This window comes from Hyla sarda, chromosome 1 (assembly GCF_029499605.1).
Source record: "Hyla sarda isolate aHylSar1 chromosome 1, aHylSar1.hap1, whole genome shotgun sequence".
Classification (NCBI taxonomy): domain Eukaryota; kingdom Metazoa; phylum Chordata; class Amphibia; order Anura; family Hylidae; genus Hyla; species Hyla sarda.
The window spans coordinates 613,122,156-613,266,334 of record NC_079189.1 but is presented as its reverse complement, the minus strand read 5'-3'; the positions used below and the strand labels follow the sequence as shown (position 1 = coordinate 613,266,334).

General features: G+C 45.7%; 2 protein-coding genes across 8 annotated transcripts; both read left to right on the top strand.

Annotated features, from left to right (window-relative positions):
* Positions 1–39,209: 39,209 nt before the first annotated feature.
* Positions 39,210–126,783, top strand: LOC130297455 (zinc finger protein 585A-like). 7 transcript variants are annotated; one of them, XM_056549964.1, is made up of 9 exons: positions 74,514–74,866; positions 82,089–82,177; positions 84,155–84,302; positions 85,095–85,274; positions 86,786–86,912; positions 108,991–109,085; positions 109,180–109,335; positions 112,520–112,646; positions 121,490–126,783. In XM_056549964.1, the coding sequence occupies exons 3-9, from the start codon at positions 84,225–84,227 to the stop codon at positions 124,186–124,188; spliced, it is 3,462 nt and encodes a 1,153-aa protein (XP_056405939.1). In that variant the 5' UTR covers positions 74,514–74,866; positions 82,089–82,177; positions 84,155–84,224; the 3' UTR covers positions 124,189–126,783. The 7 variants fall into 7 exon arrangements, with proteins under 7 accessions (XP_056405964.1, XP_056405946.1, XP_056405952.1 ...); XM_056549989.1 differs by lacking the exons at positions 74,514–74,866; positions 82,089–82,177; positions 84,155–84,302; positions 85,095–85,274; positions 86,786–86,912 and adding exons at positions 39,210–39,742; positions 41,124–41,271; positions 41,769–41,948; positions 42,269–42,395; XM_056549971.1 differs by lacking the exons at positions 74,514–74,866; positions 82,089–82,177 and adding an exon at positions 72,605–72,803.
* Positions 126,784–128,782: 1,999 nt separating this feature from the next.
* LOC130307447 (zinc finger protein 585A-like) lies at positions 128,783–134,046 on the top strand. The gene is made up of 2 exons (XM_056552167.1): positions 128,783–128,792; positions 129,558–134,046. The coding sequence occupies exons 1-2, from the start codon at positions 128,783–128,785 to the stop codon at positions 132,794–132,796; spliced, it is 3,249 nt and encodes a 1,082-aa protein (XP_056408142.1). The 3' UTR covers positions 132,797–134,046.
* The last annotated feature ends 10,133 nt before the right edge of the window (positions 134,047–144,179 follow it).

Here is a 144,179-nt window from a genome sequence, read left to right as displayed (position 1 = left end):
TGTGTACACATACAGCTCACCTACATGTACATTACACATATACAGCTCTACTGTGTACACATACAGCTCAGCTACATGTACATTACACATATACAGCTCTACTGTGTACACATACAGCTCAGCTACATGTACATTATACATATACAGCTCTACTGTGTACACATACAGCTCAGCTACATGTACATTACACATATACAGCTCTACTGTGTACACATACAGCTCAGCTACATGTACATTACACATATACAGCTCTACTGTGTACACATACAGCTCAGCTACATGTACATTACACATATACAGCTCTACTGTGTACACATACAGCTCAGCTACATGTACATTACACATATACAGCTCTACTGTGTACACATACAGCTCAGCTACATGTACATTATACATATACAGCTCTACTGTGTACACATACAGCTCAGCTACATGTACATTACACATATACAGCTCTACTGTGTACACATACAGCTCAGCTACATGTACATTACACATATACAGCTCTACTGTGTACACATACAGCTCAGCTACATGTACATTACACATATACAGCTCTACTGTGTACACATACAGCTCAGCTACATGTACATTACACATATACAGCTCTACTGTGTACACATACAGCTCAGCTACATGTACATTACACATATACAGCCCTACTGTGTACACATACAGCTCAGCTACATGCACATTACACATATACAGCTCTACTGTGTACACATACAGCTCAGCTACATGTACATTACACATATACAGCTCTACTGTGTACACATACAGCTCAGCTACATGCACATTACACATATACAGCTCTACTGTGTACATATACAGCTCAGCTACATGTACATTACACATATACAGCTCTACTGTGTACACATACAGCTCAGCTACATGCACATTACACATATACAGCTCTACTGTGTACACATACAGCTCAGCTACATGTACATTACACATATACAGCTCTACTGTGTACACATACAGCTCAGCTACATGTACATTACACATATACAGCCCTACTGTGTACACATACAGCTCAGCTACATGCACATTACACATATACAGCTCTACTGTGTACACATACAGCTCAGCTACATGTACATTACACATATACAGCTCTACTGTGTACACATACAGCTCAGCTACATGCACATTACACATATACAGCACTACTGTGTACACATACAGCTCAGCTACATGCACATTACACATATACAGCTCTACTGTGTACACATACAGCTCAGCTACATGTACATTACACATATACAGCTCTACTGTGTACACATACAGCTCAGCTACATGTACATTACACATATACAGCTCAGCTACATGTACATTACACATATACAGCTCTACTGTGTACACATACAGCTCAGCTACATGTACATTACACATATACAGCTCAGCTACATGTACATTACACATATACAGCTCTACTGTGTACACATACAGCTCAGCTACATGTACATTACACATATACAGCTCAGCTACATGTACATTACACATATACAGCTCTACTGTGTACACATACAGCTCAGCTACATGCACATTACACATATACAGCTCTACTGTGTACACATACAGCTCAGCTACATGTACATTACACATATACAGCTCTACTGTGTACACATACAGCTCAGCTACATGCACATTACACACATACAGCTCTACTGTGTACACATACAGCTCAGCTACATGTACATTACACATATACAGCTCTACTGTGTACACATACAGCTCAGCTACATGTACATTACACATATACAGCTCTACTCTGTACACATACAGCTCAGCTACATGTACAGTACACATATACAGCTCTACTGTGTACACATACAGCTCAGCTACATGTACATTACACATATACAGCTCTACTGTGTACACATACAGCTCAGCTACATGTACATTACATATATACAGCTCTACTGTGTACACATACAGCTCAGCTACATGTACATTACACATATACAGCTCTACTGTGTACGCATTACAGCTCAGCTACATGCACATTACATATATACAGCTCTACTGTGTACACATACAGCTCAGCTACATGTACATTACACATATACAGCTCTACTGTGTACACATACAGCTCAGCTACATGTACATTACACATATACAGCTCTACTGTGTACACATACAGCTCAGCTACACGCACATTACACATATACAGCTCTACTGTGTACACATACAGCTCAGCTACATGTACATTACACATATACAGCTCTACTGTGTACACATACAGCTCAGCTACATGTACATTACACATATACAGCTCTACTGTGTACACATACAGCTCAGCTACATGTACATTACACATATACAGCTCTACTGTGTACACATACAGCTCAGCTACATGTACATTACACATATACAGCTCTACTGTGTACACATACAGCTCAGCTACATGTACATTACACATATACAGCACTACTGTGTACACATACAGCTCAGCTACATGTACATTACACATATACAGCTCTACTGTGTACACATACAGCTCAGCTACATATACATTACACATATACAGCTCTACTGTGTACACATACAGCTCAGCTACATGTACATTACACATATACAGCTCTACTGTGTACACATACAGCTCAGCTACATGCACATTACACACAGCTCTGCTGCAGACATATATAACACACACATACACAGCTCTGCACCACGCACATCACACACACACAGCTCTGCTGCATACACATAACTTCAGCTCATCCAGCAGCGATCACAACCAGCACAGCAGAGTCCTGCATACACTGAGCAGATGAGCCTAGAGCAGCAGCCCCTGATCATGTGACTCCTCCTCCTCCATGTGACTGATCACATGACGGTGACATCATCGCAGGTCCTGTACACGGCTCCTCTACAGATACAGGTAGGTGTGTTCTCTCCCTGTCAGGATTATTGGGGATGTTTATTATTAACCCCTTAATGACACGGCGTTTATTTACGTCTCGGCGCCCTCTATGGGACTTTGAATCGAGCTCAGGAGCTATAAACAGCCGACACTCGCCGCTAGTGGTAAACATCGGCATTAACCCTTCTTATTCTACGATCAAATAAATTGCGGGATTTAAAATGAGTAAAATGCAGTTTCCGGTAGGTTGAGGGGGAGGTGGAGTAATCTTGGGGTCCAGATCAGCTGATACGATGTCCGGGGGGCCCTTCTCATGATGTCCGGGGGGCCCTTCTCATGATGTCCGGGGGGCCCCTTCTCATGATGTCCGGGGGGCCCTTCTCATGATGTCCGGGGGGCCCTTCTCCTGATGTCCGGGGGGCCCTTCTCCTGATGTCCGGGGGGGCCCTTCTCATGATGTCCGGGGGGCCCTTCTCATGATGTCCGGGGGGCCCCTTCTCATGATGTCCGGGGGGGCCCCTTCTCATGATGTCCGGGGGGCCCCTTCTCATGATGTCCGGGGGGGCCCCTTCTCATGATGTCCGGGGGGCCCCTTCTCATGATGTCCGGGGGGGCCCTTCTCATGATGTCCGGGGGGCCCTTCTCATGATGTCCGGGGGGGCCCCTTCTCATGATGTCCGGGGGGCCCCTTCTCATGATGTCCGGGGGCCCCTTCTCATGATGTATGGGGGGCCCCTTCTCATGATGTCCGGGGGGCCCCTTCTCATGATGTCCGGGGGGCCCCTTCTCATGATGTCCGGGGGGCCCCTTCTCATGATGTCCGGGGGGCCCCTTCTCATGATGTCCGGGGGCCCCTTCTCATGATGTCCGGGGGGCCCCTTCTCATGATGTCCGGGGGGCCCCTTCTCATGATGTCCGGGGGGCCCCTTCTCATGATGTCCGGGGGGCCCCTTCTCATGATTTCCGGGGGGCCCCTTCTCATGATGTCCGGGGGGCCCCTTCTCATGATGTCCGGGGGGCCCCTTCTCATGATGTCCGGGGGGCCCCTTCTCATGATGTCCGGGGGCCCCTTCTCATGATGTCCGGGGGGCCCCTTCTAATGATGTCCGGGGGGCCCCTTCTCATGATGTCCGGGGGCCCCTTCTCATGATGTCCGGGGGGCCCTTCTCATGATGTCCGGGGGGCCCTTCTCATGATGTCCGGGGGGCCCTTCTCATGATGTCCGGGGGGCCCCTTCTCATGATGTCCGGGGGGCCCCTTCTCATGATGTCCGGGGGCCCCTTCTCATGATGTCCGGGGGCCCCTTCTCATGATGTCCGGGGGGCCCCTTCTCATGATGTCCGGGGGGCCCCTTCTCATGATGTCCGGGGGCCCCTTCTCATGATGTCCGGGGGGCCCCTTCTCATGATGTCCGGGGGGCCCCTTCTCATGCTCTTAGTATACAGACACCTCCACAGTCCGATGTCCCCATCACATCCTATCTGTCCAGATGAGACACTGCAGAGAGTGTGGTAGTGTAAGGGTTAAATCCCCCAGACCTCTGGGTGCCTGTTACTGGTCCCAGCAGGTCACTTCATTAACCCTTTGGTAAACAAGTTCTACCCGAGCGTCATGTGATCTCATATATAGGGAACAATCTGCGCCCTGAAGATGGCCGAGTCTTCTCTTCTGGCTCCAGACCTGGTGCTGTCCTGGTGAATCCTGACCGGTCTATGTTCCCGCCAACTGTTTGCTGCCCTCCGGTGGACGCTCCTATAGACTCAGTCTGTCCCTGTTTGTCCCTTATGTCCCCTCTCTGCCGGACCCTCTAGGGTTTTATGGATTAATGTCTGCGCCCCTGTAGGTTTCAGTCGGGGGCTCTTCTAGTATTTATGTGGATTATACCATTTTCTCTGTTTTTTGGGGTGGGGCTGTCTGGTTGGGGTACCTGTGGGGTAGAGCCCTGTATTGGGATCTGGTGGGACCCAACCCAAAACCTGCGGGCGGTCAGGAGGCCTCACCCTCCGAGTACAGTCACCAATCACTCACCAGGGTGGGGCTGCTGCTCCTCCTAACTGTCTCCTCCCCCACCATTCCATCCCCCGCTCAGCCCACCCTGAAGGATCAGTCAGTGACCTCCATCTTCTGCCGCCCGGGCCCCCTACGGTAGGTAAAATGTCCATCTACACAGCACACACTCACTGTGCTGCGGGCCCGGCGGTCGGCTATCCTCCCATGGCCTCCATCTATGTCTGCAGTCTGCTCTGCTATACACATGGGGGTATGTGCAGAGTAGACTGCTGACAGAGCATTGCACCCTAGTGTCTTCTACAGTCCTTAGGGTGCAATGCTCTGTAGTCTGCACAAACCCTCCCATGTGTATAGTGTGTGTACATTCCTATACAGGTGGAGTATGTGCAGAGCATTACACCCTAGTGTCTGTACATTCCTATACAGGTGGAGTATGTGCAGAGCATTACACCCTAGTGTCTGTACATTCCTATACAGGTGGAGTATGTGCAGAGCATTACACCCTAGTGTCTGTACATTCCTATACAGGTGGAGTATGTGCAGAGCATTACACCCTAGTGTCTGTACATTCCTATACAGGTGGAGTATGTGCAGAGCATTACACCCTAGTGTCTGTACATTCCTATACAGGTGGGGTATGTGCAGAGCATTACACCCTAGTGTCTGTACATTCCTATACAGGTGGAGTATGTGCAGAGCATTACACCCTAGTGTCTGTACATTCCTATACAGGTGGGGTATGTGCAGAGCATTACACCCTAGTGTCTGTACATTCCTATACAGGTGGGGTATGTGCAGAGCATTACACCCTAGTGTCTGTACATTCCTATACAGGTGGAGTATGTGCAGAGCATTACATTGTAGTGTCTGTACATTCCTATACAGGTGGGGTATGTGCAGAGCATTACACCCTAGTGTCTGTACATTCCTATACAGGTGGAGTATGTGCAGAGCATTACATTGTAGTGTCTGTACATTCCTATACAGGTGGGGTATGTGCAGAGCATTACACCCTAGTGTCTGTACATTCCTATACAGATGGGGTATGTGCAGAGCATTACATTGTAGTGTCTGTACATTCCTATACAGGTGGGGTATGTGCAGAGCATTACATTGTAGTGTCTGTACATTCCTATACAGGTGGGGTATGTGCAGAGCATTACACCCTAGTGTCTGTACATTCCTATACAGATGGGGTATGTGCAGAGCATTACATTGTAGTGTCTGTACATTCCTATACAGGTGGGGTATGTGCAGAGCATTACATTGTAGTGTCTGTACATTCCTATACAGGTGGGGTATGTGCAGAGCATTACATTGTAGTGTCTGTACATTCCTATACAGGTGGGGTATGTGCAGAGCATTACACCCTAGTGTCTGTACATTCCTATACAGGTGGGGTATGTGCAGAGCATTACATTGTAGTGTAACAGGAGTGAGCAGTATTGGTCAAAAAAAATCGTCAGGAGAGCGATTGAAAAACCAGTCCCGCGCAGGACATTACATCTACCTTCATGTTACCGCCCTCTTTTCTATTTTTGGTCCCTGATGGTCCTCACCGGGTTATGCCTTTCATGTTATTTCGGTTAGAGGATTCCCCCTCAGTGATTTGTTAGGTAAAGTGTTGTGCACCAGGTGCTCGGTCCCTGAGGTGTCCTGAGTGATGTGGTGTCGGTCCCTGAGGTGTCCTGAGTGTTATGGTGTCAGTCCCTGAGGTGTCCTGAGTGTTGTGCACCAGGTGGTTGGTCCCTGAGGTGTCCTGAGTGTTGTGGTGGTCGGTCCCTGAGGTGTCCTGAGTGTTATAGTGTCGGTCCCTGAGGTGTCCTGAGTGTTGTGATGGTCGGTCCCTGAGGTGTCCTGAGTGTTGTGGTGGTCGGTCCCTGAGGTGTCCTGAGTGTTGTGGTGGTCGGTCCCTGAGGTGTCCTGAGTGTTGTGATGATCGGTCCCTGAGGTGTCCTGAGTGTTGTGATGATCGGTCCCTGAGGTGTCCTGAGTGTTGTGATGGTCGGTCCCTGAGGTGTCCTGAGTGTTGTGGTGGTCGGTCCCTGAGGTGTCCTGAGTGTTGTGATGATCGGTCCCTGAGGTGTCGTGAGTGTTGTGATGATCGGTTCCTGAGGTGTCCTGAGTGTTGTGATGGTCGGTCCCTGAGGTGTCCTGAGTGTTGTGGTGGTCGGTCCCTGAGGTGTCCTGAGTGTTGTGGTGGTCGGTCCCTGAGGTGGCCTGAGTGTTGTGGTGGTCGGTCCTTGAGGTGTCCTGAGTGTTGTGGTGGTCTGTCCCTGAGGTGTCCTGAGTGTTGTGATGATCGGTCCCTGAGGTGTCCTGAGTGTTGTGATGATCGGTCCCTGAGGTGTCCTGAGTGTTGTGATGGTCGGTCCCTGAGGTGTCCTGAGTGTTGTGGTGGTCGGTCCCTGAGGTGTCCTGAGTGTTGTGGTGGTCGGTCCCTGAGGTGTCCTGAGTGTTGTGCACCAGGTGGTCGGTCCCTGAGGTGTCCTGAGTGTTGTGGTGGTCGGTCCCTGAGGTGTCCTGAGTGTTGTGGTGGTCGGTCCCTGAGGTGTCCTGAGTGTTGTGGTGGTCGGTCCCTGAGGTGTCCTGAGTGTTGTGGTGGTCGGTCCCTGAGGTGTCCTGAGTGTTGTGGTGGTCGCTCCCTGAGGTGTCCTGAGTGTTGTGCACCAGGTGGTCGGTCCCTGAGGTGTCCTGAGTGTTGTGGTGGTCGGTCCCTGAGGTGTCCTGAGTGTTGTGGTGGTCGGTCCCTGAGGTGTCCTGAGTGTTGTGGTGGTCGGTCCCTGAGGTGTCCTGAGTGTTGTGGTGGTCGGTCCCTGAGGTGTCCTGAGTGTTGTGGTGGTCGGTCCCTGAGGTGTCCTGAGTGTTGTGGTGGTCTCTCTCCCTCCCTCTCTCTCTTCGTCCTAGACCCTGTAGTGCAGTGGTTCTCAACCTTTTTCGTGACTGTACCCCTAAAGGGTAAAAGTATGTCCGCGAGTACCACTCATGCACAAAATAAGTTATAAAAGTACTTCATTTCAGAATGACGTGTGATTACCTTTCTAATGTGATACCTAACCCCCTTGTGCCATTATCCCCCCTCCGATCCCCCAATATATGACATACATACAGTACCTCCCTCCCATACTGCGGTGTTACTTACCTGGCTGTGTCTATCCCGTTCGGCAGGAGCCGCACTGACGGGTGACGTCCTTCTGCGCTGTGCCGGCATCTCCGCGCAACCTCAGGGACGTCACACGTCAGGCCCGGCAGCCACTGCAGCTCATGTAAAGTTGCTGCAGCCGCGGTGCAATATAGTGAGCTGACGCAGCGACTGCAGCGGCCAATCCCCGCTCTCCCCTTCTCAGGCCTTGGTTGTCCTCACTGTTTCCTCCCATCTTCTCCTGTTGATCCCCGATCTCCTAAATGACCAAGTAGTCACTGATGACCTCCGCTCCTCGCTCTCTCATTACTATGTGACTAATACTAAACAACTACATTGATGTGGTCTGAAATGGCAGGCGGTCCTCAACCCCCAGTGCAGTTGTGACCTACGCTGGGCTGGAGGTCCTGCACTTGTGGTCCTTTGCTATGGGCGATCCCCAGCATAATGTGCATAGAATGGAGGAGGCCTGCAGACGGTCACAAGTGTAGGATGCCATTGTGGTACTTGTGACCGTCTGCAGGCCTCCTCCATTCTATGCACATTATGCTGGAGATCGCCCATAGCAAAGGACCACAAGTGCAGGACCTCCAGCCCAGCGTAGGTCACAACTGCACTGGGGGTTGAGCACCTCCTGCCATTTCAGACCACATCAATGTAGTTGTTTAATGTCTATGTGACTAATACCTCAGAGGAGACTTCACCCTGTGACCTGTGGGGGGCGCAGAAGGGTGTTACTAGGGGGGGTGGATTAAACATGGTTCATGTCACATAACCCCTCCCCCTCAGATGACATCATGGTCGTTCTCCTTAGGAAACATGAAGAAGTTCCTTCCCTTCTAGTCTGTAAAGCTAAGGCGGCTGTAAGTGTGTCAGACATTGTTATAAATACAATAAGGAACCTGTGCGGCCCCTGGTGAGGACACAACATCCCCCACAGGCTGGGTTCTATATTTTGTCCATCCGCACTAGGTCACCTCTCCACTGATATGGCCGAAGCCTTTTTAGACTTTTATACACATTTGGATCTATTGACTCCTCCAATCCACTCGCTGCCGGTCCCGGATTTCGGGAAAGGGTCGCGGCCTATATTTTGGAGTCCAGTCTTCTCCAACTCAGAGAGGGAGATGCACTGGCCCTGGAGTCCAGGATGTACTCGGCCTTATGGAATAATATGGGCGTCACTAATAGGTTGTACACCGGCATGATGCACGCTGTGTACGCCTTATCTGTGTGCACCTAGAATATTAGTCATGTGACTGGCACGCTGTGTACGCCTTATCTGTGTGCACCTAGAATATTAGTCATGTGACTGGCACGCTGTGTACGCCTCATCTGTGTGCACCTAGAATATTAGTCATGTGACTGGCACGCTGTGTACCCTTATCTGTGTGCACTTAGAATATTAGTCATGTGACTGGCACGCTGTGTACACCTTATCTGTGTGCACCTAGAATATTAGTCATGTGACTGGCACGCTGTGTACACCTTATCTGTGTGCACCTAGAATATTAGTCATGTGACTGGCACACTGTGTACTCTTATCTGTGTGCACCTAGAATATTAGTCATGTGACTGGCATGCTGTGTACACCTTATCTGTGTGCACCTAGAATATTAGTCATGTGACTGGCACGCTTTGTACGCCTTATCTGTGTGCACCTAGAGTATTAGTCATGTGACTGGCACGCTGTGTACACCTTATCTGTGTGCACCTAGAATATTAGTCATGTGACTGGCACGCTGTGTACACCTTATCTGTGTGCACCTAGAATATTAGTCATGTGACTGGCACGCTGTGTACCCTTATCTGTGTGCACCTAGAATATTAGTCATGTGACTGGCATGCTGTGTACACCTTATCTGTGTGCACCTAGAATATTAGTCATGTGACTGGCACGCTGTGTACGCCTTATCTGTGTGCACCTAGAATATTAGTCATGTGACTGGCACGCTGTGTGCGCCTTATCTGTGTGCACCTAGAATATTAGTCATGTGACTGGCACGCTGTGTACGCCTTATCTGTGTGCACCTAGAATATTAGTCATGTGACTGGCACGCTGTGTACCCTTATCCGTGTGCACCTAGAATATTAGTCATGTGACTGGCACGCTGTGTACGCCTTATCTGTGTGCACCTAGAATATTAGTCATGTGACTGGCACGCTGTGTACCTTCATCTGTGTGCACCTAGAATATTAGTCATGTGACTGGCACGCTGTGTACACCTTATCTGTGTGCACCTAGAATATTAGTCATGTGACTGGCACGCTGTGTACACCTTATCTGTGTGCACCTAGAATATTAGTCATGTGACTGGCAAGCTGTGTCCGCCTTATCTGTGTGCACCTAGAATATTAGTCATGTGACTGGCACGCTGTGTACGCCTTATCTGTGTGCACCTAGAATATTAGTCATGTGACTGGCACGCTTTGTACGCCTTATCTGTGTGCATCTAGAATATTAGTCATGTGACTGGCACGCTGTGTACCCTTATCTGTGTGCACCTAGAATATTAGTCATGTGACTGGCATGCTGTGTACACCTTATCTGTGTGCACCTAGAATATTAGTCATGTGACTGGCACGCTGTGTACACCTTATCTGTGTGCACCTAGAATATTAGTCATGTGACTGGCACGCTGTGTACACCTTATCTGTGTGCACCTAGAATATTAGTCATGTGACTGGCACGCTGTGTACGCCTTATCTGTGTGCACCTAGAATATTAGTCATGTGACTGGCACGCTGTGTACCTTCATCTGTGTGCACCTAGAATATTAGTCATGTGACTGGCACGCTGTGTACACCTTATCTGTGTGCACCTAGAATATTAGTCATGTGACTGGCACGCTGTGTACACCTTATCTGTGTGCACCTAGAATATTAGTCATGTGACTGGCAAGCTGTGTCCGCCTTATCTGTGTGCACCTAGAATATTGGTCATGTGACTGGCACGCTGTGTGCGCCTTATCTGTGTGCACCTAGAATATTAGTCATGTGACTGGCACGCTGTGTACGCCTTATCTGTGTGCACCTAGAATATTAGTCATGTGACTGGCACGCTGTGTACACCTTATCTGTGTGCACCTAGAATATTAGTCATGTGACTGGCAAGCTGTGTCCGCCTTATCTGTGTGCACCTAGAATATTGGTCATGTGACTGGCACGCTGTGTGCGCCTTATCTGTGTGCACCTAGAATATTAGTCATGTGACTGGCACGCTGTGTACGCCTTATCTGTGTGCACCTAGAATATTAGTCATGTGACTGGCACGCTGTGTACCCTTATCTGTGTGCACCTAGAATATTAGTCATGTGACTGGCACGCTGTGTACGCCTTATCTGTGTGCATCTAGAATATTAGTCATGTGACTGGCACGCTGTGTACCCTTATCTGTGTGCACCTAGAATATTAGTCATGTGACTGGCATGCTGTGTACACCTTATCTGTGTGCACCTAGAATATTAGTCATGTGACTGGCACGCTGTGTACACCTTATCTGTGTGCACCTAGAATATTAGTCATGTGACTGGCACGCTGTATACGCCTTATCTGTGTGCACCTAGAATATTAGTCATGTGACTGGCACGCTGTGTCCGCCTTATCTGTGTGCACCTAGAATATTAGTCATGTGACTGGCACGCTGTGTACGCCTTATCTGTGTGCACCTAGAATATTAGTCATGTGACTGGCACGCTGTGTACGCCTTATCTGTGGTCACCTAGAATATTAGTCATGTGACTGGCAAGCTGTGTACGCCTTATCTGTGTGCACCTAGAATATTAGTCATGTGACTGGCACGCTGTGTACACCTTATCTGTGTGCACCTAGAATATTAGTCATGTGACTGGCACGCTGTGTACCCTTATCTGTGTGCACCTAGAATATTAGTCATGTGACTGGCACACTGTGTACACCTTCATCTGTGTGCACCTAGAATATTGGTCATGTGACTGGCACGCTGTGTACGCCTTATCTGTGTGCACCTAGAATATTAGTCATGTGACTGGCACGCTGTATACACCTTATCTGTGTGCTCCTAGAATATTAGTCATGTGACTGGCACACTGTGTACACCTTCATCTGTGTGCACCTAGAATATTGGTCATGTGACTGGCACGCTGTGTACGCCTTATCTGTGTGCACCTAGAATATTAGTCATGTGACTGGCACGCTGTGTACTCTTATCTGTGTGCACCTAGAATATTAGTCATGTGACTGGCACGCTGTGTACGCCTTATCTGTGTGCACCTAGAATATTAGTCATGTGACTGGCACGCTGTGTACTCTTATCTGTGTGCACCTAGAATATTAGTCATGTGACTGGCACGCTGTGTACACCTTATCTGTGTGCACCTAGAATATTAGTCATGTGACTGGCACGCTGTGTACGCCTTATCTGTGTGCACCTAGAATATTAGTCATGTGACTGGCACGCTGTGTACGCCTTATCTGTGTGCACCTAGAATATTAGTCATGTGACTGGCATGCTGTGTACGCCTTATCTGTGTGCACCTAGAATATTAGTCATGTGACTGGCACGCTGTGTACGCCTTATCTGTGTGCACCTAGAATATTAGTCATGTGACTGGCATGCTGTGTAGGCCTTATCTGTGTGCACCTAGAATATTAGTCATGTGACTGGCACGCTGTGTCCGCCTTATCTGTGTGCACCTAGAATATTAGTCATGTGACTGGCACGCTGTGTACACCTTATCTGTGTGCACCTAGAATATTAGTCATGTGACTGGCACGCTGTGTACACCTTATCTGTGTGCACCTAGAATATTAGTCATGTGACTGGCAAGCTGTGTACGCCATATCTGTGTGCACTTAGAATATTAGTCATGTGACTGGCACGCTGTGTACACCTTATCTGTGTGCACCTAGAATATTAGTCATGTGACTGGCACGCTGTGTACGCCTTATCTGTGTGCACCTAGAATATTAGTCATGTGACTGGCATGCTGTGTACGCCTTATCTGTGTGCATCTAGAATATTAGTCATGTGACTGGCATGCTGTGTACGCCTTATCTGTGTGCATCTAGAATATTAGTCATGTGACTGGCACGCTGTGTACCCTTATCTGTGTGCACCTAGAATATTAGTCATGTGACTGGCACGCTGTGTACGCCTTATCTGTGTGCACCTAGAATATTAGTCATGTGACTGGCACGCTGTGTACGCCTTATCTGTGTGCACCTAGAATATTAGTCATGTGACTGGCACGCTGTGTGCGCCTTATCTGTGTGCACCTAGAATATTAGTCATGTGACTGGCACGCTGTGTACCCTTATTTGTGTGCACCTAGAATATTAGTCATGTGACTGGCACGCTGTGTACGCCTTATCTGTGTGCACCTAGAATATTAGTCATGTGACTGGCACGCTGTGTACGCCTTATCTGTGTGCACCTAGAATATTAGTCATGTGACTGGCACGCTGTGTGCGCCTTATCTGTGTGCACCTAGAATATTAGTCATGTGACTGGCACGCTGTGTGCGCCTTATCTGTGTGCACCTAGAATATTAGTCATGTGACTGGCACGCTGTGTACACCTTATCTGTGTGCACCTAGAATATTAGTCATGTGACTGGCACGCTGTGTACGCCTTATCTGTGTGCACCTAGAATATTAGTCATGTGACTGGCACGCTGTGTACGCCTTATCTGTGTGCACCTAGAATATTAGTCATGTGACTGGCACGCTGTGTACGCCTTATCTGTGTGCACCTAGAATATTAGTCATGTGACTGGCACGCTGTGTAGGCCTTATCTGTGTGCACCTAGAATATTAGTCATGTGACTGGCACGCTGTGTACACCTTATCTGTGTGCACCTAGAATATTAGTCATGTGACTGGCACGCTGTGTACGCCTTATCTGTGTGCATCTAGAATATTAGTCATGTGACTGGCACGCTGTGTACGCCTTATCTGTGTGCACCTAGAATATTAGTCATGTGACTGGCACGCTGTGTACGCCTTATCTGTGTGCACCTAGAATATTAGTCATGTGACTGGCACGCTGTGTGCGCCTTATCTGTGTGCACCTAGAATATTAGTCATGTGACTGGCACGCTGTGTACACCTTATCTGTGTGCACCTAGAATATTAGTCATGTGACTGGCACGCTGTGTACACCTTATCTGTGTGCACCTAGAATATTAGTCATGTGACTGGCACGCTGTGTACGCCTTATCTGTGTGCACCTAGAATATTAGTCATGTGACTGGCACGCTGTGTACGCCTTATCTGTGTGCACCTAGAATACTAGTCATGTGACTGGCACGCTGTGTACTCTTATCTGTGTGCACCTAGAATATTAGTCATGTGACTGGCACGCTGTGTAGGCCTTATCTGTGTGCACCTAGAATATTAGTCATGTGACTGGCACGCTGTGTACGCTTTATCTGTGTGCACCTAGAATATTAGTCATGTGACTGGCACGCTGTGTACGCCTTATCTGTGTGCACCTAGAATATTAGTCATGTGACTGGCATGCTGTGTAGGCCTTATCTGTGTGCACCTAAAATATTAGTCATGTGACTGGCACGCTGTGTACGCCTTATCTGTGTGCACCTAGAATATTAGTCATGTGACTGGCACGCTGTGTACACCTTATCTGTGTGCACCTAGAATATTAGTCATGTGACTGGCAAGCTGTGTACGCCTTATCTGTGTGCACTTAGAATATTAGTCATGTGACTGGCACGCTGTGTACACCTTATCTGTGTGCACCTAGAATATTAGTCATGTGACTGGCACGCTGTGTACGCCTTATCTGTGTGCACCTAGAATATTAGTCATGTGACTGGCATGCTGTGTACGCCTTATCTGTGTGCATCTAGAATATTAGTCATGTGACTGGCATGCTGTGTACGCCTTATCTGTGTGCATCTAGAATATTAGTCATGTGACTGGCACGCTGTGTACCCTTATCTGTGTGCACCTAGAATATTAGTCATGTGACTGGCACGCTGTGTACCCTTATCTGTGTGCACCTAGAATATTAGTCATGTGACTGGCACGCTGTGTACACCTTATCTTTGTGCACCTGGAATATTAGTCATGTGACTGGCACGCTGTGTACACCTTATCTGTGTGCACCTAGAATTTTAGTCATGTGACTGGCAAGCTGTGTACCCTTATCTGTGTGCACCTAGAATATTAGTCATGTGACTGGCACGCTGTGTACCCTTATCTGTGTGCACCTAGAATATTAGTCATGTGACTGGCACGCTGTGTACGCCTTATCTGTGTGCACCTAGAATATTAGTCATGTGACTGGCACGCTGTGTACGCCTTATCTGTGTGCACCTAGAATATTAGTCATGTGACTGGCACGCTGTGTACGCCTTATCTGTGTGCACCTAGAATATTAGTCATGTGACTGGCACGCTGTGTACTCTTATCTGTGTGCACCTAGAATATTAGTCATGTGACTGGCACGCTGTGTACGCCTTATCTGTGTGCACCTAGAATATTAGTCATGTGACTGGCACGCTGTGTACTCTTATCTGTGTGCACCTAGAATATTAGTCATGTGACTGGCACGCTGTGTACACCTTATCTGTGTGCACCTAGAATATTAGTCATGTGACTGGCACGCTGTGTACGCCTTATCTGTGTGCACCTAGAATATTAGTCATGTGACTGGCACGCTGTGTACGCCTTATCTGTGTGCACCTAGAATATTAGTCATGTGACTGGCACGCTGTGTACGCCTTATCTGTGTGCACCTAGAATATTAGTCATGTGACTGGCACGCTGTGTACGCCTTATCTGTGTGCACCTAGAATATTAGTCATGTGACTGGCACGCTGTGTGCGCCTTATCTGTGTGCACCTAGAATATTAGTCATGTGACTGGCACGCTGTGTACGCCTTATCTGTGTGCACCTAGAATATTAGTCATGTGACTGGCACGCTGTGTATGCCTTATCTGTGTGCACCTAGAATATTAGTCATGTGACTGCCACGCTGTGTACCCTCATCTGTGTGCACCTAGAATATTAGTCATGTGACTGGCACGCTGTGTACCCTTATCTGTGTGCACCTAGAATACTAGTCATGTGACTGGCACGCTGTGTAGGCCTTATCTGTGTGCACCTAGAATATTAGTCATGTGACTGGCACGCTGTGTACGCCTTATCTGTGTGCACCTAGAATATTAGTCATGTGACTGGCACGCTGTGTACGCCTTATCTGTGTGCACCTAGAATATTAGTCATGTGACTGGCACGCTGTGTACGCCTTATCTGTGTGCACCTAGAATATTAGTCATGTGACTGGCACGCTGTGTGCGCCTTATCTGTGTGCACCTAGAATATTAGTCATGTGACTGGCACGCTGTGTACGCCTTATCTGTGTGCACCTAGAATATTAGTCATGTGACTGGCACGCTGTGTATGCCTTATCTGTGTGCACCTAGAATATTAGTCATGTGACTGCCACGCTGTGTACCCTCATCTGTGTGCACCTAGAATATTAGTCATGTGACTGGCACGCTGTGTACCCTTATCTGTGTGCACCTAGAATACTAGTCATGTGACTGGCACGCTGTGTAGGCCTTATCTGTGTGCACCTAGAATATTAGTCATGTGACTGGCACGCTGTGTACACCTTATCTGTGTGCACCTAGAATATTAGTCATGTGACTGACACGCTGTGTACGCCTTATCTGTGTGCACCTAGAATATTAGTCATGTGACTGGCACGCTGTGTACGCCTTATCTGTGTGCACCTAGAATATTAGTCATGTGACTGGCACGCTGTGTACGCCTTATCTGTGTGCACCTAGAATACTAGTCATGTGACTGGCACGCTGTGTAGGCCTTATCTGTGTGCACCTAGAATATTAGTCATGTGACTGGCACGCTGTGTACGCCTTATCTGTGTGCAGCTAGAATATTAGTCATGTGACTGGCACGCTGTGTGCGCCTTATCTGTGTGCACCTAGAATATTAGTCATGTGACTGGCACGCTGTGTACACCTTATCTGTGTGCACCTAGAATATTAGTCATGTGACTGGCACGCTGTGTACACCTTATCTGTGTGCACCTAGAATATTAGTCATGTGACTGGCACGCTGTGTACGCCTTATCTGTGTGCACCTAGAATATTAGTCATGTGACTGGCACGCTGTGTACACCTTATCTGTGTGCACCTAGAATACTAGTCATGTGACTGGCACGCTGTGTACTTTTATCTGTGTGCACCTAGAATATTAGTCATGTGACTGGCACGCTGTGTACGCCTTATCTGTGTGCACCTAGAATATTAGTCATGTGACTGGCATGCTGTGTAGGCCTTATCTGTGTGCACCTAGAATATTAGTCATGTGACTGGCACGCTGTGTCCGCCTTATCTGTGTGCACCTAGAATATTAGTCATGTGACTGGCACGCTGTGTACACCTTATCTGTGTGCACCTAGAATATTAGTCATGTGACTGGCAAGCTGTGTACGCCTTATCTGTGTGCACTTAGAATATTAGTCATGTGACTGGCACGCTGTGTACACCTTATCTGTGTGCACCTAGAATATTAGTCATGTGACTGGCACGCTGTGTACGCCTTATCTGTGTGCACCTAGAATATTAGTCATGTGACTGGCATGCTGTGTACGCCTTATCTGTGTGCATCTAGAATATTAGTCATGTGACTGGCATGCTGTGTACGCCTTATCTGTGTGCATCTAGAATATTAGTCATGTGACTGGCACGCTGTGTACCCTTATCTGTGTGCACCTAGAATATTAGTCATGTGACTGGCACGCTGTGTACCCTTATCTGTGTGCACCTAGAATATTAGTCATGTGACTGGCACGCTGTGTACACCTTATCTTTGTGCACCTGGAATATTAGTCATGTGACTGGCACGCTGTGTACACCTTATCTGTGTGCACCTAGAATTTTAGTCATGTGACTGGCAAGCTGTGTACCCTTATCTGTGTGCACCTAGAATATTAGTCATGTGACTGGCACGCTGTGTACCCTTATCTGTGTGCACCTAGAATATTAGTCATGTGACTGGCACGCTGTGTACGCCTTATCTGTGTGCACCTAGAATATTAGTCATGTGACTGGCACGCTGTGTACGCCTTATCTGTGTGCACCTAGAATATTAGTCATGTGACTGGCACGCTGTGTACGCCTTATCTGTGTGCACCTAGAATATTAGTCATGTGACTGGCACGCTGTGTACTCTTATCTGTGTGCACCTAGAATATTAGTCATGTGACTGGCACGCTGTGTACTCCTTATCTGTGTGCACCTAGAATATTAGTCATGTGACTGGCACGCTGTGTACTCTTATCTGTGTGCACCTAGAATATTAGTCATGTGACTGGCACGCTGTGTACACCTTATCTGTGTGCACCTAGAATATTAGTCATGTGACTGGCACGCTGTGTACGCCTTATCTGTGTGCACCTAGAATATTAGTCATGTGACTGGCACGCTGTGTACGCCTTATCTGTGTGCACCTAGAATATTAGTCATGTGACTGGCACGCTGTGTACGCCTTATCTGTGTGCACCTAGAATATTAGTCATGTGACTGGCACGCTGTGTACGCCTTATCTGTGTGCACCTAGAATATTAGTCATGTGACTGGCACGCTGTGTGCGCCTTATCTGTGTGCACCTAGAATATTAGTCATGTGACTGGCACGCTGTGTACGCCTTATCTGTGTGCACCTAGAATATTAGTCATGTGACTGGCACGCTGTGTATGCCTTATCTGTGTGCACCTAGAATATTAGTCATGTGACTGCCACGCTGTGTACCCTCATCTGTGTGCACCTAGAATATTAGTCATGTGACTGGCACGCTGTGTACCCTTATCTGTGTGCACCTAGAATACTAGTCATGTGACTGGCACGCTGTGTAGGCCTTATCTGTGTGCACCTAGAATATTAGTCATGTGACTGGCACGCTGTGTACGCCTTATCTGTGTGCACCTAGAATATTAGTCATGTGACTGGCACGCTGTGTACGCCTTATCTGTGTGCACCTAGAATATTAGTCATGTGACTGGCACGCTGTGTATGCCTTATCTGTGTGCACCTAGAATATTAGTCATGTGACTGCCACGCTGTGTACCCTCATCTGTGTGCACCTAGAATATTAGTCATGTGACTGGCACGCTGTGTACCCTTATCTGTGTGCACCTAGAATACTAGTCATGTGACTGGCACGCTGTGTAGGCCTTATCTGTGTGCACCTAGAATATTAGTCATGTGACTGGCACGCTGTGTACACCTTATCTGTGTGCACCTAGAATATTAGTCATGTGACTGACACGCTGTGTACGCCTTATCTGTGTGCACCTAGAATATTAGTCATGTGACTGGCACGCTGTGTGCGCCTTATCTGTGTGCACCTAGAATATTAGTCATGTGACTGGCACGCTGTGTACACCTTATCTGTGTGCACCTAGAATATTAGTCATGTGACTGGCACGCTGTGTACACCTTATCTGTGTGCACCTAGAATATTAGTCATGTGACTGGCACGCTGTGTACGCCTTATCTGTGTGCACCTAGAATATTAGTCATGTGACTGGCACGCTGTGTACACCTTATCTGTGTGCACCTAGAATACTAGTCATGTGACTGGCACGCTGTGTACTTTTATCTGTGTGCACCTAGAATATTAGTCATGTGACTGGCACGCTGTGTACGCCTTATCTGTGTGCACCTAGAATATTAGTCATGTGACTGGCATGCTGTGTAGGCCTTATCTGTGTGCACCTAGAATATTAGTCATGTGACTGGCACGCTGTGTCCGCCTTATCTGTGTGCACCTAGAATATTAGTCATGTGACTGGCACGCTGTGTACACCTTATCTGTGTGCACCTAGAATATTAGTCATGTGACTGGCAAGCTGTGTACGCCTTATCTGTGTGCACTTAGAATATTAGTCATGTGACTGGCACGCTGTGTACACCTTATCTGTGTGCACCTAGAATATTAGTCATGTGACTGGCACGCTGTGTCCGCCTTATCTGTGTGCACCTAGAATATTAGTCATGTGACTGGCACGCTGTGTACACCTTATCTGTGTGCACCTAGAATATTAGTCATGTGACTGGCAAGCTGTGTACGCCTTATCTGTGTGCACTTAGAATATTAGTCATGTGACTGGCACGCTGTGTACGCCTTATCTGTGTGCACCTAGAATATTAGTCATGTGACTGACACGCTGTGTACGCCTTATCTGTGTGCACCTAGAATATTAGTCATGTGACTGGCACGCTGTGTACGCCTTATCTGTGTGCACCTAGAATATTAGTCATGTGACTGGCACGCTGTGTACGCCTTATCTGTGTGCACCTAGAATACTAGTCATGTGACTGGCACGCTGTGTAGGCCTTATCTGTGTGCACCTAGAATATTAGTCATGTGACTGGCACGCTGTGTACGCCTTATCTGTGTGCAGCTAGAATATTAGTCATGTGACTGGCACGCTGTGTGCGCCTTATCTGTGTGCACCTAGAATATTAGTCATGTGACTGGCACGCTGTGTACACCTTATCTGTGTGCACCTAGAATATTAGTCATGTGACTGGCACGCTGTGTACACCTTATCTGTGTGCACCTAGAATATTAGTCATGTGACTGGCACGCTGTGTACGCCTTATCTGTGTGCACCTAGAATATTAGTCATGTGACTGGCACGCTGTGTACACCTTATCTGTGTGCACCTAGAATACTAGTCATGTGACTGGCACGCTGTGTACTTTTATCTGTGTGCACCTAGAATATTAGTCATGTGACTGGCACGCTGTGTACGCCTTATCTGTGTGCACCTAGAATATTAGTCATGTGACTGGCATGCTGTGTAGGCCTTATCTGTGTGCACCTAGAATATTAGTCATGTGACTGGCACGCTGTGTCCGCCTTATCTGTGTGCACCTAGAATATTAGTCATGTGACTGGCACGCTGTGTACACCTTATCTGTGTGCACCTAGAATATTAGTCATGTGACTGGCAAGCTGTGTACGCCTTATCTGTGTGCACTTAGAATATTAGTCATGTGACTGGCACGCTGTGTACACCTTATCTGTGTGCACCTAGAATATTAGTCATGTGACTGGCACGCTGTGTACGCCTTATCTGTGTGCACCTAGAATATTAGTCATGTGACTGGCATGCTGTGTACGCCTTATCTGTGTGCATCTAGAATATTAGTCATGTGACTGGCATGCTGTGTACGCCTTATCTGTGTGCATCTAGAATATTAGTCATGTGACTGGCACGCTGTGTACCCTTATCTGTGTGCACCTAGAATATTAGTCATGTGACTGGCACGCTGTGTACCCTTATCTGTGTGCACCTAGAATATTAGTCATGTGACTGGCACGCTGTGTACACCTTATCTTTGTGCACCTGGAATATTAGTCATGTGACTGGCACGCTGTGTACACCTTATCTGTGTGCACCTAGAATTTTAGTCATGTGACTGGCAAGCTGTGTACCCTTATCTGTGTGCACCTAGAATATTAGTCATGTGACTGGCACGCTGTGTACCCTTATCTGTGTGCACCTAGAATATTAGTCATGTGACTGGCACGCTGTGTACGCCTTATCTGTGTGCACCTAGAATATTAGTCATGTGACTGGCACGCTGTGTACGCCTTATCTGTGTGCACCTAGAATATTAGTCATGTGACTGGCACGCTGTGTACGCCTTATCTGTGTGCACCTAGAATATTAGTCATGTGACTGGCACGCTGTGTACTCTTATCTGTGTGCACCTAGAATATTAGTCATGTGACTGGCACGCTGTGTACGCCTTATCTGTGTGCACCTAGAATATTAGTCATGTGACTGGCACGCTGTGTACTCTTATCTGTGTGCACCTAGAATATTAGTCATGTGACTGGCACGCTGTGTACACCTTATCTGTGTGCACCTAGAATATTAGTCATGTGACTGGCACGCTGTGTACGCCTTATCTGTGTGCACCTAGAATATTAGTCATGTGACTGGCACGCTGTGTACGCCTTATCTGTGTGCACCTAGAATATTAGTCATGTGACTGGCACGCTGTGTACGCCTTATCTGTGTGCACCTAGAATATTAGTCATGTGACTGGCACGCTGTGTACGCCTTATCTGTGTGCACCTAGAATATTAGTCATGTGACTGGCACGCTGTGTGCGCCTTATCTGTGTGCACCTAGAATATTAGTCATGTGACTGGCACGCTGTGTACGCCTTATCTGTGTGCACCTAGAATATTAGTCATGTGACTGGCACGCTGTGTATGCCTTATCTGTGTGCACCTAGAATATTAGTCATGTGACTGCCACGCTGTGTACCCTCATCTGTGTGCACCTAGAATATTAGTCATGTGACTGGCACGCTGTGTACCCTTATCTGTGTGCACCTAGAATACTAGTCATGTGACTGGCACGCTGTGTAGGCCTTATCTGTGTGCACCTAGAATATTAGTCATGTGACTGGCACGCTGTGTACGCCTTATCTGTGTGCACCTAGAATATTAGTGATGTGACTGGCACGCTGTGTACGCCTTATCTGTGTGCACCTAGAATATTAGTCATGTGACTGGCACGCTGTGTATGCCTTATCTGTGTGCACCTAGAATATTAGTCATGTGACTGGCACGCTGTGTACGCCTTATCTGTGTGCACCTAGAATATTAGTCATGTGACTGGCACGCTGTGTACTCTTATCTGTGTGCACCTAGAATATTAGTCATGTGACTGGCACGCTGTGTACGCCTTATCTGTGTGCACCTAGAATATTAGTCATGTGACTGGCACGCTGTGTACTCTTATCTGTGTGCACCTAGAATATTAGTCATGTGACTGGCACGCTGTGTACACCTTATCTGTGTGCACCTAGAATATTAGTCATGTGACTGGCACGCTGTGTACGCCTTATCTGTGTGCACCTAGAATATTAGTCATGTGACTGGCACGCTGTGTACGCCTTATCTGTGTGCACCTAGAATATTAGTCATGTGACTGGCACGCTGTGTACGCCTTATCTGTGTGCACCTAGAATATTAGTCATGTGACTGGCACGCTGTGTACGCCTTATCTGTGTGCACCTAGAATATTAGTCATGTGACTGGCACGCTGTGTGCGCCTTATCTGTGTGCACCTAGAATATTAGTCATGTGACTGGCACGCTGTGTACGCCTTATCTGTGTGCACCTAGAATATTAGTCATGTGACTGGCACGCTGTGTATGCCTTATCTGTGTGCACCTAGAATATTAGTCATGTGACTGCCACGCTGTGTACCCTCATCTGTGTGCACCTAGAATATTAGTCATGTGACTGGCACGCTGTGTACCCTTATCTGTGTGCACCTAGAATACTAGTCATGTGACTGGCACGCTGTGTAGGCCTTATCTGTGTGCACCTAGAATATTAGTCATGTGACTGGCACGCTGTGTACGCCTTATCTGTGTGCACCTAGAATATTAGTCATGTGACTGGCACGCTGTGTACGCCTTATCTGTGTGCACCTAGAATATTAGTCATGTGACTGGCACGCTGTGTATGCCTTATCTGTGTGCACCTAGAATATTAGTCATGTGACTGCCACGCTGTGTACCCTCATCTGTGTGCACCTAGAATATTAGTCATGTGACTGGCACGCTGTGTACCCTTATCTGTGTGCACCTAGAATACTAGTCATGTGACTGGCACGCTGTGTAGGCCTTATCTGTGTGCACCTAGAATATTAGTCATGTGACTGGCACGCTGTGTACACCTTATCTGTGTGCACCTAGAATATTAGTCATGTGACTGACACGCTGTGTACGCCTTATCTGTGTGCACCTAGAATATTAGTCATGTGACTGGCACGCTGTGTGCGCCTTATCTGTGTGCACCTAGAATATTAGTCATGTGACTGGCACGCTGTGTACACCTTATCTGTGTGCACCTAGAATATTAGTCATGTGACTGGCACGCTGTGTACACCTTATCTGTGTGCACCTAGAATATTAGTCATGTGACTGGCACGCTGTGTACGCCTTATCTGTGTGCACCTAGAATATTAGTCATGTGACTGGCACGCTGTGTACACCTTATCTGTGTGCACCTAGAATACTAGTCATGTGACTGGCACGCTGTGTACTTTTATCTGTGTGCACCTAGAATATTAGTCATGTGACTGGCACGCTGTGTACGCCTTATCTGTGTGCACCTAGAATATTAGTCATGTGACTGGCATGCTGTGTAGGCCTTATCTGTGTGCACCTAGAATATTAGTCATGTGACTGGCACGCTGTGTCCGCCTTATCTGTGTGCACCTAGAATATTAGTCATGTGACTGGCACGCTGTGTACACCTTATCTGTGTGCACCTAGAATATTAGTCATGTGACTGGCAAGCTGTGTACGCCTTATCTGTGTGCACTTAGAATATTAGTCATGTGACTGGCACGCTGTGTACACCTTATCTGTGTGCACCTAGAATATTAGTCATGTGACTGGCACGCTGTGTCCGCCTTATCTGTGTGCACCTAGAATATTAGTCATGTGACTGGCACGCTGTGTACACCTTATCTGTGTGCACCTAGAATATTAGTCATGTGACTGGCAAGCTGTGTACGCCTTATCTGTGTGCACTTAGAATATTAGTCATGTGACTGGCACGCTGTGTACGCCTTATCTGTGTGCACCTAGAATATTAGTCATGTGACTGACACGCTGTGTACGCCTTATCTGTGTGCACCTAGAATATTAGTCATGTGACTGGCACGCTGTGTACGCCTTATCTGTGTGCACCTAGAATATTAGTCATGTGACTGGCACGCTGTGTACGCCTTATCTGTGTGCACCTAGAATACTAGTCATGTGACTGGCACGCTGTGTAGGCCTTATCTGTGTGCACCTAGAATATTAGTCATGTGACTGGCACGCTGTGTACGCCTTATCTGTGTGCAGCTAGAATATTAGTCATGTGACTGGCACGCTGTGTGCGCCTTATCTGTGTGCACCTAGAATATTAGTCATGTGACTGGCACGCTGTGTACACCTTATCTGTGTGCACCTAGAATATTAGTCATGTGACTGGCACGCTGTGTACACCTTATCTGTGTGCACCTAGAATATTAGTCATGTGACTGGCACGCTGTGTACGCCTTATCTGTGTGCACCTAGAATATTAGTCATGTGACTGGCACGCTGTGTACACCTTATCTGTGTGCACCTAGAATACTAGTCATGTGACTGGCACGCTGTGTACTTTTATCTGTGTGCACCTAGAATATTAGTCATGTGACTGGCACGCTGTGTACGCCTTATCTGTGTGCACCTAGAATATTAGTCATGTGACTGGCATGCTGTGTAGGCCTTATCTGTGTGCACCTAGAATATTAGTCATGTGACTGGCACGCTGTGTCCGCCTTATCTGTGTGCACCTAGAATATTAGTCATGTGACTGGCACGCTGTGTACACCTTATCTGTGTGCACCTAGAATATTAGTCATGTGACTGGCAAGCTGTGTACGCCTTATCTGTGTGCACTTAGAATATTAGTCATGTGACTGGCACGCTGTGTACACCTTATCTGTGTGCACCTAGAATATTAGTCATGTGACTGGCACGCTGTGTACGCCTTATCTGTGTGCACCTAGAATATTAGTCATGTGACTGGCATGCTGTGTACGCCTTATCTGTGTGCATCTAGAATATTAGTCATGTGACTGGCATGCTGTGTACGCCTTATCTGTGTGCATCTAGAATATTAGTCATGTGACTGGCACGCTGTGTACCCTTATCTGTGTGCACCTAGAATATTAGTCATGTGACTGGCACGCTGTGTACCCTTATCTGTGTGCACCTAGAATATTAGTCATGTGACTGGCACGCTGTGTACACCTTATCTTTGTGCACCTGGAATATTAGTCATGTGACTGGCACGCTGTGTACACCTTATCTGTGTGCACCTAGAATTTTAGTCATGTGACTGGCAAGCTGTGTACCCTTATCTGTGTGCACCTAGAATATTAGTCATGTGACTGGCACGCTGTGTACCCTTATCTGTGTGCACCTAGAATATTAGTCATGTGACTGGCACGCTGTGTACGCCTTATCTGTGTGCACCTAGAATATTAGTCATGTGACTGGCACGCTGTGTACGCCATATCTGTGTGCACCTAGAATATTAGTCATGTGACTGGCACGCTGTGTACGCCTTATCTGTGTGCACCTAGAATATTAGTCATGTGACTGGCACGCTGTGTACTCTTATCTGTGTGCACCTAGAATATTAGTCATGTGACTGGCACGCTGTGTACGCCTTATCTGTGTGCACCTAGAATATTAGTCATGTGACTGGCACGCTGTGTACTCTTATCTGTGTGCACCTAGAATATTAGTCATGTGACTGGCACGCTGTGTACACCTTATCTGTGTGCACCTAGAATATTAGTCATGTGACTGGCACGCTGTGTACGCCTTATCTGTGTGCACCTAGAATATTAGTCATGTGACTGGCACGCTGTGTACGCCTTATCTGTGTGCACCTAGAATATTAGTCATGTGACTGGCACGCTGTGTACGCCTTATCTGTGTGCACCTAGAATATTAGTCATGTGACTGGCACGCTGTGTACGCCTTATCTGTGTGCACCTAGAATATTAGTCATGTGACTGGCACGCTGTGTGCGCCTTATCTGTGTGCACCTAGAATATTAGTCATGTGACTGGCACGCTGTGTACGCCTTATCTGTGTGCACCTAGAATATTAGTCATGTGACTGGCACGCTGTGTATGCCTTATCTGTGTGCACCTAGAATATTAGTCATGTGACTGCCACGCTGTGTACCCTCATCTGTGTGCACCTAGAATATTAGTCATGTGACTGGCACGCTGTGTACCCTTATCTGTGTGCACCTAGAATACTAGTCATGTGACTGGCACGCTGTGTAGGCCTTATCTGTGTGCACCTAGAATATTAGTCATGTGACTGGCACGCTGTGTACGCCTTATCTGTGTGCACCTAGAATATTAGTGATGTGACTGGCACGCTGTGTACGCCTTATCTGTGTGCACCTAGAATATTAGTCATGTGACTGGCACGCTGTGTATGCCTTATCTGTGTGCACCTAGAATATTAGTCATGTGACTGCCACGCTGTGTACCCTCATCTGTGTGCACCTAGAATATTAGTCATGTGACTGGCACGCTGTGTACCCTTATCTGTGTGCACCTAGAATACTAGTCATGTGACTGGCACGCTGTGTAGGCCTTATCTGTGTGCACCTAGAATATTAGTCATGTGACTGGCACGCTGTGTACACCTTATCTGTGTGCACCTAGAATATTAGTCATGTGACTGACACGCTGTGTACGCCTTATCTGTGTGCACCTAGAATATTAGTCATGTGACTGGCACGCTGTGTACGCCTTATCTGTGTGCACCTAGAATATTAGTCATGTGACTGGCACGCTGTGTGCGCCTTATCTGTGTGCACCTAGAATATTAGTCATGTGACTGGCACGCTGTGTACACCTTATCTGTGTGCACCTAGAATATTAGTCATGTGACTGGCACGCTGTGTACACCTTATCTGTGTGCACCTAGAATATTAGTCATGTGACTGGCACGCTGTGTACGCCTTATCTGTGTGCACCTAGAATATTAGTCATGTGACTGGCACGCTGTGTACACCTTATCTGTGTGCACCTAGAATACTAGTCATGTGACTGGCACGCTGTGTACTTTTATCTGTGTGCACCTAGAATATTAGTCATGTGACTGGCACGCTGTGTACGCCTTATCTGTGTGCACCTAGAATATTAGTCATGTGACTGGCATGCTGTGTAGGCCTTATCTGTGTGCACCTAGAATATTAGTCATGTGACTGGCACGCTGTGTCCGCCTTATCTGTGTGCACCTAGAATATTAGTCATGTGACTGGCACGCTGTGTACACCTTATCTGTGTGCACCTAGAATATTAGTCATGTGACTGGCAAGCTGTGTACGCCTTATCTGTGTGCACTTAGAATATTAGTCATGTGACTGGCACGCTGTGTACACCTTATCTGTGTGCACCTAGAATATTAGTCATGTGACTGGCACGCTGTGTACCCTTATCTGTGTGCACCTAGAATATTAGTCATGTGACTGGTTGTTGATCAGTATTTTGTACCTGTGTCACCTCCCCATATAACATTGTGGCTGATCTGTATCATGGTGGGAATAGGTGTCTAACCCCTTAAGGACGCAGGACATAAATGTACGTCCTGGTGAGGTGGTACTTAACGCACCAGGACGTACATTTACGTCCTGTGCATAACCACGGGCATCGGAGCGATGCCCGTGTCATGCGCGGCTGATCCCGGCTGCTGATCGCAGCCAGGGACCCGCCGGCAATGGCCGACGCCCGCGATCTCGCGGGCGTCCGCCATTAACCCCTCAGGTGCCGGGATCAATACAGATCCTGGCATCTGCGGCAGTGCGCGATTTGAATGAATGAGCGCTGCTGCGGGGATCCGATCATTCATAACGCCGCACGGAGGTCCCCTCTCCTTCCTCCGTGCGGCTCCCGGCGTCTCCTGCTCTGGTCTGTGATCGAGCAGACCAGAGCAGGAGATGACCGAAAACACTGATCTGTTCTATGTCCTATACATAGAACAGATCAGTATTAGCAATCATGGTATTGATATGAATAGTCCCCTATGGGGACTATTCAAGTGTAAAAAAAAAATGTAAAAAAATGTAAAAGTAAAAGTAAAAAAAAAGTGAAAAATCCCCTCCCCCAATAAAAAAGTAAAACGTCCGTTTTTTCTTATTTTACCCCCAAAAAGCGTAAATTTTTTTTTTATAGACATATTTGGTATCGCCGCGTGCGTAAATGTCCGAACTATTAAAATAAAATGTCAATGATCCCGTACGGTGAATGGCGTGAACGGAAAAAAAAAAAAAGTCCAAAATTCCTACTTTTTTAAAGCATTTTATTAAAAATGTATATGCAAATGTGATATAAAAAAAAAGTACAGATCATGGCGCAAAAAATGAGCCCCCATACCGCCACTTATACGGAAAAATAAAAAAGTTAGAGGTCATCAAAATAAAGGGATTATAAACGTACTAATTTGGTTAAAAAGTTTGTGATTTTTTTTAAGCGCAACAATAATATAAAAGTATATAATAATGGGTATCATTTTAATCGTATTGACCCTCAGAATAAAGAACACACGTCATTTTTACCATAAATTGTACGGCGTGAAAACGAAACCTTCCAAAATTAGCAAAATTGCGTTTTTCGTTTTAATTTCCCCACAAAAATAGTGTTTTTTGGTTGCGCCATACATTTTATGATATAATGAGTGATGTCATTACAAAGGACAACTGGTCGCGCAAAAAACAAGCCCTCATACTAGTCTGTGGATGAAAATATAAAAGAGTTATGATTTTTAGAAGGCGAGGAGGAAAAAATGAAAACGTAAAAATTTAATTGTCTGAGTCCTTAAGGGGCTAACCTGCCCGTGTACCAGTAACCGGTGAGTGCCGCCTCTTCTGGGATTTCTGGAGACGCCTATCACAGCGGATAAGTTCTCAGGTAAAACACTCGGCCCGGACGGCTTCACCATGGAATATTACAGATCTTTATGTGACCGTTTTTTTTTTATTTTTATTTTTTTAAATAATTATTTCATTACATTTTAATCTAGTTTATCATGTTATTATGCAGTCACCTGTGCAGTTTGATGACAAATATTACATTTTACAACACTGATGCAAGGATCCTGCATTCAGCAAATTAAACAAATTAGTATTTCTGGTAGCAAATAATTAAAGAAGAAAAATTGCTTAAAGGAAAATGGTAATAATGTGTATCATGTAACATTTAGAGTAATTATTTGTAAAATAACATTTCTTCATAAAATATTTTATGTCTGCGTAAAAATGTTAAATTATAATTAAGTTTCTTAGGAAGTGTAAAAGTTTTATTTGCCACAATGTGTTAGATCAAGAAATAAAAGAACTTTTGTCTCCATTCTGGTATATAACATGGTATCTGACACTGTAGCAAACACCTAAGATTGTCTGAAGATACATTGCTAATTTGATATGCTCTGTAGCTTACACATATTTTAATACAAGACGTTTGACTTAGTCTTAGGCTGGGTTTACACTGCAGAATCTCTTAGCAGAACCTCATTTTGAAATTCAGCGTGGAAATTCCAGTGCAGCAGAGTCATTGCTGCCAATGGGATTCCGCTGCACAGTGCTCACTGTGCAGTCTCCGAGGAGGACTTTCTGCCGGGTTTTCGAGGCAGACTTTCTGAGAAATTCCACCAGAACCCCGAACTTGTTCAATGTTCTGGGGGATCTCCGCTCCGCAGACACTGCCATCTATGAGCACTCTGAATCTCTGACCAGAGATTACGCAGTGCGAAACCAGCCAAAATGCTTCCACACTGCCCATGGGAAAGGGGCGGGGGAGTTCTGAGGGGTTTTTGATCTGCTGTATGTTTTTCTGGTTCAATACTTTTTTATTGAAATTTTCACATTATATGATAATAAACAACAAGCATAAGATACATGTAAAGAATAGCACATGACATGCATATTGTCTAACAAGGATATGTCCAGCTCCGGACGGACGTGTGAAATGCCATCAAGAGAGACCATGAAACCTATGATCACATAGTATGGTGCCAATCAAGTATCTTCGCTGGATAACAAACAATAACTAGAAAACTGTCATGTAACTGAGTGGGGGATGGGTGGTTGGGTAAAGTAGGAGGAGGGTGGGGAGGGAAGGAGCAGAGAGGAAATGAACAGGTAAGGCGAGCATCTGCACAATTTTGCTATGCTAAATATGTCAAGGAGCGTATGAAGTATTTGGTGTCGGACTCTTCAATGTTGTGGATTACTACAAAACAAGGACGTGTAGTTCCGAGGGTCATTATGGCACAGGCTGGGCGAAAGTAGACCGTACCCAAGGCTCCCACATTTTTTCCATAGAGGGGATTGTCCCAGTGTTATAGGCCATTGCTCTCTCGCAAGCGTAAGAATGATTTAACGTTGAGCTAAGTTCTTTGATAGTCGGGGGTACAGGAGATTTCCAGTGGCGAGTTATAATTAATTTGGCTAAGACCAAGATTTTACAGACTATGTTTCTAAACTGAGGTGGAATGGAATGGAGATCCAACAACAGCAATGCTGTGGCTGAGGTCAGGGAGAAATCGGAGCCCAGTATACTACCCACCATCGCCCGAACCTGTTGCCAGTACCTTTCCAGTAGGGGGCAAGCCCACAATACATGCAATATAGTTCCTTTGATGCCACATCCCCTCCAGCACTCCTGTGGGGAGTCCGGATATATGAGATGTAGCCTATCAGGAGTAAGATACCATCTATATTGTGATTTAAGATAGGCTTCTTGATGAAGTACCGATGGTAGGGCCCTTTTTGCCCATTTGCCAGCAGTTAACCATTCCTGATCTGTGATTGACCTGGATAAATCTTTTTCCCAAGACTTAAAGGGGGTGTAGGTAATCATTGGTTTATCGGATTCTAGTATATGCATTAGTGAGCGAAGTCCTTTTTGTTGGGCCCCCAGTATGGAAAAGGCCTCCATGGAGTAAAGCCATGTGCAATCATTTCTGGTATGTAAAAAATGCCTTATTTGTAGGAATTTGTAAAAGTCAGATTGAGGGAGGTTGTAATTTCGTGTGAGGTCTGTGAAGGACAGTAAAGTATTATTACGATATAGCTGATGTATTGTAGTGATGCCAGCTGAGTCCCAATTGCGTATGTCTAGATCTTTTATGGCAATTGATAAAAGACGCAATGGCGTTGTGTGGGGGCTAGTAGATCGACGTTTCCCAGCCGTACTGTGTAAATATTCCCAACAATGTAAGCCTGCCTTAGTTACTGGAGAGATGCTGTTTGGTAAGGCTAAGTTCCATACCCTGAGATACAGTAATGAGGCTGCAACTCCCTGGCCAATGAAAGAGCTCTCCACCTGCATCCAAGGAGTGTCTGGTATACCCCTGAGGAAAGGTCTAAGCTGTGATATCAGAGTTGCTACATAATAGTGATATATGTGCGGAAGTCCCGCCCCACCCCGGTCTCTGTGTTTTGTCATTGGGGTCATTGAGACTCTTTTACGCTTGTTTGCCCATATAAATGTAAGTAACATGCTGTTAAGGCGGCGAAAAAATGCACGTGGAATGGGAATGGGTAGGGAACGGTATAGATAAAGCAGTTTGGGCAATGTGAGCATTTTAAAAGCGGCTATTCTACCCAGCCAGGACATCTCTATTTTATTCAGGGCATCCAGTTCCTCCCCAAAGGTTTTTATAAATGGGAGATAGTTGTGTGAATACAAAGAGTTAAAGGTAGGTGTAATCTGTACTCCCAAATAATTGATGCTGTCTGTTCTCCAGTCCAATGGATATGCACCCCTAAGAGAGAGCGCTAGTGTTGTGTCAAGCCGGAGCGGTAGAACTTGGGTCTTGCTCGCATTCAATTTATAATAAGATACTGTGCTGTAGCGTGATATGGTGTCCATTATTGCTGGTATAGATGTGGATGGGTCAGTTACTGATAATAGGACATCATCCGCATACATAGACACTAAATGTTGTCGTCCCTGTATGTCAATGCCTGAAATCAATGGGTTAGCTTTTAGCGCCAGGGCCAGGGGCTTAATACATAGAATAAACATTAGTGGCGACAGTGGGCATCCCTGGCGAGTACCGTTCCCCAATGAGAAACTAGCTGACAGTGTGCCGTTTGTAAATACTTTGGCGTTCGGTTGTGAATACAGTGCCCGTATAGCGGACAGTATAAGTCCACTGAAACCCATTCGTCCCAGAACCGAGAAGGAGAAAGACCAGTTCAGGCGGTCAAACGCCTTCTCGGCATCTAGCGCCAAAAGGACCGCTGGAGTCGATGTATTGTCTAGGTGATGTAAGATGTTGATCAGGCGTCTTGTGTTGTCATAGGCCTGACGGCCTCTAATGAAGCCTACCTGATCTGAAGAGACCAAGGCAGGCAGCAAGGGAGCTATTCGGGACGCTAGGATAGAAGCATAAAGTTTTATGTCCACATTTAACAGCGATATTGGGCGAAAATTGCAGGGTTTATCTGGTGGTTTCCCCGGTTTTGGAAGGGTAATTATTAACGCCTCCTGGTTTTCCCTGGGCATGTGGCCCAGCGTCATGCTATCATTAAAAAAAGGGGTCGCAAACGGCACCAGAGTGGTAGAAAAGGTTTTGTAGTAAAGGGCTGTCAACCCGTCTGGACCGGGGGATTTTCCGGAAGGCAGGTTCTTAATGGCCATAGTAAGTTCCCCTTCTGAGATGGGTTGGTTTAGTTTAGCAAGTTGGGTGTGGGATAGAGCAGGTAGTTGGAGAACATCTAAGAAGGCATCAATTTCTTCAGATGTGGGGGTGTGCGTATCAGAATCTAGTGTAAGATTATATAAGTTTGCATAATACTCCATGAAGCCCTGCGCAATTTCATGTGGGGAGTATATTTTATGGGACGAGGAAGGGTTCCAAATGTAATGAATTCTAGATTTAGCATGCTTTTTTTTTTAGTTTATTAGCAAATACTTTCCCTGTTTTATTGTTGAAGGTATAAAATTGCGCTTTTAGTTTTTGGGATTGTCTGGCATATGAGTCAAGCAATAGGGTATGGATAGCTATTCTAATCTGTTTAAGTTCATTTGCCAGCTCCGTCGTCGGAGAAAGCATATTTTTAGTTTCCACCTGTTTTTGTTTCTCCAGCAGGGTGTTTAGTTTCTCGTTTCTGTCTTTTTTAACCATATGTCCTAATTTGATAAAGGAGCCTCTTATTACTGCTTTGTGGGCGTTCCATATTGTGCTGTGTGAAACATCAGTAGTGGCATTTAACGAAAAATATTGGTTTAAATCTGTTTCTAATGTGGCTTTATGCGCTGGGTGTCTCATCAGAAATTCATTGCTACGCCACAAATATGTGGGCGAGCTTGTGACATGTTCCTCTATAGAAAGAGTTATGGGAGTGTGATCAGACCACTTCATACATTCAATAGTAGAGGATTTAATACAGTCTAAAATAGATCTGCTGACTAGAAACAGGTCTATTCTCGAGTAACTATTAGTAGGTGTGGAATGAAACGTGAAGTCCCGTTCGCCAGGGTGTAGGAGTCGCCATACATCATAGAGATGTTCGGTGTGTATCATGTCCCGAATGGAGAATGGGCGCTCTCTACCTAAGGAGGACACATCTTCATGGACATCAGGCACAGCATTAAAATCTCCTGCGACTACCACGTGACCCTGAGCATGTGTGTAGACTATGCGAAATAGCTTCCGCAAGAATTTCAGCTGTCCTCTGTTGGGTGCATACAAGGATACAATGGTATATAGTACATTGTTAATGCGACATGTCAGAATAATATATCTTCCCTGCGGGTCTATTATTTCTTTCAAAGGAATGAAGGCTAGAGTGTCTCTAATTGCTATAAAGGTGCCCCTAGACTTAGAATGAAAGTGTGAGAAATAGGTATGAGGGAAAGATCTATGCTTCAGCCTAAAAGCATCTTCCCTTAACAAATGCGTCTCTTGAACACACAGTATATCACAAGACTGAGCCTTAGCTTCCGACCACAAGTAACTACGTTTCTGTGGAACATTAAGACCATTCACATTAATGGACAAAACCTTAACAGTCATGTCGAGTTCGTGGTCTGCTTGTAAACAAAGTCCATCAGTCCTCCACGTCCTGTCATATTTGATTGAAGAGTCTTCTGCAATTTGAAGAAAGAGCCGTACCTGTAAAAGAAAAGGTGAAAGGGGAAAGGGGGAAAAAGAGGGAGGGGGGTAACAAACAAGGAAAACAAACACATCTCAGGTCGTGTAGTGCCTGAGAGACGGTCCATCACAGGAAAAGGAGATGAACTACAGCTGTCATCCAGTGGTGGGGTGAAAGAAAAAGTTCTCTGTAAGCAGAACTCGATGGGTGAGACCGAACCATTCCGTGCAGTCTTCAAGTGCGACCCTTTTTGTTTGAATCTGCGGATTGCCAAGGAGGGTGGGCTTTAGATGGAGATGGGCGCTCCATTTGTCGTGGCAGTTGTACTTCTATGTTCCAGGTTGCCAGTTGTTTAACTCCTTCCTCTACAGAGCAGATAACATGAAGTTTTCCATTCTTGTGGATCAAGAGGCGTGTGGGAAAACCCCATTTGTAGAGGATGCGATTGTCTCGTAGCGCTGAAGTTATCGGGGCCAGATTACGTCTAATCTGTAAAGTGGCAGCTGACAGATCCGTAAACAGCGCAATTTTCCGGTATTGCTCAGGTATGTTGTTGCGGTCTCTGGATTTCACCATCAGGGCTTCCTTTACATGGAAGAAATGCACCCGGGCAAGTACATCCCTCGGGACTTCCACAGCCAGGTGACTGGGCTTTGGGACTCTGTGGGCCCTATCTAGTAGCAGTTCTGAGGTGGGTGTATCAGGCAGATAGGCTTTCATTAAGGACAACCGATAATTAGAGATGTCTTTGGGCGCAATGTCCTCTGGCACACCCCGGAACTTTATGTTATTCCTTCTCGATCTGTCTTCAATGTCCGCTATTTTAGCCCGGAGCGCAGTCACATCAGCCTCCAAGTCATAATGGGAGTCTATGAGATCATTGTGCGATTTCACCAGAACCGCCATTTTTGATTCTGTGTGTTCTACCCTGTTCTCAACTTCTGTGATAGCAGAGCGTATGGGTTGTAAAGTATGGAGGAGGTTATTAGATATAGAAGTGTTCAGCAGGAGCAACATGCGTTTCAGCGACAGCTCCGTGACTGGAACATCCGATGCTGGGACAGTATTAAAGAAAGTCTCACCTTCTATGCGGAAGGCCTCCATCAGGGGGTTTTGGTCCTCTTCACCTCCCGAAGCCTCCAGGCGCGGTCTCTGCTTAAGTGGGCTGTTAGATGCAGAGGACGGAGAGGAGGGAGCCGAGGCGCCATGTCGGTGTGGCAGGTCTGCCTGTGATGAGGGAAGGGCTCCGGAGGAAGTGCGTTTCTTCTGATCCCCGTCGTCTGCCACCGTAGGCAGAGAGGAACTACGCCTGAGAGAAGCTGGTGAGTTGTGTAGATCTGCTCTCGTAAGCGGTCCCCTGTGTGGGCGGCCGCGTGGAGGGAGCGAGCCATCGCCATCTTGCAAAGCCTCTGGCTGAGGCGGTGCATAAAAGTCAGTCAGTTTGCGAGGTTTGTGATTCATTCTACCCTTCTTCCTTGTAGACATCCTGTACTTCAGATGTTTAGGGACCCGAGAGTAGAAAGTGGGTGTTGATTCTCCCACCTTGTCGGGTGTAAGTCGCTTTGTTCCGTCGCTTGCTGCCGGAGCTCTTAGTTCAGGCAGCCACCATGCTCTGCGGCCAGACCACGCCCTGCTATGTGACCGTTTTTTGCCCCATTTTCTACAGGTCTATAATGCCCCGTCCCAGGGTTCAGCCCACGCACCGGATGCCACACGGGCACATGTTATGTCCATTCCCAAAGAGGAGCGAGATGCGTCCTGTCCGCTGCTACCGGACCATTTCCCTTCTTAATGTGGAATCTTTTCTCCAAAATTCTTTCATCCAGATTAGTTGGATACTGGGAGATGTAGTTCACCAGGATCGGGACAGATTTATCCCTGGAACAAAGGCCTTGGATAATACTGTGGAGGCCATTACAGTGAACCTCTTATCATCTTGTTACATTTTATAATCCTCCCAAGTCACTGCCCCCATCATGATAAACCACCCCCTGCCTTTATTTTTATTATTTTTTAGTTTTCTACCTTTATATTGTTCTGTATTTTCTGCTCAGTCTCAGATTCACAGACTGGGAAGGGGCGTTCCCCAGCAGGCGTGACATCATCTGAAGCCATACAGGGGAGAACTTCCTCCCTCACTCTGCTACACACAGCCCAGAGCAGTTCAGTGTGAGATGAGCTATGATTGGCTAAGGCTGCACACACCCCCCTCAGCACTCCAGACTGCATTTCCTGATTTTGGACTTATGCCAGGCCAGCAGGAGTCCAAAGTCTGTGCAAGAGATGAGGGTAATGTGCTCTGGACAGGTAGGGAGACACCTAGTGGCAGCTTTTTTTAAATACAAAACATAGAAAACTTTTTTTTTTTTTTAAACAATGTACATTAGAAAGATTTTTATTTACCATAAGGACTGCAAAAGCAAAAATTAGTTTTAATGAGAGTGACCATTTAACCTGACCCACTAGCCAAAACTTTGACCCTTCGGGTTCTGCTCTTATCTACTGATGCTGAGAAGGTGTTTGATCAGGTTCATTGGATCTTCATGGAGGTGACGCTCTGTATTCTGGTCATGGCTGCCGGGGTCTGTATCCTTCTCCTCTGGAAACATCTACTGCTCCCTCCCTGTCACTTTGTGTCTGAAGTGAATAATATTATGGAGATGGAGACCTGATCTCCTCTCTGTACTTCAGGACACTGCTGTATATGTAGTCATCCCCTGCCCCGTCTACACGTTATTATAAGATACAAGATGTGCTTCTAAAGCCACGGTTAGGGGAGCATTTATGGTGGGGGTAGTGGGCAGGAGGGTGCTATTGGGGGCCCGGGAGCGGGTGCTGCAGTCAGAAATAGGGGTTCTTGAGGCTGCGGTGGTGAGGGACCCTACTCCAGAGGCTGAAAGGGAGTGAACTAGGGCTCAGAGGTCTCTTTTAATCGTCCAGAAAGATCGGGTTCAATTGAAACTGGCAGCAAGGGAGGCAGCCATATTTGAATTTGGGGATAGAAAGGTAAACTCTTGGCCTACCTGTCTAGGGAAAGCCGCCCTGTGGCTTCGATACCCTGTGTACGGGCTCGGGATGGGTCCCTTAGCTCTGACCCGTCATTCATTAATGAGGTATTCCTCCTCCTCTGGGCTGACCCCTGAATTTATACTGTCCTTCCTGAGAGGACTCCCCCTTGTCCCGCTGACCTCGCTCCAGTCCTCTGGACTGAAGGCTCCATCACAGCTGAAGAGGTCTCCAGGGTTATTAAAGACTTACCCTCTGGGAAAACTCCAGGACTGGATGACTTGGTGGGAGACTGGTATAGGCTGAATGAGGAGGAACTGATCCCCATCCTCCTAAATTTGTATACGGTGACCTTGGAGTCTGGGGCCCTGCCCGATTCTATGAGGGAGGCTCTGATTGTGGTGCTGCCTAAGCCAGGGACGGATCAGACCTTGCCGGATTCTTATCGCCCTATTTCCCTCCTCAATGTGGATATAAAAATTTTAGCAAAGGTCCTGGCTAGCAGACTCCAGGGGGTCATTTCCTCTATAGTTCACCCTGACCAGACTGGGTTCATGCCGGGGAGGGCGACTGATGTAAATGTAAAACGACTTCAACTCAACATCTCCGCAGCGGAGGAGAGTGTCTCCCCCGGTTATGTGGTCAGCCTTGATATTTTTAAGGCATTTGATTCCGTTGAGTGGCATTATATTTGGTGCCTGATGCGAATCCTCCACTTCAGTCCTGTTTTTCGGGAAATGGGTTTGATTGCGGTATGACTCCCCTAGGGCCCAAGTGCGCACTAATTTGGAGATCTTCGAGCCATTCTAATTGGGCAGGGGCACTAGGCAAGTGTGTCCCCTATCACCCTTTTTGTTTGCTTTAGCTGTAGAGCCCCTGGCGGCGACAGTTCGCTCCTCTGTCGCAATTAAGGAGGTCACTAGGGGTTCCCTGACTGAGAAGATTTCTTTATATGCAGACGATACCTTGGTGTACTTGGCTGATGTTGGGGAATCCCTGGACGCTCTATTCTGTCTGTTGGAGAGATTTGGGGAGGTCTCGGGTATATGGGTTAATTGGGCTAAATCATCCCTAATGTCCTTGTCCCGTACCGGGGTTCTGCTCTCTCTACTTCCTAATGGGTTACAGGCAGTGTCCCGCTTTAGATATTTGGGAGTGGAGGTGTCCCCTAACAACTCTGAGTTTATGTCCCTTAATCTGGATCCCCTCCTCAACCATACACTTGCTCGCTTACAGGCATGGGACTCCTTGCCCCTGTCTTGGGCTGGTAGGGTTAATATTTTCAAAATGATCTATCTCCCCAAGTTTCTCTACCTCTTTCACTTATACCCCATTATCCCTCCCAGGGTTATTTTTATTTTTTTTTTGTTAAACTTAACCGAGCTCTGAGATCCTTCTACTGGCAGAATATACCTCTGAGTAGATGGAAGGAATCCGGGCACACACCATCTTGATGCAAATCACCTGAAGTGTTTATTCGTAAGCGTACATAGTGATATGGCAATTCACAGGACGCGTTTCGGCAACCTCATGGCCTTCATCAACTGATCTACCTGTACATAGCGATAGACGGGTATATATATGGGTAGGAAGCCATCCCCTTCCTTACATATACATAGCCAACACCAAAAATATATAGACAACCATCAAACTGAAAAAAAGAGGGCATACATCATGGCATTAGAGATACAACCTGGTGTGAGGCTATATAGAGATTCCTGAGGAATCATTCTGACCGTGTTCTATGCTTGTGATTGACAGTGACATCAACAGTGAATCTATAAGAGAAGAAATAAAGGCGCCTAAGCAGAGGGGGGACTAGCTGCCCCTAATATGCATAATTATTTTCTAGCCTCACAACTGGTGTACGCCGCCTGGTGGATCGACCTGGACCTTTCTAATGCTTGTACGGCTTTGGCGGGGGCGCTCTTGGGCTCTTATGAGACGCTGACTAAACGTTGTACAGGTATGTGCCCTCTTTCTCTTTACCGGTCCCTATTAAGACGGTGGCTGCGGTCTGGTCGGTGGTTACCGGACACTTTCCTCAGCCGGTTGTTTCTCAGAGAGCACCCCTGTGGGGTAATCCACATTTGGAACACCTACGGGGGTTGGAGGCAGCTGGATTTTGGAGCTCCCGGGGAATCAGATTTGCCATGCACCTGTTTGGAGAGGACTGTGTCTTCCCTTCCTTTGCTGAGGTTAGAGAATGTTTTAATGTCCCTCAGGATGCCCACTTCCGGTATCTTCAATTGCGACATGTGGTCTCTGCGCAGTTTGGTTCCCTGGAGGTTACCCCCGTGTTTAATGAATTGGAATTGCTCCTGGGGACCACCGACCTGGTGAAGCCTCTCACTCAGAGTTATGCCTTACTGCAATCGGGGGGTCCGGACCCGTTTGCTGTGGCGCGGTTGAGGTGGGTTGAGGATATTCCTACTCTGTCTGAGGATATGTGGAGAGAGGTTGTCAAAACGTATTATCCTCTGGTAGTTAGCGCCTGGGATAGGCTTATTCAATCCAGGTTTATCCTTCGTTTGTATTATACCCCTGTGAGACTGCATCGGATGGGGGTCTCGGGGTCGGAGGTCTGTTTCAGGTGTGATAGAGATAGGGGAACCTTTCTACATGCAGTTTGGAATTTCTCCTGTGTTGCGCCCTTCTGGAGGGAGGTGATGACTTTCTTGTCGGATCACTTAGAATTCCCCTTTGTTTTAACGCCACAGGTGTGCCTGCTGGGGGTTGTCAATGGGTTGGAGACGGGCTCTTATTGACGTGTTTTGTGCGCGCAAAGTTATAGTGATGGCCTGGAAGGATGTGTCCTCCCCCCTCTGGCAAGTTTGACAAGGTCTGGGTTCCATGGTTGTTGCTGGATGTCTCTACTGATCCTCCAATTCGGGGTGCTTCTCCAACCTAGGGGGACCTCTCAGTCGTAGAGTGACTAAATGGGAATCAAGGAGCTCCTAGGGTATGTTTGGATGTGTGTGTGTGTGTGTGTGTGTGCATGGTTTTGTCTATCTGTATTCTTTGTGTATTGTAGTTCTGGGTGGGCCTCCCTTCCCTCGATTGCTCATATTCCTTCCAGTTATGTATTGCTGCTCCTGTGTCGTGACTCTGTTGGGAGCGGAGGGGGAGGGTCTACTTGATTGTTATTTGTATGTTGTTCAAGTTGATTGAAAATCGATAAAAAATATGTTTTAAAAAATAAGATACAAGATGTGGGCGGAATCATCCGAAATCATTGTGACTATAATGTCTCCTCAGATGTTTCCCCAGATTATCTCTTGGAAATGGATTTTATTTCTCCATAGAATCTGGTGCGGTTTATCATCGTCTCCTCTTCTTCCCTTCAGGTTTCTCCAATCCAGGATCCTCTGCTGATATCTTCTATATAAGAGAATTCTCCTGGATGACCCATCAACCATGGAGAGAGACAGGAGAAAGATGGCCGACAGGATCATAAACCTCACCCTACAGATACTCTTCCGGCTTACTGGAGAGGTGAGGGATTCTGGGAGTGATGTCACATGACCTCATTCTTATCTATGTAATAACAGATGGATATGACTGGAGAGGTGAGGGATTCTGGGAGTGATGTCACATGACCTCATTCTTATCTATGTAATAACAGATGCATATGACTGGAGAGGTGAGGGATTCTGGGAGTGATGTCACATGACCTCATTCTTATCTATGTAATAACAGATGGATATGACTGGAGAGGTGAGGGATTCTGGGAGTGATGTCACATGACCTCATTCTTATGTATGTAATAACAGATGGATATGACTGGAGAGGTGAGGGATTCTGGGAGTGATGTCACATGACCTCATTCTTATCTATGTAATAACAGATGGATATGACTGGAGAGGTGAGGGATTCTGGGAGTGATGTCACATGACCTCATTCTTATCTATGTAATAACAGATGGATATGACTGGAGAGGTGAGGGATTCTGGGAATGTATGTAGTGATATTAATGTGTCCCTCATACACAGGATTACACAGTAGTGAAGAAGTCCTCTAGTGGGCGCTGTCGGGCCCCTGTGTGTGAAGGACGTGAAACAACCCTGAGCCCAATCCCGGGGCCCCCACCTCACTCCCTGATACATGAGGAAATGGATGAACAGAAGATCCGAGAACTCATCAACAAGATGATGGAGCTGCTGACTGGAGAGGTGACACTGCTGGGACATTATACAGTAATGGAGGGGTCTGGTGATGACTGGAGAGGTGACACTGCTGGGACATTATACAGTAATGGAGGGGTCTGGTGATGACTGGATAGGTGACACTGCTGGGAATGCTGGGACATTATACAGTAATGGAGGGGTCTGGTGATGACTGGAGAGGTGACACTGCTGGGAATGCTGGGACATTATACAGTAATGGAGGGGTCTGGTGATGACTGGAGAGGTGACACTGCTGGGAATGCTGGGGCATTATACAGTAACACCACTGGAGGGGTCGGGGTGATGACTGTATCATTATGTGTCAGGTTCCTATAAGGTGTCAGGACGTGGCGGTCTATTTCTCCATGGAGGAGTGGGAGTATGTAGAAGGACACAAGGATCAGTACAAGGATCAGGTCATGATGGAGGATCAGCAGCCCCTCACATCACCAGGTAATAGACATGACTACATACACACGTCCTCTCATTATTTGTATGTAAAGAATGAATTCAGTCTCTGTATGTGTTCCCTACAGTCAGATCCAGTAAGAGATCAGCACCAGAGAGGTGTCCCCGTCCTCTTGATGAGCAGAATATGGAGGACATTACTACAGGGAAAGACCTAATCTATATTAATTCTACAGACATAAAGGAAGAGGAAGAGACAGATGTGAGCGGTGATGAGCAGTATAAGGAGATCATTCCTACAGGTAACTGCCAAGGTGAATAGTAACCACTATAGAGAAGAGTCCCAGATTCTCCAGCTGTAATAATTGTGTAGAATTCTTTAATCTCTGTGTCCTGTCTCTTTCTTGCTGTAAATTTCTCTATTCAGTCAAAATGCAAACTAATGTGATACTACAGCTGGAATATGGACATGAAGTATACCAATGTGTACACAACATGGAGACATATACCAGATAACACAATACACAACATGGAGACATATACCAGATAACACAATACACAACATGGAGACATATACCAGATAACACGATATACAACATGGAGACATATACCAGATAACACAATACACAACATGGAGACATATACCAGATAACACGATACACAACATGGAGACATATACCAGATAACACAATACACAACATGGAGACATATACCATATAACACAATACACAACATGGAGACATATACCAGATAACACAATACACAACATGGAGACATGTTCCAGATAACACAATACACAACATGGAGACATATACCAGATAACACAATACACAACATGGAGACATATACCAGATAACACAATACACAACATGGAGACATATATACCAGATAACACAATACACAACATGGAGACATATATACCAGATAACACGATACACAACATGGAGACATATATACCAGATAACACGATACACAACATGGAGACATATACCAGATAACACAATACACAACATGGAGACATATACCAGATAACACAATACACAACATGGAGACATATACCAGATAACACAATACACAACATGGAGACATATACCAGATAACACAATACACAACATGAAGACATATACCAGATAACACAATACACAACATGGAGACATATACCAGATAATACAATACACAACATGGAGACATATACCAGATAACACAATACACAACATGGAGACATATACCAGATAACACAATACACAACATGGAGACATATACCAGATAACACAGTACACAACATGGAGATATATACCAGATAACACAATACACAACATGGAGACATATATACCAGATAACACAATACACAACATGGAGACATATACCAGATAACACAATACACAACATGGAGACATATACCAGATAACACGATACACAACATGGAGACATATATACCAGATAACACGATATACAACATGGAGACATATACCAGATAACACGATACACAACATGGAGACATATACCAGATAACACGATACACAACATGGAGACATATACCAGATAACAGGATACACAACATGGAGACATATACCAGATAACACGATACACAACATGGAGACATATACCAGATAACACAATACACAACATGGAGACATATACCAGATAACACAATACACAACATGGAGACATATACCAGATAACACAATACACAACATGGAGACATATACCAGATAACACAATACACAACATGAAGACATATACCAGATAACACAATACACAACATGGAGACATATACCAGATAACACAATACACAACATGGAGACATATACCAGATAACACAATCCACAACATGGAGACATATATACCAGATAACACAATACACAACATGGAGACATATACCAGATAACACAATACACAACATGGAGATATATACCAGATAACACGATACACAACATGGAGACATATACCAGATAACACGATACACAACATGGAGACATATACCAGATAACACAATACACAACATGGAGACATATACCAGATAACACAATACACAACATGGAGACATATACCAGATAACACAATACACAACATGGAGACATATACCAGATAACACAATACACAACATGGAGACATATACCAGATAACACAGTACACAACATGGAGACATATACCAGATAACACAATACACAACATGGAGACATATATACCAGATAACACAATACACAACATGGAGACATATATACCAGATAACACAATACACAACATGGAGACATATACCAGATAACACAATACACAACATGGAGACATATACCAGATAACACAATACACAACATGGAGACATATACCAGATAACACAATACACAACATGGAGACATATACCAGATAACACGATACACAACATGGAGACATATACCAGATAACACGATACACAACATGGAGACATATACCAGATAACACAATACACAACATGGAGACATATACCAGATAACACAATACACAACATGGAGACATATACCAGATAACACAATACACAACATGGAGACATATACCAGATAACACAATACACAACATGGAGACATATACCAGATAACACAATACACAACATGAAGACATATACCAGATAACACAATACACAACATGGAGACATATACCAGATAACACAATACACAACATGGAGACATATACCAGATAACACAATACACAACATGGAGACATATACCAGATAACACAATACACAACATGGAGACATATACCAGATAACACAATACACAACATGGAGACATATACCAGATAACACAATACACAACATGGAGACATATACCAGATAACACAATACACAACATGGAGACATATACCAGATAACACAATACACAACATGGAGACATATACCAGATAACACGATACACAACATGGAGACATATACCAGATAACACAATACACAACATGGAGACATATACCAGATAACACGATACACAACATGGAGACATGATACAGATAAAAACTACGAATCAGGCTGGGTCACATGACGTTTTTCCCAATACTTGACGGCATACGGCTGGGGGAGCAATAACCTTGCGCTCCCGTATCCCTGCCGTATGTCGCCCGTATGTAATTCATTTCAATGAACGGACCAGAGTGAAACGCTGATTCCGGTTGGCTCATTTTTGCACTGTATACGGTTTTCCCATCGCACCTAAAATCAAATTGAAATTAATTACATACGGGCGACATACGGCAGGGATACGGGAGCGCAAGGTTATTGCTCCCCCAGCCGTATGCCGTCCCGTATTGGGAAAAAACGTGATGTGAACTCAGCCTCACTGCGCAAAAAATCATCCTCATACATCCCTGTATACAGAAATATGAAATCTCTTTTCTTCTCTGCAGATTCTTGTCCCAGGAGATCAGAGGAGAATCTTATATCTTCAGATTATAAAGCAGATGATGATATCACACAAGATACATATGAAGAACATTCCATTATCCCAGATACACCCTCAGCCCTTCACAGCCAAGATCTGTCATCTCATCCTTATATACAGGTCCTGTCTTCTCACTCATCACAGGATGTTAAAAAAAAGAAAAGTAATAATAGAAATGTTGGACATCGAAGAGGTTGTGCAAGGGAGAAGCCACATATATGTTCAGAATGTGGAAAAAGTTTTACGGACACATCACATCTTGTTCAGCATCAAAGAACTCATACAGGAGAGAAACCATTTTTTTGTTCAGAATGTGGAAAATGTTTTAGTCAAAAGTCAACACTGGTTGAACATCATAGAACTCACACAGGGGAGAAGCCATTTTCATGTTCAGAATGTGGGAAATGTTTTACTAAGAAATCAAATCTTGTTCAACATCAAAGAACTCACACAGGAGAGAAGCCATATTCATGCTCAGAATGTGGGAAATGTTTTTATAAAAAATCGGATGTTGTTAAACATCAAAGAACTCACACAAGGGAGAAGACATTTTCATCACAAACTATTAAAAAAAGTAAAAGTCACAGAAGGGGGGTTGTATCTCAAAGAGATTATAGAAGGGATGTTGGATCTCAAAGAGATTATGCCGGGGGGAGGCCATTTTTATGTTTAAAATGTGGCAAATGTTTTGCTATAAAATCAAGTCTTGTTAGACATCAAAGAATACACACAGGGGAGAAGCTATTTTCATGCTCAGAATGCGGAAAATGTTTTTTGGAGAAATCAAAACTTTTTTGCCATCAAAGAACTCACACAGGGGAGAAGCCATTTTCGTGTACAGAATGTGGAAAGTGTTTTACTGACAGATCACCACTTATCAGACATCTAAGAATTCACACAGGAGAAAAACCATTTTCATGTGCAGAATGTGGGAAATGTTTTACTACGAAATCACAACTGGTTAAACATCAAAGAAGTCACACAGAGGAAAAGCCATTTTCATGTTCAGAATGTGGAATATGTTTTATTCTAGAATCAAGTTTCATCAGACATCTAAGAGTTCACGCAGGAGAGAAGCCTTCAGAGGACTAAATGATGCAGATAACACATCTATAGGGACGTGCACACATAGACTGCACAAGGGGCTTTAGCCCCTGCCCCTTTACTGCAGCTGCCCTGTGATGTGTCAGCTGTCACTTCCTAGTCCTTATTATAGATTAGGCGTTTAAAGGGGTACTCCGCTGCTTAGCGTTTGGAACAAACTGTTCCGAACGCAGTATCTGGAGCGCGTGATGCCATAGCCCTGCCCCCTCATGACGTCACACCCCGCCCCCTCAATGCAAGTCTATGGGAGGGGGCGTGATGACTGTCACGCCCCCTCCCATAGACTTGCATTGAGGGGGTGGGGTGTGACGTCATGAGGGGCCGGGGCTCTGGCATCACTAGCTGCCGTCTCCAGCATTTGGAACAGTTTCTTCCAAACGCTGAGCAGCGGAGTACCCCTTTAAACCCGAAATTGAGGCGTGGTTCTCCCCGTGGCTTATCGCTATTTATATGAGACGGAGCTTCCGACTCTAGTGCAAGACCCAGCATGATGCTCCAAATAGCAAGATGTGGCGGGGAGAACGGCGCCTCGTTCTGGCCTTTTAAGCGCCAAATTTTAAATACAGATTGTAATGTCCCTCCATGACGGCAGCTGCTTCGGCCCGGTTCTGACCCGAATCTCCTCTGCCTGTGGTGATGCGGCTGGTCGTGTAACCTCAGTGTGCGGAGGAGGATAAAGCCCGACTGAGCTTGCTGTCTTACTGAGGGGATTCCTTCTCCGCTCCCCCCTCCCCCATTGATGTCTCCCCTTACTCTTACGAGTTTCCAGACAGAAATTCTAGGAGTCTGGACTCCTAACTGTAAGCAAAGAAGTGGGGGGCACTGTCTTCAGAATATATATTGTGTAATAATAGAGATCTATTATTGAAGGGTCCCTGTTTTATATATATATATAATGTATATATACAGTACAGACTAAAAGTTTGGACACCTTCTCATTCAGAGTTTTCTTTATTTTTATGACTATGAATATTGTAGATTCACACTGAAGGCATCAAAACTATGAAGTAACATGTGGAATTATAGACATAACAAAAAAGTGTGAAACAACTGAAAATCTGTCATATTCTAGGTTCTTCCTTTTGCTTTGATTACTGCTTTGCACCCTCATTCTCTTGATGAGCTGTAGTCACCTGAAATGGTTTTCCAACAGTCTTGAAGGAGTTCCCAGAGATGCTTAGCACTTGTTGGTCCTTTTTGCCTTCACTCTGCGGTCCAGCTCACCCCAAACCATCTGGATTGGGTTCAGGTCCGGTGACTGTGGAGGTCAGGTCACATGGCGCAGCACCCATCACTCTCCTTCTTGGTCACATAGTCCTTACACAGCCTGGAGGTGTTTGGGGTCATTGTCCTGTTGAAAAATAAATGATGGTGCAACTAAACGCAAACCGGATGGAATAGCAGCCGCTGCAAGATGCTGTGGTAGACATGCTGGTTCAGTATGCCTTCAATTTAGAATAAATCCCCAACAGTGTCACCAGCAAAGCCCCCCCCCCACACCATCACACCTCCTCCCCCACACCATCGCACCTCCTCCCCCACACCATCACACCTCCTCCCCCACACCATCACACCTCCTCCTCCACACCATCACACCCCCTCCCCCACACCATCACACCCCCTCCCCCACACCATCACACCCCCTCCCCCACACCATCACACCTCCTCCCCCCCACACCATCACACCTCCTCCCCCCCACACCATCACACCTCCTCCCCCACACCATCACACGTCCTCCCCCACACCATCACACCTCCTCCCCCACACCATCACACCTCCTCCCCCCCACACCATCACACCTCCTCCCCCCACACCTCCTCCTCCACACCATCACACCTCCTCCCCCACACCATCACACCTCCTCCCCCCCACACCATCACACCTCCTCCCCCCCACACCATCACACCTCCTCCCCCACACCATCACACCTCCTCCCCCCCACACCATCACACCTCCTCCCCCACACCTCCTCCTCCACACCTTCACACCTCCTCCTGTGTTAATTCATAGTTTTGATGCCTTCAATGTGAATCTACAATTTTCATAGTCATGAAACATTTATACATATATCATATACTGCATCTCCAAACTTGTTCCCAATTGTTAATAAAGTTTTCTTTTAGAACGTAGTCACCGATCCAGCGATGTCATCACTATAGTTTACATGGTAGGAAAAGAGTGTGATAAATGGTTGTGATATTCACTGCTCCTCATGGAGAAGACCCAACAGGCATAATCCATGGGGAGCTGCTACTGGAGACCCAAACACCTCACAGAGAAGTTCCTCGGGGGCAGGACATGAGCTTTTGCAGGAAGGCGGCTTCTGAACTGAGCTTCTTCCTGATCCACTTTATGGGCACAGTCCCATGTACCGCTAACGCAGCATAATTTACGCTGCGCTAAATGTGCTGCACAGCGGGGCGGGGTCTGCATGGCAGCCTGCGCTGACATGCCTGTACTGAGCTCCTGCCATCCTGCTAATTTATCCTATAATATCTCTCTCCATCCTGCTGAATAGGGGTGCTATCCCGTTACCTTGGGGCGCCCCCCGTAGTGCTTTCTGACGGTTGATGGACCTTTGAAGGAGAGTTGCGGACCTCACGGAGGGAAGGCTCTGAAGCCCCGGTTTCACCTGCTGCCCGGCCAGAAGCTCTTCCTGTGATCGGAGCGCAGTTCCTTCCCAACATCGGAATTTGCCTGATGCCGGTATCCCCTCCGCTCCCAGTGTGCCCCGTGCAGCCCCCTCACCTGACCAGAGTGCCGCTGGGAGGACTGTCGGGTCCGGTGCCTGCTGCCACAGCCTCCGCTGCCCGCCCACCATCTTGGGCCTCCGGAGCTAGGGCCCTGCTGACTGCTTCTGCCGGAGCTGTTGGTGCCTCCGAGGACTGTGGCTGCAATCCCATCCCTGCTGCTGCGGGTCCATAGTTACATAGTTAGTACGGTCGAAAAAAGACATATGTCCATCAAGTTCAACCAGGGAATTAAGGGGTAGGGGTGTGGCGCAATATTGGGGAAGGGATGGGATTTTATATTTCTTCATAAGCATTAATGTTATTTTGTTCCAGGAATGTATCTAACCCTGTTTTAAAGCTGTTAATTGTTCCTGCTGTGACCAGTTCCTGAGGTAGACTGTTCCATAAGTTCACAGTCCTCACGGTAAAGAAGGCGTGTCGCCCCTTTAGACTAAACCTTTTCTTCTCCAGATGGAGGGAGTGCCCCCTCGTCCTTTGGGGGGGTTTAACCTGGAACAGTTTTTCTCCATATTTTTTGTATGGGCCATTAATATACTTATATACGTTTATCATATCCCCCCTTAAACGTCTCTTCTCAAGACTAAACAATTGTAACTCCTTTAATCGCTCCTCATAGCTAAGATGTTCCATGCCCCATATTAGTTTAGTCGCGCGTCTCTGCACCCTTTCCAACTCCGCAGTGTCCCTTTTATGGACAGGTGCCCAAAACTGAACAGCATATTCCAGGTGAGGCCGTACCAATGCTTTATAAAGGGGGAGTATTATGTCCCGGTCCCTTGAGTCCATGCCTCTTTTGATACATGACAATATCCTGCCGGCTTTGGAAGCAGCAGCCTGACATTGTGCTATTCTGTAGTCTGTGATCTACAAGTCACCCAGATCCTTCTCTACCAGTGACTCTGACAGTTTAATCCCCCTAAGACATACGACGCATGCAGGTTATTAGTACCCAGATGCATAACTTTACATTTATCCACATTGAACCTCATTTGCCAAGTGGATGCCCAGACACTTAGTCTATCCAAGTCATCTTGTAACTTATGCAGATCCTCTATAGACTGTACCGTGCTACAAAGCTTGGTGTCATCTGCAAAGATAGAAACAGAGCTATTAATGCCATCCTCTATATACACAGCCCCCCTCTATATACACAGCCCCCCCACTATATACACAGCCCCCCTCTATATACACAGCCCCCCTCTATATATACACATCCCCCCTCTATATACACAGCCCCCCCCTCTATATACACATCCCCCTCTATATACACAGCCCCCCCTCTATATACACAGCCCCCCCCTCTATATACACATCCCCCTCTATATACACAGCCCCCCCTCTATATACACAGCCCCCCCACTATATACACATCCTCTATAGACTGTACCGTGCTACAAAGCTTGGTGTCATCTTCAAAGATAGAAACAGAGCTGTTAATGCCATCCTCTATATCATTGATAAATAAATTAAACAACGGGGGTCCCAGTACAGAACCTTGGGGTACACCATCGCTGTGTGCCGCCAGGAGCTGTCCGGGAACATGGGAGAGGAGGTGAGGGGAGGCTGTGCTGTAGCCGCAGCGCTGGACTGTGTGTGTGTACCTACTGTCGGAGCCTGCTTAAGAAGGGGATCTGTGCCTCCTGGGGGTGAAGTAGGAGAAGTCTGCCATAGTGTACCCCCTGCAGTGGTGGGGTGCTGAACTTCCCTGGGGCATTGTGGAACTCTGCAGACCCCCTGTTCCTGCTCTCCCTCTCATTACTGGGCCTGCCTATTCTCTGCCTCACTGTTGGGGCCCTGCCTAGGCACATTTTCCAGAACTGAGGGCCTTCCAGCTTCCTACCCTCCGCTCCCATAAAGGGAGTGCGCCCCCCCACACCAGTGTCCCGCTGTCTGAACCCTGTCTGCCATTCTTCTGCTTGGGGACGGCTGTCTACTTGCTGGGGGTTGTGGTTCCACTTAGAGAGTCTGATACTATCCCCCTCCCCCCCCACTACTGCTGGACTGCATTGGTTTTGACCTTTCAAGTCTGTATTTGGTGTCTACTGCATCATCCCTTCCTGTGACATTTTCTATTACAATCGATGGCTGCTAATAAGTGGAAGAAGAACAAGGAGGGAACTGGTTCCTCACAACAGGGGCCTGGTATGTCTGCTAATTTGAGGAATAAACTGGCACCACAACAAGAGGTGGCGGCTAAGTTGGAGAAATTCACCTTGCGGTCTCCTTCACCGGACTCTCCTGACCATAGGGGAGCTCCTCTCCCTCTGGCTGATGTTGAGGCTCCATGGACCCTCTGGAGGACTTTGATGCCTTCATGCAGGCTTCTGTATCTGACTCACATGTTTCTCTGCCGGTACCCCACCTGCCATGACTGCTGCAGCAGGGCTTGGGGAGGCCACTAAACGCTATGCCATATTTAACTCTGTGAGGCAGTTCCAACCTGCTATATTGTGTCTGAGACCCATTTGACAACTGCCATCCTCCAAAGAGCATGGGTCGGCCATTTTTATCATTCTACATACTCTTCTCATGCTAGGGGAGTTAATATTCTAGTTCACAAATCTATTCCTTTTAGGTCTCCTCTGTTGTGGACCCTGATGGTCGGTTTCTATACCTGGTTTGTGAAGTGTCTTACCGATTGCTCATTATTGTTGATGTATACATTCCTCCTCCTTATAGTTGCTCTGTGTTACAATGTATTCTGTCCATAGTGTCAGGGCTCCCTATAGCTCCTCTCCTTCTCTGCGGGGACTTTAGTCATGTATTGGATGCTTCTTTGGATAGATTTTGGTGAACTCAGGTTCTACACCCACCCCCAAACCCCCCCCCCACCCCTAGGCCGACGGGTCTGGCGAGAATGTTGGGTGAGGTTAACTTGCCTGATCTGTGGCATCATCGTAATCCAACCACTAAACAATATTCTTGCTACTCTGTTACCCATGGGACACTATCTAGGATTGATATGGCATTTGGTAATACGGATATGGTGGGTCTGGTCTTTTGCATGGGTTTATCTGACCATTTTCCTATCCGCCTAAAATTGCAGGTACAATGGGGAGGTGCACCTGCTGTGGAGGTTGAACTCGTTCTGGTTGCAGTTGCTGACTATGGCAGAGATTGTAGGTGTAGAACTTAAGTATTTTATTGGTCTCTACTCTGGGTGTGCTTCGATCTCCATAGTTTGGGACTCCCTCAAGGCGTTCCTCCGTGGCCTCTTTATCCGGGACATTAGTACTCATAAGTCCTATAAAAAGTACATAAAGAAAAAATAGACCAGCTCACCGCCCTGTAGAAGTAGCCACTGGAAGGGTAGTTGGTGGAGGAGCATGGATGCAGGTCAAGCTGTGTAGCCAGTTGCAATAGGATCCAGGAAGGAAAAGGAAATCCAGCTCCCCCGAAAATTATAGAATGACGGTATAAAAACACAAAAAATGTATTTAATCCTTTAAAAATCAATGAGATGGTGAGAATTAAAAGCATAGATGAAACGCCGACGCGTTTTGAACTATATGTGTCAGGATTCAGCAGGCTGGTGGTGGATCCTCTGTGTCAGTGAGGGATTGGCGTGGACCGCATCGGAGGATCGGTTCTAAGTTGCTACTGGTTTTCACCAGAGCCCGCCGCAAAGCGGGATGGTCTTGCTGCGGCAGTAGCAACCAGTTCGTGTCCACCGGTAGCGGCTCAACCTCACTGACTGCTGAGACTGGCGTGGTACAGGAGGACTAGACAGAGGCGAGGTCAGACGTAGCAGAAGGTCAGGGCAGGCGGCAAAGGATCGTAGTCAAGGGCAACGGCAGAAGGTCTGGAAACAGGACACACACAAAACGCTTTGACTAGGCACAAGGCAACAAGATCCGGCGAGGACAGGAAGGGGAAGTGGGTTTAAATAGGTAAGGCACAGGTGCAGGTACTGATTGGGCCAGGCACCAATCAATGGTGCACTGGCCCTTTAAATCTCAGAGAGCCGGCGCGCGCGCGCGCCCTAGACAGCGGGGCCGAGCGCGCCGGGACGTGACAGCCGGGGAACGGGACAGGTGAGTAGACTGGAATGCGACCCGCGGGCGGGTGCGTCCCGCTACGTGGATCGCATCCCCACCGGCAGTGACAGTGCAGCGCTCCCGGTCAACGGGTCTGACCGGGTCGCTGCAGAGAGGAGAACGCTGCGAGCGCTCCGAGGAGGAGCAGGGACCCGGAGCGCTCGGCATAACAGTACCCTCCCCCCCCCCCCTTAGGTCTCCCCCTCTTTTTATCTGCAAGTCTCTTCATACGAGACGAGGCCAGTAGGAGCGACTCTTGAGTCTCCTTCCAGATAACGGAGAAGTCCCAGGTTACTTAATCTACGGCAGGAAATCCAGAAGAAGTGGGAATGGGGAGGAGGGGCAGAGGGTGAATCCTGCCACGGGGCGGAGTGGTACCAGGAAGGAGACTATGAGGAGGTAAGATCTCTGCTTGCTTTTTGCAGGAAACATGAGAAAAGTCCTGGTAAGCCTTGGGAGGGCCCGGTAAAGTTGGAGCCTGAGGGGTATGACAAGTGGGAGCAGATGTGAGGCATCGTTTGTGACAAGAAGGACCCCAACTTTTGATCTCCCCGGTGGTCCAGTCGAGGGTAGGAGCATGACGTTGGAGCCAAGGCAGGCCGAGAAGAACTTCAGAGGTGCAGTTAGGAAGAATGAAAAATTCAATTTTTTCATGGTGAAGTCCAATGCTCATGGGCAGGGGTTCAATGCGGTAGCGCATAGTGCAGTCCAATTTTTCTCCGTTAACAGAAGAGATAAAGAGCGGTTTGACGAGACTGGTTACTGGGATACTGAACCTATTAACGAAAGAGGCCAAAATAAGGTTTCCTGCAGAACCTGAGTCCAAGAAGGCCACTGGTGAGAAGGAGGAGTTGGCGGAAGGAGAAATCCGCACAGGTACAGTCAGACATGGAGAGGCTGAATTCACACCAAGAGACGCCACTCCCACGTGAACAGGGTGCGTGCGTTTCCCAGACGCGGAGGACGAATAGGGCAGGCCACTAGGAAATGTTCGGTTCTAGCATAGTACAGGCATAAATTTTCATTTCTGCGACGAGACCTCTCTTCTTGGGTCAGGCGAGACCGATCCACTTGCATAGCCTCCTCGGCGGGAGGCACAGGAGTAGATTGCAGAGGATTCTGGAAGAGAGGTACCCAGTGATCAAGGTCCTTTTCTTGGCGTAGCTCCTGGCGTCTTTCAGAAAAACGCATATCAATGCGAGTGGCCAACTGGATAAGCTCAGACAGGGTGGCAGTCCTATACTAGAGAGAAGGGGGATAGGTCACGCACTGCGGTTGTTAGTGCCGAGGCCGGTTATATTTCATCCCCTTCCCCTGTATCTCAGGAGAACTGGTTGCAGGCCCAAAATTCTTATACTGTCTATTTGGAGGAGGTGGCGGAGCACAAGCGTTTTTTTTTTATTAAATTTTCATTTCTGCGACGAGACCTCTCTTCTTGGGTCAGGCGAGACCGATCCACTTGCATAGCCTCCTCGGCGGGAGGCACAGGAGTAGATTGCAGAGGATTCTGGAAGAGAGGTACCCAGTGATCAAGGTCCTTTTCTTGGCGTAGCTCCTGGCGTCTTTCAGAAAAACGCATATCAATGCGAGTGGCCAACTGGATAAGCTCAGACAGGGTGGCAGGAATTTCTCGTGCGGCCACCACATCTTTGATGTGACTGGATAAGCCTTTCTTGAAGGTCGCGAAGAGGGCCTCATTATTCCAGGATAGCTCAGAGGCGAGGGTGCGGAACTGGATAGCGTACTCGCCCACAGAAGAGTTCCCTTGGACGAGATTCAGAAGAGCCGTCTCGGCTGAGGAAGCCCGGGCCGGCTCCTCAAAGACACTATGTACTTCGGAGAAGAAGATCTGGACGGAAGCAGTGGCAGGATCGTTGCGGTCCCAAAGCGGTGTGGCCCAGGACAAGGCCTTTCCAGACAAAAGACTGACCACGAAAGCCACCTTAGACCATTCTGTGGGGAACTGATCCGACATCATCTCGAGGTGCAGGGAACATTGGGACAGGAACCCACGGCACATCTTAGAGTTCCCATCAAACTTGTCAGGTAGGGACAAGCGGAGTCTGGAAGTGGCAACTTGCTGCGGAGGAGAAGCAGGAGCTGTTGTAGCATGGCGGTCAACTGCGACAGCTGTTGTCCTTGTTGCGCGATCTGTTGGGATTGCTGGGCGACCACCGTGGTTAGGTCAGAGAGACTTGGCAGCGGCACCTCAGTGGGATCCATGGCCGGATCTACTGTCAGGATTCGGCAGGCTGGTGGTGGATCCCCTGTGTCAGTGAGGGATTGGCGTGGACCGTACCGGAGGGCCGGTTCTAAGTTGCTACTGGTTTTCACCAGAGCCCGCCGCAAAGCGGGATGGTCTTGCTGTGGCGGTAGCAACCAGGTCGTGTCCACCGGTAGCAGCTCAACCTCACTGACTGCTGAGACTGGTGTGGTACAGGAGGAATAGACAGAGGCGAGGTCAGACGTAGCAGAAGGTCAGGGCAGGCGGCAAGGGATCGTAGTCAAAGGCAACAGCAGAAGGTCTGGAAACGCTGGTAAAGGACACACACAAAACGCTTTCACAAGGCACAAGGCAACAAGATCCGGCGAGGACAGAAAGGGGAAGTGGGTTTAAATAGGCAAGGCACAGGTGCAGGTACTGATTGGGCCAGGCACCAATCAATGCTGCACTGGCCCTTTAAACCTCAGAGAGCCTTCACGCGCGCCCCCTAGAGAGCGGGGCCGCGCGCGCCGGGATGTGACAGCCGGGGAACGGGACAGGTGAGTAGACTGAGATGCGACCCGCGGGCAGTGACAGTGCAGTGCTCCCGGTCAACGGGTCTGACCGGGGCGCTGCAGAGAGGAGAACGCCGCGAGCGCTCCGGGGAGGAGCAGGGAGCCGGAGCGCTCGGCGTAACAATATGGTTCTTAGTCATGGCACCAAGAACTAAGAACCATATGGTTCGAAACGCGTCGGCATTTCATCTATGCTTTTAATTCTCACCATCTCATTGATTTTTAAAGGATGAAATACATTTTTTGTGTTTTTATACCGTCATTTTATATTTTTCGGGGGAGCTGGATTTCCTTTTCCTTCCTGGATTCCATAAGTCCTATACTAGAGAGAAGGGGGATAGGTCACGCACTGCGGTTGTTAGTGCCGAGGCCGGTTATATTTCATCCCCTTCCCCTGTATCTCAGAACTGGTTGCAGGCCCAAAATTCTTATACTGTCTATTTGGAGGAGGTGGCGGAGCACAAGCGTTTTTTTTTTATTAAACAGCGGTACTTTGAGAATGGTGAAGGGACAGGCAAACTGTTGGCTTCTATTGCTCGCGCTCAGCAGGGGGTCACGTATATTAGTTGTTTGAGGGATGATCGGGGAGGGAGGATACGGAAGATAGAGACATTTTATGGGTAATGGTGGATTTTTATAAAGATGCATGTTCTTCTAAGACTGCTTGTTCCGAGACGGACTTGGATGGTTATGTAGGTTTAGTGTCTCTGCCTTCTCTTTTTTCCGGAGCAGAGGGGCGAGCTGGACTCGTCTATATCTCTGGAGGAATTAGAACTGGCTCTGAAAGATGCTGCTAATGAGAGGTCCCTGGGCCCTGATGGTCTGCCAAGTGAGGTGTATAAATAATTTTAGGGTGTGCTCTTGCCACAACTACAGCGAGTATTCAATGCAGTGGTGGAGGTGGGTGCATTGCCTCATTCCATGATGGAAGTGATGGTTGTTTTCCTTCCTAAACCTGGTAATGATCTGCTGTGTGTGGGCTCCTACAGGCCTATTTCTCTTCTTTGTGCAGACGTGAAGCTGCTGGCTCAGGTACTCGCTAACAGACTTTCTAAGGTTGTCCTGTGGTTAGTTCATGGGGACCAGATTGGATTTATGCCAGGCAAATCCGCGGTGGATGATATTCGTAGGGTTTTCCTCAACTTTCAGATGACACAGAAGGGTGCTGGTGCTAGATCACTGATTTCATTGGACGCTGCCAAAGCCTTTGATAGCGTCAAATGGAACTACTTGTGACGGGTGATGAGATCTATGGGTTTTTGGGTGTCGGTTTCTCTCATATGTTCAATTGCTGTATTGGGACCCTGTTGCTAGGCTTAGAGTGAATGGCCAGTTGTCAGAGTCCTTTCGGCTGCAGCAGGGCATGTGGCAGGGGTGCCCCCTGTCGCCTCTGCTCTTTGCTTTGGCTATTGAGCCTCTGGCCTGTTCGATATAGGTCCCTTGAGGAGCGGGTAGCGCTCTATGCGGATAACATGCTTCGAAGGGGTAAGTCTTCTGGGGGCTGGCCCTTCCCAATCCCTGGTTGTATTTTTAGCCTCCCAATTGCATTAGATACGCGGTTGGGCATCTGTTAGTATGTTAGGTTCTATGGGACGATTGTTCAATTGTTCATGGCCAGACAAGGGGGACAAATCCCTCTCCACATACTTGAGATAGGCACCCTTACTAGACCTCCTGACTCCTTTCCCACTACCCATTTATTCTGCAGGCTTTGGGGCCACACGTGAAAACTACTCAGACTTAATGGTTGCACAAAATTTTCCCCGCTGTGGTGTAACCCTGACTTGCCTGATTTCTATTCCTTTATAGATGCTAGCTTTTGGGAGAGGAAGGGACTGTGTAGTTTGGAGAAATTAGCTGTCCAGGGCATAGTTAGGTCCTTTGAGGACTTGAAGGAGGAATTTGTTCTACCACACTCTTCCTTTTATAGGTACTTACAGCTCCACCATGTTTATGAAACACAAAGTAGGTCCCTCTTGTTAGAAATACACAATAATAGGGTTTTGGATTCGGTGGTCTCGAAAAGAGAGTCGGCTGGAATCATCTCATGGGCGTATGGAGAACTATTGAGCTTTCATCATGATAAATTCCCCTTGACCGTTCATGGTAAATGGGAGAAGGACGCTGGTGTTATGACTGATGAGGAATGGTCCACAGCATTGGCACTTACTTCCTATCTCTCTCTGTCGGAATCTAATAGGCTGTACCATCTTTTTCTTCTGCATAGAATATTTAAAACTCATGTGTGCTTGGATAAAATTTGGGTGCGACCTTATTCTACGTGCCCACGGTGTGGTAAGTTGGAGGCACATCTATTGCAAATGATCTCTGGACTGCCCACTCCTAGACACTTATTGGAGGGAGGTGCTCGCTCTCATCCTTACGGTGTATGGGGTGACCTTAGCTCGACTCCCTAAGATATGTCTACTGGGTCTTATCGGTTGCGGACAGGAATCATCCCTAGTGGAGACTGGCATACTACGTGTTCTATATCAGGCTCGAAAACTAATAGCGCAATACTGGATTAGGCAGTAGAAAAACGTAGGTGGGATGGGCACTGCAACACCTAATGCTTGCAGCTGAGAGAATAAGCCAAGCAGTGGAATCAACCCGGTGTGAATATGGTTAGGTGGGGTGCCAGACAATTGCAGGAAGAAAGACAATTCCAAAAATATAGAAGAAATGTCTGCACTCACCACGGTAATCCTTTTAAAATCCGGACTTTATTCAAGCAAATAGCAATGTCCATAACAAAGGTAATCACACCCGGGTGAACAGGGAGCGGCTATACAGCCGGAGTATACTGGAACAACAGCACAGTCTCTCGTCTATGATGCTTCTTCCCATTCCTAGATCTTTGGATTACTATCAAGGTATATATAACAAGGGGAAGGGGGAGGAGTGACCCCAAACCAGGTAGGTATACAAATCACAAAAATAAAAACAAAAGATAAAACAATTATCCTGCGATCTATAAAAATGAGCTCAAATCGTTTTACATTTTGGAGAATAATACTTTTATGTATAACAATGAGTGGTACAGACAATTACATGGTACCCCGATGGGGTCACCAGTATCATGTACTCTACATAATATTTATTTGGCTATCTTTGAAAAAACATACGTCCACACTCTCAAGAACCCCTTCACCCGCTGTGTAGAGATGAGCGAACTTACAGTAAATTCGATTCGTCATGAACTTCTCGGCTCGGCAGTTGACTTTTTCCTGCGTAAATTAGTTCAGCCTTTATGTGCTCCGCTGGGCTGGAAAAGGTGGATACAGTCCTAGGAAAGAGTCTCCTAGGACTGTATCCACCTTTTCCAGCCCATCGGAGCACCTGAAAGCTAATTTATGCAGGAAAAGTCATCAACTGCCGAGCCGAGAAGTTCGTGACGAATCGAATTTACTGTAAGTTCGCTCATCTCTACCGCTGTGTGAAGCGGTTCTTGAGATATGTGGACGATGTGTTAATTATATGGGACGGTACATGTGAAGAGTTTAAACAATTTGTACAGTACCTAAATGGAAATGATATGAATGTTATTTACTTTTGAATTCGGAGAAAAATCACGAAATTTTTTGGATATTAATCTAACATTAAAAAATTCAAGAACTAGTTACAGCAGGATAGAGGAAAAATATTGCGAAAAATTCTCTATTAGATTATAATAGTTCTCATCCCCACTATGTAAAAAATATTCCTTACTCCCAATTTATTCGTTTAAAAAGAATAAAAATAGTGATAAAATAAAATATTATGAGCAAGCCGAAGAGTTAAAGATACGCTTGAAAGGAAGACATTATCCAGATAAAATTATAGAAGACGCATTTCATAAAGCAGAAAAGAGACAGAAAAGAATTACTAGTCCCCAATAGATTGAAAAAGAAGAAAAAAAGAAAAAGCATTGATAATAAAAGATTGATATTCTCTTTTGATAATAACCTTATGAACAATACAATAAAAAATGAAATCCTTGCTAACTGGTTTATTTTAGAACAAGATCCCTTAAAGGAGTAGTCCAGTAGTGAACAAGTGGTGAACAACTTATCCCCTATCCTAAGGATAGGGGATAAGTTGCAGATCGCGGGGGTCCGACTGCTGGGGCCCCCTGTGATCTCCTGTATGGAGCCCCGACAGACTGTGGGAAGGGGGCGTGTCGACCGCCGCACGAAGCGGCGGCCGACACGCCCCCTCAATACAACTCTATGGCAGAGCCGGAGTGCTGCCTTCGGCAATCTCCGGCTCTGCCATAGAGATGTATTGAGGGGGCGTATCGGCCGCCGCTTCGTGCGGGGGTCGACACCCGCTATCTGGCCGGAGAGCCGGGGCCCCCGTACAAAGAGATCGCAGGGGGCCCCAGCGGTCGGACCCCCCCGCGATCTCAAACTTATCCCCTATCCTTAGGATAGGGGATACGTTTTTCACCACTGGACTACCCCTTTAATATCAGAAATAGCTAAAAATAAACCCATAGTCACATTCAGAAAAAATAAGACAATTCATGATTATATCAAAAAAGAGAAATAAATGAAAAAAAAAACAAGTGCCGCACGGTAATTTTCCTTGCGGTAATTGTAACTATTGCAAATAGATGTGGCGACAGAAAAATTTCAACCTAGGTGTTTATTCTATTACTGTAAATCAGTTTATTTCTTGCAAAAGCACCTATATAGTATATTGTCTTGTATGCAATTGCGGCTTATACTTTATACTATATACCGTATTTTTCGCCCTATAGGACGCACCGGCGTATAAGACGCACCCTATTTTTAGGTGCAAAATCAAAAAAATTTAAGATTTTGAACCCAATAGTGGTCTTCAACCTGCGGACCTCCAGATGTTGCAAAACTACAACTCCCAGCATGCCCGGACAGCCGTTGGCTGGAGGTAATACTCACGTGTCCCCGCCGCTCCGGACCCGTCACCGCTGCCCTGGATGTCGCTCCATCGCTGTCGCCGTGTCCCCGTCGCTCCGGAAAGTCTCTGCCGCCGGCCGGGTATTCTCGCTCTCCGTCGCCGCCATCACGTCGTTACGCACGCAGACGCATGACGTGATGACGAGGAAGGAGAGCGCCGGCCATACAGGGGATCCCTGAACGGAGAAGACACCGAGGAGGCAGGTAAGGTCCCTCCCGGTGTCCTGTAAGCACTAACCCGGCTATTCAGTTGGGCTGTTCGGGACCGCCGCGGTGAAATCGCTGACTGAACAGCCGGGTTAGTGTCACTTTCGCTTCAGACGCGGCGGTCAGCTTTGATCGCTGCGTCTGAAGGGTTAATACAGGGCATCACCACGATCGGTGATGTCCTGTATTAGCCGCGGGTCCCGGCCGTTCATGGCCGCAGGGACCGCCGCGATAGGGGTGTATTCGCCGTATAAGACGCACCGACTTTTTCCCCCCAAGTAGGTGCAACGCGATTTATAGCACACATGGATAATTTCCATAACGGAAAGTCAGAAGACTTCAAATTTGAAGGAATACAACAAATTCCTTTACAACCAATAGTTGTCAACCGACATCAAAAACTGTTACAATGTGAAGCAAACTGGATTACCAAATTAAAAGCTTTGGGCCCTAATGGGTTAAATGAAAGAAACGATTTGAGCTCATTTTTATAGATCGCAGGATAATTGTTTTATCTTTGTTTTTACTTTTGTGATTTGTATACCTACCTGGTGTTGGGTCACTCCTCCCCCTTCCCCTTGTTATATATACAGTGACCCCCCCGACCTACGATGGCCCCGACATATGATCAAATCGACATACGATGCTTTTTTATGTCGGGGCCATCGCATTAAGTGCTATCCGGCAGCGCCAAATGCTTAAGCTGCTCCCGGATAGCAGCTTAATGTTCCCCGTGTGGTGCGGTAAGTATTACTTACCCCTCCACGATGCTCCGGGGTGCCCTCCGGGTCCAGCGCTGGTCTTCCGGTGTCTTCTCGGCCCTCTCCGATGATGTCAATACGCTGCTCCGCACGTCATCCAATAGGAATGGCGTACGAAGCGGCGTAATGACGTCGCTACACAGGCCCAGTAAGGCCTTGCGGAAGACAGCAGAGGAGCGGAGAAGACAGCGGAGGAGCGGAGAAGACAGCGGAGGAGCGGAGAAGACAGCGGAGGACCGGAGAAGACAGCGGAGGAGCGGAGAAGACAGCGGAGGAGCGGAGAAGACAGCGGAGGAACGGAGAAGACAGCGGAGGACCGGAGAAGACAGCGGAGGACCGGAGAAGACAGAAGAGGACCAGAGAAGACAGAAGAGGACCAGAGAAGACAGCGGAGGAGCGGAGAAGACAGCAGAGGAGCGGAGAAGACAGCGGAGGAGCGGAGAAGACAGCGGAGGAGCGGAGAAGACAGCGGAGGAGCGGAGAAGACAGCGGAGGAGCGGAGAAGACAGCGGAGGAGCGGAGAAGACAGCGGAGGAGCGGAGAAGACAGCGGAGGAGCGGAGAAGACAGCGGAGGAGCGGAGAAGACAGCGGAGGAGCGGAGAAGACAGCGGAGGAGCGGAGAAGACAGCGGAGGAGCGGAGAAGACAGCGGAGGACCGGAGAAGACAGCGGAGGACCGGAGAAGACAGCGGAGAGCCCAGCGGAGGCCCGGGAACACCATCTTGAGCGGCGGGGACAGGTGAGTACAGCTTCCTATACTTTACATTGCACGAATCCCTCAACATACGATGGATTCGACAAACGATGGCTCGTTTGGAACAAATTACCATTGTATGTTGAGGGACCACTGTACCTGGATAGTAATCCAAAGATCTAGAAACCGGAAGAAGCGTCATAGACGAGAGACGGTGCTGTTGTTCCAGTATACTCCGGCTGTATAGCCGCTAGCTGTTCTCCCTCCCTGTTCACCCAGGTGTGATTACCTTTGTAAGGCTGGGTTCACACCACGTTTTTTAAATACGGTAACCGTATACGGTTTTCCGCGAAAAACGTATACAACCGTATCTGAAACTGTATGCATAGAGAATGCATTGTAAACTGTATTCCAAATGTTGTGTACGGTTGCATCCGTTTTGCCTCGGATACGGTTTTGCCGATTTTTCAACCGTAGGCAAAAACGCTGTCGACCACGTTTTTGCCTCCGGTTGGAAAACCGTATGCGAACCGTATGCGGTTCTTTTAACATTGTTGTCTATGAGAACCGTACACAGAATTTCAGAATACGGTTGCACACGGTTTTTCTAATCCGTTTTTGGAGTTGACACATGCGCAGATTGGAATTTCAATAGAACAACAGTAACTTTATTAAATTGCTAGAAAACTAATTCCAACAAAATAGCAAAACAGATGCAAACGGATAGAACCGTACGGGGAAAAACCGTATACGTTTTAATTTGGAGTCATACGGTTGTATAAGGTTGCATACGGTTTTTGCCATACGTTTTTTTTTAGTGGAAAACCGTATACGGTAACCGTATTTGAAAAACGTGGTGTGAACCCAGCCTTATGGACATTGCTATTTGCATGAATAAAGTCAGGATTTTAAAAGGATTACCGTGGTGAGTGCAGACATTTCTTCTATATTTTTTGCAATACTGGATTAGGTCTACTCCTACGGATGTGGCGGATTTGATTGCTCGGATTAAATATGTAGCTAGATTGGAAAAGGGGATCTACATTAAATGAATGGTGGAGCGGAAGTTTTATGGCATTTGGGGTCCCTGGGTGAGGAAGTTTACTCCTTCTGAAATTGGGACATAATTGCTCGTTTCTCTGATTCTTGCATTGCGTGTAGGTGGGATTGTTGTTTGAACTGTTAGTCTGGCCGGTCTGAATGTTTACTGTTTGGTTTGAGTGATGGCTGTGACGGTGGGGTTTGCTGTGACCTTCCCCTCTCATTTGTCTCCCTACTGTCTTCCATTGGGAGGCCGTGACTTACACACCACAATTCCTTGCCTGTCTGCTTTGCCTGACTCTTTTATAGCTTGCTGAGTTAGGGTTGAAGGGTTGAGATGGACTGTTCGTTTGGAGGTGGGGGTTGTTAGGGTGGGTGGCAGGTTGGCAGAAGTAGGTAGTGTACGTGGTTCTAAGGAGTTTTGTGGCTTTGAGAAAAAGACTTAGCTGACTTTTTCTAACATCTGCCATGATTCTCCCCCTCAGCACGGTCTTCACTGCATCGCAGAATAGTCTGGGGTATTTATATATTTAATATCATGTGATCGGTGAATAATTCCTCTCATCACTAATAGCGGTCATACTAGGCATCTAGTAAATATTTCTTATATTCAGGTTCTGGGTCATATTCATCTTGGTGCCCAGATTGGATTCCCATATAGCCTCTTCCATATTCAAATATTAACATGTGACATCTTTCCATATTTTCATATTGACATGTTCCCATCATGATTATCGAGGTTAATGTCATCACGTTATTAGTCTATTAGATATTAATAGACAATGCTTGTGTCCATTATTAATTAATCTACATACTATCCAATATCTTCTCCTGTGGGGCCTCCCCTTGCTCCATAGAGTAACGGAGGTTGAAATTGTTGATATAGCTATATCGGACCATTCCCCAATATTGCTTAAATTCTGATCATGTACATATACATATTTCTGTGTCTAAGACCTATATATCCCATATAAATAGCCTTTATATGTTGCTCACTTGCTTTGACTTCTTGCCTTAGGGAGGGGGCGTGTCCATGTCTTTCCCTCACTGTGATGACTCATCTGCTCTCAGTCAGGGAGCAGCCTGGCAGTCTGCAAATCACTGTACAGTTGTGCATACATTTTCTATCTGTTCCTAGTAAAGCTGGATGCTAATCAACATAGCTCACTATGTGTGTCATTCAGCTTTCACAGACTCCTGAATGTCTGATCAGCTTCTTTGTCATTTAGGAGTCAGAGAAAGCTTTGGCTGTTGTAGTTTTGCAAGAGCTGGAGCTGCAGTGTTTATAAAGCACTGTGTTAGAGCAGTGTTGCCTTTAGTTGTTGCAAAACTACAACTCCCAGCATGCCCACACATCCTGTAGTTTTGTAAGAGCTGGAGGCACACAGCTGGAGAATACACAGCTTTAAAACAGAGTTTTACAAAGATTGTACCCCCAGCTGTTGTAAAACTACAACTCCCATCATGGGAACAGCTGAAGGCTGTAGTGGTGCAATGGTGATCTCCTATACTGGATACCAACACACTTTACGGCCGGTATCCAGTATGCTGCAAAATACAGACTAGTCTGTCTGCATAAAGACAGATGACCCCTAGTGGCGACTATTTTCATTTTTTAGTAAAATAGAATTTTTTTTAAATAAATGTATATTTAAAAAAGTCATCTTATCAATAGTACTACAAAATATATAAAAAAAATTCAAAATGACAGTGCCTCTTTAATGTGGCTCTAGGTACAGCCAAGGGAACGGATATTTTCTGGCGCTTCCCCTCTGAACTCGCTGCCGATACCACATTCCAAGCACATTTAAATAGCTGGTGGATGGAATATTTCGACATGAATGTTAAACATGCAAATGACCCCAGACTATTCTGCGATGCAGCGAAGGCGGTGCTGAGGGGGAGAATCGTGGCAGATGTTAGAAGTCAGCTAAGTCTTTTTCTCAAAGCAACACAACTCCTTAGAACCACGTACACTACCTACTTTGATTCTCCGTCAGACATTAAAAGGTATATTCCGGGTTTATACATCTTATCCCCTAAAGGATAGGGAATAAGATGTATGATCGCAGGGGTCCCGCTGCTGGGAACCCCCGCGATCTCGTTGCAGCCCCTGACATTCTGTGCCGGGCGCTGCCTCAGAGACTGGGACGTGACGTCACAGCCACTCCATTCATGTCTATGGGAGGGGGCGTGACGGCCGTCACGCCCCCTCCCATAGGCATGAATGGAGGGGGCGTAGTGTGACATCACTAGGGGGCATGGCTGTGAGGTCACATCCCCTCTCAGAGGCAGCCCCCCGGCGCCGGGGGCTGCACAGAGATCGTGGGGGTCCCCAGCAGCGGGACCCCTGCGATCATACATCCTTTGGATATGGGATAATGTGTATGATCGCAGGAATCCCATCGCTGGGGACCCCGCGATCTTGGTGCAGCCCCCGGCATTCTGTGTCGGACTCTGCTTCTGAGACGGGGATGTGACTTCCCACCATGCATCCTCAATTCATGTCTACGTGAGGGGGCATGATGAGCGACCACAGCTGTCACGCCCCCTTCCATAGAAAAGAATGGAGGAGGTGTGACATCACTAGGGGGCAAGGCAGGGAGGTCACATCCCCATCTCAGAGGCAGCGCCCAGCACAGAATGCCAGGGGCTGCACCGAGATCACGGGACCCCTACGATCATACATCCTATGGATAAGGGATAATATGTATGATTGCAGGGGTCCACCGCGATCTCTGTGCAGCCCCCCAGCATTCTGTGCCAAGCACTGCCTCCAAAAAGGAGATGAGACGTCACGGTCCCTCGTGACATCCCGCCATGCCCCCTCAATTCATATCTACCGGAGGGGGCATGATGAGCGACCACAGCCGTCACGCCCCCTCCCATTGACATGAATGGAGGATGGCCGTCTGACCCCAGCATTTTGAGCATAAATGTTCAGAATGACGGGGGGCTGGTCCAAGATCATGGGGGATCCAAGCAACCGGACCCCCCCGCGATCAGACAACTTATCCAAAGGATAGATGATAACATGTCCAGGGGCAGAGTACCTATATATCGTGCCTAGGTTTTTTTTATGAACTTCCCCACTGGCCTTTTGTAATCCCTTACTGATCAACTCCTTTTTCAGTATCTCTGCCTCATTATCATAATCTTCAACATTAGTTGTTTCCTCCCAGCGGCCAATGTATAGATTGATAACTGGGTGTGAAAGTGGTTCCCATCGCTGTCTCCTCATATTCACAATAAAATATGGTATAAAATGAAGGTGATGAACTCCCCTATAAAAGATGTTTGTTCTAATGGGACCTGTTCTAATCGGTTTAGGAAGAACTCCAGAGCTGCCCCCCCCCTTTTTCTGCTCTATTATTGTGTAGAGGAAGGTGACATCTAAAGTGCCAAGAAAATAATTCTAAATCCAATCGATATCTCCCAAAATCTGTGAAATGTGTGAAGTGTCCTGGAGGTCAGCAGGTCACCTCTCAGACAATCTATCCCCCAAATTATGGGGCTCCCTGGAGGGTTATAGATCGATCTATGTCATTTTGGAAGAGAGTATAATCATATATTTCCCTTCTATTTTAGGTAAAGGAGTACTCCGCCCCTAGACATCCTATCCCCTGTCCACAGAACAGGACATTTACTCCCATTAGGTTTGTTTAACCTCTCAAGGAAGCAGGGCATACCTGTACGCCCTGCGCCCGGTCCCGGCAATTAACGCAGGGCCACGGACAGGACAAAACCAGAAAATCATCTTCTGGCTTCTAGGACATTCTGATCCTATAGGTGTTAGATTAGTGGGGTCTCCTACTCTACACAGGGTCCTTCCTTAGGTTATAGAGGGAAGAACAAGTTGTATTCGGCCGAAGTGTGGAGAAGAATTAACCAGGTGACTCTATGGTTTGTTACCAGATCTCTGAGGGGATGAAGCCTCGGAGCGTCATTAACATCAGGACTACATGTACATTACACATATACAGCTCTACTGTGTACACATACAGCTCAGCTACATGTACATTACACATATACAGCTCTACTGTGTACACATACAGCTCAGCTACATGCACATTACACATATACAGCTCTACTGTGTACACATACAGCTCAGCTACATGCACATTACACATATACAGCTCTACTGTGTACACATACAGCTCAGCTACATGTACATTACACATATACAGCTCTACTGTGTACACATACAGCTCAGCTACATGTACATTACACATATACAGCTCTACTGTACACATACAGCTCAGCTCCACGTACATTACACATATACAGCTCTACTGTGTACACATACAGCTCAGCTACATGTACATTACACATATACAGCTCTACTGTGTACACATACAGCTCAGCTACATGTACATTACACATATACAGCTCTACTGTGTACACATACAGCTCAGCTACATGTACATTACACATATACAGCTCTACTGTGTACACATACAGCTCAGCTACATGTACATTACACATATACAGCTCTACTGTACACATACAGCTCAGCTCCACGTACATTACACATATACAGCTCTACTGTGTACACATACAGCTCAGCTACATGTACATTACACATATACAGCTCTACTGTGTACACATACAGCTCAGCTACATGTACATTACACATATACAGCTCTACTGTGTACACATACAGCTCAGCTACATGTACATTACACATATACAGCTCTACTGTGTACACATACAGCTCAGCTACATGTACATTACACATATACAGCACTACTGTGTACACATACAGCTCAGCTACATGTACATTACACATATACAGCTCTACTGTGTACACATACAGCTCAGCTACATGTACATTACACATATACAGCTCTACTGTGTACACATACAGCTCAGTTACATGTACATTACACATATACAGCTCTACTGTGTACACATACAGCTCAGCTACATGCACATTACACATATACAGCTCTACTGTGTACACATACAGCTCAGCTACATGCACATTACACATATACAGCTCTACTGTGTACACATACAGCTCAGCTGCATGTACATTACACATATACAGCTCTACTGTGTACACATACAGCTCAGCTACATGTACATTACACATATACAGCACTACTGTGTACACATACAGCTCAGCTACATGTACATTACACATATACAGCTCTACTGTGTACACATACAGCTCAGCTACATGTACATTACACATATACAGCTCTACTGTGTACACATACAGCTCAGCTACATGTACATTACACATATACAGCAATACTGTGTACACATACAGCTCAGCTACATGTACATTACACATATACAGCTCTACTGTGTACACATACAGCTCAGCTACATGTACATTACACATATACAGCTCTACTGTGTACACATACAGCTCAGCTACATGTACATTACACATATACAGCTCTACTGTGTACACATACAGCTCAGCTACATGTACATTACACATATACAGCACTACTGTGTACACATACAGCTCAGCTACATGTACATTACACATATACAGCTCTACTGTGTACACATACAGCTCAGCTACATGTACATTACACATATACAGCTCTACTGTGTACACATACAGCTCAGTTACATGTACATTACACATATACAGCTCTACTGTGTACACATACAGCTCAGCTACATGCACATTACACATATACAGCTCTACTGTGTACACATACAGCTCAGCTACATGCACATTACACATATACAGCTCTACTGTGTACACATACAGCTCAGCTGCATGTACATTACACATATACAGCTCTACTGTGTACACATACAGCTCAGCTACATGTACATTACACATATACAGCACTACTGTGTACACATACAGCTCAGCTACATGTACATTACACATATACAGCTCTACTGTGTACACATACAGCTCAGCTACATGTACATTACACATATACAGCTCTACTGTGTACACATACAGCTCAGCTACATGTACATTACACATATACAGCAATACTGTGTACACATACAGCTCAGCTACATGTACATTACACATATACAGCTCTACTGTGTACACATACAGCTCAGCTACATGTACATTACACATATACAGCACTACTGTGTACACATACAGCTCAGCTACATGCACATTACACATATACAGCTCTACTGTGTACACATACAGCTCAGCTACATGCACATTACACATATACAGCACTACTGTGTACACATACAGCTCAGCTACATGCACATTACACATATACAGCTCTACTGTGTACACATACAGCTCAGCTACATGTACATTACACATATACAGCTCTACTGTGTACACATACAGCTCAGCTACATGCACATTACACATATACAGCACTACTGTGTACACATACAGCTCAGCTACATGTACATTACACATATACAGCTCTACTGTGTACACATACAGCTCAGCTACATGTACATTACACATATACAGCTCTACTGTGTACACATACAGCTCAGCTATATGCACATTACACATATACAGCACTACTGTGTACACATACAGCTCAGCTACATGTACATTACACATATACAGCTCTACTGTGTACACATACAGCTCAGCTACATATACATTACACATATACAGCTCTACTGTGTACACATACAGCTCAGCTACATGCACATTACACATATACAGCTCTACTGTGTACACATACAGCTCAGCTACATGTACATTACACATACAGCTCTACTGTGTACACATACAGCTCAGCTACATGTACATTACACATACACCTACTGTGTACACATACAGCTCAGCTACATGTACATTACACATATACAGCTCTACTGTGTACACATACAGCTCAGCTACATGTACATTACACATATACAGCTCTACTGTGTACACATACAGCTCAGCTACATGTACATTACACATATACAGCTCTACTGTGTACACATACAGCTCAGCTACATGTACATTACACATATACAGCTCTACTGTGTACACATACAGCTCAGCTACATGTACATAATACATATACAGCTCTACTGTGTACACATACAGCTCAGCTACATGTACATTACACATACAGCTCTACTGTGTACACATACAGCTCAGCTACATGTACATTACACATATACAACACTACTGTGTACACATACAGCTCAGCTACATGTGCATTACACATATACAGCTCTACTGTGTACACATACAGCTCAGCTACATGTACATTACACATATACAGCACTACTGTGTACACATACAGCTCAGCTACATGCACATTACACATATACAGCTCTACTGTGTACACATACAGCTCAGCTACATGTACATTACACATATACAGCTCTACTGTGTACACAAACAGCTCAGCTACATGTACATTACACATATACAGCTCTACTGTGTACACATACAGCTCAGCTACATGTACATTACACATATACAGCACTACTGTGTACACATACAGCTCAGCTACATGCACATTACACATATACAGCTCTACTGTACACATACAGCTCAGCTCCATGTACATTACACATATACAGCACTACTGTGTACACATACAGCTCAGCTACATGCACATTACACATATACAGCTCTACTGTGTACACATACAGCTCAGCTACATGTACATTACACATATACAGCTCTACTGTGTACACAAACAGCTCAGCTACATGTACATTACACATATACAGCTCTACTGTGTACACAAACAGCTCAGCTACATGTACATTACACATATACAGCTCTACTGTGTACACATACAGCTCAGCTACATGTACATTACACATATACAGCACTACTGTGTACACATACAGCTCAGCTACATGTGCATTACACATATACAGCTCTACTGTGTACACATACAGCTCAGCTACATGTACATTACACATATACAGCTCTACTGTGTACACATACAGCTCAGCTACATTACACATATACAGCTCTACTGTGTACACATACAGCTCAGCTACATGTACATTACACATATACAGCTCTACTGTGTACACATACAGCTCAGCTACATGTACATTACACATATACAGCTCTACTGTGTACACATACAGCTCAGCTACATGCACATTACACATATACAGCTCTACTGTGTACACATACAGCTCAGCTACATGTACATTACACATATACAGCTCTACTGTGTACACATACAGCTCAGCTACATGTACATTACACATATACAGCTCTACTGTGTACACATACAGCTCAGCTACATGTACATTACACATATACAGCTCTACTGTGTACACATACAGCTCAGCTACATGCACATTACACATATACAGCTCTACTGTGTACACATACAGTTCAGCTACATGCACATTGCACATATACAGCTCTACTGTGTACACATACAGCTCAGCTACATGTACATTACACATATACAGCTCTACTGTGTACACATACAGCTCAGCTACATGCACATTACACATATACAGCTCTACTGTGTACACATACAGCTCAGCTACATGTACATTACACATATACAGCTCTACTGTGTACACATACAGCTCAGCTACATGCACATTACACACAGCTCTGCTGCAGACATATATAACACACACATACACAGCTCTGCACCACGCACATCACACACACACAGCTCTGCTGCATACACATAACTTCAGCTCATCCAGCAGCGATCACAACCAGCACAGCAGAGTCCTGCATACACTGAGCAGATGAGCCTAGAGCAGCAGCCCCTGATCATGTGACTCCTCCTCCTCCATGTGACTGATCACATGACGGTGACATCATCGCAGGTCCTGTACACGGCTCCTCTACAGATACAGGTAGGTGTGTGCGGTCGGTGTTAGATCAGGATTATTGGGGATGTTTATTATTAACCCCTTAATGACACGGTGTATATTTACGTCTCGGCGCCCTCTATGGGACTTTGAATCGAGCTCAGGAGCTATAAGCAGCCGACACTCACCGCTAGTGGTAAACATCGGCCCTATATCCCTTATGATTCTGCGATCAAATCTATTGCGGGATCTAAAATTAGAAAAATGCAGTTGCCGGTGGTTTGGAGGGGGAGGTGGAGTAATCTTGGGGTCCAGATCAGCCGGGGGCCCCTTCTCATGATGTCCGGGGACCCCTTCTCATGATGTCCGGGGGCCCCTTCTCATGATGTCCGGGAGGCCCCTTTTCATGATGTCCGGGGGCCCCTTCTCATGATGTCCGGGGGGCCCTTCTCATGATGTCCGGGGGCCCCTTCTCATGATGTCCGGGGGGCCCCTTCTCATGATGTCCGGTGGGCCCCTTCTCATGATGTCCGGGGGCCCCTTCTCATGATGTCCGGGGGGCCCCTTCTCATGATGTCCGGGGGGCCCCTTCTCATGATGTCCGGGGGGCCCCTTCTCATGATGTCCGGGGGACCCCTTCTCATGATGTCCGGTGGGCCCCTTCTCATGATGTCCGGGGGGCCCCTTCTCATGATGTCCGGGGGCCCCTTCTCATGATGTCCGGGGGCCCCTTCTCATGATGTCCGGGGGCCCTTCTCATGATGTCCGGGGGGCCCTTCTCATGATGTCCGGGGGGCCCCTTCTCATGATGTCCGGGGGGTCCTCTTCTCATGATGTCCGGGGGGCTCTTCTCATGATGTCCGGGGGGCCCTTCTCATGATGTCCGGGGGGCCCTTCTCATGATGTCCGGGGGCCCCTTCTCATGATGTCCGGGGTCCCCTTCTCATGATGTCCGGGGAGCCCCTTCTCATGATGTCCGGGGGCCCCTTCTCATGATGTCCGGGGGCCCCTTCTCATGATGTCCGGGGGCCCCTTCTCATGATGTCCGGGGGCCCCTTCTCATGATGTCCGGGGGCCCCTTCTCATGATGTCCGGGGGCCCCTTCTCATGATGTCCGGGGGGCCCTTCTCATGATGTCCGGGGAGCCCCTTCTCATGATGTCCAGGGGGGGGGTCCCCTTCTCATGATGTCCGGGGGGGCCCTTCTCATGATGTCCGGGGGGCCCTTCTCATGATGTCCGGGGGGGCCCTTCTCATGATGTCCGGGGGGGCCCTTCTCATGATGTCCGGGGGGCCCTTCTCATGATGTCCGGGGGGGCCCTTCTCATGATGTCCGGAGGCCCCTTCTCTTGATGTCCGGGGGGCCCCTTCTCATGATGTCCGGGGGGGCCCTTCTCATGATGTCCGGGGGTCCCCTTCTCATGATGTCCGGGGGGGCCCCTTCTCATGATGTCCGGGGGGGCCCCTTCTCATGATGTCCGGGGGCCCCTTCTCATGATGTCCGGTGGGCCCCTTCTCAGGATGTCCGGGGGGCCCCTTCTCATGATGTCCGGGGGCCCCTTCTCATGATGTCCGGGGAGCCCCTTCTCATGATGTCCGGGGGGGCCCCCTCTCATGTTGTCCGGTGGGGCCCTTCTCATGATGTCCGGGGGCCCCTTCTCATGCTCTTAGTATACAGACACCTCCACAGTCCGATGTCACCATCACATCCTATCAGTCCAGATGAGACACTGCAGAGAGTGTGGTAGTGTAAGGGTTAAATCCCCCAGACCTCTGGGTGCCTGTTACTGGTCCCAGCAGGACACTACATTAACCCTTTGGTAAACAAGTTCTACCCGAGCGTCATGTGATCTCATAAATAGGGAACAATCTGCGCCCTGAAGATGGCCGAGTCTTCTCTTCTGGCTCCAGACCTGGTGCTGTCCTGGTGAATCCTGACCGGTCTATGTTCCCGCCAACTGTTTGCTGCCCTCCGGTGGACGCTCCTATAGACTCAGTCTGTCCCTGTTTGTCCCCTCTGGTGTTTTCTGGATTAATACAATCCAGTCCGGCTCCGCTATGACACTAGAACTCTTATGCGCCAACACTGGACATAAATGCTGTATGTAGGTAAGAAGCGTCTCCTGGGGCTGTGACTGTAGATTCAAACTATGTGGACTTAAGAAAAAATGAAAGTCGGCATCACCACGTCTTCAGAGTATCTTCTATATCTTCTATTATTTAATACTCACATGTATACACAGAACTGGATGACGTATGGAAGGGGGGAGGGGGGATTAATGTCTGCGCCCCTGTAGGTGTCAGTCGGGCGTTTCTCTTTTCTAGTATTTATGTGCATTATACCATTGGGTCTGGTTGCGGTACCTGTAGAGTGTACCTTCATGTTATCGCCCTCTTTTATATTTTTGTAATGGTCCCTGATGGTCCTCACCGGGTTATGCCTTTTATGTTCTTTCGGTTAGAGGATTCCCTCTTAGGGATTTATTTTTAAATAAAAGTGTTGTGCACCAAGTCGTCGGTCCCTGAGGTGTCCTGAGTGTTGTGATGGTCGGTCCTTGAGGTGTCCTGAGTGTTGTGATGGTCGGTCCCTGAGGTGTCCTGAGTGTTGTGATGGTCGGTCCTTCAGGTGTCCTGAGTGTTGTGATGGTCGGTCCCTGAGGTGTCCTGAGTGTTGTGATGGTCGGTCCCTGAGGTGTCCTGAGTGTTGTGATGTTCGGTATCTGAGGTGTCCTGAGTGTTGTGATGGTCGGTCCCTGAGGTGTCCTGAGTGTTGTGATGGTCGGTCCCTGAGGTGTCCTGAGTGTTGTGATGTCTTCTGACCCATAGTCCTGGTCTCTGACTGTTTTCTGTTATGTGGCTCCTCCTCCATGATTTTCTGTGTTTCTCTTCTTTTCTCCTCTGGTTTCTGTTTCCTTTCTGGTCTTTCCAGGTCACATTTTTGCCCGTGTTCTTCTTCTTATGTTTTTGTGTTTTTTATTTTTGTTCAATTTCTTTTCTTTCTTACGATCCAGTATTAGGTCTCTCTCTCTCTCTCTCTCTCTCTCTCTCTCTCTCTCTCTCTCTCTCTCTCTCTTTCTCTCTTTCTCTCTTTTTCTTTCTTTTATCGTCCCATGACACGTTCTCCCGCCTGGATTACTATTTTGTGGAGATTTGTCGCTCCTGCGTTCATCAGTGATCAATGCTCTCCCCTCCATGTAGTGTGAGGTCAGGAGGTATAAGCAGCCGGCACTCACCAATGCTCTCCCCTCCATGTAGTGTGAGGTCAGGAGGTATAAGCAGCCGGCACTCACCAATGCTCTCCCCTCCATGTAGTGTGAGGTCAGGAGGTATAAGCAGCCTGCACTCACCAATGCTCTCCCCTCCATGTAGTGTGAGGTCAGGAGGTATAAGCAGCCGGCACTCACCAATGCTCTCCCCTCCATGTAGTGTGAGGTCAGGAGGTATAAGCAGCCGGCACTCACCAATGCTCTCCCCTCCATGTAGTGTGAGGTCAGGAGGTATAAGCAGCCGGCACTCACCAATGCTCTCCCCTCCATGTAGTGTGAGGTCAGGAGGTATAAGCAGCCTGCACTCACCAATGCTCTCCCCTCCAATTAGTGTGAGGTCAGGAGGTATAAGCAGCCGGCACTCACCAATGCTCTCCCCTCCATGTAGTGTGAGGTCAGGAGGTATAAGCAGCCGGCACTCACCAATGCTCTCCCCTCCATGTAGTGTGAGGTCAGGAGGTATAAGCAGCCTGCACTCACCAATGCTCTCCCCTCCATGTAGTGTGAGGTCAGGAGGTATAAGCAGCCGGCACTCACCAATGCTCTCCCCTCCATGTAGTGTGAGGTCAGGAGGTATAAGCAGCCGGCACTCACCAATGCTCTCCCCTCCATGTAGTGTGAGGTCAGGAGGTATAAGCAGCCGGCACTCACCAATGCTCTCCCCTCCATGTAGTGTGAGGTCAGGAGGTATAAGCAGCCGGCACTCACCAATGCTCTCCCCTTCTCAGGCCTTGGTTGTCCTCACTGTTTCCTCCCTTCACCATCTTCTCCTGTTGATCCCCGATCTCCTAAATGACCAAGTAGTCACTGAAGACCTCCGCTCCTCGCTGTCTCATTACTATGTGACCTCAGAGGAGACTTCACCCTGTGACCTGTAGGGGGCGCAGAAGGGTGTTACTAGGGGTAGATGGATTAAACATGGTTCATGTCACATAACTCCTCCCCCTCAGATGACATCATGGTCGTTCTCCTTAGGAAACATGAAGAAGTTCCGTCCCTTCTACTCTGTAAAGCTAAGGCGGCTGTAAGTGTGGCAGACATTGTTATAAATACAATAAGGAACCTGTGCGGCCCCTGGTGAGGACACAACATCCCCCACAGGCTGGGTTCTATATTCCGTCCATCCACACTAGGTCACCTCTCCACTGATATGGCCGAAGCCTTTCTAGATTTTTATACACATTTGGATCTATTGACTCCTCCAATCCAATTGCTGCTGGTCCTGGATTTCGGGAAAGGGTCACGGCCTATATTTTGGAGTCCAGTCTTCTCCAACTCAGAGAGGGAGATGCACTGGCCCTGGAGTCCAGGATGTACTCGGCCTTATGGAATAATATGGGCGTCACTAATAGGTTGTACGCCGGCATGGTGCACTACACGCTGTCATGTGACTGGCACGCTGTGTACTCTTATCTGTGTGCACCCAGAATATTAGTCATGTGACTGGCACGCTGTGTACGCCTTATCTGTGTGCACCTAGAATATTAGTCATGTGACTGGCACGCTGTGTACCCTTATCTGTGTGCACCTAGAATATTAGTCATGTGACTGGCACGCTGTGTACCCTTATCTGTGTGCACCTAGAATATTAGTCATGTGACTGGCACGCTGTGTACTCCTTATCTGTGTGCACCTAGAATATTAGTCATGTGACTGACATGCTGTGTACTCCTTATCTGTGTGCACCTAGAATATTAGTCATGTGACTGGCACGCTGTGTGCGCCTTATCTGTGTGCACCTAGAATATTAGTCATGTGACTGGCACGCTGTGTACCCTTATCTGTGTGCACCTAGAATATTAGTCATGTGACTGGCACGCTGTGTACGCCTTATCTGTGTGCACCTAGAATATTAGTCATGTGACTGGCACGCTGTGTACACCTTATCTGTGTGCACCTAGAATATTAGTCATGTGACTGGCACGCTGTGTACGCCTTAACTGTGTGCACCTATAATATTAGTCATGTGACTGGCACGCTGTGTACCCTTATCTGTGTGCACCTAGAATATTAGTCATGTGACTGGCACGCTGTGTACGCCTTATCTGTGTGCACCTAGAATATTAGTCATGTGACTGGCACGCTGTGGATGCCTTATCTGTGTGCACCTAGAATATTAGTCATGTGACTGGCACGCTGTGTACCCTTATCCGTGTGCACCTAGAATATTAGTCATGTGACTGGCACGCTGTGTACCCTTATCTGTGTGCACCTAGAATATTAGTCATGTGACTGGCACGCTGTGTACGCCTTAACTGTGTGCACCTATAATATTAGTCATGTGACTGGCACGCTGTGTACGCCTTATCTGTGTGCACCTAGAATATTAGTCATGTGACTGGCACGCTGTGTACACCTTATCTGTGTGCACCTAGAATATTAGTTATGTGACTGGCACGCTGTGTACGCCTTAACTGTGTGCACCTAGAATATTAGTCATGTGACTGGCACGCTGTGTACCCTTATCTGTGTGCACTTGTAATATTAGTCATGTGACTGGCACGCTGTGTACCTTATCTGTGTGCACCTAGAATATTAGTCATGTGATTGGCACGCTGTGTACCCTTATCTGTGTGCACCTAGAATATTAGTCATGTGACTGGCACGCTGTGTACGCCTTATCTGTGTGCACCTAGAATATTAGTCATGTGACTGACACGCTGTGTACCCTTATCTGTGTGCACCTAGAATATTAGTCATGTGATTGGCACGCTGTGTACGCCTTATCTGTGTGCACCTAGAATATTAGTCATGTGACTGCCACGCTGTGTACACCTTATCTGTGTGCACCTGGAATATTAGTCATGTGACTGGCACGCTGTGTACCCTTATCTGTGTGCACCTAGAATATTAGTTATGTGACTGGCACGCTGTGTACGCCTTATCTGTGTGCACCTAGAATATTAGTTATGTGACTGGCACGCTGTGTGCGCCTTATCTGTGTGCACCTAGAATATTAGTCATGTGACTGGCAAGCTGTGTACCCTTATCTGTGTGCACCTAGAATATTAGTCATGTGACTGGTACGCTGTGTACGCCTTATCTGTGTGCACCTAGAATATTAGTTATGTGACTGGCACGCTGTGTGCGCCTTATCTGTGTGCACCTAGAATATTAGTCATGTGACTGACACGCTGTGTACCCTTATCTGTGTGCACCTAGAATATTAGTCATGTGATTGGCACGCTGTGTACGCCTTATCTGTGTGCACCTAGAATATTAGTCATGTGACTGCCACGCTGTGTACACCTTATCTGTGTGCACCTGGAATATTAGTCATGTGACTGGCACGCTGTGTACCCTTATCTGTGTGCACCTAGAATATTAGTTATGTGACTGGCACGCTGTGTACGCCTTATCTGTGTGCACCTAGAATATTAGTTATGTGACTGGCACGCTGTGTGCGCCTTATCTGTGTGCACCTAGAATATTAGTCATGTGACTGGCACGCTGTGTGCGCCTAGAATATTAGTTATGTGACTGGCACGCTGTGTACGCCTTATCTGTGTGCACCTAGAATATTAGTTATGTGACTGGCACGCTGTGTGCGCCTTATCTGTGTGCACCTAGAATATTAGTCATGTGACTGGCAAGCTGTGTACGCCTTATCTGTGTGCACCTAGAATATTAGTCATGTGACTGGCAAGCTGTGTACGCCTTATCTGTGTGCACCTAGAATATTAGTCATGTGACTGGCACGCTGTGTACACCTTATCTGTGTGCACCTGGAATATTAGTCATGTGACTGGCACGCTGTGTGCGCCTAGAATATTAGTTATGTGACTGGCACGCTGTGTACGCCTTATCTGTGTGCACCTAGAATATTAGTTATGTGACTGGCACGCTGTGTGCGCCTTATCTGTGTGCACCTAGAATATTAGTCATGTGACTGGCAAGCTGTGTACGCCTTATCTGTGTGCACCTAGAATATTAGTCATGTGACTGGCACGCTGTGTACCCTTATCTGTGTGCACCTAGAATATTAGTCATGTGACTGGCACGCTGTGTACACCTTATCTGTGTGCACCTAGAATATTAGTCATGTGACTGGCACGCTGTGTGCACCTAGAATATTAGTCATGTGACTGGCACGCTGTGTACGCCTTAACTGTGTGCACCTATAATATTAGTCATGTGACTGGCACGCTGTGTACGCCTTAACTGTGTGCACCTAGAATATTAGTCATGTGACTGGCACGCTGTGTACCCTTATCTGTGTGCACCTAGAATATTAGTCATGTGACTGGCACGCTGTGTACACCTTATCTGTGTGCACCTAGAATATTAGTCATGTGACTGGCACGCTGTGTACCCTTATCTGTGTGCACCTAGAATATTAGTCATGTGATTGGCACTCTGTGTGCACCTAGAATATTAGTCATGTGACTGGCACACTGTGTACCCTTATCTGTGTGCACCTAGAATATTAGTCATGTGATTGGCACGCTGTGTACGCCTTATCTGTGTGCACCTAGAATATTAGTCGTGTGACTGGCACGCTGTGTGCGCCTTATCTGTGTGCACCTAGAATATTAGTCATGTGACTGGCAAGCTGTGTACGCCTTATCTGTGTGCACCTAGAATATTAGTCATGTGACTGGCACGCTGTGTACCCTTATCTGTGTGCACCTAGAATATTAGTCATGTGACTGGCACGCTGTGTACGCCTTATCTGTGTGCACCTAGAATATTAGTCATGTGACTGGCACGCTGTGTACCCTTATCTGTGTGCACCTAGAATATTAGTCATGTGACTGGCACGCTGTGTACGCCTTAACTGTGTGCACCTAGAATATTAGTCATGTGACTGGCACGCTGTGTACCCTTATCTGTGTGCACTTGGAATATTAGTCATGTGACTGGCACGCTGTGTACGCCTTATCTGTGTCCACCTAGAATATTAGTCATGTGACTGGCACGCTGTGTACGCCTTATCTGTGTGCACCTAGAATATTAGTCATGTGACTGGCACGCTGTGTACGCCTTATCTGTGTGCACCTAGAATATTAGTCATGTGACTGGCACGCTGTGTACCCTTATCTGTGTGCACCTAGAATATTAGTCATGTGACTGGCACGCTGTATACGCCTTATCTGTGTGCACCTAGAATATTAGTCATGTGACTGGCACGCTGTGTACCCTTATCTGTGTGCACCTAGAATATTAGTCATGTGACTGGCACGCTGTGTACCCTTATCTGTGGTCACCTAGAATATTAGTCATGTGACTGGCACGTTGTGTACGCCTTATCTGTGTGCACCTAGAATATTAGTCATGTGACTGGCACGCTGTGTACACCTTATCTGTGTGCACCTAGAATATTAGTCATGTGACTGGCACGCTGTGTACCCTTATCTGTGTGCACCTAGAATATTAGTCATGTAACTGGCACGCTGTGTACCCTTATTTGTGTGCACCTAGAATATTAGTCATGTGACTGGCACGCTGTATATGCCTTATCTGTGTGCACCTAGAATATTAGTCATGTGACTGGCACGCTGTGTACCCTTATCTGTGTGCACCTAGAATATTAGTCATGTGACTGGCACGCTGTATACGCCTTATCTGTGTGCACCTAGAATATTGGTCATGTGACTGGCACGCTGTGTAGGCCTTATCTGTGTGCACCTAGAATATTAGTCATGTGACTGGCACGCTGTGTACGCCTTATCTGTGTGCACCTAGAATATTAGTCATGTGACTGGCACGCTGTGTACCCTTATCTGTGTGCAGCTAGAATATTAGTCATGTGACTGGCACGCTGTGTACCCTTATCTGTGTGCAGCTAGAATATTAGTCATGTGACTGGCACGCTGTGTGCACCTAGAATATTAGTCATGTGACTGGCACGCTGTGTGCACCTAGAATACTAGTCATGTGACTGGCACGCTGTGTAGGCCTTATCTGTGTGCACCTAGAATATTAGTCATGTGACTGGCACGCTGTGTACCCTTATCTGTGTGCACCTAGAATATTAGTCATGTGACTGGTTGTTGATCAGTATTTTGTACCTGTATGACCTCCCCATATAACATTGTGGCTGATCTGTATCATGGTGGGAATAGGTGTCTAACCTGCCCGTGTACCAGTAACCGGTGAATGCGGCCTCTTCTGGGATTTCTGGAGACGCCTATCACAGCGGGTAAGTTCTCAGGTAAGACACTCGGCCCGGACGGCTTCACCATGGAATATTACAAATCTTTGTGACCTTTTGTTTGCCCCATTTTCTACAGGTCTATCCCCTTAAAGGGGTACTCCGCCCCTAGACATCTTATCCTCTATCCAAAGGATAGGGGATAAGATGTCAGATCGCAGCGGTCCCGCTGCTGGGGAGCCCCGGGATCCCCGCTGCGGCACTGCGCTATCATTACAGCACAGAGCGAGTTCGCTCTGCACGTAATGACGCGCAATACAGGGGCCGGAGCATCGTTACATCATGGCTCCGCCCCTCGTGAAGTCACGGCCCGCCCCCCGTCAATACAAGTCTCTGGGAGGGGGTGTGGCGGTCGTCACGCCCCCTGCCATAGACTTGCATTAAGGGGACGGGCCGTGATGTCATGAGGGGTGGGAATATCCAAAGGATAGGGGATCAGATGCCAGGGGCGGAGTACCCCTTTAAAAGAAAACGCAAACTTTTTAACCAAATTAGTGCATTTAAAATCCCTCTATTTTGCTGACCTACCACTTTTTCATTTTTCCTTATAAGTGGTGGTATGAGGGCTAATTTTTTGCGCTGTGATCTGTAATATTTTTTTGATATCACATTTGCATGTATAAAAACTTTGAATACATTTTTTATCAATTTTTTTTTGAATAAAATGTTATAAAAAAAAGCAGCAATTTTGGATTTTTTCTTTTTCTATTTTTACATTCATGCCGTTCACGGAATTATTAACATAATATTTTAATAGTTCGGATATTTACGCACGCGGCAATACGAAATATGTTTATAAAATATTTTTTTTTTTCTTACACTTTTTGGGGGTAGCATGGGGAAAATACGAACAATTAAAATTTTTATTAGGGGAGGGGATTTTTCACATTGTTTTTTACACTATCATTTGATTGCTAATACTGTTCAGTGCTATGTATAGGGCATAGCACTGATCAGTATTATCGGTTATCTTCTGCTCTGGTCTGCTCGATCTCAAACCAGAGCAGAGGACCCCGGGAGACTGACGGAGACAGGTGAGGAGACCTCCGTCCACCATTACAGATTATCGGATCGCTGCGGGCAATCAGATCATGCATTTTTCTGACTGCACTCCCGCAGATGCCGGGATCTGTATTGATCACGGCATCTGAGGATTTAATGGCGGACATCCGCGAGATCGTGGATGTCTGCCATTACGGGCGGGCATAGCACAGATGACGCACATGACCCGAGCATAGCTCCGATGCTCGCGGTGATGTACAGGGTGTAAATGTACGTCCTGGAGCGTTAAGAGGCTATAATGCCCCGTCCCAGGGTTCAGCCCTCCCGCCGGATGCCACACGGGCACATGTTCTGTTCATTCCCAAAGAGGAGAGAGATACGTTCTGTCCGCTGCTACCGGACCATTTCCCTTTAATGTGGAATCTTTTCTCCACTATTCGTTCATCAAGATTAGTTGGATACTGGGAGATGTAGTTCACCAGGATCGGGACAGATTTATCCCTGGAACAAAGGCCTTGGATAATACTGTGGAGGCCATTAACCTGATCCACTAAACAGAACTTTGACCCTGCCGGTTCTGCTCTTATCTACTGATGCTGAGAAGGTGTTTGATCAGGTTCATTGGATCTTCATGGAGGTGACGCTCTGTATTCTGGTCATGGCTGCCGGGGTCTGTATCCTTCTCTTCTGGAAACTTCTACTGCTCCCTCCCTGTCACTTTGTGTCTGAAGTGAATAATATTATGGAGGTGGAGACCTGATCTCCTCTCTGTACTTCAGGACCCTGCTGTATATGTGGTCATCCCCTGCCCCGTCTACACGTTATTATAAGATACAAGATGTGGGCGGAATCATCCGGAATCATTGTGACTATAATGTCTCCTCAGATGTTTCCCCAGATTATCTCCAGGAAATGGATTTTATTTCTCCATAGAATCTGGTGCGGTTTATCATCGTCTCCTCTTCTTCCCTTCAGGTTTCTCCAATCCAGGATCCTCTGCTGATATCTTCTATATAAGAGAATTCTCCTGGATGACCCATCAACCATGGAGAGAGACAGGAACAAGATGGCCGACAGGATCATAAACCTCACCCTACAGATACTCTTCTGGCTTACTGGAGAGGTGAGGGATTCTGGGAGTGATGTCACATGACCTCATTCTTATCTATGTAATAACAGATGGATATGACTGGAGAGGTGAGGGATTCTGGGAGTGATGTCACATGACCTCATTCTTATTTATGTAATAACAGATGGATATGACTGGAGAGGTGAGGGATTCTGGGAGTGATGTCACATGACCTCATTCTTATCTATATAATAACAGATGGATATGACTGGAGAGGTGAGGGATTCTGGGAGTGATGTCACATGACCTCATTCTTATCTATGTAATAACAGATGGATATGACTGGAGAGGTGAGGGATTCTGGGAGTGGTGTCACATGACCTCATTCTTATCTATGTAATAACAGATGGATATGACTGGAGAGGTGAGGGATTCTGGGAGTGATGTCACATGATCTCATTCTTATCTATGTAATAACAGATGGATATGACTGGAGAGGTGAGGGATTCTGGGAGTGATGTCACATGATCTCATTCTTATCTATGTAATAACAGATGGATATGACTGGAGAGGTGAGGGATTCTGGGAGTGATGTCACATGACCTCATTCTTATCTATGTAATGACAGATGGATATGACTGGAGAGGTGAGGGATTCTGGGAGTGATGTCACATGACCTCATTCTTATCTATGGAATAACAGATGGATATGACTGGAGAGGTGAGGGATTCTGGGAGTGATGTCACATGACCTCATTCTTATCTATGTAATAACAGATGGATATGATTGGAGAGGTGAGGGATTCTGGGAGTGATGTCACATGACTTCATTCTTATCTCCCTACAGGATTGCACAGTAGTGAAGAAGTCCTCTAGTAGGCCCTGTCGGGCCCCTGTGTGTGAAGGATGGGGAAGAACCCTGAGCCCAATCCCGGGGCCCCCACCTCACTCCCTGATACATGAGGAAATGGATGAACATAAGATCCGAGAACTCATCAACAAGATGATGGAGCTGCTGACTGGAGAGGTGACCCTGCTGGGACATTATACAGTAATGGAGGGGTCTGGTGATGACTGGAGAGGTGACACTGCTGGGACATTATACAGTAATGGAGGGGTCTGGTGATGACTGGAGAGGTGACACTGCTGGGAATGCTGGGACATTATACAGTAATGGAGGGGTCTGGTGATGACTGGAGAGGTGACACTGCTGGGAATGCTGGGACATTATACAGTAATGGAGGGGTCTGGTGATGACTGGAGAGGCGACACTGCTGGGACATTATACAGTAATGGAGGGGTCTGGTGATGAATGGAGAGGTGACACTGCTGGGACATTATACAGTAATGGAGGGGTCTGGTGATGACTGGAGAGGTGACACTGCTGGGATATTATACAGTAATGGAGGGGTCTGGTGATGACTGGAGAGGTGACACTGCTGGGACATTATACAGTAATGGAGGGGTCTGGTGATGATTGGAGAGGTGACACTGCTGGGACATTATACTGTAATGGAGGGGTCTGGTGATGACTGGAGAGGTGACACTGCTGGGACATTATACAGTAATGGAGGGGTCTGGTGATGACTGGAGAGGTGACACTGCTGGGACATTATACAGTAATGGAGGGGTCTGGTGATGGCTGGAGAGGTGGCACTGCTGGGACATTATACAGTAATGGAGGGGTCTGGTGATGACTGGAGAGGTGACACTGCTGGGATATTATACAGTAATGGAGGGGTCTGGTGATGACTGGAGAGGTGACACTGCTGGAACATTATACAGTAATGGAGGGGTCTGGTGATGACTGGAGAGGTGACACTGCTGGGACATTATACAGTAATGGAGGGGTCTGGTGATGGCTGGAGAGGTGGCACTGCTGGGACATTATACAGTAATGGAGGGGTCTGGTGATGACTGGAGAGGTGACACTGCTGGGAATGCTGGGACATTATACAGTAATGGAGGGGTCTGGTGATGACTGGAGAGGTGACACTGCTGGGACATTATACAGTAATGGAGGGGTCTGGTGATGACTGGAGAGGTGACCCTGCTGGGACATTATACAGTAATGGAGGGGTCTGGTGATGACTGGAGAGGTGACACTGCTGGGAATGCTGGGACATTATACAGTAATGGAGGGGTCTGGTGATGACTGGAGAGGTGACACTGCTGGGAATGCTGGGACATTATACAGTAATGGAGGGGTCTGGTGATGACTGGGGAGGTGACACTGCTGGGACATTATACAGTAATGGAGGGGTCTGGTGATGACTGGAGAGGTGACACTGCTGGGACATTATACAGTAATGGAGGGGTCTGGTGATGACTGGAGAGGTGACACTGCTGGGACATTATACAGTAATGGAGGGGTCTGGTGATGACTGGAGAGGTGACACTGCTGGGAATGCTGGGACATTATACAGTAATGGAGGGGTCTGGTGATGACTGGAGAGGTGACACTGCTGGGAATGCTGGGACATTATACAGTAACACCACTGGAGGGGTCGGGGTGATGACTGTATCATTGTGTGTCAGGTTCCTATAAGGTGTCAGGACGTGGCGGTCTATTTCTCCATGGAGGAGTGGGAGTATGTAGAAGGACACAAGGATCAGTATAAGGATCAGGTGATGATGGAGGATCAGCAGCCCCTCACATCACCAGGTAAGGGTAGGATGAGTATATTTCCTTTGTATATGTATCCTTTGTGCATTTCAGTGGTTCCAATAGTCATGTGAATAGACTTTCTATAATGATTTATTTTTGGGGTCACTGTATATGGGTAAAGGATTAATGCGATTTCATCCTAATGTCGGCCCTTTGACGTTCTGGAACCTTCTCTCACAGAGTTTTATCACGTCTAGAGTGTGGAGAGATATAAGAATATGTCGGACATGTTCCCTGTAAGACGCTTTATACAGGTTATGGGGAACAATGTAGATTGAGGATCCAGGAATCTGCCTTGCGAGCAGGGGGCACTTCATGGTAAATGGGGGTCCCTGCCATCTGAAGAGGGCCTTATGGCTACCTCCGGATCAGCTAGGAAGTTGGAGGGGAAGAGGCACTAAGGGGGTTTTCTGGATCAACTGGGTTGGAATATTGTTTCCTTTTGATCAGCTTGGGGGTGGGGGTTATGGGTTCATTTGGGCTCAGTTTGACATGAAGTTATTCTGTAACACTGATCAATGCAGATAGTATCTCCCACACTGTCGTATGTTGCTGTGTGTCCCCCCCCCCCCCCATGCTGTCGTATGTTGCCCCCGGTCATACATTCTCCGCCTCCGTACGCCTGTATATATATGTAACAGATATATAATGACGGCCCCTTCTTTTACACTCCATGGGGGAAGTAGGGAGTCAGTAAGCCTCTTTCTGCAATACTACTTATAGTATATACATTGTATGGTGGTGGGGGGGGGGGGCGGTATATGTATTGAATAGTGGGGGTGCTGCAGTATATGTATTGTATGGTGGGGGCAGTATGTGGGATATGCCATAAATGTGGAGTAAACAGAAAACTCCTACTGGAAAGGGAGACTTTATATCCCGTTATATGACTGTATAGCCCGTTATAAACAAAATTGTTCTTACCTGTATTTTTGATTTCCTTGAGTCCTAAGGCAGCACACAGATTTATCTTTCATCCCCCAGACTCCACCCTAGGATGTCCACCTAGCAAGATAATCAAGAAATTAGCATAGTTAATTGCTGACCTGATAAGAACCCTCTCCTACAGATCACACCTGTGTATTAAAATAGAGACGAATTCCAGAAAAGACTAGTATTGGGAGGGTATTTGTGTGCTGCCTTAGGACTCAAGGAAATCAAAATTACAGGTAAGAACAGTTTTGTTTTTCCTATTCGTCCTAAGGAAGCACACACAGATGGGAACTAAAATAGAAATCCTTAGGGTGGGTAAATCTTAACCCCTTCATGACCCGGGGTTTTTCAGTTTTGCACTTTCGTTTTTCCTCCTTACCTTTAAAAAATCATAACTCTTTCAATTTTGCACCTAAAAATCCATATGATGGCTTATTTTTTGCGTCACCAATTCTCATTTGTAATTACATCAGTCATTTTACCCAAAAATCTACAGTGATTTCTACCCAGTACATTTTTCAGTAAAAATGACACCTTCTCTTTATTCTGTAGGTCCATACGGTTAAAACGATCCCCTACTTATATAGGTGATTTTGTCGGACTTCTGAAAAGAATCATAACTACATGCAGGAAAATGTATACGTTTAAAATTTTCATCTTCTGACCCCTATAACTTTTTTATTTTCCTGCGTATGGGGCGGTATGAGGGCTCATTTTTTGCACCATGATCTGAAGTTTTTTGCGCGTACGCCATCGACCATGCGGTTTAATCAACATTTCCGCAAGCGGCGATATCACGTGTTTATTTTTATTTACTGTTTTTTTTTTTTTTTTTTAATTGGGAAAAGGTGGGTGATTCAAACTTTTATTATGGAAGGGGTTAAATGATCTTTATTCACTTTTTTTTGCAGTGTTATAGCTCCCATAGGGACCTATAACACTGCACACACTGATCTATTACATTGATCATTGTTATCCCATAGGGACCTATAACACTGCACACACTGATCTATTACATTGATCATTGTTATCCCATAGGGACCTATAACACTGCATACACTGATCTATTACATTGATCATTGTTATCCCATTGGGACCTATATATGATTTTGCCACTTGACTGCTCATGCCTGGATCTCAGGCACTGAGCAGACATTTGGCGATCGGACAGCGAGGAGGAAGGTGGGGACGGATCCTCCTGCTGTCTTACAAGCTGTTCGGGATGCCGCGATTTAATCGCGGTGATCCCGAACAGCTCCCTGAGCTAACAGACATTAGTTTACTTTCACTTTAGACGCGGTGTTCAACTTTGAACCCGCGTCTAAAGGGTTAATAGCGCGCAGCACCGTGATCAGTGCCGCGCGCTGTTAGCCACGGTTAATGGCTGTATTACTGAAGTGTATGCATTACTGTATTACTGAAGTGTATGCACTGTGTATGCGCCCCCTACAGTACAGGGAACTACATGTTGAATGTTGAAACTATTGTATGTTGAGGCCATTGTAAATTGAGGGATCACTGTATTGCTACCGGAGAGCAATAGCTCATATACACCGGCATTACATGCTTTATGCACAAGTACTACATGATATATGCAGACTAAATGGCTGACAGGCTGCTCCAGACTAGTGATTAGTGCGTTGACGATGACGCGCAGGGACGTTCTTTGACATCCCTGCACATGAACGTCCCTGCGCGGTGGCGTCAATTAAGTTTCACTAGTCTGGGGCTGCCCGGAGCGGAGAAGAGGGCCTCCCGGTGAAGATGGACAGCCCGGAACGACTAACCCTCCATACCGGACGGTCCCTGCAGCATAGATGGCCCGGACCAGCTCACCCTTCCTTCCCACCGAGGGGAGGTGAGTAGAAAACTAAAGGAGAGGGGGGGTCTGGATGATGACGAAGGCCGCAGTGGTCTTCCGCCTGTGGACCTCCAGATGTTTCAGATGGGCGGTATGAGGAAAACCGTGTATCACGGTATTTTTTTTTAAGTGATGGCGGTTTCACGGTATTTAACGGTTTTCCGTTAACGGCTCTGTGACGTTCCCATCCCCAGGACCACAGTGGAGGGACCATGTCGGAAGGTAAGTTAAAGTTTGTTTTGTTTATTTTTGCAGCGTTATTTGTAGTACAGATTTCTAGCGCCAGTGGCCCACAAATCGTATGAGGATGAGCAGAGGAGCGCACGCGGGTGACATGATACGGGGACAGATGTGGGGAAAGCGCAGCTGATAATTCATATGGGGGGGGGGGCAGAACAGTGCTCGCGGGTCAAATATGATTAGTTCCCAGATGTGGGGACAGCGCGCTGCGGCGAATAATTCACTCATTCGCGGGGGGGGGGGGGGGGGCGGAGGGGCCCAACCGGTATTGCGGTATGGGCAAAATTCATATCGTGAGGGGGGGGGGGGGGGGGGAAATCGGTATTCGGTATGAACCGGTATACAGCCCAGCTCTAGCTGGGAGTTGTAGTTTTGCAACATCTGGAGGTCCGCAGGTTGAAGACCACTGAGAAAGGATTGACAGGAGGAGATGGACGGCCCGGACCATCCCCTCGTTTTTTTCTTCACTCGAGTATAAGCCGAGAGGGGCGTTTTCAGCACGAAAAATAGTGCTGAAAAACTCGGCTTATACTCTAGTATATACGGTATATGGCTGCCAACAGAGAACAATAGCTTGAATTCACAACCACTGCGGGTTTATGCAGACTATATGGCTGACAACAGAGAGCAATAGCTTGTATCCACAAGCTTTACAGGCATTATGCAGTCTAGATGGCTGACAACAATATAGATCAGTGGTCTCCAACCTGCGGACCTCCAGATGTTGCAAAACTACAACTCCCAGCATGCCCGGACAGCCAATGGCTGTCATAATTCTGGTCAGAGATGTCTGCCAAGGGTTAAAACCATCTCTGCTGCCAGGACCGCACAGCATGTGATGTACTTGATAACGCAATTTTATTTTTATATCGCAAGTATATGTAATGCCAGGGAACCCCCCAAAGCATGAAACACACTGTACCTGATACCAGCAAAGTGTGTGAAATATATGGAGATGGTTACCATGGAGATTTCCAGTCTTCACCAGGATATACTGTAATCACAGGCATGAGGTGCGCTCACACTTCACTAGGCCCCACACTGGATATATACTGTAATAACAGGCATGAGGTGCACTCACTCTTCACTAGGCTCCACACTGGATATACTGTAATAACAGGCATGAGGTGCGCTCACTCTTCACTAGGCCCCGCACTGTATATACTGTAATAACAGGCATGAGGTGCACTCACTCTTCACTAGGCTCCACACTGGATATACTGTAATAACAGGCATGAGGTGCGCTCACTCTTCACTAGGCTCCACACTGGATATACTGTAATAACAGGCATGAGGTGCGCTCACTGTTCACTAGGCCCCGCACTGGATATACTGTAATAACAGACATGAGGTGCACTCACTCTTCACTAGGCCCCACACTGTATATACTGTAATAACAGGCATGAGGTGCGCTCACTGTTCACTAGGCCCCACACTGGATATACTGTAATAACAGGTATGAGGTGCACTCACTCTTCACTAGGCCCCGCACTGGATATACTGTAATAACAGACATGAGGTGCGCTCACTCTTCACTAGGCCCCACACTGGATATACTGTAATAACAGACATGAGGTGCACTCACTCTTCACTAGGCCCCACACTGTATATACTGTAATAACAGGCATGAGGTGCGCTCACTCTTCACTAGGCCCCACACTGGATATACTGTAATAACAGGCATGAGGTGCACTCACTCTTCACTAGGCCCCACACTGGAAATATACTGTAATAACAGACATGAGGTGCGCTCACTCTTCACTAGGCTCCACACTGGATATACTGTAATAACAGGCATGAGGTGCACTCACTCTTCACTAGGCTCCACACTGTATATATATTGTAATCACAGGCATGAGGTGCGCTCACTCTTCACTAGGCTCCACACTGTATATATATTGTAATCACAGGCATGAGGTGCGCTCACTTTTCACTAGGCCCCACACTGTATATACTGTAATCACAGGCATGAGGTGCACTCACTCTTCACTAGGCCCCACACTGTATATACTGTAATAACAGGCATGAGGTGCGCTCACTCTTCACTAGGCCCCACACTGTATATACTGTAATAACAGGCATGAGGTGCACTCACTCTTCACTAGGCCCCACACTGTATATACTGTAATAACAGGCATGAGGTGCGCTCACTCTTCACTAGGCCCCACACTGTATATACTGTAATAACAGGCATGAGGTGCACTCACTCTTCACTAGGCCCCGCACTGGATATATACTGTAATAATAGGCATGAGGTGCGCTCACTCTTCACTAGGCCCCGCACTGGATATATACTGTAATAACAGGCATGAGGTGCATTCACTCTTCACTAGGCCCCACACTGTATATACTGTAATAACAGGCATGAGGTGCACTCACTCTTCACTAGGCCCCACACTGTATATACTATAATAACAGACATGAGGTGCACTCACTCTTCACTAGGCCCCGCACTGTATATACTGTAATAACAGGCATGAGGTGCGCTCACTCTTCACTAGGCCCCACACTGGATATACGGTAATAACAGACATGAGGTGCGCTCACTCTTCACTAGGCCCCGCACTGTATATACTGTAATAACAGGCATGAGGTGCGCTCACTCTTCACTAGGCCCCACACTGGATATACTGTAATAACAGACATGAGGTGCACTCACTCTTCACTAGGTCCCACACTGTATATATACTGTAATAACAGGCATGAGGTGCACTCACTCTTCACCAGGCGCCTCACTGGATATACTAAAATAACAGGCATGAGGTGCGCTCACTCTTCACTAGGCCCCACACTGGATATATACTGTAATAACAGACATGAGGTGCGCTCACTCTTCACTAGGCCCCGCACTGGATATACTGTAATAACAGGCATGAGGTGCACTCACTCTTCACCAGGCGCCTCACTGGATATACTAAAATAACAGGCATGAGGTGCGCTCACTCTTCACTAGGCCCCACACTCGATATACTGTAATAACAGGCATGAGGTGCGCTCACTCTTCACCAGGTCCCACACTGGATATATACTGTAATAACAGGCATGAGGTGCGCTCACTCTTCACTAGGCTCCACACTGTATATATACTGTAATAACAGGCATGAGGTGCGCTCACTCTTCACTAGGCCCCACACTCGATATACTGTAATAACAGACATGAGGTGCGCTCACTCTTCACCAGGCGCCTCACTGGATATACTAAAATAACAGGCATGAGGTGCGCTCACTCTTCACTAGGCCCCACACTCGATATACTGTAATAACAGGCATGAGGTGCGCTCACTCTTCACCAGGTCCCACACTGGATATATACTGTAATAACAGGCATGAGGTGCGCTCACTCTTCACTAGGCTCCACACTGTATATATACTGTAATAACAGGCATGAGGTGCGCTCACTCTTCTCTAGGCCCCACACTCGATATACTGTAATAACAGACATGAGGTGCGCTCACTCTTCACCAGGTCCCACACTGGATATACGGTAATAACAGGCATGAGGTGCACTCGCTTTTCACCCAGCCCTGCACTGGATATACTGTAACAACAGGCATGAGGTGCGCTCACTCTTCACTAGGCCCCGCACTGTATATACTGTAATAACAGGCATGAGGTGCACTCACTCTTCACCAGGTCCCACACTGAATATACTGTAATAACAGGCATGAGGTGCACTCACTCTTCACTAGGCCCCACACTGGATATACTGTATTAGCAGGCATGAGGTGCGCTCACTCTTCACCCAGACCCGTACTAGATATACTGTAATAACAGGCATGAGGTGCGCTCACTTTTCACCAGGCCCTGCACTGGATATACTGTAATAACAGGCATGAGGTGCGCTCACTCTTCACCAGGTCCCGCACTGGATATATACTGTAATAACAGACATGAGGTGCACTCACTCTTCACTAGGCCCCGCACTGGATATATACTGTAATAACAGACATGAGGTGCACTCACTCTTCACTAGGCCCCGCACTGTATATACTGTAATAACAGGCATGAGGTGCGCTCACTCTTCACTAGGCCCCACACTGGATATACTGTAATAACAGGCATGAGGTGTACTCACTCTTCACTAGGCTCCACACTGTATATACTGTAATAACAGGCATGAGGTGCGCTCACTCTTCACTAGGCCCCACATTGGATATACTGTAATAACAGGCATGAGGTGCACTCACTCTTCACTAGGCCCCGCACTGTATATACTGTAATAACAGGCATGAGGTGCACTCACTCTTCACTAGGCCCCACACTGGATATACTGTAATAACAGGCATGAGGTGCACTCACTCTTCACTAGACCCCACACTGTATATACTGTAATAACAGGCATGAGGTGCACTCACTCTTCACTAGGCCCCACACTGGATATACTGTAATAACAGACATGAGGTGCGCTCACTCTTCACTAGGCCCCACACTGTATATATACTGTAATAACAGGCATGAGGTGCACTCACTCTTCACTAGACCCCACACTGTATATACTGTAATAACAGGCATGAGGTGCACTCACTCTTCACTAGGCCCCACACTGGATATACTGTAATAACAGACATGAGGTGCGCTCACTCTTCACTAGGCCCCACACTGTATATATACTGTAATAACAGGCATGAGGTGCACTCACTCTTCACTAGACCCCACACTGTATATACTGTAATCACAGACATGAGGTGCACTCACTCTTCACTAGGCCCCACACTGGATATATACTGTAATAACAGGCATGAGGTGCACTCACTCTTCACTAGACCCCACACTGTATATACTGTAATAACAGGCATGAGGTGCGCTCACTCTTCACTAGGCCCCACACTGGATATACTGTAATAACAGGCATGAGGTGCGCTCACTCTTCACTAGGCCCCACACTGTATATATACTGTAATAACAGGCATGAGGTGCGCTCACTCTTCACTAGGCCCCGCACTGGATATACTGTAATAACAGGCATGAGGTGCACTCACTCTTCACTAGGCCCCACACTGGATATACTGTAATAACAGGCATGAGGTGCACTCACTCTTCACCAGGTCCCACATTGGATATACTGTAATAACAGGCATGAGGTGCACTCACTCTTCACCAGGTCCCACATTGGATATACTGTAATAACAGACATGAGGTGCACTCACTCTTCACTAGGCCCCACACTGTTTATATACTGTAATAACAGGCATGAGGTGCGCTCACTCTTCACTAGGCCCCACACTGGATATACTGTAATAACAGGCATGAGGTGCGCTCACTCTTCACTAGACCCCACACTGTATATACTGTAATCACAGACATGAGGTGCACTCACTCTTCACTAGACCCCACACTGGATATACTGTAATAACAGGCATGAGGTGCGCTCACTCTTCACTAGGCCCCACACTGGATATACTGTAATAACAGGCATGAGGTGCACTCACTCTTCACTAGACCCCACACTGGATATACTGTAATAACAGGCATGAGGTGCGCTCACTCTTCACTAGGCCCCACACTGGATATACTGTAATAACAGGCATGAGGTGCACTCACTCTTCACTAGGCCCCACACTGGATATACTGTAATAACAGGCATGAGGTGCACTCACTCTTCACTAGGCCCCACACTGTATATATACTGTAATAACAGGCATGAGGTGCGCTCACTCTTCACTAGGCCCCACACTGTATATACTGTAATAACAGGCATGAGGTGCGCTCACTCTTCACTAGGCTCCACACTGTATATATACTGTAATAACAGACATGAGGTGCGCTCACTCTTCACTAGGCCCCACACTGTATATATACTGTAATAACAGACATGAGGTGCGCTCACTCTTCACTAGGCCCCGCACTGGATATACTGTAATAACAGACATGAAGTGCACTCACTCTTCACTAGGCCCCGCACTGGATATATACTGTAATAACAGGCATGAGGTGCACTCACTCTTCACTAGGCCCCACACTGTATATACTGTAATAACAGGCATGAGGTGCGCTCACTCTTCACTAGGCCCCGCACTGTATATACTGTAATAACAGGCATGAGGTGCGCTCACTCTTCACTAGGCCCCACACTGAATATACTGTAATAACAGGCATGAGGTGCGCTCACTCTTCACTAGGCCCCACACTGTATATACTGTAATAACAGACATGAGGTGCGCTCACTCTTCACTAGGCCCCGCACTGTATATACTGTAATAACAGGCATGAGGTGCGCTCACTCTTCACTAGGCCCCACACTGGAAATATACTGTAATAACAGGCATGAGGTGCGCTCACTCTTCACTAGGCCCCACACTGGATATACTGTAATAACAGGCATGAGGTGCGCTCACTCTTCACTAGGCTCCACACTGTATATACTGTAATAACAGGCATGAGGTGCGCTCACTCTTCACTAGGCTCCACACTGTATATATATTGTAATCACAGGCATGAGGTGCGCTCACTCTTCACTAGGCTCCACACTGTATATATATTGTAATCACAGGCATGAGGTGCGCTCACTCTTCACTAGGCCCCACACTGTATATACTGTAATCACAGGCATGAGGTGCACTCACTCTTCACTAGGCCCCACACTGTATATACTGTAATAACAGGCATGAGGTGCGCTCACTCTTCACTAGGCCCCACACTGTATATACTGTAATAACAGGCATGAGGTGCACTCACTCTTCACTAGGCCCCACACTGTATATACTGTAATAACAGGCATGAGGTGCGCTCACTCTTCACTAGGCCCCACACTGTATATACTGTAATAACAGGCATGAGGTGCACTCACTCTTCACTAGGCCCCGCACTGGATATATACTGTAATAACAGGCATGAGGTGCGCTCACTCTTCACTAGGCCCCGCACTGGATATATACTGTAATAACAGGCATGAGGTGCGCTCACTCTTCACTAGGCCCCGCACTGGATATATACTGTAATAACAGACATGAGGTGCACTCACTTCACTAGGCCCCACACTGTATATACTATAATAACAGACATGAGGTGCACTCACTCTTCACTAGGCCCCGCACTGTATATACTGTAATAACAGGCATGAGGTGCGCTCACTCTTCACTAGGCCCCACACTGGATATACGGTAATAACAGACATGAGGTGCGCTCACTCTTCACTAGGCCCCGCACTGTATATACTGTAATAACAGGCATGAGGTGCGCTCACTCTTCACTAGGCCCCACACTGGATATACTGTAATAACAGACATGAGGTGCACTCACTCTTCACTAGGTCCCACACTGTATATATACTGTAATAACAGGCATGAGGTGCACTCACTCTTCACTAGGCCCCGCACTGTATATACTGTAATAACAGGCATGAGGTGCACTCACTCTTCACTAGGCCCCACACTGTATATACTGTAATAACAGGCAGGAGGTGCACTCACTCTTCACTAGGCCCCACACTGGATATACTGTAATAACAGGCATGAGGTGCACTCACTCTTCACTAGGCCCCACACTGTATATATACTGTAATAACAGGCATGAGGTGCGCTCACTCTTCACTAGGCCCCACACTGTATATACTGTAATAACAGGCATGAGGTGCGCTCACTCTTCACTAGGCTCCACACTGTATATATACTGTAATAACAGACATGAGGTGCGCTCACTCTTCACTAGGCCCCACACTGTATATATACTGTAATAACAGACATGAGGTGCGCTCACTCTTCACTAGGCCCCGCACTGGATATACTGTAATAACAGACATGAGGTGCACTCACTCTTCACTAGGCCCCGCACTGGATATATACTGTAATAACAGGCATGAGGTGCACTCACTCTTCACCAGGCCCCACACTGTATATACTGTAATAACAGGCATGAGGTGCACTCACTCTTCACTAGGCCCCGCACTGGATATATACTGTAATAACAGGCATGAGGTGCGCTCACTCTTCACTAGGCCCCGCACTGGATATATACTGTAATAACAGGCATGAGGTGCGCTCACTCTTCACTAGGCCCCGCACTGGATATATACTGTAATAACAGACATGAGGTGCACTCACTTCACTAGGCCCCACACTGTATATACTATAATAACAGACATGAGGTGCACTCACTCTTCACTAGGCCCCGCACTGTATATACTGTAATAACAGGCATGAGGTGCGCTCACTCTTCACTAGGCCCCACACTGGATATACGGTAATAACAGACATGAGGTGCGCTCACTCTTCACTAGGCCCCGCACTGTATATACTGTAATAACAGGCATGAGGTGCGCTCACTCTTCACTAGGCCCCACACTGGATATACTGTAATAACAGACATGAGGTGCACTCACTCTTCACTAGGTCCCACACTGTATATATACTGTAATAACAGGCATGAGGTGCACTCACTCTTCACTAGGCCCCGCACTGTATATACTGTAATAACAGGCATGAGGTGCACTCACTCTTCACTAGGCCCCACACTGTATATACTGTAATAACAGGCAGGAGGTGCACTCACTCTTCACTAGGCCCCACACTGGATATACTGTAATAACAGGCATGAGGTGCACTCACTCTTCACTAGGCTCCACACTGGATATATACTGTAATAACAGGCATGAGGTGCGCTCACTCTTCACTAGGCCCCACACTGGATATACTGTAATAACAGGCATGAGGTGCACTCACTCTTCACTAGGCCCCGCACTGTATATACTGTAATAACAGGCATGAGGTGCGCTCACTCTTCACTAGGCTCCACACTGTATATACTGTAATAACAGGCATGAGGTGCACTCACTCTTCACTAGGCTCCACACTGGATATACTGTAATAACAGGCATGAGGTGCGCTCACTCTTCACTAGGCTCCACACTGGATATACTGTAATAACAGGCATGAGGTGCGCTCACTCTTCACTAGGCTCCACACTGTATATATATTGTAATCACAGGCATGAGGTGCGCTCACTCTTCACTAGGCTCCACACTGTATATACTGTAATAACAGGCATGAGGTGCACTCACTCTTCACTAGGCCCCACACTGGATATACTGTAATAACAGGCATGAGGTGCACTCACTCTTCACCAGGCCCCGCACTGGATATACTGTAATAACAGGCATGAGGTGCGCTCACTTTTCACCAGGCCCCACACTGTATATACTGTAATAACAGGCATGAGGTGCACTCACTCTTCACTAGGCCCCGCACTGGATATATACTGTAATAACAGGCATGAGGTGCACTCACTCTTCACTAGGCCCCACACTGTATATACTGTAATAACAGGCATGAGGTGCACTCACTCTTCACTAGGCCCCACACTGTATATACTGTAATAACAGGCATGAGGTGCACTCACTCTTCACCAGGCCCCACACTGGATATACTGTAATAACACATGAGGTGCGCTCACTCTTCACTAGGCCCCACACTGTATATATACTGTAATAACAGGCATGAGGTGCGCTCACTCTTCACTAGGCCCCGCACTGTATATACTGTAATAACAGGCATGAGGTGCACTCACTCTTCACTAGGCCCCACACTGTATATACTGTAATAACAGGCATGAGGTGCACTCACTCTTCACCAGGCCCCACACTGGATATACTGTAATAACACATGAGGTGCGCTCACTCTTCACTAGGCCCCGCACTGTATATACTGTAATAACAGACATGAGGTGCGCTCACTCTTCACTAGGCCCCACACTGGATATACTGTATTAGCAGGCATGAGGTGCGCTCACTCTTCACCCAGACCCGTACTAGATATACTGTAATAACAGGCATGAGGTGCGCTCACTCTTCACTAGGCCCCACACTGTATATACTGTAATAACAGGCATGAGGTGCACTCACTCTTCACTAGGCCCCACACTGTATATACTGTAATAACAGGCATGAGGTGCACTCACTCTTCACCAGGCCCCACACTGGATATACTGTAATAACACATGAGGTGCGCTCACTCTTCACTAGGCCCCGCACTGTATATACTGTAATAACAGACATGAGGTGCACTCACTCTTCACTAGGCCCCGCACTGGATATACTGTAATAACAGGCATGAGGTGCGCTCACTCTTCACTAGGCCCCGCACTGGATATACTGTAATAACAGGCATGAGGTGCACTCACTCTTCACTAGGCCCCACACTGGATATATACTGTAATAACAGGCATGAGGTGCACTCACTCTTCACTAGGCCCCACACTGGATATACTGTAATAACAGGCATGAGGTGCGCTCACTCTTCACTAGGCCCCACACTGTATATACTGTAATAACAGGCATGAGGTGCGCTCACTCTTCACTAGGCCCCGCACTGGATATACTGTAATAACAGGCATGAGGTGCACTCACTCTTCACTAGGCCCCACACTGGATATATACTGTAATAACAGGCATGAGGTGCACTCACTCTTCACTAGGCCCCACACTGGATATACTGTAATAACAGGCATGAGGTGCGCTCACTCTTCACTAGGCCCCACACTGGATATACTGTAATAACAGGCATGAGGTGCACTCACTCTTCACTAGGCCCCGCACTGGATATACTGTAATAACAGGCATGAGGTGCGCTCACTTTTCACCAGGCCCCACACTGTATATACTGTAATAACAGGCATGAGGTGCACTCACTCTTCACTAGGCCCCGCACTGGATATATACTGTAATAACAGGCATGAGGTGCACTCACTCTTCACTAGGCCCCACACTGTATATACTGTAATAACAGGCATGAGGTGCACTCACTCTTCACTAGGCCCCACACTGTATATACTGTAATAACAGGCATGAGGTGCACTCACTCTTCACCAGGCCCCACACTGGATATACTGTAATAACACATGAGGTGCGCTCACTCTTCACTAGGCCCCGCACTGTATATACTGTAATAACAGGCATGAGGTGCGCTCACTCTTCACTAGGCCCCACACCAGATATACTGTAATAACAGGCATGAGGTGCACTCACTCTTCACTAGGCCCCACACTGTATATACTGTAATAACAGGCATGAGGTGCACTCACTCTTCACTAGGCCCCACACTGTATATACTGTAATAACAGGCATGAGGTGCGCTCACTCTTCACTAGGCCCCGCACTGTATATACTGTAATAACAGACATGAGGTGCACTCACTCTTCACTAGGCCCCACACTGGATATACTGTATTAGCAGGCATGAGGTGCGCTCACTCTTCACCCAGACCCGTACTAGATATACTGTAATAACAGGCATGAGGTGCGCTCACTCTTCACTAGGCCCCACACTGTATATACTGTAATAACAGGCATGAGGTGCACTCACTCTTCACTAGGCCCCACACTGTATATACTGTAATAACAGGCATGAGGTGCACTCACTCTTCACTAGGCCCCGCACTGGATATACTGTAATAACAGGCATGAGGTGCGCTCACTCTTCACTAGGCCCCGCACTGGATATACTGTAATAACAGGCATGAGGTGCACTCACTCTTCACTAGGCCCCACACTGGATATATACTGTAATAACAGGCATGAGGTGCACTCACTCTTCACTAGGCCCCACACTGGATATACTGTAATAACAGGCATGAGGTGCGCTCACTCTTCACTAGGCCCCACACTGTATATACTGTAATAACAGGCATGAGGTGCGCTCACTCTTCACTAGGCCCCGCACTGGATATACTGTAATAACAGGCATGAGGTGCACTCACTCTTCACTAGGCCCCACACTGGATATATACTGTAATAACAGGCATGAGGTGCACTCACTCTTCACTAGGCCCCACACTGGATATACTGTAATAACAGGCATGAGGTGCGCTCACTCTTCACTAGGCCCCACACTGTATATACTGTAATAACAGGCATGAGGTGCACTCACTCTTCACTAGGCCCCACACTGTATATACTGTAATAACAGGCATGAGGTGCACTCACTCTTCACCAGGCCCCACACTGGATATACTGTAATAACACATGAGGTGCGCTCACTCTTCACTAGGCCCCGCACTGTATATACTGTAATAACAGACATGAGGTGCACTCACTCTTCACTAGGCCCCGCACTGGATATACTGTAATAACAGGCATGAGGTGCGCTCACTCTTCACTAGGCCCCGCACTGGATATACTGTAATAACAGGCATGAGGTGCACTCACTCTTCACCAGGCGCCTCACTGGATATACTAAAATAACAGGCATGAGGTGCGCTCACTCTTCACTAGGCCCCACACTCGATATACTGTAATAACAGGCATGAGGTGCGCTCACTCTTCACCAGGTCCCACACTGGATATATACTGTAATAACAGGCATGAGGTGCGCTCACTCTTCACTAGGCCCCGCACTGGATATACTGTAACAGGCATGAGATGCACTCACTCTTCACCAGGTCCCACACTGAATATACTGTAATAACAGGCATGAGGTGCACTCACTCTTCACTAGGCCCCACACTGGATATACTGTATTAGCAGGCATGAGGTGCGCTCACTCTTCACCCAGACCCGTACTAGATATACTGTAATAACAGGCATGAGGTGCGCTCACTTTTCACCAGGCCCTGCACTGGATATACTGTAATAACAGGCATGAGGTGCGCTCACCCTTCACTAGGCTCCACACTGGATATACTGTAATAACAGGCATGAGGTGCGCTCACTCTTCACCAGGTCCCGCACTGGATATATACTGTAATAACAGACATGAGGTGCACTCACTCTTCACTAGGCCCCGCACTGTATATACTGTAATAACAGACATGAGGTGCGCTCACTCTTCACTAGACCCCACATTGTATATACTGTAATAACAGGCATGAGGTGCACTCACTCTTCACTAGGCCCCGCACTGTATATACTGTAATAACAGACATGAGGTGCACTCACTCTTCACTAGGCCCCACACTGTATATACTGTAATAACAGGCATGAGGTGCACTCACTCTTCACTAGGCCCCACACTGTATATACTGTAATAACAGGCATGAGGTGCACTCACTCTTCACTAGGCCCCACATTGTATATACTGTAATAACAGGCATGAGGTGCACTCACTCTTCACTAGGCCCCACACTGGATATACTGTAATAACAGGCATGAGGTGCACTCACTCTTCACCAGGTCCCACATTGGATATACTGTAATAACAGGCATGAGGTGCACTCACTCTTCACTAGGCCCCGCACTGGATATATACTGTAATAACAGGCATGAGGTGCACTCACTCTTCACTAGGCCCCACACTGTATATACTGTAATAACAGGCATGAGGTGCACTCACTCTTCACCAGGCCCCACACTGGATATACTGTAATAACAGGCATGAGGTGCACTCACTCTTCACCAGGTCCCACACTGAATATACTGTAATAACAGGCATGAGGTGCGCTCACTCTTCACTAGGCCCCACACTGTATATACTGTAATAACAGGCATGAGGTGCACTCACTCTTCACTAGGCCCCGCACTGTATATACTGTAATAACAGGCATGAGGTGCACTCACTCTTCACCAGGTCCCACACTGAATATACTGTAATAACAGGCATGAGGTGCGCTCACTCTTCACTAGGCCCCACACTGTATATACTGTAATAACAGGCATGAGGTGCACTCACTCTTCACTAGGCCCCACACTGTATATACTGTAATAACAGGCATGAGGTGCACTCACTCTTCACTAGGCCCCACACTGGATATATACTGTAATAACAGACATGAGGTGCACTCACTCTTCACTAGGCCCCGCACTGTATATACTGTAATAACAGGCATGAGGTGCGCTCACTCTTCACTAGGCCCCACACTGGATATACTGTAATAACAGACATGAGGTGCGCTCACTCTTCACTAGGCCCCGCACTGTATATACTGTAATAACAGGCATGAGGTGCACTCACTCTTCACTAGGCCCCGCACTGGATATACTGTAATAACAGGCATGAGGTGCGCTCACTCTTCACTAGGCCCCGCACTGGATATACTGTAATAACAGACATGAGGTGCGCTCACTCTTCACTAGGCCCCGCACTGTATATACTGTAATAACAGACATGAGGTGCACTCACTCTTCACTAGGCCCCACACTGGATATACTGTAATAACAGGCATGAGGTGCGCTCACTCTTCACTAGGCCCCACACTGGATATACTGTAACAACAGGCATGAGGTGCACTCACTCTTCACTAGGCCCCGCACTGTATATACTGTAATCACAGGCATGAGGTGCGCTCACTCTTCACTAGGCCCCACACTGGATATACTGTAATAACAGGCATGAGGTGCACTCACTCTTCACTAGGCCCCACACTGTATATACTGTAATAACAGGCATGAGGTGCGCTCACTCTTCACCAGGCCCCACACTGTATATACTGTAATAACAGGCATGAGGTGCACTCACTCTTCACTAGGCTCCACACTGGATATACTGTAATAACAGGCATGAGGTGCACTCACTCTTCACTAGGCCCCACACTGTATATACTGTAATAACAGGCATGAGGTGCGCTCACTCTTCACTAGGCCCCACACTGTATATACTGTAATAACAGGCATGATGTGCACTCACTCTTCACTAGGCCCCACACTGTATATACTGTAATAACAGGCATGAGGTGCACTCACTCTTCACTAGGCCCCACACTGGATATACTGTAATAACAGGCATGAGGTGCGCTCACTCTTCACTAGGCCCCACACTGTATATACTGTAATAACAGGCATGAGGTGCGCTCACTCTTCACCAGGCCCCACACTGTATATACTGTAATAACAGGCATGAGGTGCACTCACTCTTCACTAGGCTCCACACTGGATATACTGTAATAACAGGCATGAGGTGCACTCACTCTTCACTAGGCCCCACACTGTATATACTGTAATAACAGGCATGATGTGCACTCACTCTTCTCTAGGCCCCACACTGTATATACTGTAATAACAGGCATGAGGTGCGCTCACTCTTCACTAGGCCCCGCACTGTATATACTGTAATAACAGGCATGAGGTGCGCTCACTCTTCACTAGGCCCCACACTGTATATACTGTAATAACAGACATGAGGTGCGCTCACTCTTCACTAGGCCCCGCACTGGATATACTGTAATAACAGGCATGAGGTGCGCTCACTCTTCACTAGGCCCCGCACTGGATATACTGTAATAACAGGCATGAGGTGCACTCACTCTTCACTAGACCCCGCACTGTATATACTGTAATAACAGGCATGATGTGCACTCACTCTTCACTAGGCCCCACACTGTATATACTGTAATAACAGGCATGAGGTGCGCTCACTCTTCACTAGGCCCCGCACTGTATATACTGTAATAACAGGCATGAGGTGCGCTCACTCTTCACTAGGCCCCACACTGTATATACTGTAATAACAGACATGAGGTGCGCTCACTCTTCACTAGGCCCCGCACTGGATATACTGTAATAACAGGCATGAGGTGCGCTCACTCTTCACTAGGCCCCGCACTGGATATACTGTAATAACAGGCATGAGGTGCACTCACTCTTCACTAGACCCCGCACTGTATATACTGTAATAACAGGCATGAGGTGCACTCACTCTTCACCAGGTCCCACACTGAATATACTGTTGTAGCAGACATTAAACGCACTCTGTATTTACCAGGAACCCCGTACTGGATGTACTGTATACAGGCGCCATATATTGGTTATACTTACGGAACCAGTATGAGTCGGCCAGGACCCCGCACTAGCTTATGACTCATAAGAAGACACTAGTATAGGTATTACCATGACCCTGCACTGGATATGCTGTATACAGCCATATACTGGTTATGCTTACGGAACCAGTATGAGTCGGCCAGGACCCCACAATGGCTAATGACTCATAAGAAGACACTGGTACAGATATTACCAGGACCCCGCACTGGATATGCTGTATACAGCCATATACTGGTTATGCTTACGGAACCAGTATGAGTCGGCCAGGACCCCGCACTAGCTTATGACTCATAAGAGGACACTAGTACAGATATTACCAGGACCCCGCACTGGATATGCTGTATACAGCCATATACTGATTATGCTTACGGAACCAGTATGAGTCGGCCAGGACCCCGCACTAGCTTATGACTCATAAGAGGACACTGGTACAGATATTACCAGGACCCCGCGCAGGTAAGGCATGAAGCTCAGAACATACTCTGAAACCAGGTCACTGCCAGGAACCCTGCACTTATAACGTTGCAGCCAGGACCCCGCAAGGCCAATCAAAAGATCTGTGAGTCCAATAACATCCAAAACAAAGGGAAACAGGATTCGGTGGAAAACATCCTACTGGTGGAATGAGGACAAAATTAAACACAGGTGTGATCTGTAGGAGAGGGTTCTTATCAGGTCAGCAATTAACTATGCTAATTTCTTGATTATCTTGCTAGGTGGACGGTCCTAGGGTGGAGTCTGGGGGATGAAAGATAAATCTGTGTGCTGCCTAAGGACTCAAGGAAATGACTGTATGTCCTGTTATATGACTGTATATCCTGTTATATGACTGTATATCCTGTTATATGACTGTATATCCTGTTATATGACTGTATATCCTGTTATATGACTGTATATCCTGTTATATGACTGTATATCCTGTTATATGACTGTATATCCTGTTATATGACTGTATATCCTGTTATATGACTGTATATCCTGTTATATGACTGTATATCCTGTTATATGACTGTATATCCTGTTATATGGCTGTATATCCTGTTATATGACTGTATATCCTGTTATATGACTGTATATCCTGTTATATGACTGTATATCCTGTTATATGACTGTATATCCTGTTATATGGCTGTATATCCTGTTATATGACTGTATATCCTGTTATATGACTGTATATCCTGTTATATGACTGTATATCCTGTTATATGACTGTGTATCCTGTTATATGGCTGTGTATCCTGTTATATGACTGTATATCCTGTTATATGACTGTATATCCTGTTATATGACTGTATATCCTGTTATATGACTGTATATCCTGTTATATGACTGTATATCCTGTTATATGACTGTATATCCTGTTATATGACTGTATATCCTGTTATATGGCTGTATATCCTGTTATATGACTGTATATCCTGTTATATGACTGTATATCCTGTTATATGACTGTATATCCTGTTATATGACTGTATATCCTGTTATATGGCTGTATATCCTGTTATATGACTGTATATCCTGTTATATGACTGTATATCCTGTTATATGGCTGTATATCCTGTTATATGGCTGTGTATCCTGTTATATGACTGTATATCCTGTTATATGACTGTATATCCTGTTATATGACTGTATATCCTGTTATATGACTGTGTATCCTGTTATATGACTGTATATCCTGTTATATGACTGTATATCCTGTTATATGACTGTATATCCTGTTATATGGCTGTATATCCTGTTATATGACTGTATATCCTGTTATATGACTGTATATCCTGTTATATGACTGTGTGTCCTGTTATATGACTGTGTGTCCTGTTATATGACTGTGTATCCTGTTATATGACTGTATATCCTGTTATATGACTGTATATCCTGTTATATGACTGTATATCCTGTTATATGACTGTATATCCTGTTATATGACTGTATATCCTGTTATATGGCTGTATATCCTGTTATATGACTGTATATCCTGTTATATGACTGTATATCCTGTTATATGACTGTATATCCTGTTATATGGCTGTGTATCCTGTTATATGACTGTATATCCTGTTATATGACTGTATATCCTGTTATATGACTGTATATCCTGTTATATGACTGTGTATCCTGTTATATGACTGTATATCCTGTTATATGACTGTGTATCCTGTTATATGACTGTATATCCTGTTATATGACTGTATATCCTGTTATATGACTGTATATCCTGTTATATGGCTGTATATCCTGTTATATGACTGTATATCCTGTTATATGACTGTATATCCTGTTATATGACTGTATATCCTGTTATATGGCTGTGTATCCTGTTATATGACTGTATATCCTGTTATATGACTGTATATCCTGTTATATGACTGTATATCCTGTTATATGGCTGTATATCCTGTTATATGACTGTATATCCTGTTATATGACTGTATATCCTGTTATATGACTGTGTATCCTGTTATATGACTGTATATCCTGTTATATGACTGTGTATCCTGTTATATGACTGTATATCCTGTTATATGACTGTATATCCTGTTATATGACTGTATGTCCTGTTATATGACTGTATATCCTGTTATATGACTGTATATCCTGTTATATGACTGTGTATCCTGTTATATGACTGTGTATCCTGTTATATGACTGTGTCCTGTTATATGACTGTATGTCCTGTTATATGACTGTATGTCCTGTTATATGACTGTATGTCCTGTTATATGACTGTATGTCCTGTTATATGACTGTATATCCTGTTATATGACTGTGTATCCTGTTATATGACTGTGTATCCTGTTATATGACTGTATATCCCGTTATATGACTGTATATCCCGTTATATGACTGTATATCCCGTTATATGACTGTGTATCCCGTTATATGACTGTGTATCCCGTTATATGACTGTGTATCCCGTTATATGACTGTGTATCCCGTTATATGACTGTGTATCCCGTTATATGACTGTGTATCCCGTTATATGACTGTGTGTCCCGTTATATGACTGTGTGTCCTGTTATATGACTGTGTGTCCTGTTATATGACTGTGTGTCCTGTTATATGACTGTGTGTCCTGTTATATGACTGTGTGTCCTGTTATATGACTGTGTGTCCTGTTATATGACTGTGTGTCCTGTTATATGACTGTGTGTCCTGTTATATGACTGTGTGTCCTGTTATATGACTGTATATCCTGTTATATGACTGTGTGTCCTGTTATATGACTGTGTGTCCTGTTATATGACTCTGTGTCCTGTTATATGACTGTATGTCCTGTTATATGACTGTATATCCTGTTATATGACTGTATATCCTGTTATATGACTGTATATCCTGTTGACTCGCTCTCCTCTTCTATAGTTATTTTCCCCCTAAGGATGGAGAAGGACAGAGACCCGATGGAGGAGAAAATCTTATACCTCAGCCTAGAGATCATCTACCTACTGACTGGAGAGGTAAGTGATAATGTATCCTGCCTCATGTCTTCTATCTCTTCATAAACGCTGGAGAGTTAAAGGGATAAAGTGACATCAGTGTCTCCATACACAGGATTACATGGTAGTGAAGAAGATGGCTGAAGAGGATGAAGGCCGGACCATGAGACAGGGTCATATATCACTGCCTCCACCAAACTCACTACTACAGAAGGGAAAGCAGGAGATCCGGGAACTTATCAACACAATGACTGAGCTGCTGACTGGAGAGGTGACACTGCTGGGACATTATACAGTAATGGAGGGGTCTGGTGATGACTGGAGAGGTGACACTACTGGGACATTATACAGTAATAGAGGGGTCTGGTGATGACTGGAGAGGTGACACTGCTGGGACATTATACAGTAATGGAGGGGTCTGGTGATGACTGGAGAGGTGACACTGCTGGGACATTATACAGTAATGGAGGGGTCTGGTGATGACTGGAGAGGTGACACTGCTGGGACATTATACAGTAATGGAGGGGTCTGGTGATGACTGGAGAGGTGACCCTGCTGGGACATTATACAGTAATGGAGGGGTCTGGTGATGACTGGAGAGGTGACACTGCTGGGACATTATACAGTAATGGAGGGGTCTGGTGATGACTGGAGAGGTGACACTGCTGGGACATTATACAGTAATGGAGGGGTCTGGTGATGACTGGAGAGGTGACACTGCTGGGACATTATACAGTAATGGAGGGGTCTGGTGATGACTGGAGAGGTGACACTGCTGGGAATGCTGGGACATTATACAGTAATGGAGGGGTCTGGTGATGACTGGAGTAGGTGACACTGCTGGAAATGCTGGGACATTATACAGTAATGGAGGGGTCTGGTGATGACTGGAGAGGTGACACTGCAGGGACATTATACAGTAATGGAGGGGTCTGGTGTTGACTGGAGAGGTGACACTGCTGGGACATTATACAGTAATGGAGGGGTCTGGTGATGACTGGAGAGGTGACACTGCTGGGACATTATACAGTAATGGAGGGGTCTGGTGATGACTGGAGAGGTGACACTGCTGGGACATTATACAGTAATGGAGGGGTCTGGTGATGACTGGAGAGGTGACACTGCTGGGACATTGTACAGTAATGGAGGGGTCTGGTGATGACTGGAGAGGTGACACTGCTGGGACATTATACAGTAATGGAGGGGTCTGGTGATGACTGGAGAGGTGACACTGCTGGGACATTATACAGTAATGGAGGGGTCTGGTGATGACTGGAGAGGTGACACTGCTGGGAATGCTGGGACATTATACAGTTATGGAGGGGTCTGGTGATGACTGGAGAGGTGACACTGCTGGGACATTATACAGTAATGGAGGGGTCTGGTGATGACTGGAGAGGTGACACTGCTGGGACATTATACAGTAATGGAGGGGTCTGGTGATGACTGGAGAGGTGACACTGCTGGGAATGCTGGGACATTATACAGTAATGGAGGGGTCTGGTGATGACTGGAGAGGTGACACTGCTGGGACATTATACAGTAATGGAGGGGTCTGGTGATGACTGGAGAGGTGACACTGCTGGGACATTATACAGTAATGGAGGGGTCTGGTGATGACTGGAGAGGTGACACTGCTGGGACATTATACAGTAATGGAGGGATCTGATGACTGGAGAGGTGACGCTGCTGGGACATTATACAGTAATGGAGGGGTCTGGTGATGACTGGAGAGGTGACACTGCTGGGACATTATACAGTAATGGAGGGGTCTGGTGATGACTGGAGAGGTGACACTGCTGGGACATTATACAGTAATTGAGGGGTCTGGTGATGACTGGAGAGGTGACACTGCTGGGACATTATACAGTAATGGAGGGGTCTGATGACTGGAGAGGTGACACTGCTGGACATTATACAGTAATGGAGGGGTCTGGTGATGACTGGAGAGGTGACACTGCTGGGAATGCTGGGACATTATACAGTAATGGAGGTGTCTGGTGATGACTGGAGAGGTGACACTGCTGGGACATTATACAGTAATGGAGGGATCTGATGACTGGAGAGGTGACACTGCTGGGACATTATACAGTAATGGAGGGGTCTGGTGATGACTGGAGAGGTGACACTGCTGGGACATTATACAGTAATGGAGGGATCTGGTGATGACTGGAGAGGTGACCCTGCTGGGACATTATACAGTAATGGAGGGGTCTGGTGATGACTGGAGAGGTGACACTGCTGGGACATTATACAGTAATGGAGGGGTCTGGTGATGACTGGAGAGGTGACACTGCTGGGACATTATACAGTAATGGAGGGGTCTGGTGATGACTGGAGAGGTGACACTGCTGGGAATGCTGGGACATTATACAGTAATGGAGGTGTCTGGTGATGACTGGAGAGGTGACACTGCTGGGACATTATACAGTAATGGAGGGATCTGATGACTGGAGAGGTGACACTGCTGGGAATGCTGGGACATTATACAGTAATGGAGGGGTCTGGTGATGACTGGAGAGGTAACACTGCTGGGAATGCTGGGACATTATACAGTAATGGAGGGGTCTGGTGATGACTGGAGAGGTGACACTGCTGGGACATTATACAGTAATGGAGGGGTCTGGTGATGACTGGAGAGGTGACACTGCTGGGACATTATACAGTTATGGAGGGGTCTGGTGATGACTGGAGAGGTGACACTGCTGGGACATTATACAGTAATGGAGGGGTCTGGTGATGACTGGAGAGGTGACACTGCTGGGACATTATACAGTAATGGAGGGGTCTGGTGATGACTGGAGAGGTGACACTGCTGGGACATTATACAGTAATGGAGGGGTCTGGTGATGACTGGAGAGGTGACACTGCTGGGACATTATACAGTAATGGAGGGGTCTGGTGATGACTGGAGAGGTGACACTGCTGGGACATTATACAGTAATGGAGGGGTCTGGTGATGACTGGAGAGGTGACACTGCTGGGACATTATACAGTAATGGAGGGGTCTGGTGATGACTGGAGAGGTGACACTGCTGGGACATTATACAGTAATGGAGGGGTCTGGTGATGACTGGAGAGGTGACACTGCTGGGACATTATACAGTAATGGAGGGTCTGGTGATGACTGGAGAGGTGACACTGCTGGGACATTATACAGTAATGGAGGGGTCTGGTGATGACTGGAGAGGTGACACTGCTGGGACATTATACAGTAATGGAGGGGTCTGGTGATGACTGGAGAGGTGACACTGCTGGGAATGCTGGGACATTATACAGTAATGGAGGGGTCTGGTGATGACTGGAGAGGTGACACTGCTGGGAATGCTGGGACATTATACAGTAATGGAGGGGTCTGGTGATGACTGGAGAGGTGACACTGCTGGGAATGCTGGGACATTATACAGTAACACCACTGGAGGGGTCGGGGTGATGACTGTATCATTATGTGTCAGGTTCCTATAAGGTGTCAGGACGTGGCGGTCTATTTCTCCATGGAGGAGTGGGAGTATGTAGAAGGACACAAGGATCAGTACAAGGATCAGGTCATGATGGAGGATCAGCAGCCCCTCACATCACCAGGTAATAGACATGAAATATACCTATGTATATGAGGACAATTTCTCAATAATAATTTGTCCGTGCTAATGAGGGACAAGTATTTGCACAAATTTCGGTTTGGGAACCATTATCTCCTATTAGACTTTTATCAAGTTACTGTGTGCCAACACAATACACAACATGAAGACATATACCAGATAACACAATACACAACATGGAGACATATACCAGATAACACAATACACAACATGGAGACATATACCAGATAACACAATACACAACATGGAGACATATACCAGATAATACAATACACAACATGGAGACATATACCAGATAACACAATACACAACATGGAGACATATACCAGATAACACGATACACAACATGGAGACATATACCAGATAACACAATACACAACATGGAGACATATACCAGATAACACAATACACAACATGGAGACATATACCAGATAACACAATACACAACATGGAGATATATACCAGATAACACAATACACAACATGGAGACATATACCAGATAACACAATACACAACATGGAGACATATACCAGATAACACAATACACAACATGGAGACATATACCAGATAATACACAACATGGAGACATATACCAGATAACACAATACACAACATGGAGAAATATACCAGATAACACAATACACAACATGGAGACATATACCAGATAACACAATACACAACATGGAGACGTATACCAGATAACACAATACACAACATGGAGACATATACCAGATAACACAATACACAACATGGAGACATATACCAGATAACACAATACACAACATGGAGACATGTACCAGATAACACAATACATAACATGGAGACATATACCAGATAACACGATACACAACATGGAGACATATACCAGATAACACAATACACAACATGTAGACATATACCAGATAACACAATACACAACATGGAGACATATACCAGATAACACAATACACAACATGGAGACATATACCAGATAACACGATACACAACATGGAGACATATACCAGATAACACTATACACAACATGGAGACATATACCAGATAACACAATACACAACATGGAGACATATACCAGATAACACAATACACAACATGGAGACATATACCAGATAACACAATACACAACATGGAGACATATACCAGATAACACAATACACAACATGGAGACATATACCAGATAATACAATACACAACATGGAGACATATACCAGATAACACCATACACAACATGGAGACATATACCAGATAACACGATACACAACATGGAGACATATACCAGATAACACAATACACAACATGGAGACATATACCAGATAACACAATACACAACATGGAGACATATACCAGATAACACAATACACAACATGGAGATATATACCAGATAACACAATACACAACATGGAGACATATACCAGATAACACAATACACAACATGGAGACATATACCAGATAACACAATACACAACATGGAGACATATACCAGATAATACACAACATGGAGACATATACCAGATAACACAATACACAACATGGAGAAATATACCAGATAACACAATACACAACATGGAGACATATACCAGATAACACAATACACAACATGGAGACGTATACCAGATAACACAATACACAACATGGAGACATATACCAGATAACACAATACACAACATGGAGACATATACCAGATAACACAATACACAACATGGAGACATGTACCAGATAACACAATACATAACATGGAGACATATACCAGATAACACGATACACAACATGGAGACATATACCAGATAACACAATACACAACATGGAGACATATACCAGATAACACAATACACAACATGGAGACATATATACCAGATAACACAATACACAACATGGAGACATATACAAGATAACACAATACACAACATGGAGACATATACCAGATAACACAATACACAACATGGAGACATATACCAGATAACACAATACACAACATGGAGACATATACCAGATAACACAATACATAACATGGAGACATATATCAGATAACACAATACACAACATGGAGACATATACCAGATAACACACTACACAACATGGAGACATATACCAGATAATACAATACACAACATGGAGACATATATCAGATAACACAATACACAACATGGAGACATATACCAGATAACACAGTACACAACATGGAGACATATATACCAGATAACACAATACACAACATGGAGACATATATACCAGATAACACAATACACAACATGGAGACATATACCAGATAACACGATACACAACATGGAGACATATACCAGATAATACAATACACAACATGGAGACATATATCAGATAACACAATACACAACATGGAGACATATACCAGATAACACAATACACAACATGGAGACATATATACCAGATAATACAATACACAACATGGAGACATATACCAGATAACACAATACACAACATGGAGACATATATACCAGATAACACTATACACAACATGGAGACATATACCAGATAACACAATACACAACATGGAGACATATACCAGATAACACAATACACAACATGGAGACATATACCAGATAACACAATACACAACATGGAGACATATACCAGATAACACAATACACAACATGGAGACATATACCAGATAACACAATACACAACATGGAGACATATATACCAGATAATACAATACACAACATGGAGACATATACCAGATAACACAATACACAACATGGAGATATGTACCAGATAACGCAATACACAACATGGAGACATATACCAGATAACACAATACACAACATGGAGACATATATACCAGATAACACAATACACAACATGGAGACATATACCAGATAACACAATACACAACATGGAGACATATACCTGATAACACAATACACAACATGGAGACATATACCAGATAACACTATACACAACATGGAGACATATACCAGATAACACAATACACAACATGGAGATATATACCAGATAACACAATACACAACATGGAGATATATACCAGATAACACAATACACAACATGGAGACATATACCAGATAACACAATACACAACATGGAGACATATACCAGATAACACAATACACAACATGGAGACATATACCAGATAATACAATACACAACATGGAGACATATACCAGATAACACCATACACAACATGGAGACATATACCAGATAACACGATACACAACATGGAGACATATACCAGATAACACAATACACAACATGGAGACATATACCAGATAACACAATACACAACATGGAGACATATACCAGATAACACAATACACAACATGGAGATATATACCAGATAACACAATACACAACATGGAGACATATACCAGATAACACAATACACAACATGGAGACATATACCAGATAACACAATACACAACATGGAGACATATACCAGATAATACACAACATGGAGACATATACCAGATAACACAATACACAACATGGAGAAATATACCAGATAACACAATACACAACATGGAGACATATACCAGATAACACAATACACAACATGGAGACGTATACCAGATAACACAATACACAACATGGAGACATATACCAGATAACACAATACACAACATGGAGACATATACCAGATAACACAATACACAACATGGAGACATGTACCAGATAACACAATACATAACATGGAGACATATACCAGATAACACGATACACAACATGGAGACATATACCAGATAACACAATACACAACATGGAGACATATACCAGATAACACAATACACAACATGGAGACATATATACCAGATAACACAATACACAACATGGAGACATATACAAGATAACACAATACACAACATGGAGACATATACCAGATAACACAATACACAACATGGAGACATATACCAGATAACACAATACACAACATGGAGACATATACCAGATAACACAATACATAACATGGAGACATATATCAGATAACACAATACACAACATGGAGACATATACCAGATAACACACTACACAACATGGAGACATATACCAGATAATACAATACACAACATGGAGACATATATCAGATAACACAATACACAACATGGAGACATATACCAGATAACACAGTACACAACATGGAGACATATATACCAGATAACACAATACACAACATGGAGACATATATACCAGATAACACAATACACAACATGGAGACATATACCAGATAACACGATACACAACATGGAGACATATACCAGATAATACAATACACAACATGGAGACATATATCAGATAACACAATACACAACATGGAGACATATACCAGATAACACAATACACAACATGGAGACATATATCAGATAACACAATACACAACATGGAGACATATACCAGATAACACAGTACACAACATGGAGACATATATACCAGATAACACTATACACAACATGGAGACATATACCAGATAACACAATACACAACATGGAGACATATACCAGATAACACAATACACAACATGGAGACATATACCAGATAACACAATACACAACATGGAGACATATACCAGATAACACAATACACAACATGGAGACATATACCAGATAACACAATACACAACATGGAGACATATATACCAGATAATACAATACACAACATGGAGACATATACCAGATAACACAATACACAACATGGAGATATGTACCAGATAACGCAATACACAACATGGAGACATATACCAGATAACACAATACACAACATGGAGACATATATACCAGATAACACAATACACAACATGGAGACATATACCAGATAACACAATACACAACATGGAGACATATACCTGATAACACAATACACAACATGGAGACATATACCAGATAACACTATACACAACATGGAGACATATACCAGATAACACAATACACAACATGGAGATATATACCAGATAACACAATACACAACATGGAGATATATACCAGATAACACAATACACAACATGGAGACATATACCAGATAACACAATACACAACATGGAGACATATACCAGATAACACAATACACAACATGGAGACATATACCAGATAATACAATACACAACATGGAGACATATACCAGATAACACCATACACAACATGGAGACATATACCAGATAACACGATACACAACATGGAGACATATACCAGATAACACAATACACAACATGGAGACATATACCAGATAACACAATACACAACATGGAGACATATACCAGATAACACAATACACAACATGGAGATATATACCAGATAACACAATACACAACATGGAGACATATACCAGATAACACAATACACAACATGGAGACATATACCAGATAACACAATACACAACATGGAGACATATACCAGATAATACACAACATGGAGACATATACCAGATAACACAATACACAACATGGAGAAATATACCAGATAACACAATACACAACATGGAGACATATACCAGATAACACAATACACAACATGGAGACGTATACCAGATAACACAATACACAACATGGAGACATATACCAGATAACACAATACACAACATGGAGACATATACCAGATAACACAATACACAACATGGAGACATGTACCAGATAACACAATACATAACATGGAGACATATACCAGATAACACGATACACAACATGGAGACATATACCAGATAACACAATACACAACATGGAGACATATATACCAGATAACACAATACACAACATGGAGACATATACAAGATAACACAATACACAACATGGAGACATATACCAGATAACACAATACACAACATGGAGACATATACCAGATAACACAATACACAACATGGAGACATATACCAGATAACACAATACACAACATGGAGACATATATCAGATAACACAATACACAACATGGAGACATATACCAGATAACACACTACACAACATGGAGACATATACCAGATAATACAATACACAACATGGAGACATATATCAGATAACACAATACACAACATGGAGACATATACCAGATAACACAGTACACAACATGGAGACATATATACCAGATAACACAATACACAACATGGAGACATATATACCAGATAACACAATACACAACATGGAGACATATACCAGATAACACAATACACAACATGGAGACATATATACCAGATAACACAGTACACAACATGGAGACATATATACCAGATAACACAATACACAACATGGAGACATATATACCAGATAACACAATACACAACATGGAGACATATATCAGATAACACAATACACAACATGGAGACATATACCAGATAACACACTACACAACATGGAGACATATACCAGATAATACAATACACAACATGGAGACATATATCAGATAACACAATACACAACATGGAGACATATACCAGATAACACAGTACACAACATGGAGACATATATACCAGATAACACAATACACAACATGGAGACATATATACCAGATAACACAATACACAACATGGAGACATATACCAGATAACACAATACACAACATGGAGACATATATACCAGATAACACAGTACACAACATGGAGACATATATACCAGATAACACAATACACAACATGGAGACATATATACCAGATAACACAATACACAACATGGAGACATATACCAGATAACACAATACACTACATGGAGACATATACCAGATAACACGATACACAACATGGAGACATATACCAGATAATACAATACACAACATGGAGACATATATCAGATAACACAATACACAACATGGAGACATATACCAGATAACACAATACACAACATGGAGACATATATACCAGATAATACAATACACAACATGGAGACATATACCAGATAACACAATACACAACATGGAGACATATACCAGATAACACAATACACAACATGGAGACATATATACCAGATAACACTATACACAACATGGAGACATATACCAGATAACACAATACACAACATGGAGACATATACCAGATAACACAATACACAACATGGAGACATATACCAGATAACACAATACACAACATGGAGACATATACCAGATAACACAATACACAACATGGAGACATATACCAGATAACACAATACACAACATGGAGACATATATACCAGATAATACAATACACAACATGGAGACATATACCAGATAACACAATACACAACATGGAGATATGTACCAGATAACGCAATACACAACATGGAGACATATACCAGATAACACAATACACAACATGGAGACATATACCTGATAACACAATACACAACATGGAGACATATACCAGATAACACTATACACAACATGGAGACATATACCAGATAACACAATACACAACATGGAGATATATACCAGATAACACAATACACAACATGGAGATATATACCAGATAACACAATACACAACATGGAGACATATACCAGATAACACAATACACAACATGGAGACATATACCAGATAACACAATACACAACATGGAGACATATACCAGATAACACAATACACAACATGGAGACATATATACCAGATAACACAATACACAACATGGAGACATATACCAGATAACACAATACACAACATGGAGACATAGACCAGATTACACAATACACAACATGGAGACATATACCAGATAACACAATACACAACATGAAGACATATACCAGATAACACAATACACAACATGGAGACATATACCAGATAACACAATACACAACATGGAGACATATACCAGATAACACAATACACAACATGGAGACATATACCAGATAACACAATACACAACATGGAGACATATACGACCACGCTTCCCCTTTACGTGACTAGGAAGCGAGTAGCCTATCAGTAGCCGGACACTCACCTCTAGTGATGGGGAGCATCAATCCCTCCCCCCGTCATTAAGCTTTTAGAAGATCACGGCATCTAAAGTATTAAATCACAGACGCTTATAAGATGGGGGCTCATATAAGATAAAATGGCGGAGGAGGGTCCCCTGACCAGTCTACAGCTGCCGATCTACGATCCAATGATGCAGCTGATCACTCTGTATAATGCTATACCATAGGCCTAGTATACAGTGAATGCAATCTAATGATTACATAGAAAGTGTAGAAAAAATAAATACATTTTTTTTTAAATTGTATTAAATTCCCACCCCTATAATAAAAATATAAAATCACCCTTCTTTTCCCATTTTACAAAAAAAGTTAAAAAATAAATAAACTTATTTATAGTGTGTTCAAACTATCAAAATATAATGTTTACAATGCCGCATGAATGTCATGAACATAAAAAAATACCAAACGCCAAAAAAGCTGATTTTTGGTCAAAAAAGTGATAAATAAGTCCCATGAAAACGAGAATAGTCCCGATAAAAACTACAAATCACAGCACAAAAAATCCTCCTCCTACATCCCCATATACGGAAAGATAGAAGCGTTCTAGGGGTCAGAATAAGGCAATTTTAAGAATAATCATATTCTAATAAAGTATAAGAGAAAAACTAATCGTATTGACCCAGAGAATAAAGAGAAGATGTTATTTCTAAAATAAAACCCCACAAAATAGCAAAAGTGTTTTTTTTTATTATCCATTTTTCTCCCACAAATAGTAATATTTTGGTTTTGTCGTCGATTTTATGGTAAAATAAAAAGGTGTCATTACCAAGTAAGATCGGTCCCGCAAAAAACAAGCGGCTCTGTAGATGGAAAAATAAGAGTTATGGCTCTAAGGAGAGGAGGAAAACTGAGAATTCAAAGGTCCTGGGTCATTAAGGGGTTAATACTAAACAATAAAAATCTGTTTTTATTCTCTGCAGATTCTTGTACCAGGAGATCAGAGGAGAATCTTCTATCTTCAGATTATAAAGCAGATGATGATATCACACAAGATACATATGAAGAACATTCCATTATCCCAGATACACCCTCAGCCCTTCACAGCCAAGATCTGTCATCTCATCCTTATATACAGGTCCTGTCTTCTCAGTCATCACAGGATGTTCAGCAAAATAAAAGTCATAGTAGAAGTGTTGGACATCGAAGAGATTGTGCAAGGAGGAGGCCATTTTCATGTTCACAATGTGGAAACTGTTTTGCTGTAAAATCAAGTCTTGTAAGACATCAAAGAGTACACACAGTGGAGAAGCTATATCCATGCTCAGAATGTGGAAAACGTTTTTTGGAGAAATCAAAACTTCTTTGCCATCAAAGAACTCACACAGGGGAGAAGCCATTTTCATGTGCAGAATGTGGGAAATGTTTTACTCAGAAATCACAACTTGTTAAACATGAAAGAACTCACACAGGGGAGAAGCCATTTTCATGCTCAGAATGTGGAAAAGGTTTTACTGAGAAATCAAAACTTTTTTGCCATCAAAGAACTCACACAGGGGAGAAGCCATTTGCATGCTCAGAATGTGAAAAATGTTATACCGAGAAATCACAACTTATCAAACATCTAAGAATTCACACAGGAGAAAGACCATTTACATGTGCAGAATGTGGGAAATGTTTTGCTTCCAAATATAAAGTTGTTTATCATCAAAGAATTCACACAGGGGAGAAGCCATTTTCGTGTTCAGAATGTGAAAAATGTTTTGCTGAGAAATCACAACTTACCAAACATCTAAGAATTCACACAGGGGAGAAGCCATTTTCATGTTCAGAATGTGGGAAATGTTTTACTGAGAAATCAGTTCTTGTAAAACATCAAAGGACTCACACAGGGGAGAAGCCATTTTCATGTTTAGAATGTGGAAAATGTTTTACTGACAAATCAATTCTTGTTAAACATCAAAGAACTCACACAGGGGAGAAGCCATTTTCATGTTCAGAATGTGGAAAAAGTTTTTTTGAGAAATCGAAACTTTTTTGCCATCAAAGAACTCACACAGGAGAGAAGCCATTTTCGTGTTCAGAATGTGGAAAATGTTTTACGGAGAGATCACCACTTATCAAACATCTAAGAATTCACACTGGGGAGAAGCCATTTTCATGTTCAGAATGTGGGAAATGTTTTACTGAGAAATCAGTTCTTGTAAAACATCAAAGAACTCACACAGGGGAGAAGCCATTTTCATGTTCAGAATGTGGAAAAAGTTTTTTTGAGAAATCGAAACTTTTTTGCCATCAAAGAACACACACAGGAGAGAAGCCATTTTCATGTTTAGAATGTGGAAAACGTTTTACTGGGAAATCAGTTCTTGTTAAACATCAAAGAACTCACACTGGGGAGAAACCATTTTCATGCTCAGAATGTGGAAAATGTTTTACTAAGAAGACCGTTCTTGTTGAACATCTAAGAATTCACACAGGGGAGAAGCCATTTTCATGTGCAGAATGTGGGAAATGTTTTGCTCATAAAGCACAACTTGTTAGACATCAAAGAATGCACAAAGGGGAGAAGCTATTTTCATGCTCAGAATGTGGAAAATGTTTTTTTGAGAAATCAAAACTTTTTTGCCATCAAAGAACTCACACAGGGGAGAAGCCATTTTCATGTTCAGAATGTGGGAAATGTTTTACTGAGAAATCACCACTTATCAAACATCTAAGAATTCACACAGGGGAGAAGCCTTTTTCATGTGCAGAATGTGAGAAACGTTTTGCTTTCAAATCAAGACTTGTTTATCATCAAAGAACTCACACAGGAGAGAGACCATTTTCATGTGCAGAATGTGGGAAATGTTTTACTCATAAACCACAACTTGTTAGACATCAAAGAATGCACAAAGGGGAGAAGCTATTTTCATGCTCAGAATGTGGAAAAAGCTTTTTTGAGAAATCAAAACTTTTTTGCCATCAAAGAACTCACACAGGGGAGAAGCCATTTTCATGTTCAGAATGTGGGAAATGTTTTACTGAAAAATCACCACTTATCAAACATCTAAGAATTCACACAGAGGAGAAGCCATTTTCATGTGCAGAATGTGTGAAATGTTTTACTCAGAAATCACAACTTGTTAAACATCAAATAAGTCACACAGGGGAGAAGCCATTTTCGTGTTCAGAATGTGGAAAATGTTTTACGGCGAGATCACCACTTATCAAACATCTAAGAATTCACACAGAGGAGAAGCCATTTTCATGTGCAGAATGTGGGAAAGGTTTTACTCACAAATCACAACTTGTTAAACATCAAATAAGTCACACAGAAGTGAAGCCATTTTCATGTGCAGAATGTGGGAAATGTTTTACTCAGAAGTCACAGCTTGTTAAACATCAAAGAACTCACACAGGTGAGAAGCCATTTTCATGTTCAGAATGTCAAATATCTTTTATTCTAGAATCCAGTCTTATCAGACATCTAAGAATTCACACAGGAGAAAGACCATTTTCATGTGCAGAATGTGGGAAATGGTTTACTGAGAAATCACACCTTGTTAAACATCAAATAAGTCACACAGAGGAGAAGCCCTTATCATGTTCAGAATGTGGAATATGTTTCATTCTAGAATCAAGTTTTATCAGACATCTAAGAATTCACGCAGGAGAGAAGCCAAATTCAGAGTACTAAATGATGCAGATGACACATCTACAGGGACGTGCAACATTAGATTGCTTTTTTAAGAGGCCTGGAAAAATGAAAGAAGCGATCTGATTGGTTGCTATGGGCAACTGCACCACTCTTCCTCTAGACAGGTTTTGATAAATCTTCCCCAATGTGTGCATTTAGTGTAAGTGTGCATAGTGTGTTCATATAACAGTGTTTTACCAACCAGTGTGCCATCAGCTGTTGCAAGACAACAACATCAAAAAACTCACACTGGCGAGAAGCCATTTTCATGCTCGGAATGAATAAAAAAAATAAAAATAAAAAGTCACACTTGGACGTCAAAAAGATTGTACAAGGAGGAAGCCATTTTCATGTTCAGAATGTGAGTGGTGATATTCACTGCTCCTCATGGAGAAGACCCAACAGGCATACTCCATGGGGAGCTGCTACTGGAGACCCAAACACCTCACAGAGAAGTTCCTCAGGGGCGGAGCTTGAGCTTCTGAACTTATAAGGTGAATTTAAAGCAACTTCCTCAGCCGGAATTCGGCTAAAAACCAGATATCTGGACTGTGAGGAACCAGAGGAACAGACCAACACCTCATTTTTACAGTTTTAAGTTTTTTTTCCGAGATCTAGTATTGAGGCCTGCAACACCGTCTGAAGCCTGGGACTAAATTTTCTGCTAAGACCTACAGTCGGCTCCCACTTACCCCCCTGTGTAGCGAGAACCAGGAATCCTCCTCAGCAACACTCCGGAGGCCGGCCTGCACTAACTCCAGACTGCTGGGGCAAGAAAACCCCCAAAGGGACTGTAATACTAAGTAGTGGTCCTCCTCTGCCCCAGCCAGGCACTTTGCCTGCATAGTTCTGGACTCCTCTTCAGAATTGGCCCCAGTCCTCTTCTTATCCCCTGTCAGACTATCTGTGGGGGGTGTCAGGCTCTTCTATGCCCCTGAAGTCTGTTCTCCTGCACGTCACACTGTCACATTGTTATTCTGGAACTTCTGGGACTATTAAAAGGCAGCAGACCCCCGATCCTGGCTGTGTCCTCCATACTGTTCTCAGACTGGTTTCACAGGAAGTGTTTTACTTATTCATAAGATATCAGGAAACTTTCAGCACTGGGTGGGGCTTAAATGTACATGTTTATTATTCAGTGGTCAGCTGGTGCAGGTGTGATGTGAAACAATGTAAAGTATCTAATATCGTTTGTGTAAATTGGTGAAATAAAGTTTTAGTACCTGCTTAGATTTTCTTGTATTTCACTGCCGCGGCTGGTAAGTGCGCGAAGATATCCAAGGGTGTTTCATGGGAAATATTCAAGAGGTAGCAGGAGACTGTCTCGGCCGGTGGCGTCTCGACCGAACTCGTCCCGGTGGAGTATGCCGTGTCCTAGGCTGCTGCTACTGACGTCACTACAGTATGCTAGAAGGTCCAAAATACTTTCCGACGTGTTTCGGAAGCTGAACGGCCTCCTTCATCTGGGATGGATGTTCTTGGATTTTTAAATAGCTCCATAGGTACGTGTAAAGCGATGCTCCCGTTCTCTCTTCCTAATTTTGGTGTGAAATAATTTCCATCATGATCCAAAGTTTACACTAGTCACTCCAGTTTTGCAAAAGTGGGCGTGGTTAAGTAAATTTCATGTTTTACATGAACAGTCCTTTTTTTAAATATTTCCAATTTTAAAACATAACAATAAAGTAGTAAATTATTTCATAGTACACAATATATACAAAACGTATCCCTGCACACCCCCACCATGTGAGTAAAGTAAGCCTCATCCTCTCTACACTTGGGACAAGTGGCGACTTCCTTTAAAGGGGTACTCCGCCCCTATCCAAAGGATAAGCGGATAAGATGTCTGATCGAGGGGGTCCCGCTGCTGGGACCCCTTTGCAATCTCCCTGCAGCACCTGGCGTTTGTATAGAATGCCAGCTGCTGTATCGGAGGACCGTGACATCACGGCCACACCCCCTCAATGCAAGTCTGTGGGAGGGGGCGTGACGTCAGCGCCGCATCGCTAGTCATCAGGCACGGAGCGAAGTTTGCTCCGTGCACCGGATGACTGCAGTGCCACAGGAGAGATCGTGGGGGTCCCCAGCGGCGGGACCCCTGCAATCAGACATCTTAAAGGGGTACTCCGCTGCTCAGCGTTTGGAACAAACTGTTCCGAACGCTGGAGCAGGCGCCGGGAGCTCGTGACATCATAGCTTCGCCCCCTCATGACATCACGCCCCGCCCCCTCAAGGCGGGTCTATGGGAGGGGGTGTGAGGCCGGATGAAGCCCGAATGTGCAAAATATCCGGTTATAGCCTCTGCGCGCAAACAACGTCTCTGCAGTCTCAGCCCCGTGGATAACTCTACGTAGGAGCGCTGATAGCTGATCCCGGTGGTGAGTGCGGATATACTTCATTTCCTTTGCTACACATTGTATTACAAGTCTATGTTTCGTCTTTATCCTAGCAACGCCGCTCGGCATATTTCAGTCTGGTCGGTCCCGTTGTGTTATACCAGTCCCGCTGAAATCATTAACCCCAGAGTCTCCACAGGCACTTGGTGCATTCCTATGCTCTCTCTTCTACACGTATCTATTATGTATATGATTTGTGTTTTTGATCTTTTTTTATGATAATACATGGCTTTTATTGGGAAAGGGGCATTTTTTTTTTTTTTACACTTACACTTCATACTTTTATTGAAGAACTTTTTATTTTACTTTTTACAGGTTATGCTATGCTGCAATACATTTGTACTGCCGCACAGTATGACCCGATCAGCTGCACACAGTACAGCCTGTGGCTGGATCTCACATGCTTCCGTAGCAAGTAGACAGGTCATGATCTGACCTCCAGCTGCCATAGCAACCAACGGCAACCCGCGATCGTATTGCGGCACCACCGTTGGTGAACAGGTGGAGTGCGTTCCCCCTGTCAACACCATAGATGCCGTGATCAGGATTGTATAAACAACAAACCTACTTTGGGAAATAAATCCCCCTCAGGGATAACCCTGACTAAGGATCCCCTATATTTGGTTAAAATTTAAGTTTTATTAACACAAATTTATGCCTCATACCTTTTGAGAAAGCCATTTGATAATGGCGAAACGTTAGGAGGAGTTTGTGTTTTAACATCACGCTGTGCCATAGTTCTCTTAGGGTCAGTTTACTTCCGCTGCCAAACTGCATAACGGCATCAGAAGAATTTGTACACAAATATCTATTTATAGTAGTCTGGGCGCAGACACTACTACCTTTAGTATAAGGAACATAGATGTGCACAGCGTTGAGAGTTTTAAAGCACCACTACCATCTAATGGCTAATATGCAAAAATACACTTGGTCCAGAGAGGTAGGTTTGTTGTTTATAAAAACGTTGGCCCAGAGATCCCCAGGGGATCTTTTGTGTTGTTTGTGATCAGGATTGATCACGGCATCTATGGGGTTAATGCTGCTGGGACCGGGGCGGCCGTGGCCCCGGGGGGACTCCGGCTGTGACAGCCGGGTCCCACCGCCTATCTCCTGTGATGCCCGCAGCAGTGCAGGAGATCGCTATGACGTATGCATACGTCCCATAGCGGGAAGGGGTTAATCAACGAACCATCCCTATCCATTTAGGAGGAGCTTTATCAAAACCTGTATAGAGGAAGAGCAGTCCAGTTGCCCATAGCAACCAATCAGATCGCTGCTTTCATTTTTCACAGGACTCTTTGAAAAGGAAAGAAGAGATGTGATTGGTTGCTATGGGCAACTGCACTGCTCTTCCTCCACACAGGTTTTGATAAATCTCCCCCCTTAGTGTTTGTATTATCTACTTCCAAAATAGAAAAAAATAAATCATGTGACTTAAATTGAAATACTGATTTATCGAAGGGTGGGTTCACACGGCGTTTTGTTAATGCGGGGACCGGATCCAGCTGGGGGAATGAAAACCGGGCGCTCCCTACCCGTGGCCTGTATCCTTCACGCCCCCTCCCATAGGCTTGCATTGAGGAGGCGGGGTGTGATGTCACGATACTCTTGCCCCATAACCGTGAGGCTTCAGACTCGGAGCCTCCGGCGCTGCGTGCAGCTCACACAGGTGGGGGCTGCATGAGAGATTGCGGGGGTCCCCCAGCGGGTCAACCCCCCCGATAAGACATCTTTTTATTTGAGGGGCTGTACAGTTAGTGTAGTTCATAATATAGTGTCTGTACCTGTGTGTGACGGTTTTCTCACAATTCTTATGTGATTTTTGTCCCAATATCTATTTTTAACCTGTTAAGGACCCATGACGTACCGGTACGTCATGAGTCTGCTCCCGTTCTATAACGCCGGCCGGGACCTCTAACAATGGCCGGGACCCGTGGCTAATAGCGCGCTGCACTGATCGCGGTGCCGCGCGCTATTAACCCTTTAAGTGAAACCAAACTAATAAATAAAATAAAAAATAAAAAATGTTTTTAAAATTTGATTAAATTCTCACCTCTAATAAAAATAAAATTTTCACCTCTAAAAAAAATAAAATAAAATCACCCTTCTTTTCCCATTTTACAAAAAAAAATTAAAAAAATTAAATAAATAGATTTGGTATCACCGTGTGTTCAAACTATTATGGGACAATGTTTACGATGCCGCATGGTGAATGTCGTAATCGTAACCATTAAAAAAAATACCAAAGACCAAAAAAGCTGGTCCATCATCAGAGAAAAACATGATAAAAAAAAAATAAGTCCCCTGAAAACGAGAATAGTCCCGATAAAAACTACAAATCACAGCACAAAAAATCCTCCTCCTACATCCCCATATATGGAAAGATAGAAACGTTCTAGGGGTCAGAATAAGGCAATTTTAAGAATAATCATATTCTAAAAAAGTATAAGAGAAAAACTAATCGTATTGACCCAGAGAATAAAGAGAAGATGTTATTTCTAAAATAAAACCCCACAAAAATAGCAAAAGTGTTTTTTTTTTATTATCCATTTTTCTCCCACAAATAGTAATATTTTGGTTTTGTCGTCGATTTTATGGTAAAATAAAAAGGTGTCATTACCAAGTAAGATCGGTCCCGCAAAAAACAAGCGGCTCTGTAGATGGAAAAATAAGAGTTATGGCTCTAAGGAGAGGAGGAAAAATGAGAATTCAATAGTTTATTGGTCGTAAGGGGTTAATACTAATAATAAAATCTGTTTTTATTCTCTGCAGATTCTTGTACCAGGAGATCAGAGGAGAATCTTATATCTTCAGATTATAAAGCAGATGATGATATCACACAAGATACATATGAAGAACATTCCATTATCCCAGATACACCCTCAGCCCTTCACAGCCAAGATCTGTCATCTCATCCTTATATACAGGTCCTGTCTTCTCAGTCATCAAAGAAAGGTCACAGAAGGGGTGTTGGACATCAACGAGATTGTGCAAGGAGGAGGCCATTTTCATGTTCACAATGTGGAAACTGTTTTGCTGTAAAATCAAGTCTTGTTAGACATCAAAGAGTACACACAGTGGAGAAGCTATATCCATGCTCAGAATGTGGAAAACGTTTTTTGGAGAGATCAAAACTTTTTTGCCATCAAAGAACACACACAGGAGAGAAGCCATTTTCATGTTTAGAATGTGGAAAACGTTTTACTGGGAAATCAGTTCTTGTTAAACATCAAAGAACTCACACTGGGGAGAAGCCATTTTCATGCTCAGAATGTGGAAAAGGTTTCACTGAGAAATCAAAACTTTTTTGCCATCAAAGAACTCACACAGGGGAGAAGCCATTTTCATGTTCAGAATGTGAAAAATGTTATACTGAGAAATCACAACTTACCAAACATCTAAGAATTCACACAGGGGAGAAGCCATTCTCATGTTCAGAATGTGGGAAATGTTTTACTGAGAAATCAATTCTTGTTAAACATCAAAGAACTCACACAGGTGAGAAGCCATTTTCATGTTCAGAATGTGGAAAAAGTTTTTTTGAGAAATCAAAACTTTTTTGCCATCAAAGAACTCACACAGGAGAGAAGCCATTTTCATGTTCAGAATGTGGAAAACATTTTACTGGGAAATCAGTTCTTGTTAAACATCAAACAACTCATACTGGGGAGAAACCATTTTCATGCTCAGAATGTGGGAAATGTTTTACTAAGAAATCTGTTCTTGTTGAACATCTAAGAATTCATACAGGGGAGAAGCCATTTTTATGTGCAGAATGTGGGAAATGTTTTGCTTCCAAATCAAGACTTGTTTGTCATCAAAGAACTCACACAGGAGAGAGACCGTTTTCATGTGCAGAATGTGGGAAATGTTTTACTCAGAAACCACAACTTGTTAGACATCAAAGAATGCACAAAGGGGAGAAGCTATTTTCATGCTCAGAATGTGGAAAATGTTTTTTGGAGAAATCAAAACTTTTTTGCCATCAAAGAACCCACACAGGGGAGAAACCATTTTCATGTTCAGAATGTGGGAAATGTTTTACTGAGAAATCACCACTTATAAAACATCTAAGAACTCACACAGGGGAGAAGCCATTTTCATGTTCAGAATGTGAAAAATGTTTTACTCAGAAATCGCAACTTACAAAACATCTAAGAATTCACACAGGGGAGAAGCCATTTTCATGTTCAGAATGTGGGAAATGTTTTACTGAGAAATCAGTTCTTGTTAAACATCAAAGAACTCACACAGGGGAGAAGCCATTTTCATGTTTAGAATGTGGAAAATGTTTTACTAACAAATCAATTCTTGTTCGACATCAAAGAACTCACACAGGGGAGAAGCCATTTTCATGTTCAGAATGTGGAAAAAGTTTTTTTGAGAAATCAAGACTTTTTTGCCATCAAAGAACTCACATAGGAGAGAAGCCATTTTCATGTGCAGAATGTGGAAAACGTTTTACTGGGAAATCAGTTCTTGTTAAACATCAAAGAACTCACACTGGGGAGAAACCATTTTCATGCTCAGATTGTGGGAAATGTTTTACTAAGAAATCCGTCTTTGTTGAACATCTAAGAATTCACACAGGGGAGAAGCCATTTTCATGTGCAGAATGTGGGAAATGTTTTGCTTCCAAATCAAGACTTGTTTGTCATCAAAGAACTCACACAGGAGAGAGACCATTTTCATGTGCAGAATGTGGAAAATGTTTTACTCAGAAACCACAACTTGTTAGACATGAAAGAATGCACAAAGGGGAGAAGCTATTTTCATGCTCAGAATGTGGAAAATGTTTTTTTGATAAATCAAAACTTTTTTGCCATCAAAGAACTCACACAGGGGAGAAGCCATTTTCATGTTCAGAATGTGGGAAATGTTTTACTGAGAAATCACCACTTATCAAACATCTAAGAATTCACACAGGGGATAAGCCATTTTCGTGTTCAGAATGTGGAAAATGTTTTACTGAGAGATCACCACTTATCAAACATCTAAGAATTCACACAGGGGAGAAGCCATTTTCATGTTCAGAATGTGGAAAAAGTTTTTTTGAGAAATCAAAACTTGTTTGCCATCAAAGAACTCACACAGGAGAGAAGCCATTTTCATGTTCAGAATGTGGAAAATGTTTTACTGAGAAATCACCACTTATCAAACATCTAAGAATTCACACAGGGGAGAAGCCATTTTCATGTGCAGAATGTGGGAAATGTTTTATTTTCAAATCAAGACTTGTTTATCATCAAAGAACTCACACAAGAGCGAGGCCGTTTTCATGTGCAGAATGTGGGAAAAGTTTTGCTTCCAAATCAAGACTTGTTTATCATCAAAGATCTCACAAAGGAGAGAGACCATTTTCATGTGAAGAATGTGGGAAATGTTTTACTCAGAAACCACAACTTGTTAAACATCAAAGAATGCACAAAGGGGAGAAGCTATTTTCATGCTCAGAATGTGGAAAATGTTTTTATAATAAAACAAAACTATTTTACCATCAGAGAAATCACACAGGGGATAAGCCATTTTCGTGTCCAGAATGTGGAAAATGTTTTACTGAGAAATCGCCACTTATCAAACATCTAAGAATTCACACAGGTGAAAAGCCATTTTCCTGTGCAGAATGTGGGAAATGTTTTACTCAGAAATCACAACTTGTTAAACATCAAATAAGTCACACAGGGGATAAGCCGTTTTCATGTTCAGAATGTGGAAAATGTTTTACAGAGAGATCACCACTTATCAAACATCTAAGAATTCACACAGGGGAGAAACCATTTTCATGTGCAGAATGTGGGAAATGTTTTACTCATAAATCACAACTTGTTAAACATCAAATAAGTCACACAGGGGAGAAGCCATTTTCATGTGCAGAATGTGGGAAATGTTTTACTCAGAAGTCACGGCTTGTTAAACATCAAAGAACTCACACAGGTGAGAAGCCATTTTCATGTTCAGAATGTCAAATATCTTTTATTCTAGAATCAAGTCTTATCAGACATCTAAGAATTCACACAGGAGAAAGACCATTTTCATGTGCAGAATGTGGGAAATGGTTTACTCAGAAATCACAACTTGTTAAACATCAAATAAGTCACACAGAGGAGAAGCCCTTATCATGTTCAGAATGTGGAATATGTTTCATTCTAGAATCAAGTTTTATCAGACATCTAAGAATTCACGCAGGAGAGAAGCCAAATTCAGAGTACTAAATGATGCAGATAACACATCTGCAGGGACGTGCAACATTAGATTGCTTCTTTAAGAGGCCTGGAAAAATGAAAGAAGCGATCTGATTGGTTGCTATGGGCAACTGCACCACTCTTCCTCTAGACAGGTTTTGATAAATCTTCCCCAATGTGTGCATTTAGTGTAAGTGGGCATAGTGTGTTCATATAACAGTGTTTTACCAACCAGTGTGCCATCAGCTGTTGCAAGACAACAACATCAAAAAACTCACACTGGCGAGAAGCCATTTTCATGCTCAGAATGTGGGAAATCTTGTTAGCCAACAAAGAATTCACACAGGTGAGAAGCTGTTTTCATCACAGACGGGGTGTTAGTCACAGAAGGTGTGTTGTACAAGGAGGAAGCCATTTTCATGTTCAGAATGGGGGTTGTGATATTCACTGCTCCTCATGGAGAAGACCCAACAGGCATAGTCCATGGGGAGCTGCTACTGGAGACCCAAACACCTCACAGAGAAGTTCCTCGGGGGCGGAGATTGAGCTCTTGCAGGAAGGCGGCTTTTGAACTTATAAAGTGACTTTAAAGCAACTTCCTCAGGTGGAATTTGACTAAAAACCAGATATCTGGACTGTGGGGAACCAGAGGAACAGACCAACACCTCCTTTGTACAATTTTAAGCTTTTTTTCCAAGATCTAGTATTGAGGCCTTCAACACCATCTGAAGCCTGGGACTAAATTTTCAGCTAAGACCTACACTCCCACTTACCCCCCTGTGTAGCGAGCACCAGGAATCCTCCTCAGCAACACTCCAGACGCCTGCCTGCACTAACTCCAGACTGCTGGGGCAAGAAAACCCCCCCATAGGACTGTAATACTAAGTAGTGGTCCTCCTCTGCCCCAGCCAGGCACTTTGCTTCATAGCTCTGGACTCCTGAGAATTGGCCCCAGTCCTCTTTTTTTGGGGGGTGTCAGGCTCTTCTATGCCCCTGAAGTCTGTTCTCCTGCACGTCACACTGTCACATTGTTATTCTGGGACTACTATTGAAAAGCAGCAGACTGCCGATCCTGGCTGTGTCCTCCATACTGTTCTCAGACTGGTTTCACAGGAAGTGTTTTACTTATTCATAAAATATTAGAAAACTTTCAGCGCTGGGTGGGGCTTAAATGTACATGTTTATTATTCAGTGGTCAGCTGGTGCAGGTGTGATGTGAAACAATGTAAAGTATCTAATATCGTTTGTGTAAATTGGTGAAATAAAGTTTTAGTACCTGCTTAGATTTTCTTGTATTTCACTGCCGCGGCTGGTAAGTGCGCAAAGATATGTGTTTCGGGGGAAATATTCAGGAGGTAGCAGGAGACTGTCTCGGCCGGGGGCGTCTCGACCGAACTCGTCCCGGTGGAGTATGCCGTGTCCTAGGCTGCTGCTAGTGACGTCACTACAGTATGCTTGAAGGTCCAAAATACTTTCCGACGTGTTTCGGAAGCTGAACGGCCTCCTTCATCTGGGATGGATGTTCTTAGATTTTTAAATAGCTCCCCAGGTACGTGTAAAGCGATGCTCCCGTTCTCTTTTCCTAATTTTGGTGTGAAATAATTTCCATCATGATCCAAGGTTTACACTAGTCACTCCAGTTTTGCAAAAGTGGGCGTGGTTATTTCATAGTACACAATATATACAAAACGTATCCCTGCCCACCCCCACCATGTGAGTAAAGTTAGCCTCATCCTCTCTACACTTGGGACAAGTGGCGACTTCCTTTAAAGGGGTACTCCGCCCCTATCCAAAGGATAAGCGGATAAGATGTCTGATCGAGGGGGGTCCCGCTGCTGGGACCCCTCGCAACTCCCTGCAGCACCTGGCTTTGTATAGAATGCCAGCTGCTGCATCGGAGGACCGTGATGTCACGCGATCTCTCCTGTGGCACTGAAGTTATCCGGTGCACGGAGCAAATTTCGCTCCGCAATCAGACATCTTAAAGGGGTACTCCGCTGCTCAGCGTTTGGAACAAACTGTCCGAACGCCGGAGTCGGGAGCTCATGACATCCTAGCCCCGCCCCCTCATGACATCACTCCACCGCCCCCTCAATGTAAGTCTATGGGAGGGGGCGTGACGGCTGTCACGCCCCCTCCCATAGACTTGCATTGAGGGGGCGAGGAGTGACATCATGAGGTAACGGGGCAATGATGTCACGAGTTCCCGGCGCCGGCTCCAGCATTCGGAACAGTTTGTTCCAAACGCTGAGTAGCGGAGTACGCCTTTAACCCCCTATCCTTTGCATAGGGTATAAGATGTCTTGGGGCGGAGTACCCCTTTAATTTGCCAAAGTTTTATTTTAGAATATTATAAGCAATAAATCAACCCAAGTTGAGTATATTACAACCTTTTATTATAGGAGACCCTAGTTACATTCTGTAAAATCCTGCCCCGTGATACGTTGTCTATCTGTCCTAACTCCTTACTCCATTTTGATCTACTTTTCCTTTGGAAGGAAGTATCGGTCTCTTTAATCAATGTTTTTTTAATAAACCATCCCTCTCCATTTAGGAGGAGATTTATCAAGACCTGTGTGGAGGAAGAGCGGAGCAGTTGCCCATAGCAACCAATCAGGTCGCTCCTTTCATTTTTCACAGGCCTCTTTGAAAATGAAAGAAGCAATCTGATTGGTTGCTATGGGCAACTGCTCTGCTCTTCCTCCACACAGGTCTTGATAACTCTCCCCCTTTAGTGTTTGTATTATCTACTTCCAAAATAAATAAATCATGTGACTTAAAGGAGTACTCCACTGGAAAACATTTATTTTTTCTAAATCAAATGGTTCCAGAAAGTTAATCAGATTTGTAAATTACTTCTATTTAAAAATCTTAATCCTTCCAGTACTTATCAGCTGTTATATGCTCCACAGGAGGTTCTTTCCTTTTTGAATTTCCTTTCTGTCTGACCGCAGTGCTCTCTGCTGACACCTCTGTCCATTTTAGGATATGTCCAGAGTAGAAGCAAATTCCCATAGCAAACCTGACACAGAGATGTCAGCAGAGAGCACTGTGGTCAGACAGAAAGGCAATTCAAAAAGAAAAGAACTTCTAGTGGAACATACAGCAGCTGATAAGTACGGGAAGGATTAAACATTTTTAATAGAGGTAATTTCCAAATCTGTTTAATTTTCTGGCCCCAGTTGATTTAAAATAAAAAAAATTTTCTAGTGGAGTTCCCCTTTAAATTGAAACACTGATTTATCCAAGGGTGGGTTCACACCACTTTTTGTTAATACGGGGACCGGAACTGGCTGGGGGGAATGAAAACCGGGCGCTCCCATATCCGTGTCCCGTATCCATCATGCCCCCTCCCATAGGCTTGTATTGAGGGGGCGGGGCATGATGTCAAGATACTCCGGCTCCGGCGCTGCGTGCAGCTCACACAGGTGGGTGCTGCATGAGAGATTGCGGGACGCCCCGTGATCAGACATCTTATCCCCTATACTTTGGATAGGGGATAAGATGTCTTAGGGCCGGAGTCCCCCTTTAACAAAACGTGATGTGAACCCACCCTAAAGTGCATCTAACCGCCTCTTTAATTTGTATATATCTAAATATCATATGATCATTCAAATCATAATCCTTTTATATTCTATCGAATGGTAATAATTTCCCTTCCTGAAACAACAGTGACACCCACTAAACTGGGTATTCCAGGAATTTTTTATTTTATTTTGTGATGTCCCAGTACAGGACATTTTTCCTGTACTACCTTTAGGCCCTGCCAGGTTGAGACCCTGAGTGACCTGGGGTTCCCCTGCATGGTCTCCCCCTGTTGTTTCCAGAATGTTGTGTATATCACTTTAATGCCTAGACAGTAGGGATCGACCGATTATCGGTTTGGCCGATATTATCGCCAGATAATCCAGATTTTGGGCATTATCGGTATCGGCAATTACCTTGCCGATAATGCCCCGCCCCCCGCACCGCACCTCGACCGCACCCCCCCCCCCCCCCGACCTGCCGCACCGCAGCGCGTCGCACCCCCGCACCGCTCCAGCCCCATTGCCTCCCCCATCCCCAGTTTTATAATTACCTGTTCCCGGGGTCCACGTTACTTCCGGCTCCTGCTGCGTCCTGAGTTACGCTGTGCGCAATGATGAGTGACGTCACAGTCAGTGCGCACAGTGACACCTCAGGAGGACACCACCAGAGCCAGATATAGAGTGGACCCCGGGAACAGGAACAGGTAATTATAAAACCGGGGATGGGGGAGGCAATGGGGCCGGGGCGGTGTGGCTGGGGGTGCGACGCGGCGCGGTGTGGTGGTAGGGGGCGCAGAATGGTGGGGGGGGGGCCTTGGCGGTGATAGGACTCAGGACCCCCGGACAGGCAGGGGGAGAGAAGCGGGTGGTGGCGGCGGCGGCGACCTATGGCACCGCAAAAGCCACTGCAGTTCATTGATTTAAAGCGCCCGCTTTAAATCAATGATCTGCAGCGGTGTCGCGGGGGGATAAATAGCCGATAACTTATACCGGAATATCGGTATAAGTTATTGGCTATCGGCCCTAACCGCCACCGATTATCGGTATCGGCCCTAAAAAAACGATATCGGTCGATCCCTACTAGACAGTATCTTTATGTATAGGTAGTATAAAGGACCTGTGAGATTGTCACATGTTATGTTATGCAGTAACATGATTTGTTGTCACATGTTCTCCCAGAGAGCACCAGCTTAACATATGACCCGCAGCTTGACCAATGGGCTTTAGTCCAGCCCCTCACTATATAAAGGGGCGGCCATTACAATTCACTCTCTTAGCTCTTATACTACCTTACTGAGCACAGCAACCACCAGAGATCTCAGTGCAAGTGATCAGCATCTGGAAGACCCCAAAAGCTACAGTCATTCCAGTAAGTCTCAAGTCTATGTCAGCTGTCACTGAAACTAGTCAAGTCCTGCATATAGTCAAGTCCAATCTCAAGTCAAGTTAATTACAAGTAAAATTAATCCAAGCAAGCTGTGAGGTCCTCTTGGTCCTGGCCACTTCTCTGGGAAATTTGGCCTTAGCTGAGAAGATAATTCCATCTGTCTTATACTCAGTAAAGCCTCCGTTTGACCATAACTGGTTGTGGACTCTCATTTCACTACTAGCAACTGGGATAGCGGAGAAACCGGGCGTGTGGTGTTCCGGAAACCCATCTGATCCCACCACTCACACCCATGGTCCCACCACAATTTGACTATGCTACAGGGGCTGTACAGTTAGTGTAGTTCATAATATAGTGTCTGTACCTGTGTGTGACTGTTTTCTCACAATTCTTCTGTGATTTTTGTCCCAATATTTATTTTTAACAACATACAAAATTACTCAGGTGTCAGGTTTTCCGAGGTTGCAGTGCGGCCGAGATATTACATCACTAGTCAGTTGATCAGAGGGAGCCTGTCCTGCTTCATTTTTGCAACAACTGGTTAGAAAACACTGGTCTTTTGACTGAAATGCAGCTGATTTCTGTTTCAATGGGTGGGGTGGCTGATGTGTGGAAGGGAGGAAAGTCACCTCACACACGGAATTCTGGGAAATGTAGTTCGAGGGACAGAACTTCAACAGGAAATAGCCAGTTCACAAACAAGATAGCTGCAATGTTAGGGTGGACTCACAACACAGCCATTTAGCCCCAAGACAAGCACAGATCCTTCCTAGACATGTCCGGCAGGTAAGTACTAAAATCCCTTTATGGTGAAGAACCCCTTTAAAGGGGTACTCTGGCAAAAAAACATCTTACCCCTAACCGAAGGACCCCCACGATCTCTGGCACGGCACCCCGGTCATCCCTGCACAGAGATCACAGGGGCCCCAGTGGCAGGACCCCCATAATCAGACATCCTATCATTTAGATAGGTGATGATATGTCTAGGGGTGGAGAACCCCTTTAAGGCCACTTTATCTGCCTGTGCCAAAAAGGCATCCTTCCCGTTCCCTAATTCAATAACGAAATATTTCATCAATTTTCCTTTCGCCCCACTTTTGATTTCCGGACCCTCGGGTGTCTTTCCTTCTTCTGCAGGCAGGAGAAATGATTTCTCCCAATTTATTTTTGTACCAGAAAGCTCTCCAAGCTCCTCTAATATCTTTAGGTAGCATCCTTTGCTGATTTTTTAAGCAGGGCTGGTACAAGGATTTTTGCCACCCTATGCGAAAGCTAATTTTGTCACCCCTTGACACGCTCCCCACCTTACCACTGGGTGACACACTGTAACAATCTCCTCATGTAATCACCTTACTATTGGGGTGACACACTGTAACAAACCTCCTCCTCATGTAATCTCCCTACTACTGGGGTGACACACTGTAACAAACCTCCTCATCTAATCTCCTTACTACTGGGGTGACACACTGTAACAAACCTCCTCCTCATGTAATCTCCTTACTACTGGGGTGACACACTGTAACAAACCTCCTCCTTATGTAATCTCCTTACTACTGGGGTGACACACTGTAACAAACCTCCTCATGTAATCTCCTTACTACTGGGGTGACACACTGTAACAAACCCCCTCCTCATGTAATCTTGTTACTACTGGGTTGACACACTGTAACAAACCTCCTCCTCATGTAATCTCCTTACTACTGGGGTGACACACTGTAACAAACCCCCTCCTCATGTAATCTCCTTACTACTGGGTTGACATACTGTAACAAACCTCCTCCTCATGTAATCTCCTTACTACTGGGGTGACACACTGTAACAAACCTCCTCCTCATGTAATCTCCTTACTACTGGGGTGACACACTGTAACAAACCTCCTCCTCATGTAATCTCCTTACTATTGGGGTGACACACTGTAACAAACCTCCTCCTCATTGTCACGATGCCGGCTGGCAGGTAGTGGATCCTCTGTGCCAGAGAGGGATTGGCGTGGACCGTGCTAGTGGATCGGTTCTAAGTCACTACTGGTTTTCACCAGAGCCCGCCGCAAAGCGGGATGGTCTTGCTGCGGCGGTAGTGACCAGGTCGTATCCACTAGCAACGGCTCAACCTCTCTGGCTGCTGAAGATAGGCGCGGTACAAGGGAGTAGACAGAAGCAAGGTCGGACGTAGCAGAAGGTCGGGGCAGGCAGCAAGGATCGTAGTCAGGGGCAACGGCAGGAGGTCTGGAACACAGGCTAGGAACACACAAGGAAACGCTTTCACTGGCACGATGGCAACAAGATCCGGCAAGGAAGTGCAGGGGAAGTGAGGTGATATAGGGAAGTGCACAGGTGATCACACTAATTGGAACCACTGCGCCAATCAGCGGCGCAGTGGCCCTTTAAATCGCAAAGACCCGGCGCGCACGCGCCCTAGGGAGCGGGGCCGCGCGCGCCGGGACAGGACAGACGGAGAGCGAGTCAGGTACGGGGACCGGGGTGCGCATCGCGAGCGGGCGCTACCCGCATCGCGAATCGCATCCCGGCTGGAGGCGGTATCGCAGCGCCCCGGGTCAGTGGATCTGACCGGAGCGCTGCAGTGAGGAGAGTGTAGCGAGCGCTCCGGGGAGGAGCGGGGACCCGGAGCGCTCGGCGTAACAGTACCCCCCCCTTGGGTCTCCCCCTCTTCTTAGAGCCTGAGAACCTGAGGAGCAGACTTTTGTCTAGGATATTGTCCTCAGGTTCCCAGGATCTCTCTTCTGGACCACAACCCTCCCAATCCACTAAAAAAAAGGTTTTCCCTCTGACCTTTTTGGATGCCAGAATCTCTTTGACGGAGAAGATGTCCGAGGAGCCGGAAACAGGAGTGGGAGGAACAGATTTGGGAGAGAAACGGTTGATGATAAGTGGTTTAAGAAGAGAAACGTGAAAGGCATTAGGAATACGAAGAGAAGGAGGAAGAAGAAGTTTGTAAGAGACAGGATTAATCTGGCACAAAATTTTGAAAGGACCAAGATAGCGTGGTCCCAACTTGTAGCTAGGGACACGGAAGCGGACATATTTAGCGGAGAGCCATACCTTGTCTCCAGGAGAAAAAATGGGGGGAGCTCTTCTTTTCTTATCCGCGAACTTCTTCATGCGTGATGAAGCCTGTAAGAGAGAATTTTGGGTCTCTCTCCATATGATGGAAAGATCACGAGAAATTTCATCCACAGCGGGCAGACCAGAGGGCAAGGGGGTAGGGAGGGGGGGAAGAGGGTGACGGCCGTACACCACGAAAAATGGGGATTTGGAGGAAGATTCAGAGACTCTGAAATTATACGATAATTCGGCCCATGGTAGAAGATCTGCCCAGTCATCCTGGCGGGAGGAAACAAAATGTCGTAAATAATCACCCAAGACCTGGTTAATTCTTTCTACTTGTCCATTGGATTGAGGATGATATGCAGAAGAAAAATTTAATTTAATCTTGAGTTGTTTACAGAGAGCCCTCCAGAATTTAGACACGAATTGGACGCCTCTATCTGAGACGATCTGCGTAGGCAACCCGTGAAGACGAAAAATGTGTACAAAAAATTGTTTAGCCAACTGAGGCGCTGAAGGAAGACCAGGAAGAGGGATGAAATGTGCCATTTTGGAGAATCGATCAACGACCACCCAAATAACAGTGTTGCCACGGGAAGGGGGTAAGTCAGTAATAAAATCCATACCAATCAGAGACCAAGGCTGTTCGGGGACAGGCAGAGGATGAAGAAAACCAGCGGGCTTCTGGCGAGGAGTCTTATCCCGGGCACAGATAGTGCAGGCTCGCACAAAGTCCACAATATCCGTCTCTAGAGTCGGCCACCAATAGAAGCGAGAGATGAGTTGCACAGATTTCTTGATGCCCGCATGACCTGCGAGATGGGAGGAGTGACCCCATTTGAGGATTCCGAGGCGTTGGCGTGGAGAAACAAAGGTCTTTCCTGGAGGAGTTTGCCTGATGGAGGCTGGAGCAGTGGAAATCAGGCAGTCAGGAGGAATGATGTGTTGCGGAGAGAGTTCAACTTCAGAAGCATCCGAGGAACGAGAGAGAGCATCGGCCCTAATGTTCTTATCGGCAGGCCGAAAGTGAATTTCAAAATTAAATCGGGCAAAGAACAGAGACCACCTGGCCTGGCGAGGATTCAGCCGTTGGGCAGACTGGAGGTAGGAGAGGTTCTTGTGATCGGTGTAAATAATAACTGGAAATCTTGATCCCTCCAGCAGATGCCTCCATTCCTCAAGTGCTAATTTAATGGCTAGAAGCTCTCGATCCCCGATGGAGTAGTTCCTCTCCGCCGGAGAGAAGGTCCTAGAAAAAAAACCACAAGTAACAGCATGCCCGGAAGAATTTTTTTGTAGAAGGACAGCTCCAGCTCCGACTGAGGAGGCATCAACCTCCAATAGGAAGGGTTTAGATGGGTCAGGTCTGGAGAGCACGGGAGCCGAAGAAAAGGCAGACTTGAGCCGTTTAAAGGCGTCTTCCGCTTGAGGAGGCCAAGACTTGGGATCGGCATTTTTTTTGGTTAAAGCCACGATAGGAGCCACAACGGTAGAAAAATGTGGAATAAATTGCCTGTAATAATTGGCGAACCCCAAAAAACGTTGGATAGCACGGAGTCCGGAGGGGCGTGGCCAATCTAAGACGGCAGAGAGTTTGTCTGGATCCATTTGTAGTCCCTGGCCAGAGACCAAGTATCCTAGGAAAGGAAGAGATTGGCATTCAAACAGACATTTCTCTATTTTGGCATAGAGTTGATTGTCACGAAGTCTCTGAAGAACCATACGGACATGCTGGCGGTGTTCTTCTAGATTGGCAGAAAAAATCAGGATATCGTCCAGATATACAACAACACAGGAGTATAAGAGATCACGAAAAATTTCATTAACAAAGTCTTGGAAGACGGCAGGGGCGTTGCACAGGCCAAAGGGCATGACCAGATACTCAAAGTGTCCATCTCTGGTGTTAAATGCCGTTTTCCATTCATCCCCCTCTCTGATGCGGATGAGATTATAAGCACCTCTTAAGTCCAGTTTGGTAAAGATGTGGGCACCTTGGAGGCGATCAAAGAGTTCAGAGATGAGGGGTAGGGGGTAGCGGTTCTTAACCGTGATTTTATTAAGACCGCGGTAGTCAATGCAAGGACGTAGAGAGCCATCTTTTTTGGACACAAAGAAAAATCCGGCTCCGGCAGGAGAGGAGGATTTACGGATAAAGCCCTTTTTTAAATTTTCCTGGACGTATTCAGACATGGCAAGAGTCTCTGGGGCGGACAGAGGATAAATTCTGCCCCGGGGTGGAGTAGTGCCCGGGAGGAGGTCGATAGGACAATCATAAGGCCTGTGAGGAGGTAGAGTCTCAGCTTGTTTTTTGCAAAAAACATCCGCAAAGTCCATATAGGCCTTAGGGAGACCGGTTACAGGAGGAACCACAGAGTCACGGCAAGGGTTACTGGGAACCGGTTTTAGGCAGTCCTTGGAACAAGAGGGCCCCCAACTCTTGATCTCCCCAGTGGACCAATCCAGGGTTGGGGAATGAAGTTGAAGCCAGGGAAGTCCAAGGAGAATTTCAGAAGTGCAATTGGGGAGGACCAAAAGTTCAATCTTCTCGTGATGAGATCCGATGCACATTAGAAGGGGCTCCGTGCGGAAACGTATGGTACAGTCCAATCTTTCATTGTTTACACAATTGATGTAGAGGGGTCTGGCGAGACTGGTCACCGGGATGTTGAACCTGTTGACGAGAGAGGCCAAAATAAAATTTCCTGCAGATCCGGAGTCCAAGAAGGCCATAGTAGAGAAGGAGAAGGCAGAGGCAGATATCCGCACAGGCACAGTAAGACGTGGAGAAGCAGAGTAGACATCAAGGACTGTCTCACCTTTGTGCGGAGTCAGCGTACGTCTTTCCAGGCGGGGAGGACGGATAGGACAATCCTTCAGGAAGTGTTCGGTACCGGCACAGTACAGGCAGAGATTCTCCATGCGGCGTCGTGTCCTCTCTTGAGGTGTCAGGCGGGACCGGTCGACCTGCATAGCCTCCACGGCGGGAGGCACAGGAACAGATTGCAGGGGACCAGAGGAGAGAGGAGCCGGGGAGAAAAAACGCCTCGAGCGAACAGAGTCCATATCCTGGCGGAGCTCCTGACGCCTTTCGGAAAAACGCATGTCAATGCGAGTGGCTAGGTGAATGAGTTCATGTAGATTAGCAGGGATTTCTCGTGCGGCCAGAACATCTTTAATGTTGCTGGATAGGCCTTTTTTAAAGGTCGCGCAGAGGGCCTCATTATTCCAGGATAATTCTGAAGCAAGAGTACGGAATTGTACGGCATACTCGCCAACGGAAGAATTACCCTGGACCAGGTTCAACAGGGCAGTCTCAGCAGAAGAGGCTCGGGCAGGTTCCTCAAAAACACTTCGAATTTCCGAGAAGAAGGAGTGTACAGAGGCAGTGACGGGGTCATTGCGGTCCCAGAGCGGTGTGGCCCAAGACAGGGCTT

Bases quoted from the DNA above. Each gene is read 5' to 3' on its own strand.
- LOC130297455 (XM_056549989.1), top strand. From the start codon at position 41,194: ATGGAGAGAGACAGGAGAAAGATGGCCGACAGGATCATAAACCTCACC. The intron at 41,272-41,768 runs GTGAGGGATTCT...CCTCATACACAG, and splicing joins TCTTCCGGCTTACTGGAGAG to GATTACACAGTAGTGAAGAA. The intron at 42,396-108,990 runs GTAATAGACATG...CCTCTTCTATAG, and splicing joins GCAGCCCCTCACATCACCAG to TTATTTTCCCCCTAAGGATG.